This window comes from Peromyscus californicus, unplaced genomic scaffold (genome assembly GCF_007827085.1).
Source record: "Peromyscus californicus insignis strain IS unplaced genomic scaffold, ASM782708v3 Scaffold_23__1_contigs__length_62951481, whole genome shotgun sequence".
NCBI classification, from domain to species: Eukaryota; Metazoa; Chordata; class Mammalia; order Rodentia; family Cricetidae; genus Peromyscus; species Peromyscus californicus.
Window position 1 is genome coordinate 28,234,536 of NW_026294534.1, and position 144,179 is coordinate 28,378,714.

The window sequence follows — 144,179 nt, forward strand, 5'->3', positions numbered from 1 at the left end:
GTCATGCCTAGTAAAAGAACCTCCCTCTCAGTGAAGAAAGATGCGTTAGCCTATGCCTTATTGCTGTGATTAGATTTACAAATGAATGATTGCATCAAAGGGATTACAAATCTTTTCAATTATCTTGACTTCATCTCATCTATTAACTTAATAGAAACCTCAGTCAGAGGAATCAACCAGGGACACTATGTCATTTGCTAATGAAAAAATTGCATCAGAACAGCAAGAAGGCTGTGACCCAGCTGCATGTAATAAGGCTCCCAAGGCAGCAACAGAGGACAGCTCTTTACTTGTTCCTTCCTAAGGAAATGGAAAAGAAGGATGGAGATGAGGAGGAAGGAAATGACCGAATCCTGAATCAAGGGAGAGTTGCTTGGCATTATAATAACAGATAAATATAATTAAAACTATATGATACTTACTCAGGCTCTTTAGTGAGTGTGGATTGCAATGTAATATGCTACATTGTTTTTCTCCGGACTATCCAGATTCCAAAGATCCTGGTGTTTAGATCCCGTTGAGTCTAAGTTTGTGCATAAAACACTTGGACTGGGCTGAGAGTTTCCTTGTTGACTAGTCAAACCACGCCCCTTAATCCAAGACCTGTAGCCCCAGAGCCACAAAGGAGCATTTTAATTTGGATAAGCTGCCGTTTAGGAAGCCAGGTAGACCGCCTTGTTTATCATGTAGGGAGGTATACTCTGAAAATGGCTTTCTTCTGAGAACACACAGAGAACTTTAGAGGAATGTGGCCTGTCGATGCTTTGAGGAAGACTCAGAATTAGCTTCGTCAGACACTGAAGCCTAAATGCATGGTCTCATTCCAAAGCATTAAAAAAAAAAACCTTTCGAGGGCTCCAACATTCAGGTGTGCAGATTACTCGATTTCTTTTTAAAAGGTGTGTGCATGTTTGTATATGTGCAGATATACATGTGTGTACAGGTGCATGTGTGTACTGTGCATGTGGAAGCCAGATGTAATCTCAAGTGTCTCCCTCGGGAATGTCCTTCACATCCTTCGAGGCGAGGCCTCCCACAGAACTTGAAGCTCGCCATTTAGGCTAGACTGGCTGGCCAGTGAAACCTAGCGATCCATCCTCCTGTCTCTGCCTCCACAGCGCTGCAATTGCAGGTATATGCCCCCAGATCTGGTATTTTCAGGTGGGTTCTGGGGATTCAACTCAGACCCTCCTGCTTGCAAGACAAGTACTTCCCTTTTTTAGCACCTGTTGTGGAGTAGTATGTTAACTGTGTAAAGATGTGTTACATTTCTTTATGCTGTGGAATATTACTCTAACTGTGTAAAGGTGTGCTACATTTGTTTATGCTGTGGAATATTATTTTAACTGTGTAAAGGTGTGCTACAGTTGTTTATGCTGCATTTGTTAATGATGTAAAGATTCACCTTGCCCGCCTAGGGACCTGATTGGCCTCATAAATTGCTGAACGGTCAATAGCTAGGCCGAGAAAGGATAGGTGGGGCTGGCGGGCAGAAAGGATAAATAGGAGGAGAAATCTAGGCTCAAAAGAAGAGAGAAGAATGGGGGGGGGATGCCTGGGGCCAAAAAGCCAGGCAGCCACCAGCCAGACATGGAGACAGCAGGGAAGTAAGATATATGGAAAGAAAGAAAGGTTAAAAAGCCCTGGGACAAAATGTAGATGAAGAGAAACATATTAAAATCAGAGCTACGATAAGTTCGAGCATTCATAACTCATAAGAAGTCTCCGTGTCATGAATTGGGAGCTGGTTGATGGCCCAAAAGAAAAGGCCTGGTACAAAGTACCTGTTACAGAATTCTCTCACTGGTCAGCTAAACAACTGAAAGGAGCTTGCTGGTCCAAGACGAGGGGTTTTCATTGGGAATGGACGTGACCGAAGGAAAAGGCAGGGGGAGGGATGCAGGCAGGCCTTTTGGAACAACGAACAAGAATGGTAGCTGTAGCGGCTGATGAATCGATTTCATGCTCCCCATTTGTCTCGTGATAGTTGTGCATGGATTTTGCTTGATAATAGATGACAAAGTGATATTTTGATTTCCTTTATCAAGTACCTGATGACTTCTTTCTACTCTGTAGAAAGGCGTTATGCTGCACATCCAGAGGTCTGGGAAGCCAAACGTCTGGAGAAAGAGGCTTGCTATGCAGGGAAGGAGAAGCATTATGGGTAATTGCTGGTGGGCACAGAGATGGGCAGGATGATGGCCAAACATGGCTTGGAACTTCCAGCTTGGAACCATACTGCAGAGCTGTAGCTTTAAAATGCCACCCCGGTATTTGGATGTTAATGTCATCTTTCCCGATGGGAGGGAGCAGGGAGAAGAGGGAGTAGCAAAGTTAATTTGTAAATGCATTCCCATGTTTGGTTGCCCTGCGCCAAGCCCTGCCAAGAACTGCCAATCTCTAGAATCGATAGTTAACTTCCATCTCTGCTGGCAAGGAAGTGGTTCACATGTCATAAATTAAAAGCTGAGCGATAAGGACTCCGGCTCGGTCCCTCCAGTCATCTGCTCCCATTCCAAAGTCTCAGGCAGAGGAGACAAATGCATCTCAGCATGTCCTTGCTGGAAATCACTCCACAGAAGCCTCCCTCTGAAATTCCTGGAACCATGCACTAATAGACTTGAATATTTTACTGTTGTCAGGTTGGCAGGCTCCTGGAACATTGAATTTACACTAGAACATTAAATTCAAATTCCTCAATCTTTTAGCTATTGGGTAGAAACTGATTGTGAAGAGGAAGAGAAATATATATATATATATATATATATATATATATATATATATATATATATATATATATATATATATATTCTTTTACCCTATATTTGACCCATGGACATTTCCCTTTCCTTCGACTTCCACAGTGGCCAGCATAAGAAATAGGAACCCACATGTAAGTCCTTATGGACTCACGCAGACTGAGTAGGAAGAGAGCAAAGAGTATTGGGATGAGAAAACCCTTTGCTTGAGAAGGACTTCAAACTCCAACTGTGAATGGGCTGCTTCCCATGTTTGTCTTTAACACATAAAAATATAAAAGCAGGGCTGGAGAGATGGTTCAGTGGTTAAATGCTCTGGCTGGTCTTCCAGAGGATCCAGACTATGTTCCCAGGATTCACATGGCAGCTCATGACCATCTGTAACACCAGTTCCAGAGGATCTAACACCCTTCTGACCTCCGAGGACACCAGGAATGCATGTGGCACACATACATTTGAACAAAGCACTCATATACATAAAAATAAACTAAACCTTTAGATGTTTAAAATATAAAGCTTAAGTCATAAGAATTGATAACTGAAGGGGAAGTAATTAATAACCATTACCATGTGTCAGACACATCCCATGTGACATCTTCTTTAATTCAAAACGCCCATGAAGATAGCCAGTTCCATGGACTTGTTACAGGATAAGAGAGCAACCCATCTTTGTCCTTTCAAACCCACCAGAAGTTACCCAGAGACTAAATTCTGAATGCCTGGGAGCCAGATGTTTGCTCACTTCAGTGGGGTAGAAGAGAAGTATGTCCCGGGGATGCTGGGTTAGCTAGCTCTACTTAGAGAAATCAGAGACAAGCAGAACAAGAACAGAGGGAAAGAAGTAAGTGGGTGTGTGTGTGCCATGAGAGATGGCTCAACCGTTAAAAGAACTGACTTCTCTTCCGGAGGATGGGGTACAGTTCTCAGCACCCACATGACAGCTCACAACTGTCTCTAACTCCAGTTGCAGGGGATCTGACACCCTCTTCTGGTCTCCCAGGGTACTACATGCATGGGGTACACAGACATACATGCAAGGAAAACGCCCAAGCAGGGAGGCAGGGTTACTGCACACAGCTGAACAAGGAGGGATGCTGTGGAATAATCCTTCTGTACACTGTGGAAATGTGTTGCTCTTGTTGTTAATAAAAAGCTGATTGGCCAATAGCTAGGCAAGATTTTAGGGGCAGGGAGAATGCTGGGAAGAAGGACGGAGTCTGAGGAGTCTCCAGCCAGACTGGGAAGAAGCAACATGGGAATTTCATAGATGAGGTAAACAAGCCTCAGGGCAGCACATAGAGAAATAGAAATGGATTAATTTAAGTTGCAAGAGCTGGCTGGAGACAAACCTAAGCTATTAGCTGAGCATGGATAATTAATATTAAGTCTTTTGTGGTTATTTGGGAGCGACTACTGGGACACAGAAAAATCTGCCTATAGAGGTGGGGTTATAGCACACAAACAAATAAGGCAGCAGGGTTTGTGGTGTACAGCTGGATGAAAGGGATGAGTTTAATTAATCTCGGTAGGAGCAGTCTCTTTAGGCAACAGTCTTCAAGTCATAAATATCTGAGGTGAGGTGAGGAGCTGTGATGGACATTTTCTTTACACACTATCAAAACTCACACTCAAACACATAAAAGTAAATAAATCTTTTTAAAAATGTTTATAGCATTTAAAACATAACATACTTGCCGAATATTTGCACTGTAAACTGTCTTAATCCACCCACTCAAATCCACCCATTCGCTCCCAGCAAAACCTTATTTCAATATAAAATTCATATTGGATTAGCCCCTCCCTTATGGAAGTGCAGCGGGGTGCTCTCTTGGTTCACACGGGGAGCTGTCAAGGCCAGAGGTCGAAGGGATTGACTTTTGGAATTCTGTAGAAGTGAGGCATCTGGAGTCTCAGACTTCAGGAAGAACACAAGATATGTAAGACTCTCAGCGATAGGATCATCCCTTCTAGCTTCCAGCAGCCGTAACTGAGCTCCATGAGTTCACACATCCAAGAAATAAACAAGAGGAGAAAGATTATTGTCAACAGCAGGGACTGCTAACAGCAACACAGGAGCTGTTTCCAGAGCTGGAAAGGGAGAAATGGTTTCTTGTTCGTTTGGTTTTTTCCCAAGGAATCTACGCACATCCGTAGGATGATAGGCACATTGCTGAGCATGCTTGATTTCAGATATACATGATTGAGCATGCTCAGCTTAAGGTCTCAGAGAAGTAAAGACAGCCCCAAAGATTGGTTGGCATGCTTAGCTTGCTTGGTAATGAGGACAGTCAGTGATATTTCTGGGCTCACTTAACTCCCTTCCTCGTAAAGGATTTAGCTACAGCCTTAGGAAAGGACACTTTGAAAGTGTGTTAATACATCCTAAGGGATCCTGTATCGGTTGATAACACAGCTTGTCCACAACAAAGCTGCTCTTCTCTTTCCTCACAATCACTCAATAAAAGTCAGCTTGGACTGGGTTTCTTCTTCACACAGTTCATTGAAGGGTTCTCCATGCTGTGTTCCCCTTGGCTGCTATCAGTAATAAACCCATCTTCTTCATCCACTTGCTGGTGCTCTCCTTGGCGCTTTGGACAGAGGGCTTTTGCTGACCTACCCGACTGCAGTGGTGGTAGAGAAAGTACAGAGAGATGGACATATGTACAAAAAGCTCGGATAGGGTGGTCTGAGCTCTCCGATGGAGAACCCCCAGCACCCTGGGAGTTCAATGAGTTTATTATATAGAGTTGAACAGGGAGGCGGGGCTGTTGTCCACAGCTGAACAGGGAGGTGTGTTTATTACAGAAAGAGACAGGGTTTGTGGTGTACAGATGGATCAAGAGGCCTGGTTTAGCCGATCTTAATTTTAGGAGCAGTTGTTAATCCCAAAGATGGAAAGAAAAAGACCAACCACCTCACCATGACCAAACTAATTAAAGCAAGCAATTAATTAAAGCAAGCTTTTTTTATTCATATACACGGGCTGCCTCCCCCTAAGGAGGGGTTGGAGAGGTTTAGCATTGGATGTGAGGAAGACAAGGTTTTTACAGCTCAGGGGTAGGAGGTTTCCAGGTGGGGGACTTGACAGGCAAAATAGGCAGGGTCACAGGAGCAGGACATAAACATAACAAGTTAGTCCCTCCTGAAACACAGACACGGTTACAAGGTGGGCAAAACGGGTAGTCAAAATAACAGGTAATTGTAACAAGGTAGTCATAGGTATTTATATAACCTCTCAAAACAAAGGTAGGGTTGCAAGATGGTAATAAACAACTTTTTGAAACAAAGACATTATTGCCATTCTTGGAATAGGCAGTACAAGACCATGTGTAGTTGAGGTTACAGTTTGGGGCATAGCCCAATCCTTGAGAAACAGAGGTTTAATCATAAACAGGAATGAACCTGGTTTGCCTTTACTGTAAGACAGCTTTTAGGCCTAAGATGGAGGCAAGCTGGTTCTTCACAGTCCCTGTAGGGGAGCAGTCTTTAGGCTATAAACAACTGGGGTGGGAGGTGGGAGGCTGTGGTGGACATTTTCTTCAGTCTCAACACTCAAACTCTGTCCCCTGAGGAAGCCTTTGTTAGGGGGCCCTTGACATGGCTGTGTCCATGTCAATAGCACACATTCACTCATTACGTCACTACCCAGGTTTCCTCCGCTCCCCACAGACTTCAACACTGCCTAGCTCGCTGTTGCTTTGGGCCTCTTTGAATCATCTCCCTATTCCAAATGTTCAGATACTAGTTTTGTTCTCTCTCGTCCCCTTCTTGGGGAAGCTTAGGGAAGATGGCTGTTCAGTTTGGGAGATGGAGATCATGAGAAATGTTCAGATTCTGGAGGGTGAGCGCCCTTTCCTGCCCTCCCCTCCTCTTCTCTGCCTGCCTACAGATGGTCTCATCTGTACTACCTGTGTATTATTTTTTTTTCAAAGCACATATACTACATGGAATACTGTTTATCTATTTAAATATTTATAGCCTATGCCACCTATTAAAGAAATACATTTTACAATTTGTTTTCATTATACTTGGGATAAAAAAACAACAGTGTTCAATCCATATTTGTCAATAAATTGGCCACTCAGTGTAGTAGAATATTATTTTAAGGTGTGTTACTTTTGTTTATGTTGCATTTGTTTAACTCTGTGAAGCTGTGTTAATGTGCCTGTCTAAAACACCTGATGGTCTAATAAAGAACTGGTCAATAGCGAGGCAGGAGAAAGGATAGGTGGGGCTGGCAGGCAGAGAGTATAAATAGAAGGAAAAATCTGGGAAGAGGAATTGGAGAGTTAGGAGCCAGAGAAAGAGAAGGACTCCAGGGACCAGCCACCCAACTACACAGTAAGCCACAGAGTAAGAGTAAGATTTACAGAAGTTAGAGAGTGGGAAAAGTCCACAGGCAAAAGGTAGTTGGAATAAGTTAAGAAATCTGGTAAGAAACTAAGCCAAGCTAAGGCCGGGCATTCATAATTAAGAATAAACCTCCGTGTGTGATTTATTAGGGAGCTGGGTGGCAGCCCCCCCCTCAAAAAAAAAGACCAAAGACCAACCAACAATAACTCAGTCCATCAAGGTGATTCAAAATTTTGCTGTTGTTACAAATCGTACTGGAAATATCTGTTTTCCAAAGGTCTTAGGAGACCCCTGTGAAAGGGTTCACGACCCGCAGATTGAGAACCAGCAGTCTAACTGATCACTGTTGAGGTTTGAATGTGAAATGCACCCCACCCCCCAAGGGATTGAACACTTCAAAACTTGGTCTCTGGCTGGCATTACTGTTGGGCAAGGTTGTGGAACCTTCAGGTAATTGAGCCTTGCTGCAGGGAGTGGGTTGCTGGAGGTGAGCTTTGAGGATTTATAGTTGGGTTCCACTTCCTGCTGACTCGCCATTTTCTGAGGGCAGATGCAAAGTGACCCGCCAGCCGCCTGCCCTCATGCATTCACTGCTTCTGGCTGTACTTTCCCTGGTATGATTGTGTCTGTAAGCCAAAATAAACCCATTCTCCAAAATAAACCCGTTCTCCCCAGAGTTTCTTTTGTCAGGATATTTTATCACAGTGACAAGCAAGTATCCATGTCAATCACTGAGGAACATTCATCAGTTAAAAAAAATCGTTATAAATATCCTTTAATACAGTTATTTCATTTTTCAGTTTCTAACCAAAGAACAACCGTTCACGTGCTAGACATAAAAAATGGTTTTTAACTATGACAATTCATAATAAAACTTCCAGTGTAATGCAAATCTCTGGTTATAGAAAATGTACTAGAGATTGGAGAGATGGCTCAGTGGTTAAGAGCACTCACTGCCCTGGCAGAAGACCCGAGTTCAGTTCCCAGCACCCACATGGCAATTCACAACCATCTCTAACTCTAGTTCCAGGTGACCCAGGACCCTCTTCTGGCCACTGTGGGTACTGCACCCATGTAGTGCACAGACATACATGCAGGCACACACTAATATTCATAAAATAAAAAAGAAGCAAACCTTATAAAATGTAGTAAATCCCTATGCTGAGTGTCAGAGAAGCAGATATAGAAAGTTTTCAGACTATAATTGCTGAATAAATGACAAGTGGTAGAATACTATATGCAATATGAGGTGCTTATATGAGTACTTCGCTGCGTCATACTTCTATGAGCAAATACATATTTTACAATTGCACAGAATCCTATCAAGTTTTCTTCTAGAAGCAGAGAACACTGGGGTTAGAAAAGGATTGTAAATATTTAAATTTTTCCGTCTCTTCCTTATTGTTTGAAATTTACAAGAACATACCAGGAATTCATTGTACACTTAAAGTTGAAAGTGTTATTTTCCTACCTTTGTAATGTTGGACACGAATATATTTTTATATTTTAGGACATGATCTGAAGTTATCCACAATTAGAATCGGGGGAGGGGGTGTATATTCCTTTTTGTTTGGTTGGCTGATTTAATTTTTCATTTTTGTTGCTTTACATGGAGTCTCACAGCCTGACCTCTGGCTCTGACTCTTCCTAACTCCACCTCCCAAACGCTAGGATTAAAGATATATGCTCCATGCATCCTAAGGATGAGCATTTTTTTCTTTTTACTTTTTTTGTTGTTTTGCTTTGTTTTTCAAGACAGGATTTCTTTGTGTAGCCTTGGCTGTCTTGGAACTCACTCTGTAGACCAGGCTGGCCTCAAACTCACAGAGATCCACTTACCTCTTCCTCCTGAGTGCTGAAATTAAAGGCATGAACCACCACCACCCACCTTGAGGGTGAGTAATTTTAATACATAGGTGTGTTTTCCAAAATCAAATTGTGTTTGCCCCTCAGGTATTAACCATATTCTCATTTAGCAGCTGCATGTTGCTTTTACCATAGGACCTTTTTGCATGGTTCAGATTTCTTGGTTGTGTAATCACAGAGCAGCTGTGCTCTGTTTTCCTTTTTTTATACTACTGATTAGTGATGGATTGTAAGAGCATTGGCACCACCAATTGCCAACTTTCTAATTCCTCCCCCAAAGCAATTATATCCCATTTCCCCACCTACATACAAGCATGAATTTGTGACTAATTTAGAAATTATGAGCGAAAAGACTCCAAAGCCCATCTTCCCTGAAATAATGCAGTGGCCTTGATTTACAGCAGCTGAATCATTACCATCCCTTCTGTAAATACATCAGTTCGACAGAAATAGCTTAAGCCAACAGAACCTTCTCCTGCTCCAGAGCACTGAGGCCAGGGGGTAGAGGGTGGGGTGGGGTAACCGAGACTCAGAGAAGGTGTAAAACTTCAGCAGAAGGAATGTAGGTCAATTCAATGACACATTTCCCATAGTTTTTAAATATGTACAGGGCTCTGATAAATAACTGTCCTAAATAAAAAAAGTAAATAAACCGTACCTCTCCAACATCATGAACAGCAATTTACATTCACAACTTTTTAGAATACCTATCATAAACCAAGTTCTTCTGTAGCCATCACTGGGAAGTATAAAGATGACTGTAACATGATCCCTTACACGAAGAATTTATCCAACCTTGTAGAAGAAATAAATGCACCCCATTCTTTCACTGAATGATTACTATTGCAGGCTAATAAGTGCTAGGGATACAACGGTGGCCAAGACTCAGCTATAAAAGTGTGAAAAAGAGAATAGAGCTCTGTGGCAGTTCAGAGGGAAACGGGATCGTTTTGCCTATAATAAGAAACGAGCCTTCATAGAAGGAGCATTTGTGCTGTCACATCCCTGGGTCTTAGTGGGTAAAGATGTGGAAATGGGGACTTTCAGGACAAGAGAACTATAGGAACAAAGGAAGAAGTGTGCAATAGAGAGGCTGATGTGTGTAATGCTGAATACATACCTGGAACTCACATGTGGCAAACATGTGGGATGTTAGGTGTTACAGCAAACGACTTCCAGATTGCAACTGAAACATCATGGTAAGATTCATAGTGTTCCTAGTGGAAACTCATGAACTGTAGACTAGTGGCTGTGGAGCCCCCATGGGACCGGACTAGGCCCTCTGGATACGGAAGATGGTTGTTTGGCTCGAACTGTTTGGGGAGCACCCAGGCAGGGGGATCAGGATCCATCCCTAGTGCATGGGCAGGCTTTTGGGAATCCGGTGCCTGCGGTGTGATGCCTTGTGTAGCCTTGGTGCAGTGGGAAGGGGCTTGGACTTGCCTAGGCTCAGTGTGCCAGGCTCTGCTGACTCCCCATGGGAGACTTTGATTTTGGGGATGTGGGGATGGCTTGGGAGAGAGGGCTTGGGAGGAGGAGGTGGGATCTGTTGGTAGTATGTAGAGTGAGTAGAAAATTTCTTAATAAAGAAAAATGAAAAAAAAAGTAGATTCAATAATATAAAAAAAAGAAAAAAAAGATTCACAGTGTTCAGTAGAGTCTTCCACATGGAAACTTGTGGGTCCGTGAAATCTTTTTTATTTATTCTCTTTGTTTTCAGGAGATGAAGATGGGGAAGGAAAAAGAGAAGAAAGGAGGCCAGTGGGGGAAGCATGTGCCACTGCTGCTCACATCCTAGTGGCCAGAGACAAGTCACATGGACAAGGTACCAGTTAACTGCAAAGGACACTGGGCCATGCTGTCTCCCCAGAGGCAGAAGAAAGAAGTGAACCTGATTTGTGATCAGTGCTATTTCTGTCATGAGCAGAAAATTGCCTATAAATGCTCATTCATGCGGAGCTATTTCTTAATAGCTAACTACTTTGTTGTAGAATATTATTTTAAGGTGTGTTATATTTGTTTATACTGTGGAACATTTGTTTAATGATGCAAAGATGTGTTGCATTCTTTCATGTTGCATTTGTTTACCTCTGTGAAGCTGTGTTACTGTGCCTGTCTAAAACACTTGAAAACTAATTAAGAGCTGCCAATAGCAAGGCAGGAGAAAGGGTAGCAGGGCTGGCAGGCAAAGAGAATAAATAGAAGAAGAAATCTGAGAGGAGAAGAAGAAAGAGAAGAGAAGAAGGAGAGGAGGAAGCTAGGGGCCAGCCACACAGCTAGCCATGGAGTAAGAGTAAAAGTAAAATATACAGGAATAAGAAAAGGAAAAAGCCCAGAGGCAAAAGGTAGTTGGGATAATTTAAGTTAAGAAAAGCTGGCAAGAAACAAGCCAAGCTAAGGCCGGGCATTCATAAGTAAGAATAAGCCTCTCTGTGTATTTATTTAGGAGCTAGGTGGTGGGCCCACAAAAAAAAAAAAAGCAAAAACAGCCAACAACATTTTGGCATTCCAATGTGAGGCCGTAGAAAGCTGAACAACACTACTTGGCATTTTGTTATTGTTGCATATATCCTACTCACCACCATCTATGTGGCGAGCAGATGCTAAATAACTGTTCTGCAAGATAATGCACTGACCCAGAAATGCAGGTGATGCTGTAATAACATAGTGGAACAGTTAAAGGTTTGACAGGACCAGGACTCTTAAGGACTGAGGAAAACAACAGAATGCAGGATTCAGTATGTTCCAAACTACCAACCAAAATACAAGGGATAAATACGCCAAACGTTGAAAACTCAGAGATGTATGGAGAAGGCTGAAGCTTCAAGTGAACAGCACTGGCATCTGTCCTGAGCAAGCAAGCAACTCCTACAACCCCAGTGGCAACGTCTTCAGTGAGCCTTCTGAGTTTGATCTCCTGACGAGTAAAATAATGATCACAAGAAGGTTTGACATTTTGTTGGGGTCGTTTACATTTCTTATGTCAAAGGTGGCTCATTATTACCCTGAAGATATTGGCGTTCAGGTGCTGGAGAGATGGTTCAGTGGTTATAGGTACTGGCTGCTCTTCCAGAGGACCTCGTTCGATTGCCAACAGCTGCATGGCAGCTCACAACCGTCTGCAACTCCAATCTCAGAGGATCCAATGCTATCTTCTTGTACTTTCTTGAAAATCAGGCACACACATGGTGCGAAGACATGCATGCAAACAAAACACCCATACACATAAAATAAATGTTAAACACTTAAAAATAAACAAAGAAAACTGGTGTTAGAGTCAAGGGCAAATAGCTCCAGTCATAGGACAATAATTTCTTGACTTTGGGCAAGTCATGTAATTTCCTGTGATCTCAGTTTCCCCATTAGTGAGAACAAAAACTTGAGAAGGATAACATCAGTGATTTAAAGGCTGCCTTGGGCTCTCCTGAGTATTTCATAGGTTAATGCACAATTGTGCTTTGCTCACCGTCCAACACATACAAAAAAAATAAGCATTATATTAATTTTAAAAATCAATATTTTTAACCAGTTTGAAGTAAAATGAAATATGATGAAATCCCAGTGTTGGTCTGTAAAAGCAGTAAACATTTTCATGGCCAGGAGAGCAGGGTAGCAGTTTCGTACCAGCTCCATCTTTAGGAGGCACAGTTGTGGCTGATTTCATTGTCTTGCACATTATCTGTTTCTCTTCTATGCACTTGATTTCTAAATCCCTTCCAACTCCTAAGTGGCTGTGCACACATAATGGCTTTATTCATGTCATCTGCTCTTTTATGTCCCTTCCTTTGAAAGACAGGAAGACTCCCCCAACCAGGAAAAGGACAGGAAGCCCTCCTCCCAACCAGGAAAACTGCACTTTACTCTCGTCTTCCCATAATTGGCCAACAGCATTAAAAATTCATCTCTTGAGAAGCAAATCATGTCTTTCTGTCCCTTGATGTTTTTTTTCTCTCACAGTTAGAACCTAAAATATCTTTTCAAGTTCTTGCCCACCCATTTTTCTCTAATAAGCACCTGGATCCAGAATCAATGCATGGAATACTTCCAAATAATTTCTCATGTAAAATTTTATTTACCTAAGGTTGAAAATGACTATCAGTTATATACTCCAAACCATTCCAAGTTTTTTTTGAAGCTAAAACTACATATATGTGTGTGTGTGTGTGTGTGTGTGTGTGTGTGTGTGTGTGTGTGTGTTGAATTTACATATTTACTCTAGTATACAACCTCATGTATAACTGAAATTTTGGGGAAAGAAGGTCATTTTTTTTCAACATAGATGCCTTCCTGGGTGCATGGACATTTCCATCTCACAAGTGTAGTTAAAGATTTTTTTTTCTTTTAATGTGTATTCAATTTGGATGCAGCACTGTACTTGAAATTTTGCTTAAGTTGCTCACTTTAGGGTACACTGATTTGATTTATAACCAGGCAGGATTGAGCTTGTGAGAGAAGGCGGCACATGCTACATTATGCTTTCCTGTACGCAGCCAGAATCACAAATGGAGAAAAGCTTTTGTCATGCAAAGCTACAATTGAAAATGATCTACAAGTCTATGGCCATACCACTCTGAATGCACCAGATCTTGCTGGGAAAATGATCTATGAGTTCCCACCTTCAATGTTAAAAAATGCTTTTCTGCCCTGTGACATTGACTTCAACCTCTGTCTATTTCATCTGAAATCTTGTCTGGTGAAAGATATTTACTCCTGTTCTGTTACCCAACCCTCCCCCCCCCACACACACACACACCTCTTGTCTCATACCTCAGGCTGGCCTTGAAGTCCCTATATAGTTGGGGATGACCTTGAACTTCTGACCCTTCTGCCTTCACCTCCTGAGTACTGGGATTACAGCCATGTGCCAACATGCCCAGTTTTATGTAGTGCTAGAGATTGCTAGACAAGTACTCAGCTAACTGAGCTATGGTGAGGTCAGGGTCACAGGATGCTAGTCCTTAGAACACTGTGGGGCAGGCCTATAGTTTACCATTTTTGTCTTGCTTAGTCTCAGAGGATAAACTACAATTATTATAAATTGCTTTCACATATATACATGTATATATGAGTAACATATATATGAAATATACATCTATATGTTTCTTTTTAAACTCAGTTTTCTGAAATTATTCTCCACTAAGCCAACTTTTTGTAGCACGCATTACGACTTACTCTTTTTTAAGAATTTTTTTTAGATTTATTTTTATTTTATGGATATGAGTGGTTTGCCTGCATGTGTATCTGTGTACCATGTTTGTGCAGGAACTGCAGAGACCATAAAGGGACATCAGATCCCCTGGAACTGGAGTTACAAGTGGTTATAAGCCACCATGTAGGTGCTGGGGATCCAATCCCTCAGTCCTCTAGAAGAGCAACAAGTACTTTTAACTACTGAGCCATCTCTCCAATCCCAGGACTTCCTCTTTAAATGTTGATTTATTCTAAACTGTTTCAAAGCTTATTTCTCAAAACTGGGGCTGGGGAGATGGCTCAGTGTGTAAAGTGTTGGCTGTGAAACAGTAAGGACTTGAGTTTGGATCCCCAGGACCCCCATAAAAGCCAGAAGCATACTCCCCTTTCAGGAGGCAAAGACAAGTAGATTCCCAAAGATTATTGGCCAGCCAACCTTGCAAACTGATGAACCCCCAAAACAGTGAGAGACTCTATTTAAAAAAAAAATAAGATAGTGTGTGTACACCCACGCAAACCATAACACAGAAAATTAAACAAAAAAAATGTACAAAATAATAGTAGGGGAAAATAGAAACCAACCATCTTGAAATCTGACTTCTATTTCCCCCCAGATTATCAGGTCTCTGGGGGCTCCACATTCCTCCAGGATTATGAGCTCACAGAGTGATCCTACTTCTCTACTTCCCATTTTCCCCCCAAACTGACTTTCACATAGATTCAATTTCTCCATCACCAAGCTATATGCAATCAAGGTACTTGAGCAAAGAGTCAATATTTGAGCTTACCTGGTGTGTTATTTTCTTGTTGTTGTGATAAAATATCCTGGGGGGAAAAAAGGCAATTTAAGAGGCAGACCAAGACCATTATAGAAAACCACCAACCAATCAAAATGCAGAGTGGTGAAGGAAGAGTGGTCCTAACTGATAACATCTGCAGAACAATGCACCTAAGACTTAGGGACTGAAAGGACCAAACAGATGCCATAACAGGCTGCTCAGTCTTCTCTCAGAGATCAGGCCTCAATTTCAGTTTCCTGAGACTGAGCAAACAGTCTCTGGGAGGGCCGTGAACAAAAGACATAGTCCTTGCAGTAGCTCCCTTTCTGCACGTACTCTGACTGCTCAAAGTTCAGCCAGATGTTTACTGTCTGGGACCCCTCACCAACTTAGAGTTACGTGCATGAGCCAAGGACAGAACCTAGACCACTGGGCCAGCCCCCCAAGTCAGTCCGTGCTAGGCCAGCCAGCCCCCATGGCAGCTCAAGGACAAAGCCTGGGACTTGTGCTGGACTGCCCCCAAAATGATAATTGTAACCCCCAAGCAGTAAATTCAAAGGTTACACACCCTCACCCAATTAAAAGAGAACAGAGATCTTCAAAAATAAAAATAAACTAATCCGAGTTGCACCTGTGCCAACCACCCCCAACTGCCCTGAAGGGCTTGCAGTTTTTGCCTTTAAATAGCTAGCCTCACAAAGAAAGAGCAACTCCTCCCTGCCTCACTCTATTGGGTGTAGGAACGAGTTCCCTGTCTAGACTTGTATCTATAGAATAAACCTTGCTGTTGCATTCTGGACATCCAAAGTCTTCAGTGGTCTCTTTGGGATCATGATCTGGGCATAACAGGGATCATCTAGAAAGAGGAGGCAGAAAGATTGTTAAGAGCCAGAAGAACGGGGAGTTTGCTGTGAGATTGTGTCTACTAGAAATGTCAGAGATTCTACATCCACAAAGTCTCATCAACATGGCTGCCTGATCATTACCTGAACAAGGATGATACCAACAGATGTGGTCATATGGAGGATAGAAAGCTCCTGAGGCCTCAACCCTAGACAAAGGACCAATAGGCAACTAAAGGGCACACCCGTTGGTTATCTGATACCAGATGGTCAGTCTGGAAAACATATACATACAATTAACATTATACAGATGGAGCCAGTTGTATTTATGCATTTAGGAATATACATCAACAAGTACAGAAAAAAAGATGCCTTGAATTTGAATGAGATCAAGAGGGAGTACATGGGAGGGTTTTAGAGGGAGGTAAGGGAAGGGGGAAATGTGATTATATTATCTCAAAAATTTTAATTATAACTTTAAAAAGCAATTTAAGAGAGACAGGGCTTATTTTGGCTTACCGTTTCAGGGACCAGTGGAAGGCAAGGCACGTCAGCAGGCAGGGAAGGTGTGGTACAGAGTAAGGAAGGAAACTGACCCGTTACATGGTTACATCTAGAATTCGGCAACAGGGATGAAGACGAAGTGGGACGAGGCTATAAAGCTTCAAGGTCTGCCCCCAGTGACCCACTTCCTTTAGAAGTTTCCACAACCTTGCCAAACTGTGTGGCTAGTACACCGCAAACACACAAGCCTGTGGGAGCTGTCTTACATTCAAAGCACATCTGATAAACATACCTAGTGGAAAACACAAAAGGGATATCGCTGTCTACAGAGCTGAAGGAAAACCTGGTGAGGCGAAGGAAGGGGGTGGTCAAGGCTGAAAAGAGCAAGGAAAAGAAGAGGAAGATGAGGAGGAGGAGGAGGAGGAGGAGGAGGAGGAGGAGGAGGAGGAGGAGGAGGAGGAGGAATAAGTTAGTTCTAGCAGAGTTTTCTTTCCTTGTCTATAGAGCATTTAACACCCCTGACACAACTCACTCCTTGTGAAGAAAAAAATTGAAATGTAAGGCTGTGTGCGATTTGTTTTTAAACTGTACAGTGTCTATGTTTGTGTAGTGAACACACTACCGAATGTGTCTTTAGATAGCCCTGTCCTGGTGGTTGTTTTCAATAGCCACTAACCTTGCCTGGGACAGTCCGGGCGTGGTAAACTGGAGTGGAAATTTAAGGCAGGTTCTTGTTGGTGCACAGCACAGATTAGTCACATGTGGGGACGTTGGTTTTGTTTGTTTGGGTTTTTTTGTTTTTGTTTGTTTTCATCTTCAGTTGCCTCTGCTGCAGCTTATATGAAGATAGCTGTTGTTCTGTTAACTGAATACCACTCTGTGATTGCAAAATAAAAAAAAATGCAGCTGTTTTGTTGACATCCTGAATGCTTCTAAGTAAATACAATTTTTTATTAAAAAATAAAAAATAAAGAACTGTGACTGTAAATAAGAGTATGCTTTGCTCCCCAACAGCGTGGACCCCTTCGCCTTACACACATATAGATGACCATAAAAATGAAAACTACAGCGAGGGAGAAAACAGCTAGCAAGATTTTGGCATGCTTGCCCAATTTTTTCCCTTGCACATACATGTTAATATTTAATATCTGCAAATATTGCATAAAAATACTGTTCACTAAACGGTGTGTTCTATTTCCAAGTCATCCAATTGTCTCCGGAATCCTGACTTTGTATTTTCCTTGTGTGAATGTTTTCATTGTTTATGCAGTACATTCTCTGTTTGAGGTGTTTATTTTTCCATAGTCTCTATTTTCCTATTGTGTCAGACAAGGTCACAAATGCCCTGTCCATTCCTAGCTAAAACCAACACACACACACACACACACACTGGGAGAGGGGAAAAAACTCTGTATTGGAGAGCTCTTCTTGGGAGAATTATGTAATAGCTCTTGGAAAAAAAACAGGACAACATCAACCAAAATGTGTGCCACTCACTGTTCCCATAAAAATACATAATAAGTAAATAAACTGACTCCCAAAGTTTTGTGCCCACAAATAATGGGTGATAATAGAGGAGGAATATCATTCTGAGAAATAGAATGTGTAGAAAGTCCCTCCCCCCAAGGTCCCCAGAGACTGAAAGTGGGTAAAAACACAAAGGCTAGCTGCAGGGTGACCTAGTTTCTGCAAGGCAAAACAAACACCCTTGTCTACAGTTAGAACAAACACTCAGGGTTGGTGGAGGGAGATAGAGGACACACACTTGACAACTCCTACGGCCTCTGCAAGCGCACATGCGCGCACACACGCGCGCGCACACACACACACATATATGTATGTGTATATATATGTATGTATGTATATGTATATATACATAGGAACAATAAGAAAGGAAAATGTAGATTAGAAAGTATTACAAAGGTAAAATTAGCAGATTGTAGCTGCTGCTGAGAGTATATGGGGCAAGAAACAAGAGTCTAGGGATATATGCCAGGTGCCTGGAGGACAGGGATTCATAGACTAAAGCAGCTACTAGAAGTCAAGTGAGGTCCACAGAGGAGGGCACAGGGCCTGTTTCCAATATGAGTCACCCTGACAGAGATGCCAAGCAAGACATCAGTCATGTGGACCTGGAGATTTCTGAGATTTTTGAGGCATCTTCACAAAGTCTTTCCTGCAGTGAGAGGTGGATGAGGAGGTCCTGGGAAAGATCACAGAGACAGAAAAGCAGAGGATGGAGGACAGTTGACCGGGAACTATCGAGATCTGGCACATCAGTTTTCATCCAGTATAAGAAGACAGAGGGGAAACAGGGTTGTTCTCTCCTTGACTCATAAAATCCTATCAGATAGATGCTGGGAAGTGTACTATAGACCACCAGGAAGCCCCCAGACTTCATAGGTGTGGGGTATCCGGTTCTCTGGACAAAGACGGCAGTTCCAGAACTGGTACCAAAGAGGCTGGAGAAGTGAAAGGCACAGGACTGAATCATAAGGCAAGTCCCCCAAATGCCTTGGGCGGCTCAGATGGCACTCCCTCCTCTAAACTGTACTGATTTGCATTATAAACAGCTGTGGGCTCTTTGTTCCCCAGACTAGTCTGACTGGTTTGTGCAGCAAATGCTTTAAACCTGTGAGGTCATAAATCCTTGCCCATCTCTCTCAGGTGAGCGTTTTCTCTCTACAGAAACTGAGTCTCACCGTTTCTCCTGATGATCTCAAACTGACTTCTCCTGTTCTTCATTCCACACCTTCTCTTCCCTATGCTTCAACATAGTCTTCTGTAAACTAATAGAATCACTCAAAGACGTGGGATGACTTTGAAAGGATGGAAACAGGATTTTTTTTTTTTTACAAAAGTCTCCATCATCAAAATACATTGTAAAAATGCATGAACTTTTTGAAGAATAAATAAATAAATGTTACTTGTAAAAGACTCTGTCATACCAGTGATATAAATAAATAACACTAACTTAGTAAAATAACCCAGGGCTAAGAACAGTCTTGAGTGGAGTAAGCCCTTGAACCTGAGTGAAATCATGGCATCAAAGCATTCTCTAGACTATCATGAGGCTGAGAGAAGTCTGTGAGAACTCAATTCAGATGTATGCATTGAACTTTAAATACTTGAGGCTGTGGTAAGCAGGGAGACTTAAATAAATCAAGCAATACCCAACAGCTCTAGAAAAAGCTCTTGCATGAATTTCTTAGGAACATGGATGGCACTGTAGAGACGAGAGGGGTAGGAATTGAGACCATATAAGCTGGAAATAACTCCTGATTTTCCTTGGACCTAGAGATGTAGGGCCCAGGTCTTGTGGAGTACTGCAATCCACTGTGTAGGATTTGTGGTAGATCCTAAGACATGGAAAGATGGTAATGAATGTCACACAAAAGGACTATGGAATAATTTGGTTTTAATGTTTATTGATTATATGTTTATTCTGTATTTCCATAAAACAAATGATTTAAAACATTAGCTGCTACATTCTGGTTATAGTTTTTTTTTTTTTTTTTTGGTTTTTCGAGACAGGGTTTCTCTGTGTAGCTTTGCGCCTTTCCTGGAACTCGCTTTGGAGACCAGGCTGGCCTCGAACTCACAGAGATCCGCCTGGCTCTGCCTCCCGAGTGCTGGGATTAAAGGCGTGCGCCACCACCGCCCGGCCTGGTTATAGTTTTTATAATGGTTCAGAAAAAAATATTTCATAACAAAATTTTCATTTTACTAGAAAAAAATGAAAGATCTGAGAGATCTGGAGAGATGGCTCAGAGGTTAGGAGATTATATTTCTCTTGTAGAGAATTCAGGTTTAGATCCCCAGCACTGACATAGCAGTTGAAAATCAACCTTTAACTCTAGTTCCAATGCCCTCTACTGACCTCTAAGGACCCCAGGCATGCCCATGGTACACATACATGCACGAAAGCATAGCATTCAGACACATAAGCCAAAAATGAAATAAATAACGGTGTTAACAAGATTGGTTGAAAACATGACTTGATTTACAAAAGAAAAAAAAATTGTCAAAGCAAGCATTCAGAAGTTATGGCTTGTGCTTTTATTAGGAACGAGGAAGAAAGCCACACGGGGAAAGCTATGCAAAGGACAACCCAAGATTCCCTTCCCGTCATGCATCAGGGGCTATCAGGAGGCTGTGCTGTTGCGTCAGTTCAAGTCCGAAAAGAATCAGATTGTCTCTGTTGATTTACAGGATTTCAAAGCTACAAGAGAAAGGAAGGGAGCCCCAGCTGTTGCCTCTACAACTGTTAGTAGTTGTCTGTGAGGAAACAGCCACCTGAGGAAGTACCGTAGGGCGAGCTCCTCAGTTGCCAAGGCACCTGCTACTCCCGACTGTAAAACTTAAGTCTGGTGCTGTTTTTGCTTCTCCTGAGGCAGAGAACCAAGCAATTAATGGCGCAGCTGAGAAGCGTTAGCAGCCTGGGTTCTAATGCAGAGGTCACTTCTAAACCACAGAAAAGGTCTGAGCCGCTCATCATCACTATGGGTGATGGTTAGTTTTTGACTATCGACTTGACACAATGTAGAATCACCTGGGAAGGGAATCTCAAGGAAGAATCCAGGTTGGGTCGTCCTGTGGGCATGCCTATGAGGTATTTTCTTAGTTGGGAAGCCCCATCCTGAATGTAGCTGTACAGTTTCATGGGCTGGTTTTGGATTGAGTGAAAATCGGAGAGCCAGCCGAGCAATCGTGTCCATTCACTAACTCATTGCTTTCTGCTCTTGACCATGGGTGTGGAGCGACTAGCTACTTCAGATCTCTGCATCTTGACTTCCCTGTAGTGAAGAACTGGAACTGGAACTATGAGCCAAACAAAGCCTTTCCCATCAAGTTGCTTTTGCCTGGGTATGCTGTCATGGCAAGAGGAAAACAAAAACAAAAAGCTAAGATGCTATCTAATACAGCACAGGCTTGGTGATGAGCTAGACACCGATACACCTAACTGAGCTAATCATGTGATAGGCGATGCTACGCTATTGTGAGCTAGCACTGTGGGTGCCCTTCTCAGGATGCAGAAGCAAACGAGATGGGTACTGAGGTATGTATGCACATGCACGAGGCAGGTGCTCATAGGTTCAATCTTCTCCCTCTGATGTATGTGCCAGATCTGAAGAATTAAAAAGAGGATGGAATCAGTTAAGTAGCATTATCATCGTGGTCACCGTCCTGATACATAGGAGTAATAACATATAGTGTAGTCATAAAAGGTAATAATAGAGGAACGTAGCTAATTAGTCAGTATAAAGTGTAATTCCAGAACAAAACCAGGAAACAGCTTTTCAGCATTCTGCAGTGGTCTGGTTTCTGTATATACCATGTCAGCACATAACGTTATTCAGTGTAAGAGAACGTCCGTTGTTCCGGTTGAAATTCTACTTAATAATAATAATGCCATGAATATCATCGCTGGCATCTTCATAGTGTCTCCTTTTCTCCTTTCCCTTTTTAACATTGTATTTACTATTGCTTGTGTGGGTTTATGTGAGCGGGCACGTGGGTACCTCAGCACATGGGAAGTCAAGGATAACTTTTGGGGAGTGAGTCCCTTCCCTAGACCATGTGGGTCCTGGGGGTTGACCTCAGCTGGTCAGTACTTGGTAGCAAGCTCCATTACCCTCTGAGCTAGCTGTCTCGTGGGCAGCTCATTTCTTTTTTTAAAAAAAAATATTTTTATTTTACGTGCATTGGTGTTTTGCTGTGGGTGTCGGGTTCCCTGGAAGTGGAGTCACAGGCAGTTGTGAGCTGCCATGCCGGTGCTGGGAATTGAACCCAGGTCCTCGGGAAGAACAATCAGCTCTCTCAACCGCTCAGCCATCTCTCCAGCCCCCACTGCTTTTATTATATATCAATTATCCATCCTAATAATCAAAGCTGAGGAATCCCATGGGATGGGTTACAATTACTCAAGAGCAAGGATTCATTAGATTTTTTTTTCATAAAAAGTGTCAACCTTCATGAACAATGAGATAATGATACACCCCCAAGTCCCCACCCAGCACCAACTGTCAGTGTTTAGATAGCCCTATTTTGTCTGTCTCTTCTCTTTTTGCTGAGCGGTGGAATACTCACATACAAAAGCACATAAGCTGTTTGCCTTTAAGCCCAGCTATGTTTTCCTAGTTCATAAATATTTTTTTCATTTCCATAGCCATCATCCAAATTGCTCATGGCCAGGAAATAAATGCCTCCTATCATAGCCTCAGCTACAATGATGAGCTTTTCTCTCTGCTTCCAGACAAGGGATTGGTAACTCACATCCACATAGTATGGCTGGAGTGTCCAATTGGAGTCCACATGGGTCCCCAAATAGCCAGGACTGTGGCCCAACACATTTGACAGTTACATAATGATGCAGTGTCCATGGGTTACATACCTTGCACAGATTGACTTCTGCCAGTCTGTGTGCACCCATAAGATGCCTTGTATTTTATGTAAAAATACATATACATTCATTCTACAGTATTCCAGAGCTGTCCCCTTGTTGTAGGTAGAGCCTGTTCCCTACACAAGGATAAGAACTTCTGCTACGCTCACATCTCAAAACTCTTAATATCAAAATGTTGCGCCTGCCCTGACCACTTCACCTGTAATTATTTCCCTCGTGTTTCTTATGCAATTTAAACCAGGTCGCTTTCCCTGTTTATCCTGTTCTGTTTATCTTACTTTCACGATGTGATATTTATTAGGCCCCTGCCGTGTACTAAACAATATGCTCCTGAAATGTGCTTTGCTGTGCATTGTTACACAAGGTAAAGAATATGTCAGTACCTGAGATGCGTTCTGTTTACCATAGCTGTAGATTCCTTGAATGGGAAGGGAAAAAACGAGCCAACCAGCGGTGAGTGTCTTTCCTGCTGGCACCCGAGTTCAGGAAGATAGGATGGTTCTTCCCACCCCTTTTTCATGGCAGGGGGAGATGGCTGTTTTGTTATTCTTGACATTGCACTAGAAGTCTGAACAGAAGTTTTCCCTGCGTCCCGCAGTAGACTAAGTACTGGAACACTGCTCCGGAATTAAGTTAAATGATTTTCCAGCAGCCCTCCTAGCAACACTACAAAGGCACATTTTGGGGACACCGTAGCTGAGTCCGCACAAACATCCATAACAGAACAGCAACTCAGCAACATCAGATCCTTGTCCAAAGACATTACTGAACAATCTGGGCTTCGATTTGGGGAACATGGTTTTGTTTTGTTTTGTTTTTAAATACATAGATAGACCCCTGCGGGTAACTGAGTCGTTTACTAATGGGGGTTTGAAGGTTATTAGCTGACACGGAAAGCAATTAACACTATTATTGCAGAAACAGTGATCTATGTCCATTAGGCGAACGCTTCTGAATTCCACCCTACACTTTGACACGAGCTGCCTTTGACCCACTCACTTTGGCAAAACATTGAAAAGATGAACCATGCCTTTTTAATGAAAAGACCCAGAACCTGAGCTGTGACAGCCTGGGCTTGATCCCTCCGCTTCTGGGTCAGCCCAGGTGCCCAGGCACCCAGTTGGTATTCCCGTTAGTGTATGTGGCGGTCAGGAGAAAAAGGGAAGAGAAACGCTCGGGGTCACGTGAGGTGTCAGTCACCACAGGTACGGAGCTGCGCTTGGGGCCAGCCAGGTGTACCCGCCCTTGCGTCTCTCGGGCTTAGGAACCGACCAGCCACCAGAGACTGGAGAGGAGCGAGGCAAGGGACAGGAAGGTCATCCCGATCGATCCCAGCCTAACTCCCCTGGCACGTCCGGGCTCGGCGATTGCAGGGGACCAGACAGCTCGGCCACACTGCCTGGGCTCCGCCGCGCGCCCGCGCCGCACCGAGCCGACTCCGAGGCGCCGCCGCGAGCCCGCGGCCGCAGCCTAAGAAGAGGTGAGGGCGGGTCCGGGCAGCGGGGACCGCGGGAAGTCGCTGCTGCTGGCACTCTGGCACCCAAGCCGTGCCGCTCGGCAGGAGGTTCCCCCCCCACGCCAGCCTCGGCGCGCGCCGGCCTCGGAGCTGCTCTCCAACTTCTCTACCGCGCCGCGCTCCCGTCCCGCGCGCGCTCCCGCGCACCCCGTCTTCCCCCACCCCTGCACCCCTCCACCACTCCTCTTCCTTTCATTCTCACGCTCCCACGCTTCTAGGCCGACGCGTGGAAGTTGCATTCTGGACAGCCCCGGCTGTGATGCTGAAGAGCTCCGAGCCAGCGCTTGGTCGAGCCTCCCGCCCGGATCCCGGGCAGAGACCGCCCCCGACCCGGCGCTGACATTTAAGTCTGCACTGCTCAAGGGCGACCTGCGTCTCTGCTGCCCCAGTTGTGGCCGCTCTGCACCCCTAGAGACTGGGGTCGTGGCGGGCTGCCCCCCCACACACACACCGGGGATCTGCACGCCTGGGTGAGTTCCTGGTCTTCCTCGGCCACCCCGGTTACTGCGGAGAACCTGTTTACCCTGCAAACTTGAGATGTGACCAAAGCAGACCAGCCTGCCTGGCAGGGTTACGCTTCCGATCGCAGGGCGATCAATTCGGCACTCAGAGCTCAAGGGGGTATCTGCTCAGAGGCTTAAAGGTGAAAATGAATTCGTGTTTCTGGGTGCACGTGTAGCTTTCCCTTTAAAAGCCGTGACTTGGGAAATGATTTTTTTTTCTACCCAGCAGGAGGCGGGAACTGAGATAACTCGCAGTCTGAAAGTTTCCAAAGCTGAGGATGAAAATACCGTTTATTGGAAAGAAAGTCAAAATAGGGTGATGGGATTTGTAATAGTATTTGCCTTTTGTGCGAGCCTTTTTGCATTAACTTGGGCTCTTTGTGATAAATAACATGCAGAAAGACGCAAGGCTTTAAACAACTCCGAGCCAATCCTTTCTTTATATCTTAGTTGCTGTGTATGAAATCGTTAAAATGCACATAGGAGATTTCGTGCCGAAAAAAGACTAGAATAGATCCGTGTCGTTGCAAGATTGAGGTTATTGTCAATACGACTGGTGAGGATTGGGCATTTAACACTTTATTTTCCAGCTAAAAGCACAATTATTCACATGGCCCGTTAAGGTGTCTTATCTTTCTACTTCCTGGAAAATGGGTGATTAATTTGTATTGAACTTTAGCGAAGGGAGAATTGTAGGGTTTTCAGAGATCAAGATCTCAGCCTGGCCGCTAGGGCCGTGTAAACAGCTCTGGTGTCTGGTGCCGTAGAGTCGGCTGGGGGAGGGTCTCTGGGGATGAAGATCGCTGGGAAGACATGCCTGCCAAGCTTGTCCAAGAGCCACTGACTTATTTAAAAGAAGACTGTGGCAAGTTGAAAGGTATCTCATTACTAAGGAAACCATTCCAGACAGCGGTCACATTTTAAAAGGGAGCTCTCTACAGGCCCTTTTCCTCGTTCAAAAGAAATGCTACTTCTAGAAAGATCTGATAAGGGCAATGATGCTCTTTGGAAATAGTTTGTCCTTTGGTGTGTGTCTTAGTATAGCTATGATACAAAGGTAGTTCAGGCATTTTAGTAATTTTTTAACTTACCAAAAGGATGGTGACATTGAAAATGCTTGATCTGCATAGCTAAGAACTTAACCTGATTTTAAATGTAGGGGCCAGGTGGCACTGGATTCTCAGCAAACCTTAAACCTCTGTTTAGTATAGGTTTTGGTTTGTTTGTTTGTTACTGGTCTTTGAAAGGCCTGTAAACAAGGAGTGCTAAGTGGGCCGGTAATTCTGAAGGGTAGGGATGTTTATGCTTCTTTAAGAATTGGCCTCCAAAGCTTGATGCATCTGATTGTGAAGGTTGTGTCCCTGCTCTGAAGAGGCCACAAGCAGACACCGTGGGCAATACACAGCATCTTGATGTTGAGAGAAGAGTTCATGGTGATGTTCTGCCTGGAAGTTTTAAGCAGGAGTTGAACAAAAGATGTCACTGAAATGAGTCCCTGGCATAGCGAATTGTTGCAATTAGACTGTTAGTGACCTTCAGTTTTCACTTGTAGATGAATGAGGATATGTTCTAAAAACAGTAGCACAAAAGTGTGAAGGAAACTGGGGAAACTGAGGAGAGCTTGGAGGGACTAAAGCTGAACTGAGCTCAACTCTGGCATAATTTGGTCCCTGGGAAGGCTGAAAGAATAGTGATTCGAAGTGGCCAGTTGAGTGCCTCTTTGCTTTTATGACTCAACTTCTCTAGGTAACCTGAGAGAGATTTTGCTTAAGAACGTTTGATAAGAGCTGCTCAAAGGAGGTGAACGGCATTCATTTGGGGACCTTCTATACCAAAGAAACTTCCAGCCACCTAAGGAAAGCATTTTGCAATTTAACTAGGTCTCCTAAAGTGAAACCCAGCCCAAGCCATTTCCTCATATGTGAAGTGGGCGTAATGATTTCTCTGAAGGTGGCTGTGGAGAGTGGATGGAATAATGGTCGTAAAATGCTTAGTCTACTGTTAGCACACGGTGAGTAGTTATAAAGAGTGGAGAGAGGTGCTGGAGAGATGATTCCACAGCTAATCGTGCCTACTGCTCTTTCAGAGAACCAAGAGTTCAGATCCCAGGACACACATCAGGCAGCTCATAAATGCCCGCAACTCCAGCTCCAAGGGATTGGACATCTCCTCTGTGGGCACTTGTATATACACATACACACACACAAATGCATACACACATACATGCAGACACACACACACACACACACACACACACACACACAGAGGGCAGGGGGACTGGATAGAAGAGGAAGTGAACTGGGTGTGTTGATATAGTGATACCCCCTGAAGTTGCATAGAGCGTGTCTTAGTTAGGGTTTCTATTTCTTTGAAAAGACACCATAACCGCCGGGTGGTAGTGGCGCATGCCTTTCATCCCAGTACTCGGGAGGCAGAGCCAAGCAGATCTCTGTGAGTTCGAGGCCAGCCTGATCTACAGAGCAAGATTCAGGACAGGCACCAAAACTACATGGAGAAACCCTGTCTTGAAAAACCAAAAAATTAATTAATTAATTAATTAATTAAAATAAAAAATAAAAAGACACCATAAACAGGGCAACTATTACAAAGGAAAACATTTCCTTGTGATGATTCTCTTACAGTTCAGAGGTTCAGTCCATTATCATCATGGGAGGGATCGTGGTAAAACGCAGGCAGACGTGATGATAAAGTAGTAGCTGAGAGTCCTACATCTTAGAGGCAGCAGGAAATTGTAGCTTAAGTTTTCCTGCCTGGCCCCCAGTCAGGACAAATATCTGTCACCCGCCAGTCCCACAGCTGCTCAAACCCGACCAAGTAAACACAGAGACTTATATTGGTTACAAACTGTATGGCCGTGGCAGGCTTCTTGCTAACTGTTCTTACAGCTTAAATTAATCCATTTCCATTAATCTATACCTTGCCACATGGCTCGTGGCTTACCGGCATCTTCACATGCTGTTTCTCATCATGGCGGCTGGCAGTGTCTCTCTGACTCAGCCTTCCACTTCCCAGCTTTATTCTCCTCCTTGTCCCGCCTACACTTCCTGCCTAGCCAATGGCCAATCAGTGTTTTATTTATTGACTAATCAGCAACACATTTGCCATACAGAACATCCCACAGCAGGAAATGGTCTGAATGCTACACTGAGGGAAGCTTGAGCAAAAGAGACCTCAAAGCCCGTCCCCATGGTGACATACATCCTCCAACAAGGCCACGCCTCCTAATAGTGTCCTTCCCTTTGGGGACCCTTCTCCTTCAAAGCACCACTGAGGGTTTTCTGCGTTGTTGACTAGAAGTGAGTGTTTGCTCTCGAGCTTCCTGCCTACAGAACCACCAACTAAACGGAACTCACAGGACAGCCCGTATGTAATATTAGGGATAGAAACTGAAAGTGGGTGACAGCAGAAATGGGGAATTTGACCTGCAGTGGGACGGAGGTCTGAAATGTTGCTTCCAGAAGCTGTATGAAGAAAGAACATGTAGTGGAAACTGAACGGTACCTGCCCAAAACCAGAAGAGCTGGGAGAACTACCCAGAGCTTAGACATCTCTAACAGGAGCTATGTGAAGGAGGCAGGAACAGTAGAGCTGGCCTGGGAGAAACTTTTTTTTTTCTTTTATATAGTCTTAGTAGAAATCTCATTGTATGTGGATGTCTTGCCTTGGGATTGTTTTGTTCGGGTTACATACACTATCAAACCACAAAAGGAGATTTGCGACTTTTAAGCTAATCTGAAATGAACAGTATTTATCATAATTCATTTGCCAGTGCTTTGCATTAGGGGTCTGACTTTAAGAGAGTGTAGGGCTGGAAGGGTAACTCAGTAGTTAAGCACAGGTGTCATGTGCAAGGCCCTGAGTGTACCTCCAGACCCACTCCTCTACCCTAAACAAGGTTTAGAATAATCTCCCTTAAAATTTTTAAGACTAACAGAGTTTGGTTTAAAATGCATGTTATGAATATTCCTGTCAATCACACAGGCATCAGCTCCACTAAGGAGCTGTAGGGCATGATTCACTTTGAAATCTCATGAGGAAGGCTCTGGTCGCTCAGAGGAAAGGGCAGGGTCATGAAAACCTTCTCCCCTGATGAGTGGATCTCCTCACGGTCATTTGAAGGGCGTGTGGTTGGCTGTCTTCTGCACATAGGTGGATTCATTATTTTTCTTTCTGTTTGTCTTCCCCTTCTTTCCTTCTGTCTTTCCATGGGTGTCCTTGATGACTTCCCAGCTCTTATAATTATGGTTTGACTTCAACTCCATCCCTTCATTTAGGTAGTCCTAGTCTGGTCTGTAGCCTTGTTCTCTATCACACCACTGTGTGTCAGATGGGCACAACCTTTCCCCTTTTTTCTCCCGAAGCATTTCCTACCATTGATGTATGGAATGCCCCCTTTCTTGTGACAACCAGAAAATTGTCAGAGCTACTTTGAGGCGGAAAGGGGCATAGTGTGCACAAGAAAGTTAGAGTGGAAAGTTGCTACTTAAGAAAGAGGAGAGAGTGCTTGCAAACTCCTTGAGATTCCTGCCAAGCAGCTGGGCTGAAGTGGCCCCAGGGCTGCAGCCTTCATTAGCCTTCATTACCACCGCCTGAGTTCTGAGACATGGCCATTAGCAGAGGTGCTGACTTCACGAACATGTCATTTTTCTGTGTTCCAATGATCAGAGGACGTCCTGCATTCTCACCCCTAGGAACCAAGGGAGGGAACACCGTACCCACGGCAGAAGGAGGCCAGCCAACGTCATCCCTAGACACCTTCTGCTTCCTTCTCCAGCCATTCTCTCTGAAGGAACCTCATCTCTCACTGCACCCTTCAAAGGATTCTGGGAAATATAGTCTATAGATTTCTAGTCTCAGAGATGACGGAAGAAGTTAGGAATGAGAGTTGAGTGACAGATTGTCATGTCTAACACATATCTAAGAGAAAGAATGCTTAATTCAAAGTAGACTAAGACTGACTTTGGGTTATATTTTGTAAGAAAAAAAAAGAAAAGAAAAAAGAAAGTAGTTGGTAACCCTTTCAAACAGATGGATATTGTAGGTGTAGAGTTGAAATTTCTAGGGGAAAAAAAGCATTAAGTAAAAAAACAAAAACAAAACAAACAAATAAACAAAAACAAAAAAAGCTTACTGAACCTGTCACTATACATCTAAACATAAAATATTCTTTGGCTTGGATGAGTAATTGAAATAAAATATTGGGAAAATGGGTTTTTACCTCTAAGTGTGTGTTTTTATGTTGTGTGTTTGGTATATGTACTTGTTAGTGTGGATGTGTGAGTGTGCAGGGGTTAGAAGCCCGAGCTTGATTCCGGATACCTGTCCTTGATGGTTTTCCACCTTCATATTTGAGACAGGATCTCTCTATGAACCGGAAGCTCATCAATTCAGCTACAATTCATCCACTCGTCTCTCCAGCCTCTCCTGACCAATGCTGGGGTTGCAGGCACAAGCCATGAACCCCAGCTTCTTACATGAGTTCTGGGTATCCCAACTCAAGTCTTCCTGCTTACCGAGCAGACACTTCAGACTGAATTATCTCTTGTGTTCCAGGAAAACGATTTTTACAATGATCTTCCCCACCAAAGCTTCAGCTAGCTATACCCATTCCATGACCCACAAAACAAAGGAAGATCGGAATCCATTCAGACATCATAGTATCTGGCTGGCTGGTCCATTCATTAGATGAATCACCCATGAAGTTGCGTTTTTGCTGACTCTTTTCTCTGCAGCACTCACAGTGTTCTTTTTAAAGCTGAAAAAGATATGAATGATTTTGTTTCTTGGATAGCAAAATAAAAATATGCTTGAATTTACTCATATCACTTCTTTCATGCTCTGCATTTGTCAGATTCTTTTTTGTTTTTGTTTGTTTGTTTGTTTGTTTTTGCAAATCACTTCTCTTCTGTTAGTAAATTATGAGCCGTTGGCACTCAAAGATTGCATTAGGGCATCTAGGAGTAGTCTTGATCATTGAATTAAATCATCTTCGCTTTGCCCTTAGAACTTGGGAAAGGAGAGAAGCCCTGGACAAATGGAAGAGCGTGGTGAATTTGTTAGTCTGCTGCATACATTTTCTTGACTTGAACTTGGTCTCAGAAGATGAGCACTGTTTCATTGTCTTCCCTGGTAATTGATGAAAACATTTAAATGCAGAATAATAAATGTTACCTGGGTAAATCATACTGTCCTATGACTACATTCTTTAGTAGTGATGACACCAACAATTTAGCCACTCTACCTCCCACCATCAAAACTGAACAACGCTAAATCAAATGGTGCTCTGTCCTATATCACCCTTCCCTCAGGTCTTCTATCCCAACCTGTCATCACTCCGCGGTCCGTGAAACCCACTTATTTCATAGTCTCTTGTGTGTAGCTGATTGACTCTAATACGAGTTGATTACTTATAAAGGAGAGTAGGAGGTATTGACCTTTCTATGTTGTCATGACATGTAAATGACCTCCCTGGTTCCAGCCCCCCCCCCCCCCCCCCCCCGCCTCCATTCTCCTCTTTAATTCACAGTTGAGTAAACACTGAGATTAGAACTCTGTATTCCTCTTTCTCTGGGCTGTAAAGGTGACACATTCTCGCCTTGTCCAAACATATTGGGTGTACTTGGAGATAGCATTGTTGACCAAACTGCTGTTGTGGATTGATAGTCGAAATAGGGCTGAAAAGATGACTCAGCAGTTGCTACTCTTGCAGAAGACCTGGCCCCAGTTCTCAGTTCCTAGAACCCACAGGACAACCCACAACCTTTTGTAACTCTAGTTCCAGAGCATCCAATGCCCTTTTTTGGCCTCTGTGAGCACCAGGTACATACATAGTATACACATGTATATATTCATATATACTCATAGACTTATATGAGTATATACTTAGACATATACTCCTACATACTCATATATATGCAAATACTCAAGACATAAAAATGTTAAGAAGTAATAAAAGAAGATCAAAAACATCTTTTATTTGCTAAGTATTATATAGTGTAAATGTGTATCTATATGTAAATAATAAGAGCTATCCAAATGTGACTTTTCCTGGTTAGGTCATTGAGGTGCTGATCTGAAAAGGTAGTGAGTGCATGTGTGGGGTTTTTTTGTGTGTCTTTTAAAGAATTTGACTAGCATTTAATTATGCATTTGTTCACTGACTCAAGAAGCAGATTTAAGAACCTTTTTTGTACAAAAACTGGTGCTGAGTGCTAAGATGCATGGCCACACCCTCCAGTGACTGCTATCTATAGTATAGATGGCAGTAGCATTAGGATAGCATGTGTGATGGTTAATCTCAATGGTCAGCTTGTCCTGAGTCACCATGGACACACACCTCAGGGTATGTCTATATAGGTGTTTCTTGAAAGGCTCAGCTGAAGAGAGATGGCCCACCCTGAGTGTGGGTGGTACCAGTGGACTGTGGTTCTGGACTGAATACATGAAGACCGTGAGCTGAGCGCTAGCATTTGTCTTTCTTGGCTCCCTGACTACAGATGAAATGTCTCATGCTCCTGTATCCCTGCCTTCCCCATCACTCCTTCCCCGCTGTGCCTTCTCACCATGGCGCTTGAGTCACGACGACGACAAGAAAAGTAACTAACACAGTGTGTTTCTCTGAAGGACGGAGCGCAGTGGCTTTCTCACAGAGACGCTATTGTATGTGCTCATGGTGAGCAGTGGCTTTCTCAAAGAGACGATATTGTATTTGCTCATGGTGAGGCAGAAGAAGGAATGAATGGAAACAATATTTCTGACTGCAGAGAATAGTTTCCCTGACAATAAAAGGAGATTTGAGGAGCAAACACAGGGACAGAAGCCCAGGGTTGTGTATTTATTCTTTTACTTGTGTGGGGTTGGGGGCTGAGTGGGCTTGTGTGTGATGTGTCTTCAGAGGCCAGAAGAGGGAGTTGGATCCGCCAGAGCTGGAGTTATAGGTAGCTTGTGCTGCCCAGTGTGGGTGCCTGGAATTGAACTCAGATCCTCTGGAAGAGCAGCCAGTGCTCTTGACTTCAAAGCTACCCCTCCAACCCCATGCCTTTCTTTCATCTGCTTCTTTTAACCTACAGGACTTGGACCACACAAATCTACTCAACATTGGGTAGTTTTAGTGTTGAAAATAATAATTACCTAAGAAAGGAAGGCTGCTTTTGATACTCAAATATGTTCAGATGTAGTAAAAATCAGTTTAAAATGCTCAGACTCTGTAAGATTTCACTAGGCATCAAATCCATAGTCATAGTAATTCAAGAAAATGCAGGTATAGGCATTTGCCAACAAAAAAATGACAGTACAATGGTTTACACAACTAGATGTCATAGAACTAGATGTAGAAATAGCTCCTGTGACTTATGGCCTGAGCCAGGACAGCTTTGAGAGTGAATAGGACACTATTAATGACTATCCTAGGAAAAGAAGCATAAATGAAGACTGTGTCATCTAATCTTGAGTGACCAAGATTTGTGGTGGCACAAGATTATGAGTTTAGGTATATATGACCATATATCTACAACACTGACTTTTTAAAAATGTGTAAGTAGCCTTAACTATTAACCTGTTTTAAGGTACAGTTAGTGTTACTTGGTTACAGTGATATCATTATGTGGCAGCCACAACTGTCCATCTCCAGAATTATTATTATTATTTTTTTTTTTTTGGTTTTTCAAGACAGGGTTTCTCTGTGTAGTTTTGGTGCCTGTCCTGGATCTTGCTCTGTAGACCAGGCTAACCTCAAACTCAGAGAGATCCTCCTGACTCTGCTTCCCGAGTGTTGGGATTAAAGATGTGTGCCACTGCTGCCAGGCCCATCTCCAGAACTTTTTATCTTCTTAAAGTGGAGCATCAGGACCATTGTTTAGCATCCCATCTCCCAGCCTCCAATCCCTGCTAGTTTTTGTCGTCGTGAGTTTAGCTAGTCTAGGAACCTTACAAAAGTGAACTCCCACACTTATTTCCCCCACTGTGGCTGGCGTATTTCACTTACCATGATGTATGTGTTCAGGCTTGTGGCGCTCATCCTTTGTCCATGCCTCTCATCCATGTTGTAGTATCAGAATCTACTGTTTATAAAGCTGAATAATTGTCTTAGTTAGGGTTACTCTTGCTACAATGAAACACCATGACCAAAAGCAAGTTGGGGAGGAAAGCATTTATTCAGCTTACACTTCCTCATTGTAGTCCATCACCGAAGGAAGTCAGGACAGGAACCCAAACTAGGCAGAAACCTGGAGGCAGGGGCTGATGCAGGGGCCATGAAGGGATGCTGCTGACTGGCTTGCTCCCCATGGCTGGCTCAGACTGCTTTCTTATAGAACCCAGGACCACCAGCCCACTGGTGGCACACCCGCCATGGGCTGGACCCTCCCCCATCAATCACTAATTTAAAAAATGCCCTACGGGCCTGTCTATAGCCATATCTTACGGCATCTCACATTTCATCCCACGGAAGGAAGGAAGCCGATTTCCCTGTCATCACCACCATCGTGCACAGACCCTAGACGCCGCTAGGGGAAAGAGGTTCCACCTAGACTATGAGTTTTCACTCAAGGCAGCAGCACAAAGAACCAGCAGAACAGTGTGAGGTTGGATACCAGAAGGTTCCATGTGACCAAGAGCATATGTGAAACTGGGACCAGGCATTTCCTGGGACAGGGAAACGGAAGCAACAAGTGTGGGTGGGAACTGGAAGGAGAGGAACCTGGCTCATTCCGGATGTGATCTCTCGTTACAGAGAGAAGTCTTCTACCCTTAGCTGTGGAAGGAGATAAAAGAAGGCCGTTGTCAGGAACGCTGACATGGCTGAGCTCAGCTAAGCTCTTCCCTCTTGGCGTACAAGCATCAGAGGAGTAACTCTTCTTTGAAACAGTCTGTAACTCCATTTCACTGCGTCGTAGTTACAGTTCTGCAAAGTAATACTGGACTGTCTGAAACAAATGAGGAATTGCCACCGTGGCTGGGTAGGAATCACTATCCCTCTGTACGGCCCTATTCACTGTCGGCTATGTGTATCACCAGGGAAAACGTGTGCATCTTTGAAAGCAGGCTTGAAGTAATGTGATAAACATTTGACCATCTGTAGTAAATGAACCTCAGAAAACACATCTGCAGAAGTTGTGGGCTAATCAGAAATAATAGCTAAGGTTTGTCACTTTCAAAAAAAAAAAAAATGAGCCGAAAGGCCTGGAAGGATGGCTCAGTGGTTAAGAGCACTTGCTGCTTTTCCAGAGGACCCAGGTTTGATTCATATACCCATACGGCAGCTCACAACCATCTGTAACACCAGTTCTAGAGGATCGTCCCTCCCCTGGCCTCTGTGGACACCAAGCATGCACACAGTGCACAGAGATACATGCAGGCAAAACACCCACACACATAAAATGAAATAAAGTAATAAAGTAAAATCTTGAACCCAAAGTGAGTTTTTTTACAGTGGCCTCATGCTTATTCACATTGAAGATACTTGTATTGGTGGAAGATGAAAATTAATGGGCAGGTTCATCAAAACCTGCATGGCAGCTTTATTCATAATTGCCAACAATTGGAAGCAACTAACATGTTCTTAGTTGAATGGATATACAAATTGTGACATGTCCATACAATGTATTTAACGGATTTACAAATTGTGACATGTCCATACAATGTTTTTAATGAATATACAAACTGTGACATGTCCATACAATGTATTTAATGAATATACAAATTTTGACATGTCCATACAATGTATTTAAAAAGAAAGGACCTATATGAAGACATGGATGAGCCTTAGATGCATACTGCTAAGTGAAAGAAGCTAGTCGGAAAAGGGTAAATATGCTATGGGTCCACTTACTAACATTCTGGAGAAGCAAAAATATAGACAGTAGAATAAATGATCAGGGTTGCCCAGGGGTCGGGAGTACAGGGAAGAAATTAATAGGTAGGAGGCTCTCAGGAAATAACTGGACTGTAAAATTTTCATGGTACTGCTATAGTGGATACACAATATTATGCATCTGACAAAACTCAGAATTGTGCCATACAAAGAGCAAATATCAGAGTCGAGTATGGTTTTTGTTGTTGTTGTTTTGGTTTGGTTTGGTTTTTTGTTGTTGTTTTTTTTTTTTTTTCGAGACAGGGTTTCTCTGTGTAGTTTTGGAGACTGTCCTGGGTCTCGCTCTGTAGATCAGGCTGGCCTCGAACTCACAGAGATCACCTGGCTCTGCATCCTGAGTGCTGGGATTAAAGGCGTGCACCACCACCTCCCGGCCAGAATCAACTATGGATATTGGTTAACAATAATGAATCAATATCTGCCCATTAGTTGTAACCTGTTGCACCAATGCAAGCTTTTAGTTTGAACGTTTCACAAGATGGTTTTTTACAATTAGAAATTCTGGTGGTGCTAGAGTACAAGATGCATGAGGCATTAATTCAAGGGGTCTCTGTGACAGTATGTCAAGTACTAAGACCAAAGTTCTGTGTCAGGACATGAGCACTGTCCCTGTCCTATGCTCCGCAGGAATCTCCTAAGCAACTTGGCACCTTGGGAGCACACATTTCACCTGAGCTTTTAGCAGGTGAGGAGAATGCACACAGGCTTCCAAGCAAAGTAATCCCTCCTTGTTGGGCAGTTTCATATTGCTTAAACACTTGAGTGCGAGTCCATGGAATCCATTTACTGATAGGCCTGCATCCAGACAAAATGCATGCCCTGGAGCTGCAAAACTGTCCATCACAGCACCCCTCCAGTGTGCTACTGCAGGCCTGAATTGGCTCCTCTGCAGGCTTTCCTAAGTATAAAGCTTTAAGGCTTTGTGCCAAGTTAGCAGGAATGTGGGCGAGCTCTTGCTTGGCTAGGAAGGAATAGTGTGGCTCCTACATGACATGGGGAAAGGGATGTGTCCTATACCAGTCCAGGAGGAAGCTACACAGAAATCCCCATAGAGATGCAGAAAGCGTAGAAATATGTGAGTAAAATGCTGAGCTATCTACTTCTAAAGGTTTTTTTTTTTCTCAGCCAAAGTAATTTATGATCTCGCTTCTGATAGTCTGTCTATTCTACTTGTTAAAATGCAGGCTTTGGGAAATGTATTGGCAGTGTGTGCACACAGGAGTCTTTATAGTCATCATAGTGATGCATTTCATCTGGCGCAGGGTGGATGGGTTTATGTATAGCATACTGCGTTAGAGTGAGGATGAGTTCTGAAATGTAGAAGGCTCTAGAAATCCCAGGGAGGGCACAACTGGAGAAGACTTCACCCTCCACCGTGTGTTCTGCTCTAGGCAGGAAGCATCTGGACAATTATTTGTGAGGTTGCAAACTTTTTTATGTGTAGTGTGTGTTCCCACTTGTCTGTAGATGTAGTATATAAGTGCAGTGCCCTCAGAGGTGGATCCCCTGGAACTGGAGTTACAGGCAGTTGTGAGTGCTGGGAATCAAACCGAGGTCCTCTGTAAGAGTGATACATGTTCTTCACTGCTGAGCCCTCTGTTGACTGTTTCTTTTCTTCTTCCAAGCTTTTAACCAAACTTTGGTTAAAAGTTTGCCTTTTGAATTCCCACTGCTCTATGTCTTAGGATTTATCCATTCAATTAGGAAATTGAATTGATTGAACATTTCTTTTAGATAGAGAACATTCTATATGCTGTTTCTTGACATGGATTTTATTATAGGTCAATAATAGTCACTAAAACATTAGTTACTGAATACATGATGTCATACCTACCTTAGTCGGGGCTGTGCATGAATAATTCTTGGTTTCTGTTTATATAAACTAGACCATGGCTGTGAAAAAAGGGCACTCATGAATCCAATGTTTAGTCCTTAGGAACTAGATTCACATTTTCTGTGCTCATGGACTCTCAGGCACACACGAACCTCACCCCGCCATCAGTATTGGTTTTGCATTCAGCTGCCTGTTTTTGACTCAGTTTCTCTCCTGTAGAAGCTGTGTAATATCTCAGTTCCTACCAGTTGAGGAGACCATAAAACAAAGATCTGAGCCAGGCGATGGTGGCACATGCCTTTAATTCCAGTACTTGGGAGGCAGAGGCAGGTGGATCTCTGTGAGTTAGAGGCCAGCCTGGTCTACATAGTGAGTTCTAGGACAGCCAGGGCTGCACAGAGATACCCTGTCTTAAAAAACTAAATAAATCAAAGATGTGATGGTCAACATAGAACATGGAGCTTTCCACAGAAGTTTAAGAGAACCAAGTCGTTCCAGGCTGTTTCTGTTATTTTTAATGAATTTTCAAAAATACTGTGTCTCTCCACTTTTGAAAAGATGCTTCTGCATCTCACCTAGATGGTACTATGAGTATGCCTTATAGTCAATGGCATATATTCCACTTTTTGACAATAAATAATTATGCAAAAGAGATTGTATTTTAGGTTCTATGTAATGTTTTCTGTCCGTTTGTGGGAAACCTTTCTCTCCTGCCTCAGGAGCTTTCGGTTGAGTGCTTTGTCTTTTAAAGGTTTAAATTTAGAACCAGAACTCTCTTGCCCTGTTTCATATGCTTGAAAAGCAAGCAGATTGTAATGACTTCCCTTGAAGGTTAAAAAGGGTATCTGTGGCTTTAAATCTAAAATAATAAACATCTTATAACTATACCTGGGCTTATCTCCGAAGAAACCAGCCCAGTCATAAACTGCAGCATGGAAACTGGAAAAAAAAAAAATTAAACTTTCCCAAACAGTGTGGTTTATTCTGGGCACCGACTTAATAACTCCTGCTGCTAGGAGAAGCACAATTTGCTGTCACAGGAAGGCTTAAAATGTCAAACACGCTCTTGTAAAATACAATGCAAGCTGCCTGTAAATGAGAGCATCCTTTCAAATGGCCTGTTTCCTCCTTCTGTGCGGCTTTCATAATTGTGGCACTTACTCAGAATTGAAAACCTCTCTGCATGATGTAAACAGCCACACCCCCATGGCACCGCAGAGGTTTCCATCCATACAGAGCAGGTGTGGGCTGCTGCAGACAATGGAGCAAACTGTAAGACCCGCTACAAAGGGCTCCATGTCACCCGCACCAGAGAGAACCCAGAGTGTGGGATTGGGGCAGGGGGCCCAGCTGAAGAGCAGAAGGCTGTCACGTGTCAGGATCACAGGTGTGGCCAGCCTTCCCCAGCACCTTCATCTCCTCATCACAGTACAGAGCCAACCCACCCTGTAGACCGTCAAGGTAGGTACCACCAAGTTCACCGATCCAAAGTCGAATCCTCTGTTACCTGTGAGGCTTTTGGTTCATGTTTCAGTTAGGACTCCAACAGATACGGTCAATGTCAAGCCCAAAGCAGATAAAACGTAGCAAATCAGAGAGTGAAGGAGCCTACTTGAGACAACTCAGAGGGTGAGAAGTCACAGCAGGTGGTAAGGGATTTAAAAGCATCCCTTTTATCCATGGTTCTGCAACCACAGATTCAACCAAGGACCCAAAGCTATTTGGGGGGAAAACCCTCTGTAAATGTACATTTTTCTCGTATTATTATTTCCTAGACAGTGAAATTTGACAATTATTTACAGAACATTTGCATTGTATTAGATACAAGGGATCTAGAGACGGTGTACCGCTTCCAGGAAGATATGCATGTATGATATGTAATACGTCATTTTCTACGACACTTGAGCATCCAGCAGCTCTTGACATCCACAAGGTGAAAGCCCTTGGATCACTCTTGTAGATACTAATAGGTGGCTATATTCAAAACAGGTTAGGCCCTAGAGAGCATCTCTACTCTATAACTCCCTGACATAATTTGTCCCCAGTTGAAAAATAAAGTATTTATCGGCTGCTTAGGAAGAATAAAATTATGTAGCATAAATTAAAAGTTGTCTATGAAAACCATTAAAGTAAATAATACCTCAGCACTGAAACAGATCCCTTTCAGCTGTTTCCCTTCATTAAATATTGTGACAGTTTCTACTTTAACTGGTCTAAATATCAAACTCAGCATGTATTTATTTAACAAGTACTCCAGATTAATACAGCGGATGGTACATGCCCACACCTTCTGACTTACAAGAGTCGTCTTAGTTACTTTTCTGTTCCTGTGATAAAACTCTGTGAACAAAGCAACTTATGGAAGAGTTTATTGGGCCTTACAGTTACAGAGGCAGGGACCTACATGGAGCTACAGCACTAGTTGAGAACTCCCAACCTGAGCTACAGCCATGAGTCAGAGAGAACTAACTGGGAGTGGCATGGGAGTGGCATGCCTTCTTCAGCAAGACCACACCTCCCACCCCTTCCCAAACAGTTCCACCAATGGGCGACCAAGTGTTCAAACAATGAGCCTTCCAGGACCATTCTCATTCTAACCACCACCAGAACAGAGACAAGAGTGTGTGGATACTTGGAGTGTGTGTTCACTTTTGGTGTCTGAATCAGGTGGAGGAAGTGAGTATTTGTTTTTCTTTCTGAGTATCTTCAGTGATGTCTTTGATCTATTTAATAATAAAGTGCAGAGGAAATGCACAAAAAGAAAGTCACGGAAGGTTTAGGATCGCGTGTCCCACAGCGGGAATAAATGGTACAGCTGGGTGTTGGCCTTGGGACCTCTGGTCTGTTCACAAGCTGCCCACAAGTCCCTGTTCACAAACTCTTGTTCCACTGTACAGCTCCCACACAAGGCTCAACCATATTAGACCACAGGAAATTGGCAGGGGCAAGGACATTAAAAGGCAGGGTGGTGAGATTCTTTTTGTGTTAAAAAAATGACGTAAAAAGAATCTCGCTCCTGTTAATAGTGGACCATCCTAGGATGTCTGCAGTTGGATTGCTTTTAACTTTTTCCACCAAAGCTATGTAAGCAATGCATCTGTTCTAATTAAAGTAGCTCTTAAAACTGGCAACACCTCCTGATTTTCCAGGTTTTTTTTCCTCTGTTAAAAGTAGTCACTTTGCTACTATAATTACAACCACTAATCCACCAATCGCCATATGGTATATTCTCAGCAGATGAGTCATGGCTGTGGTGTAATGTTTTCAGAACATCATATGATAAAGTGATGATCAACATGCCAATAGGAACTGGAACCCAGCTCAGCAAGTGGGTTGGAACCATTGGCACAGGTTTAACTTTGCCATTGACAGGCTGGGCATCCTTAAAACCACAACTGCTTTTTAAAAGACCATATGTGGGTGGATGGCTTAGATGGCTTAGCCCGTAAAGATGCTTGCTGGCCAAGCCGTGCAACCTGAGCTCCGTCCCCAGGTCCCACATGGTAGAAGGAGAAAGCTGAATCTTCACAACTTGTCCCGTGGCTTCCATGTGGGCACCACGGCACACAGCTGCACACACATACACACAATAAGAAATGTACTTTTTACGAGTCAATATACACTATTTGTATAGTGAATGTAACACTAATCCTATTATAAGAAAAATCTATGTCAAGGGACTCTACAGAAGTCTGCAGAAGCAAGGGACTGTCCTGAGTTATGTCCTGTTAATAAAGGGTAATATCAGAGGGGCACAAGGTCCACAGACCTTCCTGATTCTGATCCTTCAGTCTAGAAAGCTGTAGGCTTGCCCTTCAGATGGAATGCTCCACGTGGATTTTTCTCTTCTAAACAAATGCTGTCCAATGGCAGACGACAATCCTGACTTACTTGTCACCAAGAACTAGGTACTTCTAATGAAGCACAAAATTAAGCCATTTCTTACTTTCTAACTTGAGGTCTGGATGTTGTTCATAAAATGCAGGCTGGTTAGGAGGTCTCTGAAGACCACCATGTTCCCAGGTGCTGGCTGATGACCAGGAGAACTCCCCTCTCCATGTCCTTCAGCTCCCACTGGAGCAGGCAGCCCAGGAGGCACCACTGTGAGTGTTCACAAGAGCATCAAGTGTATACATTCCTCTCTTTCAGCAGGCATTTCCTGTTTAACAGTGCCGGTTAACCACTAGATATATGTGCAGCCATGCTATTCATTAACCACCCTGCCTTGGCCTGGCTAGATTATAAGCAGCAGCAGGAGATCTGTGGGACCGAAGTCAGAAGTCACGTAAGACTGATGCATATATAGTCTGCACTCAGCACACTGTGGGGCTGGTTCCAGGATCCCTAAAGTTGTCCTGCAGATACTTGAACCCCTTATGGACAGTGACACAGTATTTGTATATAGCCTATGAGCCTCCTCCCAAAGTGATTTACATTAACTGTTATATAGTATTCCAGGTGAATACCATATAAACATCTACTATGTTATTTAGGAAATAAGGATTAGAAAAAGTATGTCGATGTTCAGTACAGATACAGTATTTTTTGAAAAGGTTTTAAATTTTGTGTTTATTACTTGTGTGTGTATGTATACGTACAGAGGTCAGATGACAATTTTCTGGAGTTGGCTCTCTACTACCATGATACCAGGCGATCGAAGAGGTCCACAAAGTTCTGGTCTGACCTCTACATGCATGCTGTGGCATAAGTGTGCCCCCACACACATACACGCACCCAAGCACACAAAAACACTTAAATAAAATGCAATGAAAAATTTAAAAAAGAGAAGTACAGCTTCTTTTGGGAATGGAAATAGACGTAACCTCTGAGCTTTGCACTAGCTAACTGTTTACTATATCCAGTGTGTCGCTCCTGGATCTGTGGGATGTTATGGATTTGAAAGCTTTGTGGTACTCTTGGGCTGGCATCAAGAATCAGAGCTTAGGGGCTGGGGAGGTAGATCAGTGGGGACAGAGCTTGCCTAGCGCACAAAGCCCTGGTTTGACCCTCAGCACCTCATAGACTACTGTATGTATTAGCTCAGGCTTATAAAGGAGGATTGGAAGTTCATCCTTAGCTGCATAGGAAGTTCCAGGCTAGCCTGGGACACATGAAACACTGTCTTTAAAAAAAAGGAGTTGAACGCCGGGCGGTGGTGGCGCACGCCTTTAATCCCAGCACTCGGGAGGCAGAGGCAGGCGGATCTCTGTGAGTTCGAGGCCAGCCTGGTCTCCAAAGCGAGTACCAGGAAAGGCGCAAAGCTACACAGAGAAACCCTGTCTCGAAAAACCAAAAAAAAAAAAAAAAAAAAGGAGTTGAAAGAGGGTGTGTGTGTGTGTGTGTGTGTGTGTGTGTGTGTGAGAGAGAGAGAGACAGAGAGACAGAGAGACAGAGAGACAGAGAGAGACAGAGACAGAGAGAGAGAGAGAGGAGAGAGAGAGCACACCAAAGAGGAAGGACACTTGCAGAATTGTCTCTACAATTCCTTATTCTCACATTTAATTGTATTTTGAGAGCTCCATCTACAAATTCCTACATCTGTATTAATTCTGCCTCTCCCTTACCCAACTCCTGTGTCCCCCCCATTCATGATCTCTCTTATTATTATTACATATATACTGTTACATATTATATTATTACATGTATAGTTATATGTGTGTATGTGTCCAAACATGTACATAATACCTACTGAGTCCATCTAGCACTGTTTGTGTGTACTTATGTCTAGGGGATTGTGGGTAGCATCTTCTTCCTGCATATCAAAATGCTGTGAGTTTTTATGAGGCTTAATATACATCAGTGTTTCAAATTTTAAACTTGTGTCTTTTCTGGACTTAAGATAATGATTATTAAAGCACCTAGCATATGGTTGAGACTTAAAAGTATTTTATTAATTGATCGAGCGTCTCATAGATAACTTGTCCTATACTCAAGAAAAATATGGAGAAGCCACTCTGATAGAAATTAAGAAGTAGGCCTGGGTCACAAGATGGCTCATCAAGTGAAGGAGCTTGCTGCCAAGCGTAACAACCTGAGTTCAATTCCCAGAACCCTCATCATGGAAGTAGAGCTCTAACTCTCACAGGTTATCCTCTGACCATCACAGACAAGCCAGAACACACACACACACACACACACACACACACACACACACACACACACACACACAAAATGTTAAACATAGTAAACAAGAAAATAAATGGGGGAAAACATAAAATGGATATTGCTAGAAATTTTTGAGCACTTTCCAAACCTCTGTGTTGGAAGCTGATGTTTGAGATGGGGGGGCAGGGCGGAGGGGGGGGGAGGCGGTAGGGGGAGGGGGAGGCTGGTGTCCTGGATCCACATCTCTTAGGAAGGGCCCTTGTTGCCTGGTGTGGTGTCTCCTAGGGGTATAAAAGAACTGGATCTGGGTGAATGGAAACAAGTAGACACTGACCAATCGCTCCTAGAAACAGATGCTGTGTGGAAGGACCGTTGCTGGGCAACGCCGGCAGGAACAGGAAGCAAACAGAAAGGAGCTGGTCCCTGCTCTAAGTCCCCTGTAGGCAGAGTCACCTGACAAAGAAGAAATGTTGTTTGTAGAGTCCCACCCTCCAAATAAGGAGTGAATACAGGGAAAGTATATAGAGAGGAGTTGTTAATTTGATAACAGGTGTGGTCCCCAGTGCGTTAGGTGGACATGGCTCCCATACAGAGGCAGGTGGCTACACTACCTAGCAGAACTTGCAGAAGTAACTGAAAGTTTTGTTTTTATTGTGGTTTTAAGAAAAACAAAAAAACAGCAGGATGTGGCACACGCCTTTAATCCCAGCACTCAAGAGGCAGAGACAGGCAGATCTCTGTGAGTTCAAGGACAGCCTGGTCTACAAAGTGAGTTCTGGGACAGCCAGAGTTGTTACACAGAGAAACCCTGTCTCCAAAAACAAAACAAAACAAAACAAAACCCCGCAAAACTTACTATTTTAACCATTTCTAAATACATATTTCAGTGGCATTATGTACAGTCACATAAATATGCAACCATCACCACCAAGAGAGGGGTTCCTTTTGTTAAAGTTAGTGAAATATCTATGTCTCTACCCCAGCCTCTATTAACAGCAGCAAAAGAACCATCCCCACAGATTCCATTTCCAGGGACATAAAGTCATCGACAAGTCCTGGCTGTCCAACATTACAGTTTGGCAAACGAACCCTCTAATAGTGAGAAGGCTTTGGTGAGAATGAAGGAGTCGTTGTTGTAGCTCGTGACTGAGTGCTCAGGGGACAGTGACAGCAGTGATTTGGAGTTGGAGCGAAGGGAAGCAAGCTTCAGATGACACTGTACATCCGGCAAACGAACACATAGGTTCTCTTGATTGAAAGGGGACACAGAGCAAAAGAGCAGTGAGTGGGCTCTTCCCCTCCCCCTTCTCTCTTCCCCTTCCCTCCCTTCTGACCTCCTTTTTACCTTTTTTATTTTCTTTCCATTTTTCTCCTTGCCACCCCATTTGCTGGATGACGGCTGCAGACCTGGCATTGGCAGGTGTTTGGTGACCATAAGCATGATGTGGGTAGGGCAGAGGAGAGGAAAGACTTCAAGCCAGGGCAGTTGATTTTAAGGACATTGCCATCAGAGGCAGCCGTGAAACGAAGCTGGGCAGTGGTGGCGCACGCCTTTAATCCCAGCACTCGGGAAGCAGGGGCAGGCGGATCTCTGTGAGTTCGAGGGGGCTACAGAGTGAGTTCCAGGAAAAGTGCAAAGCTACACAGAGAAACCCTGTCTCAAAAAAAAAAAAAGAAAGAAAGAAAGAAAGAAAGAAAGAAAGAAAGAAAGAAAGAAAGAAAGAAAGAAAGAAACGAGATCTTAGCTAGACCATGATCTATGTTCACATATGAAAGAACAGTTCCTTTTTTAGAGACATTGAAATACATTTTATACTAATGGAAGGATCTAGTAGCCAGGAGAAAAACTGATGATCGAGAAGAAAGGAAAGAAAGCAGGAGGAACTTGTTCGTTGTCAGGAAGATTCAGTGTAGGGTTGTGGCTTGCTCAATGGAACAGCACAGTTCATCTTCCTCCCTCTGGGAGATAGAAGAAGATATGAAAAAAATGCAAATAGTTTAGTGGAGTGACTCGTGTGATCTTATCTACTGCTGCTTTCTTCTGGAAGCCGTGGGTGAGAAAAACAAGATGCTCCTCGGAGCTGCTGCTTCTGGCTGTTGGGCAGCATTCATCCATCATCTGTAATTATCCTGGGTTCACCTCTGGGTTTGACTTTGTAATCGTCCTTCTAAGCATGCAGGGAGGTTACCACAGGTCTGGGGGCAGTGAGCATTGGAGGAAACACGGGATGGACTGATTTCTCTCCCTTTTGTAAGCGGCCTCCTCTGGTGTGGGAAGCAGAGAGCCTTCCTAGTAAAAGTCATCCTTATGCAGGCAAGGGAAGAGACACATCCCTAAGTCTCGAGTCCAATTTTGATCTCGAATCTTGGAACTTCACATAAACTACTTAGCAAGGTGTGAGTTCATGTACTTTATTAACTTCCAGGTTCTAACCACGAGTTCACTGTTCAGCTTCTGGAACCCTGTGTAACTTCAGTTGTTAAGGAAAGCAAGCGTACAGCTTGAGCTAACACCTTAGTCATTAGGGTTTAATCTTCTCCTTCTTAAGCTATTCAAATGCCTTACCACCTCCTTAATTCCTTGAGTCCTTCACACTGTTCCCTGGGGAGAGTAGCTCTGACCCTTAAAGGTTTATCCCATGTGAACACCCAATTCCTATAACCACGGGTGGTGAATAGGTTAGTTTTTAGGCACAGGCAGCTTCCACCTCACTCTCTGGGTTGTTAATGATGCTTTTCAGGGTTTTCCTATTCCACTGAGTGGAGTACAACTGCCAATACTTTAAAAGTTAGTGCCAGGCTGCTGTGACGCATGCCTTTAATCCCAGCACTCAGGAGCCAGAGGCAGCCTGGTCCACAGAGAAGATTCCAGGATAGCCGGGACTACACAGAGAAACCCTGTCTGGAAAACAAAAAACAAAAAACAAACAAAAAAAAGAATTAGTTAAAATTGGGGCTTGGAGATTTGGTTCAGCAGTTAAAGCACTTGCTGTTCTTGCAGAGGTCATAGGTCGGGTTCTCAGCACCACATGGGCACTAGCAAACATCCATAATTCAAGTTCCAGCGAATCTGACGCCCCCTTGTGGCTTCTGCAGGCACTCCATACATGTGCTACACAGACACATGCAGGCAAAACACTCACACACGAAAATGAAAACAAATGAATAGCTTTTAAAATTTAGTTAGAATGGTCGGAGGTGGGGGGGTGGCTTCAGGCCATAAGAGCACTGATCTCACAAGCCACATGACTCAAGTTCAGTCTCTGGAACCCATGCAAGAAGTATAAAGAATCTTGAGTGATTGAATATAGGTCCCATGACCAGGCCGTGCTATTTGATTCCTAGGGCTACTATAATATATGGCCACGAACTGGGTGGCCAGAAACAATAGACGTTTACTCTTTCAGAGCTCTGAAATCCAAATATCCTATGTCAGCTTGTCAGCAGGGCCATGCACCGTGGAAGGTTCTGGAAGAAATCCTCACCTGCGCTGCCATTGCTGGTGGCTCCACATTCACGGGCTGCGGCACCTTCCCTCCTATCACAGCCTTCTATATTCCCCTTCCTTCCGTCTCCTCCATCACGTATTTGCCTCTGGATGTAGGCCTGACCCTGATGACCAGGATAATCATCTCATCCCGAAGTCCTTGAGTGTGTCTGCAAACTCACGTTTCCAAATACACCAGCTCTTCAAGGTCCTGATGATTAGGACATCTTCCGGAGGACCACCATTTAACCCACTAAACCATCCCTCCAGGGAGTGAGGAAATCCCCCTGCTTCAGGGATTATGGAGACAGACATGGCCCCTGATCTCACCGGTTTTGCATACTGTGAGCGTGTCCCAAGAGAAAACACAGGTGGGAAAAATTACAGCTTGGTGTTGGACAGCTAACAGGACCAGAGAGTGGCTTCTTCACTGCAGGTAGCAAAGTGTGTCTGTGTAATAGAGTGTGGTATAAGAGACGGTGCTTATCTGTAGGACGGAAGAGCTCCATAGAGAATGCGCACAAGGCGAGCCTCAATTACGTGTCTGCAGTGATCCAGGGGAGGAAGGAAATTGCAAGCAGAGAGGGAACAGACAAACAAAGCTTGAAGACATTCAGAAGGTCCGAAGTGAAGGAGGGAAGCCACTAGTACTCTTAGACTGGAAGCTTGGACTCGAATGTACATGAGTCCTTTTTTATTTTCTTCTTCTTCTTTTTAAAAGCAAGATTTTCTTCATGAAAGAAGCCATGCACTGATTTACATTCTGATCAAAAGTTCTTCCCTCCCTGAAACCAAGGGCTGCTGCCTATCTACTGCCAGGGGCAGTGGCAGAGTTCAGGTGTGTATGGCAGATGAGTCATGAGGAAAGCTGTCCACGGCCGAACTGGACTCAGAGCATGGCAGCCTTTCTGTGGCATGCTAATGTACAGGAATTTTTATTTTATTTTATTTTATTTTACTTTGTCAGTGTGGACAGTAGAGGACTACCAGGGTGAGCTTCATAGCACAGAGCTATGAAAGTGGGGTGGGGGTGGGGTGGAGGGGTTAGGACACCATTGCAGTTATCTCTTTCCCAAATGTCAGTTCTTTATGGCGGGGTTGGTTTGTGAAAACATTGTCATCAGCCCATGGTGAGATAAAAACATTAAAAATGATTTAACTATCTTTTCATAAAGCCAACCTTTATTCAGTTGGCAAGGAAAGGACCCTCTTCTCTGAAATTAGGGTCTCCCAGCTTCTGTGGGAGTAAAGCTCTCCCTTCATCTGAGCAATTACGGTGTGAGACAACCCTGAGCTCTAAGCATTGTGTCTATCTGTCAACCATGTGATCTCCCCAACTTGTGCCCTAGATCTCAGGGAAATAGCAGCTTCTCATGGCTAAGCAAATATCCCCTGGAGATTTTCCTGGACTGTAAAGTCCACAAGGAAAAGGAACTCTTGGGCTAGGGAAGTGCCTAACCTCAGGCTGAGGGAGTGGAAAGCACTTGCGGAGATAGACAAGAGAGGCAAGTTGGGGGAGGAACCCCTAAAATGAGATCCTTGGCAGTCAGGTTCTCTATAATTTGTATACACAAGGACTCCTGCTGAGACCCAAGTGTATCATCAGTTTGATGCTTTCAGTAAGAAACCCAGAGTGCCTGCTTTGAAGTTAATTGTATTATGAAATACATTTTGTGAAAAATGCTAACACAGCTTCATATCTCCCCCTCAATTTCGTTCTATAAAATTAAGATTATTTGTGCATTTGTTGTTTTCTAGTTAGGCACCCTGATCTTCATTTAAAATCTCTTTGTAGAACAATTCCCCATCCCCTAGCCCTGCGTGACCATTCATCCTGACAGCAGAGTGGATGAATGATGAATAATTTCATCTGATGTTGCTGTTGAGAACATCAGAGTCATCTCCTCGTGGGCTGCTGTCGTGAGATCCGATCCTTTGATCTCTGCACAGGCGGTAAGCTGGTTTTGTCAAATTGACACCAGCAAGGACTGCCTCAGAGGACCTGGTCTCTCTATTTCCATTACCCTTAAATCCCATGTTTGATTTTCTTGTTCTTTTCTGGCATTTTCTAGTCTGTGAAATCAGAATGAATTATAATCTAATTACCATGAAGAAGACCAAGCCAGTCCCTGTGGAGGAGCAACCTGTTAAAGGATCCTGTGTTGGAACTCTTGGTTCTGTGTGTGTGTGTGTGTGTGTGTGTGTGTGTGTGTGTGTGTGTGTGTGTGTGTGTATGTATGTGTGTGTGTCCCCACATCATCCCCCCATAACTTCACATGTTCACATTCCCCACCTGGATGGACGTTATTCTACTCACTTTGATGGTGAGGATAATATTCCACTCCAAAATGGAAGTCCATTTAAACATAGAATCCTTGAAATTTTTGAAGAAAAGAATGGAGTTTTCTTGGTGGCATGTTGAGTCTGTTTTCCTTAATGAAAAAAACAAAACACATTTTCTATTGCTCACTTCCCTTCAGTCTACTATTTGTTTCTGCAGGGATACCTGGCAGGCATTGTTGTAATCATAGAGGGGCCATATTCTCCCAGGGCTGTGTATTTTGCAGCCCAGCTTCCCAGGCATTCCGATGGAACTCTTGCGTTCCTTTCTTTCCGTGTTCGCTGTGATCTCTCTGGTGGATCTTAGGGAGTTTCGGTGTAGAGTTCTGAACATTAATGAGACTGTTTTCCTTGACTCATTATTTAAGAGTCACAGAGTGTGTGTCCCTCCAAGCTGCAGAAGCAACCCTTGCTATCTGCTTTCCATCCATCAGTCTGACCTTGCTACCTCCTTTTGTACTCAGCCACTACTCTTGGCCGATCTCTATCAGGTTGGAGTCTAGACAGTGGGAAGCTGCATCCTTACACGCGTGCCTTCATCTTCTCTTCTCATGGTTGCCAGGGCCGCTCTTGCTAAGTGTGTGTACCCTCACATTTCTTTAATTACGTTGAACTACCACTCTGGTAGAGGTGACCAGCTGACATTTGTGGAGGTTGAGTGTTAGCAGCCCTGGTGTTAGCACCTCATTCCTTTCACGCTTTGTGATCTTCTCTGACTGACTGTATTTCCATGGCCCCAAACTGCCAAGTGCTAGGATAATGTTTTGGGTTTTTTTGGTGGTGGTGGTGTTTGGGTTTTTTTCATGATCTCTAATCCAGTCCATTTCCCCAAGCTTCATGTCACTTTACTTGTCCTTCAGTTAGCACAAGAACCCCCTGTCTAGGACAGAACCCCCCACCTCCCCTTTCATTCCCTCTGATGGTGGATCACAGCATTGTCCATCTAGGGGCCCTGAATGGGAGAAAGATCTGTTTAATCTTTATCCGTGGTGCTTTATCTGTACCAGAAAGAAAATACTTGAAAAGACGTCATTAATTTCTGTTCAATAAATGATGGTGCAATTTTTAACTCAGTAAAGAAAATCCTTTAATGTAGATGTAACCAACTGTCTTATTAAATAAGAAACACAGAGCCGATTCAGAGAAGAAAGCCAAGAGGTCAGAGCTAAGAGCCTCACCCTTCCTGCTTCAGCGATCCTCTTCAGCCAAGAGAGCTCTCCGAAAAAGGGGCCTACTTCCTGTGTGTATGACTTTATATACTCTAGCTGTTCTGCCTTCTCATTGGTTGTAAACCCAAACATGTGACTGCCTCGTCACTGCCTGTATGTACCGCCCTCCAGGTCCTTAAAGGCGTGCGCCAGCCGCCACGGACTTGCTATGGCTCTAATAGCTCTGACCCCCAGGCAACTTTATTTATTAACATACAATTAAAATCACATTTCAGTACAAGTAAAATACCACCACACTTTAACCCTAAAACTACCTTTACTCTGTGGTTTAAAGTGCTGGCCCTCTTCTAGTACAGCTCCCTCACATGCTATACCCCCAAATTTCAGAGGGTTGGTGTTAGAAAATGGCTTCCCACTAATTGGGGGAAGAGGAGACAGTGTATTCATTTTGATGTGAAATGGCTGCTGGAGAACAAGGACTCATCTGAATTCAGACTTCTAAAGATAGATCTCACCATGTTTTCATTTTACCTGGTAACACCCTGGAGGAGATAATAGGTTTCAAATCCTTCAGACAGAGGCGGACTCGTATCCTAACTTAGGAATACTAAGTGAGTCGGTAGTATGTACAGGTATTTGGGGAGCGTGAATTGAGCATGCAGAAAACCCAGGTCATTCACCCATGCCTTCTCACCTCTTCCCACTCTTTCCATTGACTCCTCTTACTGCGTAAGACATTGAAGACCTCAGCAGTCCTTGGAGGGAGCTAACAGCTCTGCCACTAATGCCTGAAAAAAAAACCACACACACACAACCAAGCTAGAGGGGAACAATGTGTGCCCAGCCCAGTAAGGTAGAAAAATGCCTGACAGAGCAAGATGAGAAAAAGAAAATCTCCAAAAGTACCATTGAGTTGGCTTTATATCAGCGATCTACAGCTGGGCATGGGACTGCCTTTAAGTGTGGTTTGTATTCTTGGTGAGACTTCCTTGAGAAAATTAACTTTGCCTTTGTGACCAGTTATCAATTGCAGGTATCCATTTCCACCTCTCGGTGCTGGGAACCCATCCAGCTTTGACCTGTCCCACAGTCTCTGTGACGCCGCATCAGTCCTGTTGTGTCTGGGAAGCAATGTTTCCTTGGTGTCATCCATCTCCACTGACTCCTACAATCTTGCTCACCTCCTCTTCTGCAGAGTTCCCTAAGCCCTGAGGGGAGGATTTGATGAAGACATCCCATTTAGAACTGAGTGTTACAAGTCTCTCTTTCTCTGCGTATTGTCCAGCTGTGGGTCTCTGTGTTAGTTCCCATCTCCTGCAGGAGATGATCAAAGCACTGATCTCAAGGTGTATGGCAGAAGGTCATTAGGAGTCATTTTATTGCTACGTTCCTTTAGCAGAACAATAGTATCAAGTACCATGTATTTAATTAAACCACTGGGTTACAGATGACTTCCCTGCATAAAATTTTCGGTAAAAGTACTGCCTGTTTTACAGAAAGCTTCAAAACTGACTTTCAATCTGCCCTGATAATTCTGGCACATTCCACCTATTAGTTTTTCTTTGTACTTCCCATCTCCTTGAGTGACTGAGGTCAAGAGGTCAACCTGGCAGTATCAGGTTTGATATTCTTATTTTGTAAAGTGGCTTGTTTTTCTTTTACCTTGTAGGGCCTGGATTCCCATCAGAGACTCACAGTGACTGGTGGATCCTGTGAAGGGCAAAGGATGGTGCTCACTGACGTCACTCAGGCGCCTTTCATGCATCTTCCCTGCTGAGAGACTCCTGAGAAACGACTGTCCCTCTCTGAGGAAGGAAACTGCCGGTGATTTACCAAGACAAGAAGTAATCCTCTGTGATCGCAAGATGATTCAGGTTAGTAGCTCTGTGCACTTGCTGTAATTCAAATACTGTGAGAGGTTTCGGTGGTGTGCATATGCATTAAACCTAATCAGTGCCGGTTCTTGTAGTTTCAAGTGTATGATGACATGCTGGAAAGTAGATTGAAGCTTCATTTTTTGCACTGAGTAGGGGAGAAGGAACATTTGAAAATAGTGTACTGAGTGAATAAAAACTATACAAACATATTTGGTATTTGGTTGTGCTTTTCTAAGACACACACACACACACACACACACACACACACACACACACACACACATTGGTTTTTCGAGACAGGGTTTCTCTGTGTAGCCCTGGTTGTCCTGGAACTGGCTCTGTAGAGCAGGCTGGCCTTGAACTCACAGATCTACCTGCTTCTGTTTTCCCAAGTGCTGCATTTAAAGGTGGGTGCCACCACTGCCTGGCCTGATATAAACATATTTTCAAATGATAGGTTTTGTAAGTAATATGTAGAGTTTGTTTGAAATAGCATGCGTTTGAAAGTGCAGTAAAGGCTACCTATTCTAAGTAAGTCTTGCCATTGTTCCGATCACCTTGTGTTTTTACTCCAGAATTACAGCTGGATACTTCCAATATCTTGGAAATTTAAAGCAAATTTGCTGCTGCCTTTTTATTAGATACTGTGTCTTCTGTGGGATTTGTAATATTTGTGTTTATTGCTAGTTGAAGATACGTGGCAGTTATATACATAGGGTGTATCTCAGTGGACAAGGAATAGTACACACAAAGACAGTATCAGGGGACCTGAGTCTCCACTCTGCTCTCCTCCGAGGGCTTTCTGGGCCTCAGGCACAGTATTTACAGCTTCAACCTCAGGCCTCCTTGCTTAGAGTAAAAAGTATTGCTGACTGGTTAGCAGAATCAAAGAAACAGCCATTTATTCATTTGCTCCATAATGATTCAGTGATGTTCTGTGTTCAGCACTGTCTGAGGCAATGTAGTTGGTGTATGTATTATGTATGTTTCATATATTTATTATGTATGTGCATCACATATATCTCCTGTCCCAGTGCCCACATTCTAAGTTTATACTCAAGTTGGATACATATACAGTTGGAAGTTAAAAATCCTTCAAGAGTGTCTTTTGCCTCTGGGATAGAGCTTACATTCCTCACTCACTGTCAAAACCCTCCATGATGTGGCTCCTACATCTGCTATGGTCTGGACAGGACATGAGTGTGTCTGCTGAAGCTTCACAGGCTGGAGCTTGGTCCAAGTGTGGCTATGCCGAGAGATACTATAGGAAAACTGGTCCAACCTTGGCAAGGATAGAGGTTCCAATCTGCTTTTTTTTTTTCCTTGTAATTCATGGAGGGAAAATGATAAATTTTAGCCAGCAAGCCAGGGTTGTCATAAATGCCAAGCGTGATTGGAGAAAGAAGTGTTCTTGGGGATAAACTAAGCCTTCCCAGAGTTCCTTAGACCGCTGTTGGTGAAGGGCAGTGTCAGCCACCTTGATGACCCAGCAGGGAGACCATGTCCCTGGGAGCATTTTCAGCTCTTCTGAGTACTTTTACCCAGTGACCTTCAGAAAGTGTTATACCTGGGTAAAAGAAAACAAACCTTCCCTTTTGTTTTCTTTATGGTTACATTGCTGTGGTATGGTCTGTATGTCAAATGTGTTGCTGATTGGTCAACAAATAAATCACTGATTGGCCCGTGGCCAGGCAGGAAGTATAGGTGGGACAAGGAGGAGAATAGAGCTGGGAAGTGGAAGGCTGAGTCAGGGAGACACTGCCAGCCGCCATGATGAGAAACAACATGTGAAGATGCCGGTAAGCCACGAGCCATGTGGCAAGGTATAGATTAATAGAAATGGATTAATTTAAGCTGTAAGAACAGTTAGCAAGAAGCCTGCCACGGCCATACAGTTTGTAACCAATATAAGTCTCTGTGTTTACTTGGTCGGGTCTGAGTGGCTGTGGGACTGGCGGGTGTCAGAGATTTGTCCTGACTGTGGGCCAGTCAGGAAAACTCAAGCTACATTACATCATATACCCAGAGTTTGCCTTTGAAATTGTGGCTGTTGTTGGTTCTTTTTCTCAGCCCAGAAGTTTGACATTCCAAAAATTACCCACGGTGGGGACGGATAGGAGCACTGACCTACAGAGGGACGCAAGGGAGCTTTGGAGTGAGGAGTATGCCCATTATCTTAATTGACTGCGTAGTTTTCTCCATGGCTACATATATCAAGACTTAATGGATTAGGTACTGTGGTAGTTTGAATAAAAATGGCCCCCATAGGCTCATAAGGAGTGGCACTATTAGGAGGTATAGCCTTGTTAGAGGAAATGTGTCACTAGGGGTGGGCTTTGAGGTCTCAGATGCTCAAGCCACATCCAGTGTGGCATTCTCTTCCTCCTGCCTACCAATCCAGATGCAGAGCTCTCAGCTCCTTCTCCAGCACCATGTCTGCCTGCACACGGCCATGCTTGTTGCCATGATGGTAATGGATTAAACCTCTGAAACTATAAGGCAGCCTGAATTAAATGTTTTCCTTTATAAGAATTGCTATGGTCATGGTGTCTCTTCACAGCAATAGAAACCCTAACTAAGATTGGTTCTTTTATTATGTGCAGGCTGTTGCCTGTCAGCCATGCCTAGATAGACTGTTCTAAAATTCAAAAATTAAAAAGAAATATCACTGAATTGTCAAGTTTCATTACTCATTTCCTTATTAAATATGTTTTAGGATGTGCTGTGTAGGTCAGTGGTAGGGTACAAGTGAGTAGGAGTGAGAATGGATGACAGTGCCTAGTATAAGTGAGACCCTGAATTCTATCCTCATGACCAACACACACACACACACACACACACACACACACACACACACACACAGCACACACGGGGGGGGGGGGGTGAGACTGAAGGACTTAGGATTGTACCATCTCAAAACAAGTCAAATTGATATGTTGTCTGTTTCACACTGAAGTCACTGTAACTTCAGAAAGGCCCATTTGGCTGTATTTTCCTACATGCAGCAAGACACAAAGTTGTTCTGGAAGGGATGTCCTCTGCCTACCAAGGCTGGACAGTAGCCTTGTCACCACAGACGCATGACTGGTGCTCTAACAAATCTGTGTAAACAAAGTTTTGGTTTTTTGTTTTTGTTTTTGTTTTTTTTTTTTGAGACAGTTTCTCTGTGTAGCTTTAGTGCCTGTCCTGGAACTCGCTCTGTAGCCCAGGCTGGCCTCGAACTCACAGAGATCCGCCTGGCTCTGCCTTCCAAGTGCTGGGATTAAAGTCGTGTGCCACCACTGCCTGACTCATAAACCAAAGATTTTGAAGGAACCCTTACCTTCCACAAGCACCCTCCCATCCCCACACATATCTCTCTGTAACAGCCCTGGACATGACTCCCCTGGTCCATTGTTTCATTGGCCTTTGCATTCCTCCGCATGTTTATGGCTCTTTGTCCAAAAACATCATGGGCTTTTCCGTGAAGATCCCTTCATATGTGCAAAATTAATGAAATTTTCCTTGCAGAGTCATGGGAAAGAGATCCAGCAAATCACATGCTGCTTGAAGATTTTCTGCTCAGAAGTAATCCTCATCTTTTCTGATCTTGATTGACACCCACAGACAGTCACATGGCTCTGCCTGGCTGGAGAAGGTGAAGTGTTTAATCACACCCGCAGAAGAGATAATCCAAACACTTGTGATTTCTTAATGAGGACCCCGCTGCTAGGAGCAGGAATTGCTAATGTCCTGGTGGCTGGTCCCCAGCCAGGCACCTGCTCTATTAATTTCCCAGTATTTCTTCTCCTCTCTTTCACGCTCTGAGGAATAAAGGCTGCAAATGAAAGAAAGCAAAAACTCAAAAGCATTGGTGTCAGAAGTCCATGGATTAAGGACGGCTGATGGTGATAAGATCAGAAACCCAACAAGCTTAAATTGAGGAGGCTTCCACTTGTCCCTGAGAGGGTTCGGATTAGTTTCTGGGACTCAGAGATCAGAATTGGACTTTTGGCTACCCCCACTCTCTCCTCCCCTCTGTCATCTCTGCTTGCCTTCCCTGACCTCATTCCCTCTACTGGAGACAGGTCTTTTCCATATGGCAGGAAAGATGGAGCCAACAGCTTGACCTTTTCATCTTTCCAACTCTGACATCAAGCAAAGCCACTTCCTGTTTAGCGCCACACTGAGATGCCTGCAGAAGGACCCATCTCAGCCTGGCTCGCCTGCTCACCCTGGCCCAGGGACTGTATCCAGGGATGTGAGTCACATGCGCAGCTACAGCTACATCCAAATTCCATCCCAAGCAGTGCAAGAGTTCTCAGAAGGGCTTGACATACCGAAACAGTAGCTACTCTACAAAAAGTTAGATATATATAGAATGATGTTTCAGAGTAGGCAATGCTGTCTTATTACCCTCCCACCTCACCAACCCCAAACCACTTCCCACTGCATTTAGAAGAAAATCTGGATTAGTTCTGAGTTTCATCACATAGCTTCTTATGAACTCTCCCTTCCTTCCCCTTCTCTCCAGACTCACCAACGAGTAGCACGTGGACCTTTGCTCTCCACACATGTTTCAGCCTAGAGGACACTTAAACTAGGTGTCTGCCTGACAGTCGCTTACTTTCTTGTCATGAGTACCCCCTTCTTCCCTCTTTCCTTCTCTCCCTCCCCTCTCTTACACACACACACACACACAAACACACACACACACACACACACACACACATGCGCACGGGCATGCACACGCACACACACACAAAAAAAACGACCACCAAACAACAACAAAACCAACAATAGCAAACAACTATAAAGTTGTCACCACAATCAAGACATGAAATATTTCCATCACTTTGGGAACTTTTCTTACCTCCCAGTTCTCTCTCTAACCCACACCCTGGCAAATACTGATCTCACTTGTTTAGTCTTATCCTGCTATACTTTTATAATTATAAAACATTTATAAAATGTTCGTTGGTTTTTTTATCTGCATGTATGTCTGTGTAAGGATGTCAGATCCCCTAGAACTGGAGTTACAGATAGGTGTGAGATGCCATGTGGGTGCTGGGAATTGAACCCAGGTCCTCTGGAAGAGCAGCCAGTGCTCTTAACCACTGAGCCATCTCTCCAGCCCCTAGAAAACATGTTTTTACATATTCAGAGTTTTAAAAACAAAACCCAAAACAGGAAAGGTAACAGAATTTTCCCAAGTTCCAGCCCTGAGAAAATTCCTCCCAGAGTCCTGGGGCAGACACTACATCCAGCATGGGGTTATCTGAGGGAAAGGAATCTATATAAACCATGCCTTTTCTCCTTTTATTTCTCTAAGATAAAACTATCTACCTAGCTTCAGTTCTGTCCTGACATTCAGATCCTCTCTGTACCTACTTTTCTGTTCTATATAGTCCCAGTAATAACTAAGCCCTTATGCTTTTGACCTCATCTTCATCCTCTGTTCCTTCGTCCTCCATCTCTCCTTCATAGCTCCTTACTCCTGGCTCTCAGAAAACTCTACAAGAGATTTGCCTTATCCTCTACAGAATCTCTGTCTTCCTCCATTCTCTCTGACCACAGGGCTCTATCTCCCAGGAATCCTGCTCCACCTTTCCCTCCACCTGGATATGCAAAAACCTCCTTTGTTCTCAGTCAATTGCTCTGGAATGCCTCCTAGGCCTGAAGGCAAGGGATGGTCTCTCCTATTCTGTTCCCGCTAGTCCTTCAATGCTTTGTATGGGGCTGGTCCTAGCTAATGGAGCAATTTGCAAAAGGCAGATACACAATTCAAATGATAAAAAGGGAGCAGGGAGCTCAGAGGCAGAAGGCCTTGTCTATGTGATCTTATCCAAGTACTGGCCTGATTAGGATGCTCCCACATACACGTTCTATGGGAATTACGAGCACAAGAAATTCATAGCCAGGAGCAGCTGAATATTAAAGCTAAATAACACCAAACATTCCGTGATAAATGGCTTCCCATTGGAAGGACCCTTGGTCAGTCAAGGTATAGCTTATTATATACAGCTGGACTCCCTATATCATATTCTTGTGGCTCACCACAGAAAGGAACTCTGGAGCATAAGCAGGACATGGGTGATGGGTGGAAGCCAGATCCAGCTTTTCTGGAATCAGAAAGGGAAAAAGTCACATGTGACAGGGCTTGTGAGAAAGTGGGAAGTATTAAAAATAGCAAGCAGCAGTGTTGTGGTTATACAGCTTCTGAAACCTAAGGTTGGGACATGGGTCACTGAGGAGGGCAGGTGGGGTTTGTGGTCAAGGGAAGAGATAACAACAGTGTCAAACATCTATGACTCTCTTCTGGGCTTTCATCACCTCCATCCCACAGAGTCAGCTACTTCTCTTGGTGTTTCTATCATTTGTGTCTAGACTGCCCCTAAAGTCACGTGCTTGGGTGCTCCCCATGGCAAAAGAAGGAGGTGGAAACTTTAGGAGGTGGGTCCTGGTTGGAGAAGTTGGGCCAGTGGGGGTGTCCCTGTGAAGCATATGCTTTATCCCAATCCCTTCCTCGACCTCTTTCCCTTGGCTTCCTGGCTGCCATGTGGTGAATGGCTCTGTTTAACCATATGTCCCCAGCCATGATGTTCTCGACTCATGAGCCCACAGTAACCGGGCCAAGTGTCTATGGCAGTGTGAGCCAAAGTCAACTTTTATTCCTTTTCAGCTGGTTGCATTATTTATCTTGTCACAGTGAAGTTAATTCATCCATTGAATTTTGCTTGGTTTTGCCATCGTATTTGTTATTTTGTCATTATTACTCATGGTTGATTTTGTTACTTTCTACAGGGGTGATGTTGTTTTATAGATGCTTAACTACTAACACTAGCTGTTAGTATCCCTGAACACTCCTTTCTTGAAGTGTAAAACAATCATTTCTAAATGTTCTGTCTTTTAAAAAGGAGCAATTTAATACTCTGGTTTCCCTTCAGATTGCATAAAAAGAAGCAATTTGCCTGTCTTAGGGAAGATGAACTGCAGGAAACACAATGGGACTGGATGGAAGAATATCTTAAGGCTAACTAGAATGCACTTGAAATTCCAGGTTAGAAACTGAACAACTTCAGGGCGGGCCAATACTGTGAAGTGACAGTTGTCTTGGCATAAAGTGGCCCTGAGGCAATGGTCCAGACCCCACAGAGAAGCTAGAACTAGGTCACAGAGTAGGCTGTCCCTTCTTCCTGCTCTTTTACCTCGGTCCCTATGAAACACCACAGTCTCTCATGCTGTTTAAACCCTACAGCTACATTTATTTTGCAGAACAGTTTTTCTCTTGTTTCATTTACATGTGCGCAGTTCAAACTGGACTCCAAAAATCCAGAAGCCACCTGTGCTCATGGGATTCTCCTGGTCCATTGGCTCCAATTCTCAAGGCTGAGCCAGCTCCACCTAGGATCTTGTTTTCTGTTGGGCTAGGTTTCACCCTGGCTCCAGTCAGCATAGCAGAGAAGATTACCAGTGATGGCAGCACTACTCTGCTTTCTTCTACAGAACCTGCAGTCACAAGGGTCGCCGAAATAACAGGGGTGAACAGGGGTACTCCAGAATGCTGTGGATATCGCTCTGTATAAATAAAATGCTGATTGGCCAGTAGCCAGGCAGGAAGTATAGGCAGGACAAGCAGAGAAGAGAATTCTGGGAAGTGGAAGGCTGAGTCAGAGAGATGCTGCCAGCCGCCGCCATGAGAAGATGTTAAATATGGGTAAGCCATGAGCCACGGGGCAACTTATAGATCAATAGAAATGGGTTGATTTAAGATATAAGAACAGTTAGCAAGAAGCCTGCCACGGCCATACAGTTTGTAAGCAATGTAAGTCTCTGTGTGTTTAGTTGGTTGGGTCTGAGCAGCTGCGGGACTGGTGAGTGAGAGAGATTTGTCCTGACCGTGGGCCAGGCAGGACCAGGAAAACTCCAGCTACACCGGAAAGACTTTCTTTGTTTCAGGGACTTTCTTGAAGTGGTAATCCCTGGCCTAACAATTCTCCCAAATACTTTGTGCAGAACATTATTCTCTTGGACGCTAAGAAACAAAGGAAAAATAGCATAGGTCTGATGGTTTTGAGAAATGGATGATTTCACAAACCAATTGGGACTCTTTTCTGAAGCCCATAGCATGCTAGTGAGCCTTTACATTTCAATGGGGAGATACAGACATGGAGATTTGGCTACTGACCCTTTTGATCTGGAATATTTTGCAGGTCTGGAATTTGGTGTCACACAAGACAGGAAGCTTGGCTAAGCACATTTCCACATTCTGTGCTTCCCCTAGAATTCACTGCTGGTTTGCCTCTCTAGCTCTAATCAGCTACCAAACCCAGGAGGAATTTGCTTATTCGGCGTACATAAAATTCTGATAGAAATTAATACAGGAAACTCAAACCCACAGAATTTCAAAAGTGTCACATTCACAATCAATAATTGACTCTACAGCATTTAAACCCTGTGTGCGATACGATAAAACCAAAATGGATTCACCCTGCTCACTCATCTAAAGACAGCAGTCTCCAAGGTTACTTGTTTTCGGTAGAAGCCAGGCAATTTGGGAAAGAGCTCAAAGAAAGGTCTCCAAGGGATGCTATTTGGAACTAGACAATCTGCACTTAAATTGGAACCTTTTTTTTAAACGTTGGTCTTTCATCTTTTACCATTTAAAAAAAAATTCTTCCCTCATACATTACATCCTGACCACAGTTTCCCCTCCCCCCACTCCTCCTCCATTTCCCTTTAAAAAAAAAAAAAGAGCAGGCCTCCCAGGGATAGCAACCAAGCGTGGCATAACAAGTTACAATGAGACTAGGCACACACCCTCATATCCAGGCTGGACAAGGCAACCCAGTAGGAGGAAAGGGGTCCCAAGTGCAGACAAAAGAGTCAAAAATAGCCCCTACTCCCACAAGAACAGCAACCTAATAGCCATAATGTGTATGCTGGGGACTCATACATAGGCCAGACCCAACCAGGGTCCCTGATTGTCGGTCCATTCTCTGAGCCCTGCTTAGTTGATTCTGTAGGCCGTGTTCTTGTGGTGGAATTGAAGCCAATCTTAAAAATGCACATTGGGAGAAATCCAGTCTGTGTCATTGGCCACTTCAACTGCTTTATTGTACTTGTTAGTGTCATTTGTCCTAAGGTTCTCCAACATAGATGGCCCGGTTGATTCCCTAAAAGGGGTATGTCATTCAAGCAAACAAGTTGCAGAGATGGAGATTTTGACTTAAAAAACAAGTAAGCAGGGGCTGGGGAGAGGGCTCAGTGGGTAAAGTCCATGCTGTACAGGCAAGCAGAAGAATAGGAGTTCAGGCCCTCGGCACCCATGTAAGTGCTAGTGTGTGTGTGTGTGTGTATGTGTGTGTGTGTGTGTGTGTGTGTGTGTGTGAGTGGGTATGCTTATAAGCCAGCTTGAGATGAGGGATCTGTAGAGCAAGCTGGCTAACTAGACTAGCCAGGTCAGCAAGCTCTGGGTTTAGTGAGAGATCCTGCCTCAAAATATAAGATGGGAAGTTATCAAACAAGACACCCAGAGTCAACCTCTGGCTTCTACACCTGCTCACACACACAAACATGCATATATATAAGCACACACACCACACATAATACACATGCACATGTAAACAAAGAAATGAATGAACAGAAGAAAATGATGAATTATTTTGAGGTTCCTCCTGTGTGGAGAGCTGAGTCCTTGTATAGCTACAGAGATAGACCTGAGTTGGGTAGTAAGGGAATGACAAAATGTGGACAGACACACAGACAGAAATAGCTGGGGTCAGGTGGCCCTGGGCTCTTGGATGGAGAAACCACAGCATCCTGGAAGCTTGGTGTGCTTACTATATGGTGTTGAACATGGAGGCAGAGTTATTGCCTACAGGTTAACAAGTGTTTGTGGAGGAGGCAGGTTTAGCTGACCTCCGTAGAAGTCTTTGTAGAGAAGCAGTGTTCAGGCTGTAAATATCCATGAGGAGGAAACTATGATGGACATTTTCTGCACACACTGTCAACATCCACACATGGACTCAAGGAAGGCTTTGCTATTTCCCTCTGAGCCTCATCCAGGCTTGGGGGCAGTGGGGAGGCTTTGCCATTTTCTTCTGGGTCTTAGGTCCTTGATATGGACCTGATCGTGTCAAATTACACACATTCACTAAGAACTCTACTCATTCAAGGCTTCCTACAATGGAAGGGTAAAGCCATTATAAATACTTTGTCAACCCCAATTGACAGTGATATAGAAGCTGGATCCGCTTGGGGACAATTTCATTAGATTTACCCTGTGGCAAGAGTTTGCTTGAATCTTCCTAAGGACTCTGTGCAGATCGCCAGAGACTAAGGCTGCCTCATAACTGCAGAAGGATAAGGGCTTCATTTGGTGATGATTAGGGGGATCATTGCTTCAAGGAAGAATCCGTAGTGCATACTGAAACTGGTGGGTGAGCATATGAGAAGCAGAATACTCACATAATTCAAAATTCTCTCCAGAGATCTCTGTATGCGTGTGCGTGGATGGGTGTGAGAGTGCAGACTCACAAGGGCTACAGCACACATGTGGCAGTCGGAAGGTAGCCTGGGTATCAGTCCTTGCCTTTTACCTTGTTTGTCTTCATGCTGTAGCTCAGGCTAGTTGGTCAGCCCATGAACCGCCCAGGGATTCTCCTGTCTTCACCCGCCCCCATCTCTCCATACGAGCCCCAGGTAACAGACATGTGCTACTATGATAGCTTCACATGGTTTCTTGGGATTCAAACACAGGTCCTCAAACTTGCTCAGTAAGTGATTGGCCCACTGAGGTATCTTCCCTAACCCTACAGGGTACTTTGAATTTATTTATTATGTATGTATTATGTATTTGTTTGTTTTCTGAGTTTATATTTGGTCTGCATGTATGTCTGTGCACAGCATGTGAGCCTGCAGAGGCCAGAAGAGGACATTCTGTCTCCTGGCACTGGAGTCACAGACAGTTGTGAGCTGCCCTATGGGTGCTGGGAATTGAATCTGGGTCCCCTGGAAGAGCAGCCAGTGCTCTTAACCACTGAGCCATCTCTCTAGCCCACAGGGTACTTTTAAAATACAAAAGTGGCATTTCTTTTTACAAAGAAGTAACATGGCAGATACCCAAGTATTTCTTATTTCCCAATGTAGAGGTGGCAGTGGGCCCAGACTATCTATACTCAGGGATGATATATTCTCTAGTCACACTGCTATGTGCATGACTATAGATATTGGGTTCCCACACTCCCCAGGTTGACAATTCCTCCCCCACCAAAGCCAGTGCTACTTTTATGGACTTTTCTCAGTTGTGAGGACCTTCTGTGTCCCCAGTGCTGAGGATTCAGCATTAAGTGAGACAAACCTCTGCTCTCCAGGTAGTGAGGGAGGCCTGTCCAAACAACCATTACAGACCTGTGTGGAGCACACAATAGACACAAGAAATCTAAGAGGCACCCACAGGGCCAAATGGTCTTCTAAGTTATTGAAAATATTTTCATATTGATTGATAAAAGCCACTCTCTGAACCCCTACCCATTTCTCTTAGATATTCCTCAATTTCATACAATTAAAAGAGCAGGTGCCCAGTAGCAAGGATCTGGCTGCTGCTCTTGTATTTTTCTCATCTTTTCCACTGGCCCTTATCCTTCTTGGAGGAGGGGATGCCTGTGCAAGGAGAGGTTCAGGATCTGCTCTGCTCTGGTTTGACCTGGAATGTGTGACATCTGGGAGGCTTTGGGCTGTTGGTTATTACAGATTAAGAGAGAGAGAGAAATTAACCTTAAGAGAGGAGTTGAGGTCAGATCAGGGATGGCACTTGCAAGGTCTCCTGAGCCAGATGAGCTTAAATGGGCCACTATAAAGACCTTTGAAGGCGCCCAAGCTGGGAAGCAACATAATTGGATGAACATTTCAACTAAGTAGATTAAAGTGCTTATCATACCAAAACAAACAAACAAATAAATAAATTGAAGTGCCAGATAATCTGTTTGAAGGCTGTTGAAACAGCTCAGGTCAAGAGCTATTTACTCAAAAAGAAGAATCAAAGAACCTAGAGAAATTATTGGAATCTGAGGACATTAAAAGGGTAGAATTCAGGAAGTGTCCCCACCCTACTGTGTGTGTGTGTGTGTGTGTGTGTGTGTGTGTGTGTGTGTGTGTGTGTGTGTGTTTCTAGGCCAGAGGTCATCCTCAGGTGCTATCCTTGCCAATCAGGCCAGGCTGCTGGGCTAGCAAGCCCCAAGGATTCAACCATCTCCATCTAAGTACTTTACCAAGTGAGTCATCTCCCCAACCTCACATGGCTTCTTGTTTGGAGTGATAACTTCCTGCTACAAAATTTAAAAATCTACCTAGCATTAGATAGAATTTCATTGAAATGAAACCATTTGGTACTAATGTAGGCCATGCTTCCAAAATGAAGAATTGATCCTGTGCAGAAACTTACTATGATTAACCTATCCCCAAACCATTGGTTTCTGAAAGTGGGTAGATGAACACTATGCACTTATTAACGTGATGGTGATGATATTGAGGCTCTGGTGAAGGTTTCATGGCAGCTATAAGAAAGTATAAGGACAAGCATAACTTTTGCAGTTGTAGTTTCCAATATCAGGAAGTCTATGCCCCCCACCCCACCCCCCCCACTTATCTATGTCTGGTTCATTCTCTTACCTGCCTGCCTTGTGTTGGCCTGCTTTCCCTAGGATGGATCCTGAAGCTGCCCAGCTGGAGAAGCAGCATGTGCATGATGTGTATGAGAGCACAGCCCCCTACTTCAGTGACCTGCAGAACAAAGCTTGGCCACGAGTCCGCCAATTCCTTCAGGACCAGAAGCCAGGCAGCCTCATTGCTGACATTGGTAACCCAGACTTTTGTTTTTTCCATGCGTAGTCTGCTGCATATCCAGTTGTACCTATCCTTTTCATTCACATCTCAGTTTCATTCTAACAAGAAATGCAATGTTGTATTAGCAGCATGCTAGTCTCTAGAATATTCACTTTATAGTGAAAGTTCCTATCATCAAAGTCATCTAGCAGGAAATATCTCCCAACCTATATTCAGAGAAAGCTTCCATTCTAGCTTTCATGTGCATCCTCCATCAAAATCAACCATCACAGATGGAATAAATAAGGATGGAAATGATGTGACATTAGTGGTTTCCAATGTAGAGACTTCCACATTTGTAAGATGTGTTTTGTATACTTGGCTCATCTTGAGACATTCCATCTACGTCTATGAAAGAGTCAGACTCATGAGATCATGAATGAAGTCTTATACCCTTTCTTTATTCTGATGGGTCCCTCCCCTTATTTTGTAGGCATTGAATTGTTAGGGCATATCTTTAATTGGGTAGCACTTCCATAAACACTGATGTATCTGGAGGGCTTCAGCTCAGCATCTTTCTGAATTGAGAAGTGGTAAACCACAACTTAAAGACCAAGATTGAAGGTGTGGTTGGATCTCTACTTCCCACTAACTCTCCTCTCCAGGAATCACAAGTTTGCTGTGCCCAGAAGAATCACAAGTCTCTAGTTACTCATTCTACATTGACATCTCCCTTAATAATGATGGGAGAAACTGCTGTGTGTGCAGAGTTTGACAGAGGAAATAAGCAGTTTAGAGTCTGGGAAGAGGTTTGTACCATGCTGAAATCAGGAGTCTGAAAAAAAAAAGATCTCTAGCATGTCAGTTTTTAAAAATAAATACAATGTCTTGGGCTTAGGGATGTGGTTGAGGGGTAGCACTCATGCTCTCCATATTTAGAGCCCTGGGTTCAAATCCCAGTACCACAAAAGGGGGAAAGGTATCTGGTTTCAGAGGATGAAGTGAGTTCAGGGCTCCTAATGTCCACTGTCCATGCAAAGTGCAAGACTTTGATACGGGTCGGGAGGAAAGGCGTGATTCAATTAGGAGGCTTGAGATAGCTTTATAATAAGATGGTGCTGTTATTACATCTTACCTAAAAATAAATTCAAAAATGAAGCAAAGGTTTAAGTGTAAAAAAATGAAATTATTGAAGGAGAGTGAAATTGTTTTTAAAGCAGTCCTGAGACAAAAGGCCTCTCTATGTCTTCAGACTTCTTTTGTCCATGCTTTAAAAGAAAAAAGCTATAAAAGAAATGAATTGGTTGTCATGATTTGTAGTGTGTTCTAAATGTATGGTAAACACTGGATTGATAAACACCAACTCACTGTCCTGAGAAAACATCTATAAAGGTTCAGATACATATTGAGCACACATTTTTGTCAGTTTACCATGTTTCTTTGTATTTCTGTTTAAGGATGTCTTGTTCACTGTATATTTCTGGTTTGTTAACATCAAACTCTCAGTTAATGCATTATACTCATGCTTGAACAATGCATTGTCTCATGTATTCTGCCCACAGACACTGTAGCTATCTGTGAACTATCAGTGAACACAGAATGCTTCAGGGAGGAGGGGTGCATTTTAAAAAAGCCAAAACACACACAGAGTGCAAACACTTAGGTATGAACTAAATTGTGAGAAAGTCACATAGAAACTAGCTAGTCAAGAGCAGAGAAGAATTTATTTATTTGGGCTTTATTAGGATAGCAGTGTGGGAGACACCAAATTGTGGTAGCTGTGAGGGTGTGCTCTTAGGTCTTACAAAAGTATCATTGGTGTAACTAAATCTGTGAGGAGGCTGCCAATTATACCCCTGTTGGCCAGGAATTGCGGCTGATGTAGTAAGAGTTTACAAGAAAGGAATTAGCCACAGTCTGTCTCTGGGTAGTTTAGTGGGAGAGAGGAAGGTGTGGTTTCACAGATGTTTAGAAAGCTGGTAGGATTCCTCCCAGAAAATTGCACTTGGCACCAGATCATGAGGTCCACATGAACCTGGGTGGGTACCGGAGAGTTCGGTTCAAAAGTTCACCTGTCATAAGCCTGATATATGAATGGTTCAGCAGGGCCTGGCAACTCATTTTAAGTGTCTAGAACCAATGACTCCACTTTGATTTTCTTCACTGACAACAATGTGAGAATGACAACAACTCAGACTTTTTTGTTGCCTGATAGTGTACATGCCTGGATGACCATGCAAATGGTGTAAAGGCCGATTTTAGGGCTATGAATAAAGTTTAGCGGATAGATGATCAGCAAATATGGAATCCATCAATAATGCACAAAGACTGTATTAATAACTTCGATCCCTTAAAATTAAAAAAGTTTTAACATGAAAATCTAGGTGACTATATAAAGTCTAAAGATCAAAAAGCAAACTAAGTAATAAATCTGCACTACTTCTAATAGAAAACCACACGTACAGTGAATGTGTGCTAGTGACAATTCAAAAACAAATTGTTGGGATGCTAAAGGAATATGCTAATGTGACTCTCACTGTGACCCTGTCCACAGCCAGAATATGGAAGAAAAAAAAATTCTTACTCTACAGAACACTTTTCAAACTTAGTATAAAAGCCTCAAATCCTATCCTTTGTGACATCTGTGAACACAGAATATGTTCTGCTGAATGAAATAAGCCAGACAAAGAAAGACAGAGGCTACATGATCTCAATTAGATGTGAGACCTAAAAACGTTGACTTCACAGAAACAGAGTGTGGAGAAGTGATTACCAGGGGTTGGAGCAGAGAGAGGCTGGGAAAATGAAGCAAATGGTGAGGTGTTGGTTAAGTGATGCCCAGGTTCAATTAGACAAGAGAAATAAACCCAAAATAAAAAAGAAGAAAACTACCAACAGGCCCAAAGACAAATGGTGAAAGGTTATGAACAAATGATTGCATGGAGTTGGAGAATTAAGGTGTGCCTTAAAAATACTCCGGAAGTAATCTACATTCTTGGGTTCAGTTTCAAGAACACCCAGTGAAAGAAACTATTCTAGCATATCCAGTCTCTGGGCACCAAGTCATCCACACTAGAGGTGATGCTTCCTGCCAGCTTATTCTGCAATCTTGAACTATTTTGTTTGACTATAAGAACCTTTTGCCTCTGGGTATGTGTACGGCTGGATTTCCCCTTCTTGATTCCGCAGATGGTTGTACAGTATACAATCATACATCAATCCTTTGTCACTTTCAATATACTACATATTCACCTATATGAATATGTTGCCCAAAATTAAAAGCTGCATAGTATCCAGGCTAATGGTACCACATTAACAATCTTTTCCCTGTATTTTTGGTACCATAAATTATAGGATGAATGGTAGTCTCTGAGTCCCTCTGTACAAATCACTCACTACATCAATAGGAAATACGTGTTTGCCCATTTGAATTATTTGAATTGTATGTGATTTTTGTATTTAAACAAATCAGTAAACAGCAATGCTTTGATTGGAAAAGGAAGGGTATATTTTAAAGTAAAATTGAATTAAAGAAGAAATGATGTTGTTCTGACTGGGAAAGTTCTATTTCACTGTGCTGGATTTAGCTGATAAATGGGAAGGCTGGTCGGAGAGGGAAGAGCTGTTAGTAATAAGGCAGAAAATTGAAAGATGGGCACTTTCTCCAGAACCAGGCCTCTCAGCTAGGGGTTGTAGGCATGAGGCTTTTACAGGAATGCCAAAGAAGCCTTATCAGCAAGACAGGCACTGAGACTGCTATAATTTTCGGGTGGTCTGTTTTTTCTAATACATAGTCTGCTGTTTTCTGTAGATCATTGAGTGCACTGGGCTCTGTAAATATAAATAGAAGTTTTTAATTAGAAAGTCATGTCTCATCTTCTATTTCAGTTGTTTTTCCCTCCTGGGAATAGCTAATTCTGCAGCTAATTGTTAGGATAATATGGGCAAAGTGTATGGTGTATCTGAATGATAACCATACACTTTGCATGATATATCCTAATAAAAATTAAAATCAAGTTGCTGGGATATAGAAAGCATGTCTCTCCCCCACCTCCTCCTCCCTCCCCCCCCTCTCTCTTTCTCTCTCTACACACACACACACACACACACACACACACACACACACACACACACACACACCACAAGAAAAAGAAAAAAGAAAATGGTCACATTTGCCTCAGCATGGAAGAAGACAGAGAAAAACTGCCTTCACATCCCTTGTTTTATATGGTCCAGAGATATGATCTATGATCGCTGTGCTCATGGCTTAAATGGATGAGCTTATTAGGTCTGGAGCAAGCAAAAGTACAAGAACAAATAGCTAGACAGAAGAGGCAGGTAGATAGCAAAACATCGTCAAATCAGTTTAGAACGTCCAGCAGAGACCATCATCAAATCATGTTTATAACATCCAGCAGAGGGGTTGGGGTGGAAGAACATCTCACTATATAGCCCAGATGGTGTGAAGCGGCCATCCTCCTGTCTCAGCTGAGATTACAGGTGTCTACTCCCATACCAAGCAGGAAGCCTGAAGGACAGAGATTAAGGAAATACAGAGGATAGCATAAATGACCAGAGTTTCAATGGTTCAACAGCAGAAACACTAGGACTTATCCAGGAAGCATGGCAAGAGACCTTACCCAGAATCGGCTAGTCCATTTTACGTCTATTGCAAGCAGCATTGAGGGCAGTGTGTGGATTGAAGTCGTTACCCAGATCTGTTCATAAAGTAAGGGAAAGATCAGAGCTGGATTCTTTTTCAGCAAGATTCTGCTCATAAATAATTCCAGAAATACCTGCCCTAATAGCACTGAAAATGGTATTTTTGTGAACATAAAAACACAAATAAATTCTTAAACAATTAAGACTCCTCCTGACTTTTGTCTGTCAGGGTTCCCAGTTTTGATGCTTGTCTTTCATTGGCATTAATGCTTTAATGGCCTTTCTTGCATTCGATTCAATAAAAGTTGAGACCACTATCCCCATATGGCTAGCACTTTGCTTGGCCAATGACAGATCTCCTCAACCCTGGACCCAAGAAATGAATTTAAAATGTGCATGCTATTTGTCTTTTTTAGAAGAAAAACATAGAAAAAGAACTCTTTTAGGTGAGATATTAACAAAGAACTAATTTTTTTCTTTTTTTTTTTTTTGTTTTTTGTTTTTCGAGACAGGGTTTCTCTGTGTAGCTTTGTGCCTTTCCTGGCTGGCCTCGAACTCACAGAGATCCGCCTGCCTCTGCCTCCCGAGTGCTGGGATTAAAGGCGTGCGCCACCACTGCCTGGCAAAAACTAATTTTTTTAAATGTAGTTGTTTCTGATCTGAGAATGTGGGGCCCTGGGTTCAACTCCAAGTACAAAAAGTAGATTATTTTTTCTACAAACTTTAGAAAAAAATAATTTTTGTTGTTTTCAGAAAACATTCACCCATCTTGACCTAAAAGATTCTGATGAATTGGAGCCTTGCTCTGTTGTCTTCTGTAGACACTTTGTGGTACAGAGTACAAAAGTGGGAAGAATGTGAGCATACAGATACCCTCTGGTATCTCTCTTCAGTCCTGGGCACAGTTATCACTAAGGAGATTTTGCAAGGGAGCGTAATTGTTACAGACTGGAGTTTGCCATGCTATCATGAATGTTCAGGCTCCATCTGAGATCCTGGGGAGACCTGGTTTGGTGATGGACTTGACTTCTTGGTTATGTGAACATTCTCCCCTTACCAGCATCTCAGGGGTTGTGCTCTTAGAAATGAGCAATTGCCTCGTGTTTGGAGGTTCTGTTCAAAGTGATGCTGTTCGAAACGAAGACAGGAAGAGTTGAGAATATCAGACCACTGGAACGAAGACGGGAAGAGTTGAGAATATCAGACCACTGGTCACTAAGAGAAAAGACCGGAGCCTCTTCATCACCAATGGTTTTCTGAATAGCCCCCACTATCTTACGTGATTTATGACAATAAATGTTCTTAACGGAATCTTTGAAGAGGTTTTCCCTTTTCTGCCTCTGAATACATTTCGCAAGCCAATAAAGGGAGAAGCGAATTTTCAAGATATTTCTAAAAATGGGGCTGTCATCTTTGACACAGACAGGACTTCAACTTTGAAATGCAATGTGATTTCTCTTTTCCCTGTGACTGTCCTCAAATAGCGGCTACTTTTATTCCTAAGCGTTAGGAGCGGCGGCTGTGAGATCTAAAATGAGAATCTAATCGCAGCCATTTATATTGAAATAATAACACTGGAAAGCATATTTTTTTATTCACTTCTCCTCCACTGTCACAGCTGGCACCAGGGAACCTTCGCTTCATTTTTCTTGTCTTGTCGTTTGGAAAACAGTGTACTGAGGAAGAGTTATTAAAGACTGTCCCAGACTTAATATTCCGAAGCGGCAAAACTTTACATCTGAATGTTGACTGGTATTTTTGTGCTGCAGAAAAATCGCTAAGTAAGAAATGTCAGTAGATACAAAATACAGCTCACCTGGTTTCTTCAAGCACCTCTGGGACGGACCTGGATTATGTATCTGAGACGGAAGATCATGGCAGGAGCCAGGCACAGTGGCGTGCGTCTAGCGTGCCAACTTTTTGGAAGACTGAAATGGGAAAACTCTTTGAACCCAGGAATTCAGTCTGGGCAATACAGTGAGACCCAATCTCAAAAAAGAACTTGATAGCAGGAGCTAGATAATAGAAAGCGGGTTTTTTTTTTTTTTTTCCAAGATAATCTGTCATTGGTGATATTCTCTATCATACTGTAAGATTTGATTGACCTCAGTCTTTGGACTGTGTACTTGGGCCTCTGCTGCTAGGAAAGGAATGTCCAAAATGGCCTGTTTTTTTTAAACTCTTTGTGAGCACTATAGACTGACCTAACAGAAATGCCCTGTACCTAGCATTAACCTGAGAGCGTGTGAAAAGATGCTACTTTCTTTTTCAGTCACGTTCGTATGTTTAAAACCACATTTGTGATTTCTAGACGTTGCAAAGTCATTAGCAGTAGTTTGTTTAACATGGTCAGAAATTGGTAAAAGTCATTGGAGCGGACCTTTGACGCAGTGTGCACAAAACTAAGTGAAATGTGTACATCAACGTAAAGGTACCGACTGCCCACTGTCGGTCTCAGTTTCTGGATGTTGGAGCATCTGTTTCCCAGGGGCAGGCCAGTTCATGTGATTGGATTGTGCTGATGTGTTGTGCCCCATGGGCACTGCCTCAATAAATATTCCAGCTGGGCGGTAGTGGCACAAGCCTTTAATTGCAGCACTCTGGAGTTGGATCTCTGTGAGTTCAAGGCCAGCCTGGTCTACAGAACAAGTTCCAGGACAGGCTCCAAAGCTACACAGAGAAACCCTGTCTCGAAAAATCAAAATAAATGAATAAATAAATAAATGTTCCATACATATTATTTCTTTTTTTCCATACTCTCTCTCTCCTCTCTTCTGTATGAAATTATGTAAGTATTCACTGAATTGTTGTGTCTTGGTCATTTAATATATAAAGTTTCTTTAGTTGTTATAGGACAAATTAACTTGCATTTTTCCAGCAAGGACAGCAGGTAACACAGGTTTTTCTCTTACAGGTTGTGGAACTGGGAAGTATCTTAAAGTGAATAGCCAAGTACATACCCTGGGCTGTGACTACTGTGGGCCTCTGGTAGAGATTGCCCGGAATAGAGGGGGTGAAGTCATGGTATGTGACAACCTTAATCTCCCCTTTAGGGACCAGGGCTTCGATGCTATCATCTCCATAGGAGGTAAGGCAGCCAGGCCACAATCACACTTTGCCATGAAAAACCACTGTCAGGCCAATCATGTAACTCAATGTCCATTCTTTGTAGAGGTCTAGGCAATGCATTTTACCTAATTTTAAAATATATATATTCTAGTGCATGGCTTATTTGACTCTTGACTACATTTATGGCATATATGTTGTTTTATTTGTCTCTTGACTACATTTATGGCATATATGTTGTTTTAATTTTAAGCCTTCAGGCTATTATTATATTGTTTTTGATGATTTGTCCCCCCCCCCTTTTTTTTTACTCTGTACATGAAGAATGTTAGGACTCTTACTCATTGAAAATATGCTTCGCTATATTGAGATCAGGCCAGATTCTCCTGAAATAGAGTAGATTTTTTTTTCAGGTGTCATATTACTGAAAACAACAGGTCACAACAGTGCCCTTTGTTAACAGAAAATTCTAGAACTAATATATTGAACACCCCCTGGACAGGTGTGTCACTCACTGCTATTCAAGTTCCTGGAAAAGACAGGCACTGTCTTGTCCCAGACTTCACTGTTTGATCGTGTCTTTGTGTTCCTAATTCTAGACGTTGTTGAAGATGAATCTATCTTCCCAATAAAGTCAGCACCAGAGCAAACAAAATAACAAGAACAACAAAATCTGTGCCTGAAACACGCACACATATATGAGCTCACTTTACCCAGTACTCTTTACGTCCAGTGTGTTGGTTATCCTCAAATGTGTAGGAAGACCTGTATTAAAGGAATTCTCTAGCCAGGCATGGTGCTATACACTTTTATTCTCAGCATTTGGGAGACATAAGGTGGATCTCTGTGAGTTTGAAGCCAGCCTGGTGTACATAGTGAGTTCTAGGACATCCAAGGCTACATAGTAAGACCTTGTCTCAAAAAAAAAAAAAAAAAAGAAAAGAAAAGAAAAGAAAAAGAAAAAGAAAAAGAAAGGCACTCTCTACTAAGTTCTTTATAGTGCTAAAATCTTTTACAAAGCAGATTACTTGATTCAACACATTTTTTAAATTAACCTGTTGATGGAACAAACTTTACCAAAGCGAGGTGATCTTATGGAAGCTGACTACCATTCATGATAAATATATATATATATATATATATATATATATATATATATATATATATATATATATATATATATATATATATATATATATATATACATATATATATAATAATACAATTTATACTTTCCTGAACTAGATGAGAGATTGCTGGGTATCCTTAGATGGGAACTGTATCTTTGCATAGTGAGAGGATTCAGGCCTGGGTGTCTGTAACCCTGGAAACGGTCAGGAACAGTAAAAGACAGTTGCCATAAGAACCTCCCCTACGCTGTCTTACTTCCTGTTCTTCAAACGATTAGGTGCACTTTGTTGTAAGCATTAGTCTATGCAGGCTGCTATAACAAAATATTTTGGATTCCTGTGTTTTAAAACAATAGACTTTTATTTCTTACATCAGAGAACCAGCCGAGCCAGTTCATTAGGGCTTGCAGATGGCTGCTGCTTTCATCTTTTTTTTTTTTCTTTTCTGATTCCCCGTATGGCAGAGGTAGAGGTTGAATATCAAGCTTGCTGGACTCTTATGATAGTACTAATCCAATCATACAAGACCACATCTGAGCCTAGTGACTTCCCAAAGTGACTTCCTTGTGGACATAGCCTTGGTTGAAGTCACACAGATGTAACAAAGGATTCTTTTTGACCAAAGCAGCACCATGCTGTGCTCTGAATCTTTAGTGGGGAAAGCTTTTTATCTGGTCACCTTCCTAAAGAACTGGAAATTAAATAGAGTTTGGGAGGAGATGGAGATCTTGCTCTCTTTCTGCTCACGTTGGTTTTTAGGGTCCACAGGGCACCTATCCCAGCACCACTCAGCTACTGTGGGGGAGGGGAGGGTGCCGATACCTTTTCCGCCTTTGAGAAATGCTCCGTGTTTCTTCTTGAACTCTTCTTTGTACTCAGCTTAGAGGCTATGCCTTTCCCGTGTAGAAAAATGGAGCATGCCACTCTCTCGTGTGGCCCTTCCAAAGCTTACCTTAGAATTTACCGTGGCACTCCTGAACCTATGAAAGCTAATGGTGGAAATGGGTTAGTTATCACAAGAAAACCCTCTAAACCAGAGGGCTGGGGAGAGATGTGCATACCATTTTCCTAGGAGAGGTGAACCCCAGATAAGGACTCTAGTACAGACCAAAGAAGCATCCCACAGTCGGTCAGTGCGCTTAGTTAGGTTTCAGACAGGAGCATGGGAGAAGAATTACTTATGGACACACTGATGACTCAAAGGAACTTACCACTGAAAAGCGCACTCAACACGGGTGCTATCTCATGAAAAGCTTCACACCGCGCAGGGGAACTCCACATCTGGAGTCTCCTGTCCCTCAGCAATGGCTTACTCTGTATAACCTCAGCGAGGGGCTCATAGTCTGCCTCTCCCTCCAGGAAGAAGTTTTCAATTCAGAGGAAATAGCTGCATAACAATGAGCTTGGCAGGATTTTCCCCCCACCCTCCCTTCATGTCCCCTCTCCATCTCACTCAGTTCTCTGTCATGTGTGTCCTAAGCCATATTAGGACGAAGCCAGAAGGCCCTCATTTATGCTGACCCATTGGTTTTGGGAAAGACCATCCCCTGGAAACATGAGCCAAATCAATTTCTGTTGTTTATAATTTACCTAGTCTTTGGCATCCTGTCATAGTAGCAGAAATGTACTAGCACACCCTGTTACTATCTTTTCATTGAAAATGCTCCCTCGATGGACATGATGTCACATGTCTATAATCCCAGTCCTGTGCAGGCTAACGCGGGAGAATCATGAGTTTGAGGTCAACCTGGAGGACACAGAGAGGTGTTGATAAATAAGCCAAACAAAAATGCCCCTTTAAATGGAAAAACCAAACATGCTTTTAGGAACTGCAGCTATGAGGTAACGTGATAATGTCTCTTTTCAGTCACATTTCACATTTAGAATAACATTCTGAGAAATTTCAAGACTCTTACATTCATATATACTTATTCCCTATTTTGAATTGCATATTTTGGCATTTATTGCTTGCCGTGACGCAAGGACGTATCTTTTTCCCCCCTTATTGTCTTACTTTTTGGAGTCTCTTAATAACAGAGAGACAACTGTCGTACTTGGATATACACCCATCATGCTTCCCTGACAGATTGGGGGGGGGGACACTCCCTGCCTTTAGAGCAGTTCCACAAACAGTCTAGAAGAATCTAGCAACATAAACTGGTGTAAATCAACTACCCACTTTGCACCAGCAGCTCTGAAGTAGCGCTCTATCGCTCCCAGCCCCCACCCTCCAAGGGACACTGAATGACGTCTGGTGACATTTTGGGGGACTCACAGGGGACAGGTGGACATGTGCTCTTGTCACCTAGTGGGTGGCTCCCCCACAACAGGAATGATCTAGCCCCCAAAATCAGCGATATTAGGGTTTTAAAACCTGCGTTCTGCTAAACCCATCAGCTCCGGGAGCCTAGTGAGACCTACGCACTGGCACACTTAAAAGAACAGGAAGTCATAAAAACATAAGACGTGACAGGCTGTTAACGGAAATCCGCTGTCACCATTTGGTTCTGTCATCCAAAAGTTGGGATTCAAGTTATTTTTTAGCCTCTCCACAGGAAAACTGCTCTAAGTACATATACGGAGTGTATATATGGAGTGCGTATACGGAATACTATTTTTGCCTTTAAGCTCTGGTTATGACTCACAAGCAAAAATATTCTTTTAATTTTTAAAATTTCGGCATAGTTTCTCAGCAGTGACATTTCAGACAGATCTTCCTATAGTGACATTCACAGGGCTTCCTGACAGAACATGTATGTGTGTGTGTATATATAGCACGTTTGGCATGTGTGAAGAAAATTTTCCTGCTTAAGCCTCTTTTTCCTCCAAAACATTTGGCTTGGGGTTGGAGAGATGGCTCAGCTGTTTAGAGCACTTGCTACTCTTGCAGAGGACCCAGGTTCAGTTCCCAGAACCCAGGCTGGGCAGGTCACAACTGCCTACTCCAGCACCAGAGGATCCAACACCCTTTTTAGTCTCCATAGGCACCTGGATACACATAGCATTTGCTCGCAGATACATATGCACAAATAAAAATTTTTAAAACATTTATTCTAAAAGCTGTTACCCAGTACCTGTTAAATATAAATTTAAAACATTAAGAGTCACTTTTCTGCATCAGATTATAATTAAAAATAAATTATTCTGTATTTATCAATAAATGACTGAAAACTTTGTTTCGTATAGAATGCAGCACCCTTTGAAACCTGGTAGAATCCTGGAACACTGGAGACCTATTAGTCTATCACAAAGAGATCTTTATTGCATGAAAACAGTCCTGTTTTAATGTTTCCCCTGCCCCTCTTTGAGCTTTACAAGATCAATGCAGTGAGTGGTCACTGTCCCCAGAAGCTGTGTTCTGTGGTCTCAGGGAACACAGAATAGCAGCTCACAACTGTTCGTTACTCCAGTTCCAAAGGATCCAACTCCCCCTCCTGGCCACTGCACAAATGTGGCGTATGTACACACAGGAAGGCAAAGCAACCAACCACACACACACACACACACACACACACACACACACACACACACACACAAATAATAACAATAATAATAATAATAATAGAAAATAATACAAATTGTATTGTTGAGTGATCTCCCTCTGAAAGCTTTTATATCTATAGCACTTTCCCTGTAGATAGTCAATGCATCTCTGTGGCAAGTAAACCTCAGAGATCACTGGTTTAAAATCATCACTAACACCTAAATGGTGTGAGCATCAGAGGACAGTTTCAGTTGCTCCCTGCCAGGGCTGCCCACATCAGAGCTGGAGTCTCTCAGCTTTGCTTGGAACCAGTCTCCTTCCTGATGGATTCTATTTAGAAAATGCTCGAATCTCCCTTTGACGTTACAGGGATTAAAAGTAAAACCATAACTTATAAATTGATTTTTAAGCATACACAATTATTGTGTTACCTTTAAGAAACGATGAGTAAGCATTTGAACTTGTGTTTAGCTGGCTTCTCTTTGTGTTATCTAGCTAAAAAAAAATAATATTTAATCTTTTACTATATTGTATTTGTTTTATTAATATTACTAATAACAATGATTCATGCTGCTCATCCTTTGTTTCTATGGAAATATCCGTTATTCAGTAAAACAATGAATTCTCTCTTAGACTCCACCAGAGAACACTGCCTCACTTAATGTCCTTTTCATATTTCAGTAATTCACATCAGTTACACTTGTTTGTCCAGTTATCAAATTCCACAGGCTTTGGAGCTGAAGAGAGCTTGCACATTTATATCTCTCTAGGTTTCTTATTGGAATTGAAGAAACTTAAAATCTATAGAATTTGCCCAAGCCAAAAACTGTGTCTCTCTGAAAGCCAGACTGTCTTAGGGTTTCTATTGCTTTGACAAAACACCATGACCAAAAGCAAGTTGGGGAGGAACGGGTGTATTTGGCTTACCCTTCAGCATTGCTGTTCATCACTGAAGGAAGTCAGGACAGGAACTCAAACAGGGCAGGATCCCAGAGGCAGGAGCTGATGCAGAGGCCATGGAGGGGTGCTTCTTACTGGCTTGCTTCCCCTGGCTTGCTCAGCCCAGCTTCTTATAGAACCCGGGACCAGCAGCCCAGGGATGGCTCCACCCACCACGGGCTGGTCCCTCCCCCATTGATCACTAAATGAGAAAATGCCTTACAGCTGGATCTCAAGGAGGCTCCTTCCTCTGATGACTTCTAGCTTGTGTCAAGTTGACACACGAAACCACTCAGTATACAGACCCTTGTTGTTTCTCCAGTTGATGGAGATAAGGCTCGCTCTAGGTCAGAATTTCATCACTGTTCTGTGGAAACACATCACTATGTATGTGTTTATGCCTATGATGCATGCGCAGTGAGCTCTAAGTGTTCTTCTGTTCTGTTTTCCTTTTTCAGTCATACATCATTTTTCCACAAGACAAAGACGAATTAGAGCTATAAAGGAAATGGCCAGGGTCTTAGCTCCTGGAGGCCAGCTGATGATTTACGTTTGGGCGATGGAACAGAAGAACAGACACTTCGAGAAGCAGGACGTGCTGGTGCCATGGAACCATGCTCTCTGCTCCCGGCGGCTCTCAGAATCCCACCAGTCCTGGGGGCATCCGTGTGGGCATCCCACGAGCCAAGGCCACCAGGGTCCTGGCTCCGCCTGCGGCTGCGCGGTGTGTTTTCAGGGCAGGTGCGATTCCAAGCGGTCCCACAGCATGGACGACGGGCCTGCGATGGCAAGAACCTGCTGTGAAGATGTTTCGAAGGAAGGCGAGGAAGCGAATGGATTGTATAACAACTTTGGAAAATCTTTCCGCTCCTGGTTTTTCTCCAGGTCTTTGGATGAATCAACCCTGAGGAAGCAAACTCAAAGAGCCAGACCCATGAAAATCACGGAGGGCTGGGCCGATAGCACTGTTTCTCGTCAGCCTCCCAGACACCCCAGCTTAGACTTACATCCCCAGGAGACGTTTTCAACAAAAGAACCAAACTTGGACGAGGTGTTTGGAGACACATCTTTTCAAAGACACTTGGGCTGGCTGGAAGCACCGGGCAGTTCAGAGAACTTCAGTGGACACCGGGGAGGAGGGGGCAGGAGGAAGGAGGGCGGCGATTTTCTGGACATCGCTGACACCAGAGACAGTGTGGCTGCAGACAACGTCATTGATCCTTCTGCCAGAAAAATATTAAGGAGAGTTTCTGCATTTGACTCTACAGATTCCAAACCAGAAGGCCCAAGCTACGCGGAGGAGCAGCAGGATGCTCCGGATTCCAGGGCCTTCATGCGCTACTACCATGTGTTCCGGGAAGGTGAGCTGTCTGGACTACTGCAGGAGAGTGTGTCCGAGCTGCACGTTCTGAGTGCCGGCAATGACCATGGTAACTGGTGCATCATTGCAGAGAAAAGGGAGAGCTAGGTATAACTACACCACTTGGGTCAGGGGCTTCAGAGGCGGCCCGTTATCTGTCCACTGCGGGGGATGTGGGCACCTGAATCAGCATCCTGTTTCATTGTTTTCAAATCCAGGTACGAGATGGTCCTTGGACACTTTGACCTGATCCTCTGAGTAGTTGAGTAAGCACAGAACCTGGAGCTTGCTGCATCGGCCACAGGATTTGTCTACTGAAATGTCAATAAAAGGATCTGCGGAAGCAATAGAAAATGTACTTCAGTACAGGCTTGATTTTATTGCTCCGGGAGATGAAAATATTATAATAAGTGTAAGTTCAGTGTCAGTATTATCTTTTGGTTTTTAAATATTCTGCTGTTAAATATCTTTTAGAAGCAGTTTTATATATATATATATATATATATGCTGGTTCTCAGGTCGATACTTAGATCTGTGTGGAAGGTAACAAGGACGCCTGTTCGGCTGCTGTGTGTGTATTTGTTGAGACTTGCTGTGGGGGTGTCTTGTTTTCAGGCTTTGTGTCTATCTACTCCAAGCCTTCAGAGACATTCATATGATGCAGAGAAACACAAGTATTGCCCAGACTTTCTAAATCACATGCAAACGTCCTTCAGGATGATCACTGTAAATAACACCATCTTCTGTGTTGTTCCAAAGGGTTTTAAAGGCACTGTTAGCAGAGGGTGTGGCTTTGTCTTCGAGCAGGCAGCTGGCATGCCCAAGAATCAGCATCTATGCACACACAGATAGAGGAAAAAGAATAAAAACACTGTTAGCATGCAGAGACCATTACATGGGTGGGAGATGTTATCAGTCTTCTGGTGGCATTTCCCCCAAAGATATTAGAAGCATAAATATCCTGCTGAGATAGTGCCAAAATTAACCAAAGAGTTTTTGACCAGGAAGTGCTTGTCTGAGATATCTGAGAGTCTAATTAGACCACTTTTACTTTGACTGTTAGGAAAGATTTGAAGAGTGCTGTGTATTTAGCCTTGATGGACACATAACTGGGATTTGTTGTTGCATGCCCAGGCATTTACTCTTAATGGTGACCACATTAGATTCACTGTATCAATGATCTAGACAGAATCAAAACTTACTTATAGGTTGAATTTCTGGTACTCTATAGAGCAGTGATTAGACCGGGCACTATTGCTGCTTTTTATATAGATTAAACCTCAGGTCTGTTTAATTCTATGTCATGGATCCCCAAGGAACAATTTATGACATAACTAGGGACCAGACTTGAGAGAAACAAAAAATAAGTTGGCCAAGGAATACGGTTCCAGATCACCCTTTAATAAGCAGAAAATCAAATAGTCATCATACTTTCTGGACCAATGTAATGATGGATATTGGATTAAAATCCAATCTTCATTTTATTTTTTTCCACTACAAAATTAACAAAAATTGTAATGGATCACGTTTATTTGGTGTTTACCCTCTTCAGGGATTTGGCTAGAACTTAACAGAATGAAGCTACTTTGGAAGAAAATTCAAAGATGGCTTTAAAGTGGTATTGGGGAAATCAGTGAGCCTCTTCGCGCTCCAAAGTCAGAACACCTCACCCCCGATGTGGAAGTGGTACATGGGATTTGCATTTTTCAATGCATGTTTTGTACGGGAAACAATGACAATAGACGTAGGGATAAGGTAGAACTTAGAATTCAAGGGAGTGTGCCTTCCATTTTTCAAATTAAAACATGAAACTGCATGGACAGGTGGCTTCCTGGGAGAAACGGTAACTCCAAACTAGTATTGATGACCTCTTTAGTGGGGTCCCCTCCCCACCCACCAGGTCTGTTGTCACTACACCCATTTGTCTTTGCTGCTAGACACCTGAGTTTGACATCACCTCTCTCTGGTCGGAACATGCCACTTAGAGGTCGTTATATGGAACTCAGTTCATTAGGGCGTGACAGGATAGCTTGCCAGCTAATATGTCTGAGCAAGCTCATAAAATAAACATACACGCCACTTTGTAGTAAAAGGCCTTTGGAATGGTTATTGGGGGAGAGAGATTTTCATACAGCGTTGACAGAATCGTGAACACGAATAATAGCGATCTTGCACTCTTCTTGTCTGTAAAGCACAAGAATTCTATGCACCCAGATGTTATATTGTATATTCAGCAAAACTAGTGAGTGGGTACCACTCTTGGGGGGGGAGGGGATTCCTTGTGAAAAGCACCGCTACATTCAATTTTTGCCTTTTGATGATTAAAAAGCCATTGAAAATTCATGTAAACATCTTGACCATGCAAAAGCTTGCTCATCTCCATGGCCGTCCTCAGAGAGAAACACAAGTCATAACGGAGACAGTGTGTGTCCATCAGCCTTAACAAGCTTGTGTGTAGGTTAATCCACTGATCTGTCTGATGTGATCTGCAAATCTTCTCCATCCATTGTTCATAAGCAAAATGATGTTTTCCTAGTTCCTTCGTGACATCAACACAGAGTCCCCCTGTCTGACGTGGAGGGGAAAGTTCAGGGAAGTTCTTAGAGAATCCTTAAAGGTACGACTAGTGGTGCCTCACTGGCTTGCAAGGGAACTTTGTGTAAACAGACAAATGCATTGACGTATACAAAAGACGCAATCAAGGTGATATTTTCCCAAAGGCCAAGTGATGGGTTAGTTTCTCTGGGTTACTAGGTTTTGGAGGGTTTTTGTTGTATGGTTTTGTTTCGTTTGCTTATTGGCAGAGTGATGAAATCAGACTGGTGTGCTATGGTAACTGCAGACCAGCTGCACACAACACTGGCTGTCAGATAGATTTGATCCTTCCCTCTTACCGTACGTCCCCGTACAGTCCATCACTAATTCCTGTTTCTAGTTTTCCCCATCTCCTCCATCCTGATCCTAAATACCAAAGATGCCTGTGTTTAACTGACCTTCATTGGAGTCGGCAGAAATGGAAGGCAGGCCAGACAGGAAATTATCCAAATGTAAATCAGGAATGTGAATGTACTTGTATACTATTTGCCACCGAACAAATGAACACTGGTGGGTCTTTCAAATATATGGGCTCCCAGGAGAATAGAAAATGGAACTCCTAGTTGTACTTAGTATGGGAGAAAATGCCTTAAAATGAGGTGTGAGGGACTGGAGCGGTGGCTTAGTGACTTAGGGTGCTTGCTATTCCTGCAGAGGATCTGAGATTGGTTCCTAGTACCCATGTTGGGCAGCTCATAAATGCTTCTTCAGGACTCCAAGGGCACCTGCACTCACACTCACACACATGCACAGACCCACACACATGCAGGCACACACACACACACACACACACACACACACACACACACAGAGAAAGAGACAGATAAACCAACAGACAGACAGACAGACAGAATTAAAGCATAAAAATGAATCTTTAAAAAAAAAAAGAAACTGGGCTATGAACACCCAGCTTGGAAGAGAGAAGAAAATTGGCTGTTGGCTCTACAGCTAGACTATAAAAAACAGATAAAGCCAAGACTCCCTTTCTCTGAACATAAAAATTGGGAAATAATAACAGCAGCTAACTATAGTAGCCAACGTTTACTATTTTGTTTGTAATCCTCTCCACAGCTCTCTCAGATAAATACACTTACGTTCCCATTTTGCAGATAACATTTAAGACAGAAAAAAGTGTGCTAAATCCTCAGAGTCTACAAGGACAGTAGGTATCACCCATTTAGTTAAAGGTGGAGCTAAGATTCAACCCCAGATGCTCTGGCTCCAGCCTGGGTTTATAACCACAGTTCCCCACAATGCACACCTGCTGGGTCCCAGGCTTCATGCTAAGCAGGTAATAGAGTGTTCAGGGTTAACTATGATGGTCCCCTGTGCAAAGGCACTAAGCAGGACTATGCATCTCTCTCCCCTTTGGTTTCTTTTCTTTTCTTTTCTTTCTTTTTTTTTTTTTTTTTTTTTTGTTTTTTTCGAGACAGGGTTTCTCTGTGTAGCTTTGGAACCTTTCCAGGAACTCACTCTGTAGCCCAGGCTGGCCTCAAACTCACAGAGATCCGCCTGGCTCTGCCTCCCGAGTGCTGGGATTAAAGGCGTGCGCCACCACCGCCCAGCCTTTCTTGTCAACTTTTTACTTGGATTTATTTGTGCTTGTGTGTCTCTGTCTTTGTGTGCATGTGTGTGGGTATGATGAAGTCAGGAGACAACTTGCAAGAGTTGGTTCATTCCTCCACGATCTTCGTGGTTGGTGGCAAGCATCCATACTCCCTGAACCCTCTCGCCGGCCCTGTGTTTTCTTTTTTTCAATTATAAATCTATCTTAGAATCTATTTTACTTAGAAAAAAAGTCCTCAATCACAACACTCTGATCACTTTCCTACGGTTCTCTAACCTTCTAAAAAGCCTATATCTAGTTTCCTGCTCTATGTGTGAAGAACATGAGGGCTAACCCAGGGATTTCGTTGACTCCATTTGTTCAGGGTCGTACAGTGCCCCACATACAAATGATGAGAAGCCATGACATGTCTGGGGTCTTGAGTTGACGTAATATTAGACTTAATGACCTAAAGTTCAAGTGTCCCACTGGAACACTGTTTGCATTTGCTGTATGCCTGTGATCATACTGTATTTTTAGTTTAGTAAAACACTATTCAAACCCCTGTTCTGGGGTAAGGGTGCTGGTGAGGATCACACATGCATATTAATTAACATGAAGGATGCCTGTCTTAAGCACTCAGACTTCATTTAACTGAGCTGACTCCAGGCCAATGGCCACCCTCTAACACAATTGCTCTGTAAGTGTGTTTCTGAAAAGAATGTGTCCTGTCGGATAAGATATGAACTCATTTGGAAGGCATGCAGGCCCCTAGTAAGCCAACCCATGTTATTTTTCCGACTCATTTCCTACAACTGCACCTGTTTTCTGTTCTGCAATCTGCTATTTTAAACAATGATCTCATTAAAATTACATAAGAGCAAGTAATTATTCCATCCCTTGAAGGGATCCAATATATTCAGACTTGAAATGCTGTAACTATAAGCTTTCCTCAAAGACAGATACACAAACAGGCTCATCCCATCAACAGATAAAGGAATGCTAGGACTCATTCGGCTGACGAAGGACAGTCCACGGGAATGCAAGGGGACCAGAGGCCCCACTTGATTATTCAAATTCTCTGGTCCCAGTCTTGGCTCAGAATCCAGAACTTGTTTTGAATCTATGAACTCCATCCTCACAGCCTCTGTCATATACAAAACTGAAGTAAGGCCAGGCGGTGGTGGCGCACGCCTTTAATCCCAGCACTCGGGAGGCAGAGCCAGGCGGATCTCTGTGAGTTCGAGGCCAGCCTGGGCTACCAAGTGAGTTCCAGGAGAGGCGCAAAGCTACACAGAGAAACCCTGTCTCGAAAAACCAAAAAAAAAAAAAAAAAACTGAAGTAAGAATTTGAAAAGAGATCTCATCACAGCCAGGTATGGTGGCACAGGCCTTTAACTCCAACACTTGGGAGGCTGAGGTAGGCAGATCTCTGAGATTGAGGCCGGTCTGGTCTACAGAGCAAGTTCCAGAGTAGCCAGGGCTACACAGAGAGACCCTATCTTGGGGGGGGCGGTATCATCAGCCAAGGACTGAAACCAGCACACACAGCACTCTTCAGGAGAGAGAAACAGAAACAAAGGGAGCAACCAAGCAGAAAATGCATCCTGTGAAGTGTACAGTGTTTTTGTTTTGTTTTCTTTTAAACAGGGTCTCATGCATCTTAGGCTGGCCGTGACCTTGCTATATACTTGAGGTTAACCTGAGCCACCTAATCCTGGTTTATGTGGGGCAGGGGATCCAATGCAGGACCTGGCGCATCCTAGGCAAGCACTCTACTCCCTGAGCTGCATCTCCATCCCCAGGCTGTAGAGTGTGTTGTTCACCCTGAGACCTACAATGTACCCCAACAGTAGAAATGTTTCATCGCTGTGTTACCCCACAGAGTGTCCCTCCTCTATGAAGGTTCTCCTTCAATCGATTGTAAACAGACAATGGGTCACTTTATGTTGCCAGGTAATCTATCTGGCTAATCTGATGGGTCACTTGTGAGAGCTGGTATCCAATCGGGTGCCCAGTTGGCAAATGCATGCTTTGTCTTTCTTTCAACTTGAGTTGGGAAAAAAATAAAGCTGATTCTAGTGTAACTATTCTTGACCACATGAAAACAACCGATTTTCTCCACATTAGTTATTTATTTGTCTAAGGCTCCTACCTCCTCATGGAAGAAAGTGAGTCATAGCAACTCCTCTGTAGCTAGTGCAGCCAGACATCAAAGTTCCTAGACCAAGAAGTATACATGTACTTGTGTTCACCCAGGAGGAAAACTATGTGAAAGACAGATATTTTTCCTACACACCAATCCTAAAACTTCTGCTTACATGGTCTGTTGATGTATGGCAAAGATTCAAAATTCTCCTGTTTGTTTATCCAGAACATTGACAATATTTAAGACCCACATATAAGTGGAATATCCAAGATACTCTGAATGTGTATGTGCCTATGTGCCAGGTCCTTCTGATGGTCTTAACTGTGTATGTAAATATATATGTGCATATGCATATTTCTAGACCTCCAGCGTCAACTGTCACTACTGACCAAGAAAAAGTTCTTCTGTGCACTTGTAGAAAACATGAACTTAGCAACTACCATAGAAATTCATTTCAGTGAATTGGCGTTTGTTGTTGCTTCAAGAACATGTAAGACAATTGCTAGATGCTTTCGTGCCTTCTCTGGTGTTGGCATAGGTAATTGTGTCAAGAGTGTAAAGCTCTTTTTTCCTACAATACAGAGATATCTTGACTTTGTTCCCCCAGAGGAAACTAGCAATAGTTTTAGAGCACAAATTGAGGTAAAACAGCATCTTGATTCTTACAACTTAAAGATATTTTATTTGCATTAACTAACAACGGCCAGGATCTTTTCGTAACAAATATTAAAAATGGTTTAATTTGTATGCTTGTGATATGTACTTGATTATTTATATGTTTGTGTGCTCTTTAGTAATAGTGCTAGATAAGCAGAATTAAGCTTTTTTTTTTTTCTTCAGTGTGTCACAGCAGGTACCATTTAGTTCACTCATCCACTTCTCGTTACACTTCAACAAAACTGGACAAGTTTGTACTGGAATCCTGTTCCCATTGTCTGGAAGCTGGCTTAACTATCTAATAATACAGTATCTTTAATGGGTTAAGAAAAAGAATACTATCTACTTTTTAAAAGACATATTTTAAGACTAATAAAGACGTAGTAGACCATCCCAAAGTGACACTGTGTTCTTTATATGCTTGACCTTCGACCTGCTCCATCTGCAGGCTGTCAGGTGGTTATAACTGCAGGAGAGTGATGGTAGGGATTTGCACCTGGCACCATTGTGGCTTCCATGAAGCTGCAAGGAGATGCAATCCAGTAGCAGATGGTACTTTAGCATCCTGCCCCTTGCCTGTGCTCTCAGAAGGGGCCATCATCAGAGTGCTGCTTGGCCCTCAATGTCAGCTGGAGAATCTGGTAGAAGGCTTCCAGTTCAAAAACGCCTGTCACTCTGGTCTTTATAAACTGTCACACTTTTTCCTCTTTGTGTTCATCTTCGATTTTTGAAGTATTCAATATCAAGTTAGCTTCAAAACTACCTATTTACCAGGCGTATGTCTGCTGTGGGATGTCTTTCTGTATGCTGTGAATATGTGTTGCTCTGATTGGTTGATAAATAAAGCTTCATTGGCCTAAGGCAAGGCAGCTTAGAGGCAGGTGGGAAATCCAAGCAGATAGACAGAGACAAGAAAGGAGAGGAAAGAGAGACACCAGCCGCCGCAGGAGAAGCAAGATGCCAGCAGACTGGTAATACCACGGCCATGTGGCAAAACATAGATTAATAGAAATGGGTTAATTTAAGATGAAAGAGCTAGCTAGCAAGAAGCCTGCTATAGGCCATACAGTTTGTAAATAATATTAAGCCTCTGAATGATTGTTTTATAAGTGGCTGTGGGACTGTGGGGCCAGGCAGACTGAGGGACCAGGTGGGACCAGAGAAACCTTCTGGCTACATATGGCAGGCTTTAAAGTTTTCTTAATAGTTAAAATTGGAAGCAAACTTTCAATTTTCCTACTTGGTTCCCCATACTCCACTCCTGGGAAATCAAGGTATTTGAGGCCTAAACTGCTCCCACTCAGCTGAGGCACCAGTCCTTGAAGGGTTAATCAGTGGAAAGGAAGGTTTAGACAGCCTCACTCGCAAGGAGCCCTTTGGGACATGAGCAGACCCCCACATGCTGTCCCATGAGCAGAAGGAGCCTGACCCCGGGTGGCTCCTCTTGTCGCAGTAGGTCTGAACAAGGGCAGGTGTTTGGGAAGCTGAGTAGAGTCTCCTACAGAATGGCTGAGCATGAGCATGACTGTAAGTGGGACAGTGGGCCACGTGGGTTCTGTGCTGCCTGTGAGACAGCTGTCCCCATCCTAATGTACAGGAGGTGCTCATTGCCCAAAGTTATAATCTCCAGATGCCAATGAGGTATCACCGTAAGCAATGTAGCCGCACCTCGAAGCTCCACAAGACGACACAATGAAAACCGGTTGGTAGGTATCGAGTCTGATTCCACACTGCCGTGTTTTACTAAAACAGTGAATTAAAGTGACCTGCACAGCCCTACATGGGCAGAATGGTTGGAGAATGATCCTTTCCCACCCATTCCTTAAGTCCTTAGGCTCAGAGGGAAGGGATCTAGGGAGAAGTTAAGGTTCTTTCTCACTGCTGTGTTAGGCCTCAGACATGTACTGCTTCAAGGAAGGTACAGTAGACAGAACTCTGCCCCCTATTGATTGAACATGGTGATTTAAAAATCTACTTTCTCCATATTTTGTTTAACAACTTATAAACAGATTCTATGGGCAAAGGGCTTTTTAGAAACCTTTGAAGACTTAATGAGAATAAAATTTAGTTCTTGGTCTTGGTAAATTAAAACCTAAAAGGATATGGGGATAAGGAGAGATGACTTGGAGGTTAAGAGCTCTGATTGAAACTCCAAAGGACCTTAGTTTGATTTTCAGCACCCACATGGTGGCCCAAAACCATCTGTAACTCGGGTTCTAGGGGATCGAACACCCTCTTCTGGTGTTTGTGGGCACCAGGCATGCACACGGTACACAGACATAGCAACACACATAAATAAAAAATAAACCTTTAAAAATAAAAAACCTAGTGGGATAGAAAAGATGGGGTTGTTTCTCTTGTTCTGGAATTTTCTCCTATTCCCTGCTTGGTCTGACTTGATCATGCTTCCAGCTTAGCCTTCGTGTGACTTTCTCAGGTAAGTTGTGGGTGGCATCTAATACCAACCTGTTGTTCCAATCTTAGATGGTCTTTTATGAAAGCTGAAAGATCAGAGAAGCAGAGCAAGCCAACCTCTCCTTGCCAACTCCTCAGCAGATCCTGTTTCCATGAATCCTCAGACTGAAAGCCTCTGAGTCCTCACCTGAACGGGTCTCAGTTGAACTGCTTTATTTCCTGTTTCCTCATGCCTTATATACCTTTCTCTGCCCAGCCGGCACTTCCTGGGATTAAAGGTGTGTGTCCTTCACAAGCAAATACATGAGATCTCAAGTGCTGGGATTAAAGGTGTGTGCCACCACTGCCTGGCTTTGTTTCCAGTGTGGCCTTGAACTCAGAGAGATCCAAACAGATCTCTGCCTCTCGAATGATAGGATTAAGGGTGTGTGCTACCACTGTCTGGCCTCTGTGTCTAATCTAGTGGCTGGCTCTGTCCTCTGATCCTCCGGCAAGCTTTATTAGGGTATACCATATATCATCATACCAACCACATACCTTCCTGCTCTCTGATTCTTCCCAGAGTCAGGTTGACTTCCTTTTGAAACTCATCACACACATTTTCTTCCCTTAGTCTTCTATCTCCCAAGGCATGCCTGTCACCTGGGTAGGGGCTTGTCTGCCTTGTTCATGATACCAAGTAGTCATAGTACTAGGGGCCCACTTGAGGGTGGTGGGGGCAAGTTATCATAAAGAAGGAAAAATGAGCCTGGGGACTGGAGAAATGGCTTAGCAGTTAAGAACACTTGTTCTTGCAGTGGACTCAGGTTCTCTTCCAAGCACCCATATAGTGGCTGACAGCCACCTCTAACCCTGGTTCCAGTGGATCTCTTCAGGCACCAAGCACTCATGTGGTGCATATACATACATGCAGACAAAACATTCATACCAAGTAAGTAAGGTAAATAACTTTAAATGAAATTTTACAAAAAAAGAAGAAATGAATTAAAGGTGAGCCCTTAGGGACACAATGTCAGGAGACAGAAGGCAGAGGGTTGAGCAATTCTTAAGGTGTAGTCAGAAGATTTCCTGTGGCCCATGTGGCCCATGGTCAGGACAAATCTCCCACCCACAGTCCCACAGCCTTTTATAAAATAATCACGCAGAGGCTTAATATTATTTATATAACTGCTCGGCCATTAGCTCAGGCTTGTTACTGACTGGCTCTTACACTTATATTAACCCATAATTCTTATCTATGTTTAGCCACGTGGCTTGGTACCTTTTCTCAGTTCTGCCTTGTCATTTTGCCTCCTCCGTGTCTGGCTGGCGACTCCTGACTCAGCCCTTCCTCTTCCCAGCATTCCTTTGGTCTACTCGCCTCACCTATACTTCCTGCCTGGCTACTGGCCAATCAGAGTTTTATTAAACCAGTGTACAAAAGCCTTATCCCACAGCACTAAGGGGATCTGGGAGGCTTAGAATCATTTGTTGATGGTGACAATACACCATTTATTACGTAGGCTCTATAGACCAGAAATGTTTATAGTACCATCTATTTCTAAAACCAACCTTGAAAGTAGGTGTCACTGATACCCTTGTATAGAAGGAAGCTGAGGCTCACAAAGGCTAGGCCACATCTATCTATGACAGTGAAGGCACTCAGCTGTGTCCTGAGTCATTATTACAAAACCCATAAGAAGGTTGTTTTGTGAGTGACAAGGAAAGAAGCCCTGAGAAACAGGTAGCAGCTTGACTCTAGTGATCGTGAACACGGGAGTCACAGATTCAGGCTTTCCCCTGCTTGTGGTAGAGAGGCTCTGAAGAAGTCTGGACAGGTGCTTCAGAAACACTCTGTTGGATAAGAGAGCAGCTGGAAGTCGGAAAGGGAGGAAGGAGTTGAGACTCCAGGGAGGTAAGGGCAGCCCACCTGAGGAGACCCAGCAGGAGCTGGGACAGCAAATTTAGAAGTAGAAATAAGACTCAGGAGGATAAAAGAAAGTGGACCCTATGAAGAGAGGCAATGAGAAGAAAGAGCAGAAACAACTAAGATGTTTTTAAACCAGACAAGAGCAAGATAAGCAGGAACGGCGACGGGGATGGCGGTGTGAAATGTGGAGAAAGACTGCCCTCTTCTGGAGAACTGAAAACTTGCTTTGAAGCTCTGATTGTTCAGAAGGTGAATCCATATTCACTACCAGTAACGAGTAAGTAGATGCCCAGATAGGAATTCAAGTAGATTTCACTGTTAAAAGAAAAAGAGTTGGGGCTGGAGAGATGGCTCAGAGGCTAAGAGCACTGACTGCTCTTCCAGAGGACCCAGGTTCAATACCTAGCACCCACATGGCAGCTCACATCAGTCTGTAACTACAGTTCCAGGGGACCTGACACCCTTGCACAGGCATACACACAGGCAAAAGATCAATGCACATAAAGATAAATAAATAATAATTTTTAAAAAAGAACAAGAGTCTATGGAGGCAGGTTGATGCGTCTTCAACATGGACCGCTGCAGAGTCATGTGATAGAATGCCACTTAGTGAATAGGTAAGAATAGTACTTGTGGTGGGGAATGAAAGCAAATGTTTTGGGAAAGTTAATGTGTATAAAAGAAATAAATGGCTGATTTCTAGCTACTGATGTGATATTGAACTACTTAAAATCATCAAACCTTGAAATGTGAAGATTTGAACAACTTAAAACTGCTGGGCGGTGATGGCACATGCCTTTAATCCTAGCACTTGGGAGGCAGAGGCAGGCGGATCTCTGTGAGTTCGAGGCCAGCCTGGGCTACCGAGTGAGTTCCAGGACAGGCTCCAAAGCTACACAGAGAAACCCTGTCTCGAAAAAATAAAACAAAAAACCAACAACAGAACAAGTTAAAACTGTTAATGGGGAGCGAGAACAGCTGGATCAAATCCATGAGATCCATCATACTGGGAGGTGTCCAGGTATCTCCCCACTGTACCCCAGTACCAGCTAAGGATCTGCTCCCCCACAATCTGCTCCTGTGGCTTACACAGGCCGTGGGTCACTGAAAAGGTCTGTCCACCTAGGGAGAGTCAAAGGGGGGTTGGGTCATCTTGAGACGCTGGCCATCATGGCTGCCCTCACTGCCTGTCCTAAGAAAGTCAGCCATCCCATTCAGAACCTGGTCCTACTCCTCTAACGTTCACACTGGGCTCCTCTCGGCTTCTCTGCCCTGGTATCGCTGGATCCTCATTATTGCTCAAAAGTTTTAGGCCTCAGGACATTTGCACTTTCTAGTCTCTCCCCTAGGAATGGTTTTCTCTGGAATATAAGCAATCCCCCCACCTTCTTCCAGCTGTGGCCCAGAAGGATTTGTTCTGAACCTGGATTCCCTGGCAACCGTTTTACAGCTGCCCGTGGACATTCCTCCTCACTGTACCAACACAACCCCACAATCCCACATTCCCACATAGCACTGAACATAGCACTGAAGGGTTTTCCTTCAGTGCTATGTTTTCCTCTACGTCACCTCTGATCATGTTTATTTCTCTAGTACAGCGCTTCTCAACCTGTGAGTTGTGACCCTCTCAGGGTCTAACAACCCTCTCACAGGAGTCGCCTAAGACCATCGGGGAAACACAGATATTTACATTCTTTGGGGGAATAATCATTTTATAGGCATCATTTGGGAGTAGCCGTTTTTTATAACTGATTTACAGTGTGAGACGTTACAGTGGTAATTATTTTAAGAGTTAAATTCCAGCCCTGTAAAGGTACTTACACAAACAGTTCAGTAATAGACATGCATGCAACCTGACTCACAGCTCCTTTACGGGGTGTGGCCAGCTTTGTCCTCATTACCAAAAATATCGCTGGTGGGAAAGCTTTTAGAGCAGTGGCTCTCAACCTGTAGGTTGAGACCCTTTGGATAGAAGAACTTTCTCACTGGGGTCGCCTAAGACCATCAAGAAACACAGATATTTACATTACGATTCACAACAATAGCAAAATTACAGTTACGAAGTAATGATGAAAATAATTTTATGGTTGGGGGGTCACCACAACAAGAGGGACTGTATTGAAGGATCGCAGCGTTCGGAAGGTTGAGAACCACTGCTCTAGCGTATGTTACTCTCTGCCTTCCCAAGAACCAGGGCTTCGTGGGGACAGCGACCGGGGTTCTGTTTCATTGGCTACTCTAGGGCCTCCCATGCCTATGCCGCTGATCATTCACTGAGGACAATTTGGTGCCACTGGGGATGAGTTCAGCAGTGCCCATACCCTTAATCTCTTCCTGACAGCAGGCACTTACCCTTGCCTAGTCCTGGGGAGTCCAATTCAGGGATGAAGAGAAATTCTGAAAAAAACAGGAGGTGAGGACTTGGAAAAACCAAGCCTTGGGTGTGTTGCTTTTCTGGTTTCAAGCCCTTCCCTGGGAGGACAGACTCACTTCAAGCTGAGTGCCCATCCTCCCAGCTCTCTGAGCAGCATGGATCCTCTCAGCTCTGTCTCCAAGAGGAACGTCTGAGGCTAGACGTGAGAATCTCGAGAGTACAGTAAGCTGCGGCCAGGAGGCAGCAAAGTAAACAAACGGCTGTTTCTTGGAAGTCCAGGTTTCGTGTGGAACCCTAAAGTCCAAAAACTGAAATACTCTCTACAGATTCGAAACTCAGAGCTCTGGCATGATGCTACAGGCATGTAAAAAGCTCCATGAACAAAGTTATTGGATAGATGCATAAACATATGAAGTGTAAATGAATTTTGTGTTTAGTCTTAGGTCCCATCCCCAAGAGACCTCGTTATGTATGTGTAAATATTCCCAAATCCACAAGAGTCTTAAGTCCCAGATGCTTCTGGTTTGGCGCATCATGGATAAAGAATCTTAAAATTCTTCCATCCTTCCATTCCCCACCTGTCTCCTGCTGCTGTCAACACTTCCTGTCTTAACTAGGTTGCTTCAACCCTCTGAGCTTTAATTTCCTCATGTGTGCAATTTTTTGCACCTATAAAACTGGATTAATGATCACAGTCCTGGGATAATTAAATAGGATGAATCCTGGGCTGGAGACTCAAAGCTCCAGGAAAGGAAAGAGCTGCGGAGAACCCCAGTACATGGTCAGATAGGTTACGTTCTCTCCAAACATGTGAGGGAACTCACAAAAACCCCCGGGGGGTCAACTCACATTTGACTTTCTCTTTTCTAGTTAGGAAAAGAAACACATTAGATACCTGTATTGGCTGACTGAAGGAAAACCAAATTTCAAACCCAAAGACTGCATGAAGTACCAACGATGTTTAGAATTGGCAGATCAAACTCTGAATTTCAAATTTAAACAAGCATTTTTCTGATATGACATCCGCCTACACAAAAGTGTTAGGGATAGATTAGATTAAGGTCAGGGCCACAGACAGTTTGTTAGTATCCTCAATACCACACTTTTATTGTTCCTAGCGTCCCGACCTAGGGTTGCCAGAGGTAGGCTATTCCCAGAAGCCTGCAGACTGAAGCACCCTGCTGCAGGCTATAGACTGCTCGAAAATACTTTAAGTTCAGTGTGATAACCTGGCACTGTCACCAGAGCCCCAGCTTCAAGGTCTTTCCTCGTGACCGTTCCACAGGAAGGAACTCTCCAAAGCCCTGCCCTCTGTTGGCTCTGGCCTCCTGCGCGGCATTATCATTGCACTTCCGCTGGGCTGTCAGTCACTGAGGAAGCAAACCTGCCGTAGAATCCTTCCCCAGGCTCTCCTTTCCTTGTGAAATGGACCTTGGTGCTAGTTACAGCAACCATGCGAGGTAAAGTTGGTGCAAGCAGCCAGACTGTTTAGCTATTTAAGGTGACAGAGATGTCCGGCATCCTGCTTTGATCCTTACCTAATGCGTATATAACACTGTACTCCATAAATGTGCATGATGATTGAGTCAACAAAATAAGAACTAAGAGAAAAAGAGAAACATACACAGGAACAGCAACAAAAAGACTCGAGAGTTTTTAATACATACCAGTGAACAGGATCCACCTGGAATCCATCAGAGCAGACCTTCCACATCTGAGTCCTTTTAAATATGTAGTCCTGCAAAGGAACTCCAGCTTGCAGAGCCAAGGCCTAGCTCCCGTGCCTGCGAAGCCTCCCCAGTTAGGCTATTCTCCCTACCTGTACCTCATGGCACAAACTTCTCAAGAGACACCAGACACTGCATCCGCACAATCGCCTGAGTGTCTCCTGATCATTTCATGCCTGCCTGGAAGGTTTTACACAACTGTCTGTTGGTCTAGGACCCAACTACCCATGGTGTAGCCCTCGAACCAATAAGCATCAGCCTCACCCAGGATCCTGGAAGCAGGGTGTCTCAGGGTTTCTATTGCTGTGGTGAAACACCATGACCAAAAAGCAAGTTGGGGAGGAAAGAGTTTATTTGGCTCACACTTCCACATTGCAGTCCATCAGTGGAGGAAGTCAGGACAGGAACTCAAACAGCAGGAATCTGGAGGCAGGAGCTGACGCAGAGGACATGTGGGGGTGCTGTTTACTGGCTTGCTCCTCATGGCTTGCTCAGCTGCTTTCTTACAGAACCCAGGACCACCAGCCCAGGGATGGCTCCACCCACCATGGGCGGGGCCATCCCACATCAATCACTAATTAAGAAAAATCCTTACAGCTGGATCTTACAGCAGCATTTTCTCAACTCCTTTCCTCTCTAATGAGGCTCCCTCCTCTCTGGTGAGTGTAACTTGTGTCACGTTGACATAAAACCAGCCAGCACGCATAAAATCAAAATCTGCCCGTGCACAGACCACCAAACCCCAACACTGTGGTCTGAGAAACCTTCTGAAGACCTCACATTCAGGCTTCCAACATCACTCAGCTCCAGCGTCTTCACCCCTGTCAACCTAAATAATGGAGATCGTCTAAAGAGTAATGATGCTCATTTGGGAATAGAATGGTTAGGCATATGGAAAGATGATGGACAGGAAGTTCTTAAAGACAAAATGGGGAGATTTCATAATGTGTTTTGATACCATAATCTTTCTCCACAAGCACTGAAAAACAAAGGTGATGCCAGCCTGAGGTTGACTTGACCTTCACTAGGCAGCTGTTACCACAGAAGCAAAATTTTGTATGAGATTTCAGTGGTCCTTGTGCAAAATTGTGGTCCTGGGAAGCCATTTTGGATTATTACTATGAAGCCATCATACTTACGAGAACCCTTTCTGCATAACTTTTTGTCTTGTTGACACCAGTGACTCCATTTTTGATTCTGGCAACTTCCACATGACCTTCTGCTTGAAAGAGTAAACTCCTTGGTCCTTGCAGTGTTTCCAGGTTTGTGTTGCTCATGGAGAAAGAACTCAGAAACAAGCCACACCAAGGAATTAGGAGGAAGTCTTATTACAGAGACATAGTACATACCTATAAGGTGAGTGTCTCAGGGTTTCTATTGCTGTGAAAAGACACCGTGACCATGGCAACTCTTACAAAGGCAAACATTTAGTGGGGTGGCTTACAGTTCAAAGGTTCAGTTCGTTATCATCAAGGGGGGGACGTGTCGATGTGCAGGAAGGTGCGGTGCTGGAGAAGAAGCTGAGAGTTCTACAACTTGTGCAGGCAACAGGAAGTGAACTGAGGCGCTGGGCATAGTTTGAGCATATGTGAAACCTCGAAGCCCACCTCCACAGTGGCACACTTCCTCCAACAAAGCCACACCTACTCCAGCAAAGCCATACCTCCTAATAGAGCCACTCCCTATGGGGGCCATTTTCTTTCAAACCACTACAGTGAGTAAGAGCTTTTCCAAATAGCCTTTCTCCATCTCTCTGGGTTTTGGATCGCTCTTCTTATGAGAAAAAAAAATTAGCAGAAGGGAGGGTTATTCATAAGTTAGACTAAAACAGGGGATTCCAGGAATGGATGAATATTTCCCCACTCCTGAAACCCTAAACCCCAATCCAACACACTTACCCTTTTGTTCTTATATGAGGTTTAGGGATGTGTAGTGGCTTCAGTGCATGATGGAAGCAGCCAATTTTATGAGCCTAATGACATGGAGACTCCATTAAAGTGCAGCGAAGCACAATTACACAATTAGTGGCTGGCTCAGCCCGCCATGTTGACCCAGCCGGTTTTTTTGAGGGCCTTAATTTTCCACTCTTTGGTTGATAAGTAATGTTCTCCAGCTCTATGACTCCACCGGCCTCTCTTCACCACTGCAGTGTGGTTCCTTCTTTTCTCTATCTAGCCTACCAGAAAACATCGCTCCCCATGTTTTCTTTGAACAAAACTCAGGCTGAGCAAAAATAGCCTCTCTGCCTGCTCCAGGATAGTTGAGCTCCCTAGGGCAAAAGCAACCATGAGCCAAAGAGCTTAGATATCAAGACTCAGACTTTGTCCATGGAAAACAGTTTCAGGACCCTAATTTCACTACATCTAACACACCAAAAGCTATCGTGGTGAAGTGCTGTATGGACCCAAAGCCACCTTGCAACATGGACCTTAAAACCCCTTGTCCTGGCCCTGTGGCATATAAATACTAGAAGTTCTTTTTATTTCTCTCTGGAGGTTTTGTTTTGTTTTGAGACATTATTGGGATGCCCGCCCTTCCTACAGCAAATTTAATAAGCTCAGTTTTGTTCAGTTCCTACATTTTGTAAACAGTGAGCAGTCATTGCTATTACGTTATTAGGGTGGGAGCTTGGGTCCTGGTAGCCCTAACACGTGGGGCTGGGCCATTCATCTTCAATGGGCCAATTAAAGAGCCCAAGTCATGATGAAAAACAGGGAAAGGGTGTTTACTCAATATGGTCATACTGGGAAGAGGAACAAAGGGGCTGAGTGACACCCCCTAAGACGTCCTTGGGAGTGATAACACGATGTTTAGGTGTATAAGACTAAGCAGCCTCTGCTGAGGTGTGGTCCTGGCCATCATTCACCCACCAATATTCAGCCTTCAGTTTCTCCTTTAGGCTGTCAACACTGTGTGAAATCTCTTTCCAGTGGACAATTTCCTCCTCTGGCTGGCACCAGGCTACAGCTTTTTCCTTCTCCCAGCGTGAGATTCCTGGGGAAATTCCAATTTCTTGGGGTCCATTGTTTCCATAGCCTGTTAGCCAAAGGGGGGGGGGGGGGTACAAGTGTGTGTTTAGAATGTCTTTATTCCTTCCAGGAAGCGTAAAGCATATCCAACACACAATACTGCAATTATTTATCTGTGTGGTGGCCACTTCCCCGCTCGCCGCTCTGTCCTACGCACACAGACGCAGACAGACACATCCTGCACTCGGTTCAGAAGGCCTTGACGAAACCCAAATAAGACTAGGAAGAAGCACATTCTAGAAGGCAATTTAAATGCAGAAAGATGCCCCCTGGTAGCCTGCATCATTGGAGCTGTAAATATTGACAGGAAGAAAGAACATGTGTCTTACGGTTGCTCCACACTGAGCCGGAGCCAAGAGGAAGCTGTTTCCCGTTCCTTTCTTCCTCTGCAATGCTCAACACTGTTCCATCATCCGTAGCTCAACCCCAAGTACGCACCACAGCCACATACACAGAGCCTGCAAACCCCGGAGGTCAATGGAGAGAAGCAAGAGCCTGAGGCATGAGGCAAGAGGGAAAGCGTTGAAGAGAAGAACTAAGAAGCAGGAAGTGTTGAGAGAGAGAGAGAGTGACCCCCAGGGAAGGCATTTCCTGTCAGCCTGGAGAAAAGAATCCAGCGCCCCTGCCCCCCTCCTGCCTGCCCCAGCAATGCCCTCCACTCCCTAAAGGCACTGATTCCCAGGAGAAACCGGTTTCCTGAGCAGATGGCTCTGCAGCATTTGAGGGTGGAATGTAAGGCTTAAGCTGAAAGCCAAGGGCTATCTCATATATCCTGTGTATGCTTAGATAGCCATTGTTTGTCGTTGGTCGACCAATGTTTACGATGTATAAATATTTAAGCGTGCAATATACGTAAGACTGGCTTGGCTATCTTAGTGTGATACTGTTTCCATCCATCCACTATAAAGATTAGGTACTAGCCAAGAATGTCTCAAGTAAGAAGAATTACACTGTTACATGCTGCTGGCTGCATTGGAAGGGCAGGATGTAGTGATGTACAGCTCCCCCATAAGGTGCCTTTCAAAGTAAGAGGACAGTAGAGACAGGAAAGGACAAAGCCGTGCTGAAACATTCTTTAGCAGTACACAGCTACATTCCTAATACAGAGCAGGAACGAGTCCTCGTACCAGAAGGTACACACGTGCGTGTTCTTAGCACTTTTCACCATAGCCCATACGTGGACATAATTTAAACATTCACCAAAGGTCAGACAGAAAAGTAAACTGAAGCGTATTCGGATAGTTTAATGTAACAGAGCGGTGACAACTTGCTGCCACATTTACTATTAAGAGTAAATCTCACAAGTATGGTTTAAGTGGAAGAAACCAGAGCCAAATCCTGGCAGAATTAATATAAAGTGAGAGTCAGAGAAACAGCTCCTTAGGCAGTGGGCTGGATAGAGTCCTGCTTCCCAGTTTGATTATGCATATATGGGTGTGCTATTTGTGAATTCAGGGGTATATTTTGATATTTGTACTTGTGCATGTATATGTGAGTGCATGCTCTTGTATGTGTGCATGTGTGTGCATACAACTATATATACATATATACATATCTAACACATTTATGAAATGCTCTTAAAATGTAGGAGAGATTCCAGATGATAAGTTAAGTTTAAAAGGAAGGTAAAAATATAGAGATAGACTATGGTGATATAAATCATTTGTATTTTAATATATATTAGTGTTTTCTAACTATTTCGTACCCCTTAAATAAGTCAAACCCCATGAGGAAAAAGGGTAGCACATACCCAGTTACATTTGTGTCCTCTGAATGCCCCAAAGAATCATACAATGGCTGTTCAGGAAATACATACATAATAAAACATTTGAAGCCAGGTGATAGTGGCACACACCTTTGATCCCAGCACTCGGGAGGCAGAGGCAGGCACATTTCTGAGTTTGAGGCCAGCCTGGTCTACAGAGTGAGTTCCAAGACAACCAGGGTTACACAGAGAAACCCTGTCTTGAAAAACCAAAAACTAAATACATAAATAACATTTGAATGTTCCGTTTACAGCAAAGTTCCCTTTGATAGATACAGTGATTGAATAAATAAATGTATACCATGAAAAAATTAATAATTAAAGGAAAAAGGACTCTCTAGGTGGCTGTGGGACACTTAAGAGCAAGGACTAAGAAAAGGCAAACAAACCCACATGTGACCATATTGAGAGTGGATTTTCAGTGAAGTGACATTACTAAGTGGTTGCTATCTGAAAAATTGATCCCAAACATAGCAACTTACAACTATAATCATTTATCTTTGCAACTGTTTCTGAGGATTAGGATTGTGAAAGTGACTTAGCTTGGGAGTTCCATTTTGGGCCTTCTCTCCAGGGTGAGGTCAAGAGGTAAGCTGAAGTTGAAGGGCCTGAAGGCTCTCCTGAGAGGGTATAGGAGAGCTGCTGCCTGGAGCCTCAGTTCTGTCCCATGTGAGCCTCTCCTGGGAGATGGCTCCCAGCGTGCCCAAAGCAGCCATCAAAGAGGCAGAGTATGCGGGAGACACAATCACTTCATGACTTTGTCTCTAAAGACACACACTGTCACCGCTGTTCCATTCTGTCCTTTACATGGGAGTCATGAAGACCCACACAGGTGGAAAGGAGTTGGGTTCTGTCTTTTTAATCCACCAACATATAATTTATGGACATGATTTAAACCAGTGGTTAATCTGTGGGTCGTGGCCCCTTTGGGTGTCAAATGACCCTTTCACGGGTGTCACATATCAGAGATCCTGCATATCAGATATTTACATTCTGATTCATAACAGTAGCAAAATTAACAGTTATGAAGTAGCAATGAAATAATTTTATGGCTAGAGGTCACCACAGCATGAAGAACTGTATTAAAGGGTCCCAGGATTACGAAGGCTGAGAACCATGGCATTAAACCATTACAGTTCCCCTCTTCTGAACACAACATATTTCTGTTCCTCCCACATATACAATTCTACTATCCTTCCCAACACATCCCAAAGCCTCGAGCTTGTAGGCCTCAAATCCAAGCCCAGATGCCCGCTAAGCCAGGCCCTATGCAGGAGAGTGTCCTTGGGTATAGTTCCACAAGACACAGCCTCAAGTCGATTTTCTCTGTCAGAGTTCTGTGTACTGGAGACACTGCCATCTGAAATGTCTATCTGTCGACTATCACTTATCTATTACCTCAGCTGTCTGTCCTCGTCCTCCACCTTGCTTTGAGACAGCCTCTTTGCCCTTCAGGCCTTTGAGCTTCCGGCTCTGTCTTCAGCTTCCACCTATAGGCGGACTGGCATTCCAGATAAGACACAATGTGCCCTGGGGATGTGAACTTGGGTCCTCACACTTGCCCAGCAAGGGCTCTACCCATTAAGCCATCTCTCCAGCCTAATTGTCTATTGCTGTGTAGCTGACCCATAAATCAATGATTTAAGGAAACACACGTTTATCATCTCAGCTTTGGTGGGTCGGGAAAGCTGGGCTCTGCTGGGTGTGTCTGACTTCTGAAGTGCAAAGTGCCCTTGGGACTATTGTCCTCTCAAGGCCTGATTGGGGCTGGAATATCTGCTCCAAAGATCATCCATTGGCATGACTGGTGGACTTGGGTCTCACCAAAGAGATCTCTGCATAGATTGTCCCTATGTTTTCATAACATCACAGTGGATTGCCTCCATGGTGAGGCAGCCAAGAGCAATCACGGTAGAAACTGGTGTCTTTTATGACCTAGTCTTAGAGGAGATATTTTGTCAACTCCGCTGGACTCTGTTTGTCTCACGGAAAAACACTGATGAGATCTAGGAATGGTAGATAAGAGTGTGAATCTAGAAGTCTGGACTATCGGGGGTCATCTTGGAGCCAGGGGAGCACAGTAGTGACCTAGGATTAGAAGTTGGATGGAGCCGGGCAGTGGTGGCGCATGCCTTTAATCCCAGCACTTGGGAGGCAGAGGCAGGCAGATCTCTGTGAGTTCGAGGCCAGCCTGGTCTCCAAAGCGAGTTCCAGGAAAGGCGCAAAGCTACACAGAGAAACCCTGTCTCGAAAAAACCAAAAAAAAAAAAAAAAGAAGTTGGATGGAAGAGAATCACGAGTGGTGTGGATGCTGGTACTGTCCCTTACCCTGTGACCTTGAGCTATCAACAGTATTCTGGCGTACCTTGAGAAGGGAAACAATGGCCATTGATTCCACCAGATTAACCATGATTCGGTGACAATGACTAATCGACATACTGTGTAAAGAATCCACTGAAATCCAGGCACTGCTGGTTTGTAGAAGAGGTCATGTGATGCCCCATGAGCTTAGAAAGCATAATCCCTACTCCCAGCATCGTGTATATGGTGGCTAATCTTGGTTGTCAGCTTCACTGCTTCTAGCATAAACTAAAACAAAACACAAGTTGTTGGACACTCTTGGGGGATTTTCTTTCTTTCTGAAGCAGGAACACCCACTCTAAATATGGGTAGTCCCTTTTGGTGGCAGTCCCACCAGGGCCCCGCAGTTCCTCAGCCTGCTTATAAAATAATCACTCAGAAGCTTATATTAATTATAACTGCTTGGCCATTAGCTCAGGCTTATTACTGACTATAGCTCTTACACTTAATTTAACCCATAATTCTTATTTGTGTTTAGCCACGTGGCTTGGTACCTTTTTTCAGTTCTGCCTTCACATCTTGCTTCCTCTGTGTCTGGCTGGCTACTCCTCACTCAGCCTTCCTCTTCCCAGAATTCTCCTCGTCTGCTTGCCCCACCTATACTTCCTGTCTGGCTATTGGCCAGTCAGCATTTTATTTATCAACCAATCAGAGCACCACATATTCATAGCGTACAGAAGGACATCCCACAGCATGGACATGGAAGAAGGAACCTTTGTTTTTCTGCCTCCTTGCCCTTCCTCTCCCTGTCAAGTCTGTCCTCTTGCTATGGCATTCCTTCATGGCTGTTAGGACCTACTTCTTCAGGGTTCCAACACAGACTGAAGACCAGCAGCTCTCCAGGGGTCCTCCAAGCCTTTGGTGCCAGACTGGGACCGAAAAAATCCAACCTTGTGGATGGAACTAAACAACTACAGGATTCTCACCCTCTCCACTGTGAGACAGCCATCCTTGGACTGCCTGATGGCTTCCTGTAACAATGTTGCTCCATGGTTACTGCTTCTAGCTCCTGCCTTGGGTCCCTGCTGCAGCTTTCCTGTGTTATGGGTTCTAACCTATAAGCTAAAATAAAGCCATCCTCCCAAAGTTGCTTTTCATCATCACAGCATTTATCACAGGAACCTAAAGCAAACAATCAACATGGAAAAATCACTACTTTCCCCTAAGCCTTGGTTTCCTTAGCTTCAAATGGGCTTACTAAATGCATTCATGAGCTTTTATTGCAATTTATACATGTACACACACACACACACACACACACACACACACACATACACACACACACACACACACACACACACACACACACACACACACACACACATCCTAGCAACTACTAATCAATTGATAAATAGTTACTATTGGAAATATCACCTGGTGTTTTATACTATGGTGAGTCACTGAGTTACTAGACATCTTGCAGCTTCGGGAATTTTTGTTTTGTTTTGGTTTGGTTTGGTTTGTTTTAAGACAGTTTCTCTGTGTAGCCCCAGATGTCCTGGAACTCACTCTATAGACCTTGCTAGCCTTGGACTCCCAAGTACTAGGATTAAAGGCATGCACCACCACTGCAGGCCAGCTTTGGGAATTTTAAACTAATGAAAATGGTCCAATTCACTCAGTGACTCACCAAACAGAAAACCCAGAAAACCTGTTACCTTCTAACTCTTACCCAACCCCATCACTATCTTTCCTTGTAGTCTGCTTTTCTGTTGCCGATAATTAAAGTCAAAGTGCACAAAAATGTTTACTGTAGCTTCTTTCGCTTTGTGTCTTTTAACAGAGACTTTGGCAGGGTCGGGCTGTGGAGCTCGTGCCTGACACTTTTGACAGAATTTGACCCGGGAGCTTGTTCCAGTGTGTCATCCCTGAGCAGTGACCAGAGGGTAGTAGTGGGAGGTCAGCGCGGCACTGAGTCAGGATCTGATGCTGCGCTGAGTGGGAGGTCACTGAGGGCCACACTGGGCAGTGTTCAGAGATTCCTGAAGTTGTGGTGAGGGAAATGAAGGGTACTTAGCCAATCCCAGCTCCTCAGCTATAAATTGAAAGTGTTTGCATGCATCTATTGCATTTGTCTCCACAGGGCTTCGTGGGTGGTCAATCAAGGTAACAAAGTATCCCACACACAGAAAATATATTGTTAAAATAGCAAGATTGTGTGAATCAGAATTTAGCAGCGTAGGGGTGTATGTGTGGAGGGTTGTGTGTGTGTGTGTGTGATGTGGGGTGTGTGTGTGGCGGGGGGGGGGGGTTCTGGGTTTCCATCCCAGGGCCTTCGACTTGGTAGACAAGTACTCTCCCACTGAGCCACAACCCCTGCTTTTGTTTTTGAATGTCAGAGTCTTGCTATGTACCACAAGTTAACCTAGAACTCAGTATGTAGCCAGACTCACCTGAAACTCAGGATTGCCCCACCTTGCTTCCTGAGCACTAGGGTTACTGTGCCCAGCCAGTCTAGGAATTCTTAACAGATTTTTAAAACTTCCAAATGATGCCCTAAAATATTATGACTTATTTCTATGATAAAGCAAAATTCATGTAGATATCAAGTCATAATGGGGTTAGTCACGAATCTGAAACATTGATGTCTGTTCTAGGGTTTCTATTGCTGTGAAGAGACCCCATAACCACAGCAACTCTTATAAAGCAAAACATTTAATGGAGGTAGCAGCTTACAGTTGCAGAGGTTCCGTCCATTATCATTATGATGAGACACAGTGGCATGCAGGCAGACACGGTGCTGGAGAGGTAGCTGAGAGTTCCACATCTTGCAGGCAACAGGAAGTGGACTAAAACACTGGGCAGTATCTTGAGCATATATGAGACCTCAAAGCCCGCCTCCACAGTGACACGCTTCCTCCAGCAAGGCCACATCTCCTATAGTGCCACTCCCTTTGGGGACCATGTTCTTTCAAATCCCCACAGTGGCAAATGTCAATGCTTAAGGATCCTAGTGGGTAACTAGAATGGAAGGCTGAGAGGAATATGGCACCTCTAGAGCACAAACCCCCCCACAAAGCTTGAGGAAATGACACCTTCTGGCCTCTCTGGTGCTCTATGGGAGTATGGATGGGACTTCCATCGCTCCTGAACAGCTAGAGAGCATTTCCACTACATCAGAACCACTTTGTGCCAAGCCACAGAAGCAAGGTGATGCTGCTAGGATCTTCTGGAAATTTACACACACTGCACTCTGTTCAATGTGCCCTAGCTGAGGCTGGTTGCTTCCTCGTGGTTGGAGAAGTGTTACATTGTTTAGCTTTATCCCAAGCTATGGGTTCTTTGAATTATTTCACATAGACTTGTACAGTATTTGTCCAGTGAATTATATGTTAAATAAAGAGTATACATGGGGCTAGAGAAACAGCTCAAGGTTTAACAACACTTACTGCTCGTGCAGAGGACCTGGGTTTGCTTCCCAGCATCTACATGGCAGCACATAATCACCTATAACTCCAGTTCCGGGGCATCAGATACCATCTCTGACCACTGTGGGCACCAGGCAGGCACATGACACACATACACACATATAGTCAATACACTCATAAACATACATTTATACATCTATGCTCACACTAACAAGAGAAAGGTTCCCAGAAGTCTTAGACCCAAGCAACAAAATCCATTTAACCTTAATCAGCCCTGGGTCTTCCACATGACACAACCTCAAAGTCTTGTCCCATTTAAAATTAATGAACATGGGGTACAATGTGGAAAGGTGGCTCAGCTTCTAAAAAAAAGGACCAAATAAACTAATCAATCCAAACAATCCAATGCTATGGTAGGCTTGTGTCCAGGTGACTTTCCCTGACCCTTCCACCAACCATCTTTTCATTAGCACATGGGCTATGGGGATGATCCTGGGACCCCCACTTCTTACAGCTGAGTCCACAGGGTACAGTTGTAAGAAAGAACCAGTTCCACCCTGCTTAATTAAGATCACTTCTGGGTGGATCTCTGAAAACGTAATTTTTTTTTTCTCTCCGTGTATGTACATGTTTCTCTGGGACAAGTGACATGTGTGTGCAGCTGTACCTGTGTGCAGGTGTGTATATGTGGAGGCCAGAACATAACCTCGGGTGTCATTCCTCAGTCACTGTACACTTGTGTTTTTTGAGACAAGGTCTCTCTCATTGACCTGAAGCTTGCCAAGCAGTCTAGGCTGGCCAGTGACCCCTGGAGATCTTCCTGCTTCTGCTTCTCCAGCACTAAGATTTTTCATGCATGGGCCACCACACATGGTTTTTAATGCACAGGACACCACAAATGGCTTTTAATGTACAGGCCACCACACATGGCTTTTAATGTCGTGTCACACGACAGATGGGCAGATATGTCCTCCCCTTAGCTTGAATACCTTCCACTTTGGTTTGTGAAACGTGACCAACCGTAAGGGCATTCCACAATGCTAACGATGCTCTGACTAGTCTAATGCCATTAGCCTATGTCTCATTTATTTTCTCTATTATCTTCTTTTCCAATTTGCAACCACTGAGTAAATTATCACAGTATTTAACTTGTGGAGTTTTGTGAGCCAGAATTTTTTAAAATATTAAATAAAAACTTAAATAGCACCAAACCAAAAGCCCTATCAAAAACATCATAACACCCAATAAGTGGCAACGACCCAGCATGTCTATGCCTGTGAACATTGACCTCTGGAGACTGGAAAGTCATGCATTCCTAAAAGGTGTACAATTGATATCATAAACTATGGCTCAGGCAGGCAGAAGTTTTTGTAAAGGTTTGGAAGGTTTCTTGGAAATATTTACACCGAAAAGAAGAAGAAGAAAATTAGAGGCTGATTAGAAAGTAAACAACTGGCTTACACAGTTGCTCTTACAAAGATGCATAAATTACCAACAAACATCTTATAAAACACACACACACACACACACACACACACACACACACACACACACACACACACACATCACAATGAAAACTTACAAGTCAAACATGAGTCTTACCTCAAACACAACAGTCAGAAACCGTCACTTTTCGTGGCCCAGGGGCTCTGCAGCTTACGAAAACGTTGTATTCAGTAACAAATTCGACCCTCCTGGAGACGGTGGGCGAGGTGCACGGCTTCCAGTGTGTTTTTGCCTGTTTCAGCTAAGCCAATTTTTAAGATCCGTCAATCTTCAGCAAAGCTTTAGCGGCCGCACCGCTAGATGGCGCTGAACCCGCTTGTGGAGGACGCGAGGAAACCATCAACGTGGGACAACCCAAAACCGTAAAACAAGTTCTCTATCCTGGCTCCATTTAAAATGTCCATACTCAGAGACAGACACGAGGGAATTAAATATGCCGCTGTGCCTATTTAAAGAGAAATGAATTTAATAAGAACGAAACAGAGTTAGAGAAGGGACTGCCAGCTCAGCGACTCTGGGTCCACCTTTGTCGGAAAGAAACCCAATCTCCGAACTCTAGAAGCTCCAGGAAGAAAACAGGAAGCAAACACATTGTGGACCCTCTTTGCAGATAAAGCCTGCCGTGGGTAATATTTGTGTAGAGACAATGGGGCCTGGATAATAAAGGCTCAAGGAGGAGACGGTTTCCTAGCGCGGAAATGCAAGAGGATAATACAGAATTAACCAAAGGAAATATGAGGGCTAAGAACACATGAATGCACGGTGTCAGATCATAAAGCGGGGGAGGTGGGGACCAAGTATTTCAGAACAGCAAACCAATGGGGAGCAGAAAATGAACCTTTGAACAGAAGCCAGAGATTCGGAGCCGGAAGGAGCCTTATACAGGAATAGAACTGGCCCCAAAGATGAAATAACTTGACGAAATCCACTTTAGGGTAATAATGGCAGCCCTGTGAGGAACCCTCACTGTGACTAACTTTTGATTTTTCCATCATGCGTATGTCTAGCTAAAAAACCCTTAGCAGAGTCTAAGGAAATGCATCGCAGAAGCCTCCCCTGGCCCTCCGCTCTCCTCTGCACACGCACGTGCTCATGGGCACACACATGCACCATTGTAACAATACAGGAAATTGAAGGAAGCCATCTGAAACCTTGGCGGTGCCCGGCCACTGCTGCCCCAGATAACATATCAAACGGTAAGCTGGAAAGGAGCCCCGCTGGCATTCACACAGGAAGCTGTTGGCCCATGTTTAACAACCTGCCCCAGATCCACAAAGAATGTCAGGACAAAAACACAAGGGGGTAAAAAGACAGAAGTCGACGATCTTTTATTAAGGAAGAGGACTGATCCCGAGATGTTTAAAGGGGGGCCTGCTGACTGGGCAAGAAGTTTGGTAACTGTGGCATCATTGTCTTATCCTGCCCAGGGAAACGGCCTTTTGAGGCAGTTGCTCAGATAACTTCAGGCAAAGCCACATTTAATCTCAACTGCTCTTAATGGTTCTAATTACCATCCAATACATTTTGGTCTTGGTCTGATGAGAAGCGATAAAGAAACCTGTCCTAGTTTGTCCCTACATACAATACAAGCCTTGGGATAGGACAAGGGGCCCCACTGTTTTGAGCCTCTTACATCGAAATGGGATGGATTAACTATTGCCTCACAGAATACTTTTCTTTTCAGAAAGGAGGTGAGTTTTCATGGCCTATGGCACTAAGGGACTACATAAGCTCTTGGCTATTTTTCCCAGTTTAATTTTCTCTTTTGTCTCAATGGTATGGGCTTGGCCCCAAGAAAAGAAGAAACAAAGAACGAAGTGCCTCATTTGCCTTGGGGACAGTTTGGAGGTCTCTTAAGACTTAGGGAGACACACACATCCATCTCAGAACTCACTGGATTCTTAAAAATGAAAACGACAAAAATCAGACTTATAACCTGGAGGTGTAGTAGAGGCAGGAGGGTCAGGAATTCAAGGTCATCTTCTACTTCATGGAAAGTTCAAAGTCAGCAAAGTTATTTGAGATCTTGTCTCATCAAGCAAAGACAACAAAAACTTCTAAAGATTTCAAGAAACTTTTTAAGGTAGATTAATGATAAAGCGGTTCATCTCCTTTTATTTACAGGAGATAGACTCCACTGCAAGAACCCAGAGGGTACCTGAAACCTCAGAAAGTACAAACCCCATACACACTGCCCGCTTTTGGGGTTTTTTCCCCCTTCCTTCCTTCCCTCCCTCCCTCCTTCCTTCCTCTCTTTCTTTCTTTCCTTCCTTCTTTCCATCCTTCCTTCCTTCCTCCCTCTCTCTTTTTTGAGACAGGTTTTCTCTGTGTAACAGCTCTGGCTGTCCTGGAACTCACTTTGTAGACCAGGCTGGCCTCGAACTCTCACACTACCTGCCTCAGCCTCCAGAGTGCTGGGATTAAAGGCATGTACCACCACCGCCTGGCTGGCATTTGTTTTTTCTAAGCATACAGGCTTGTACAGCATCTTAGCATTTTAAAATGAATGAAAGGCTACAAGTTAGTTTCTTATTTCAGAAGATATATCAGAGGAAAAAAAAAACTCCCAAACTACAATATGCATAACAAGTGATCATTATTAATAGTATAAAGAATATGCATAAAATCAATTGTGAAAATATTTTTTGCTTTTTCTAGTCAAATTCCAAACCATAGATGTGTAAGGAATCCTCAAAGATAATTCCTCTTAATTTTGACTCTACCTAAGTTAAAAATATAAAAACTGTTACTAATATATATAAATGTAAAAAAAAAACTATTCTGTCAAGATGATTAACAAGAAAGGCCAACTTGGCAAATTAGTCTTCAGGCCTAATTTAGTCATCCATCATCTCAGTGTTGGAAATTGACAAGATTTTTGGATTTTCCCCAAACCATAAATTACAGATACAAAGTATTTCTTTTCTGTATCCTATGGACACGTCTTCCTGAATTCTCCTAGGGTTTTTCCATTTCATGTTTGGGGACCATGATTGACAGCAGCTAACTGCAAACAAAGAAAACTGAAGCTTAGAAAAAGAGAGCCTGAATTTAGCACACTGGAAATCAACGTCAAGAAAACCCAAGTATTTATTCCTTTTAAAGTGACAGTAGGAGCTGGAGAGATGGGTCTGTGGTTAAGAGCCATTGCTGCTCTTCCAGCGGACCAGCGTTCAGTTCCCAGCACCCAGAAGAAACGGCTCACAACCTCCTGTAGCTCCGGGTCCGTGGGATCTTCCGCTCTCTTTTGGTCACCGTGGGCATACACACATATAGCAGGCATTCACACAGACACATAAATTAAAAATATTTTCCTGAAAAATAATGACACGTTGTATTTTATATCAATAACCTTTTGAAAAATAACATTCTGAACCAAAAATGCAGCGTGAAGAGTGGTATTATTTGCAACTGACACATCTTTTTAGTGTGCAGCTTAACAGGAAGTAGATGAATTCTCACAGCCGCTCTGTGTACTCCATCTGTCGTAATGTCTTGTTTCAGTAGAAGCATATGAAGAAAATTCAGCTCCTCTGAGAATAAATAGTTTCTTAAAATAATTATGCTTCTTAAAAATGCTATACCCAGGCTCAACGAGTAGCAGTTTTTGTTTTTTTTTTTTAAATGTTAATTTCAGCACAGAATCTGCAAACTTAGCAGTAGAGTTTTGAAACTCTGCTACCTACCGGAAATCCACTGATCTGTCTTGGCTTCGAAACTATCCTAGCCATGCATGACTTCATAACCTTCAGAAAACATTGGTTCGTCAAGCTACATACACTTTCCAATTTTTAATATATTTTACTAAATGTCCCATTAACTTTTCCTAGGGAGAGGTGAATAAATGTCTATTCACCATAGATAAGGTCCCAGTGACTGAATAAATAAACAATTCCATCCAAGTCTAGCTTGGAGAACTAATGGGCTTAAGAGAGGTTATTTATAGGATTAGAACTGTGTCTACAGCAGTGATTCTCAACCTGTGGGTCGTGATTCATTTGGGATTGCATATCAGATATTTATATTACACTTCATAACGGTCACGAAATTACAGTTACGAAGTAGCAATGAAAATAATTTTATAGTTGTGGGATCACCACAACATGAAGAATTGTATTGAAGGGCTACAGTGTTAGGAAGGTTGAGAACCTTCTATGTCCTACAGCATAGGTGACTATACACTAAAGAAAGGTCTTTGTCTCTCAGCAACGATTAATGGTCGCTACATCCTCCAGGAGGTGTGACTCGCCTGTGTCTCATGTTACCTCAGGCCTATGAGTTGCTCATATACTCCTCATGTGCTGCCTCAGGGTTCTTCCTAGTGGGCCCAATCATGTGATTATCTCAGCTCAGCAATCGTTGATGCTCTGGTTCCAAGACTGCAATGTCTGTATCATGTCTAGGAAATGGCATGTCATGCTGTGTGATCTTTCAAAGACCACTCTTAAGGTCACCAGGAGTCCCCATCAGGATGGCCAGGGTCACTCTTGTGGGCTAAGTTTTTTGGTGCTTTTAAAGAGCTTTTAAAAGAGATTGTATGTGTGCATAATACGTGTGTGTGTGTGTGTGTGTGTGTGTGTGTGTGTGTGTGTGTGTGTGTTTGTGTGCAAATGTGTGTGCAGGTGCCTGGAGAGGTCACAGGAGGGCATTAGATCCCCTGGATGTGGATGTTTGGAGTCAAACTCTAACTGAACAGCTGAGTTGCTGCCTCTGAAGCCTTGAGTTTTCTGTACATCTGATATTTTCCCAAGTTCAAATTTTACCTTTGTCCACTAGTACCATCTGACCTTATAGTGAAGGTGATGAGCTCACTTTTCTCCTGTGAGAAATTGTGAATGGAATATCTAAGTCTCAATAACTAAAGTCTCTTCCATCCTCAAAAAGTGTTCTATCTGTAAAAACCAAACAGCACTTCAGTTGACACAAAATTTAACTGTCAAGGGTTTTCCTCATGAAAACAAGCACACTTCAGGGGTCAACGGAAGTCTTGGGCATATTAGTTTGGCCATGTAATTCCCAAGCAGTCACACAGAATAGTAATTGAACATACTCAAAAGTGGAGAGTTAATAAGTTATTTTTTAATTACATTATTTTATTGTGTGTGGAGAAGCATGCACATGGAGCACACGTGCACATGTGCAAGTGGAGGTCAAAGGACAACTTGTAGAGACCATTCTCCTTCTACCGAATGTGTCCTGGGGATTGAAATCAGGTCATCGTGCTTGACAGCAAGTACCCTTATGCACTGAGCCATTTCACTGGCCCCGTGAATTCATTTTCACTAACAAAGGTTTTCCACTTTTCCTCCTTGTGTGCATGTGCACATGCAGGCAGGTGCTCGTGAGTGTGCAAGTGCGTGACTGTGGAGGCCAGAGGACAACCTCAGGCATTTTTCTTTAGGTGCAGCTCCCCTTGATTTTGAGATAAGCTCTTCTGCTGACCTGGAGCTTACCAAGCATGTGAGGCTGGCTGATCATCAAGCCTCAGGCAGCAATTTGCCTCCTCCACCCCATCAGTCTGTCCATGTCCACCCTTAATCACATGGGATTTAGGTATCAAACTCTCCCCAGACGTCCCTCACCACCTTTTTCGAACTCTGCTCCTCACTGCTGCGTGCTCTGCCTGAGGCTGGTGGTAGAGGGGAAGGTAGAGATGGGGTTATTTGTGTGGGAAGTACCCATTCTCTGGTGGCAACATATAGCTTAACGATGCTGTTTGGACACTGACTATCCCTTCTGCGAAGAGGTATGACGGGGGCACTGGTAATAGGACACACTAATATTTTTCATATGGACAAGGATTCGCCTAACCCATATATATAGACCAAACTTGACAAACATAAGAAAGGTCAATAATAACAGAACACACACACACACACACACACACACACACATACACACACACACATACATATACACGCACACATACACACACATATACATACACACATACATACATTCACACACACATACATACAGTCACACACACATACATACATACATACACACACACATACACACCCATGTACATACACACACATACACACATGTACACACATACATACATTCACACACATACATACACACATACACACATGTACACACATACATACACACACACACACACTGCCACTTACTCAAAAAACTTTCTCTAGCTAGACATGGTAGTCCATGCCTTTAATACCAGCACTCAAGAGGCAGAGGTAGGTGGGTCTGAGTTTGAGGCCAGCTAGATCTACACAGAGAGTTCCAGGACAACCAAAGCCACATAGAGATGCTGTTTAGAAAAAAAAGGAAAGATTCTTTAGAATTAATTTATGGCTTGTTTTTAATCACCTCTTTACCTCAGCAAGATGATCTTTGTGATAGGAACGTATCCTTTGCAGCAAGATGCCATCTTCCAGGCTAATTTTTATGGCTTTTTTTTCCCCTTTACATTCTGGTTGTTTTATTTTGTTTGATATTTGGTCTCTCTATGTAGCCCAGGCTGGCCTCCAACTCAAAATCCTCCTGCTTCAGCCTCTTGAGTGCAAGGACTATTATAGTCATATGTCACTATGCCAGGCCCCCCCCACCCTTCAGCACTAGGGATTAAACCTATGAACTTGCCCATGCTAGAGGCATGCTCTACCCCAAGGTACATCCACAGCCCTGTTGGTATTTGCTACTGAAGCTGGTCTCTTTCTTCATGATGAGTGGTCCTTACATTCAGCCTTCTCTTGCCTTTGCGGTGGTCTCTTTCCTTTGGCTCCCTCTTCTGTGCCTCACTGAAGACCCATGGTGATTTTGTGGGCTTCACATACTTCCTCGGGAGCTAATTCCTATGACCCCAGCGACTTTCACTAGGTCTCTTGTAGCATGAATCTTAAAAGTTTTTATTAATAAAAACAAACCCGGAGCCAGGTATTGGGGTGAATGCTGGAAGATCAGAGAAGCAGAACAAGCCACAGCTACCTCACCTTGCCAATTCCTCAGCTGATCCTGTTTCCTCAGACTGGAAGCCTCTGAGTCCTCATCCAAATGGGTTTCAGCTGAACTGCTGCTCAAAGCCTAAAAGTTTAACCCGCCTGGTTCCTGGTCCTCACGCCTTATATACCTTTTTGCTTTCTGCCATCACTTCCTGGGATTAAAGGCTCACTTTCTGGGATTAAAGGCGTGAGTCATCATGCCTAGCTGTTTCCAGTGTGGCTTTAAACTCACAGAAATCTGGATGGATCTCTGCCTCCCAAGTGATAGGATTAAAGGTGTGTGCCACTGCCTAACCTCTATGTTCAATATTGTGGCTGTTCTGTTCTCTGACCCCAGATAAGTTTATTAGAGTGCACAATATTTTGGGGAACACAATATCACAGTCTCTCCCATGAGTCATTGCTCCTTTAGTCACTCCAGGGAAGGTGCATGCTGGAGAGCTTGCGGCTCTCTTCAGAATGTGCTTCAGACAGATCAAGTGTATTCATCTTCCAATGTAAAAAGTTCCCTGCTATACTGATGCTCACATCCAGCTATCCCTCAGCCTTCTCTCCCCATATAATCAAATCTTAAAATATCCTTAGTGTTAACAGAGTAAATCCCCCAAGAGTGTGTCTGTCCACCAATACAGAGTCTGCACACAATATGAGCTCCTCGGCTTGGTTGGTTTTAGGTACAAGTAAGTGTTGTGAGAATTTTCTCCCTAGGAGGAGTTTACCCCTTCCTCACAACTGATGCTTGTTTCCACCACAGTTCACCCTGGGGAAACTGAGTTAATCAGGCTTCCTTAAAGATCTTGCCCGATCCTTAAGCGTATGTGAGGGTGTGGTAGTTTGAATGTAGTTGGCCCTCATAATCTCATAGGAAGTGGCACTATTAGGAGATGTGACTTTGTTGGAGGGAGGATGGTCTTGTTGGAGGAAGTGTGTCACTGCGGTCTTTGAGGTTTCCTATGCTCAGGATATTACCCAGTGTCTCAGCTGACTTCCTGTTGCTTGCAAGATGTACGACTCTCAGCTACTATTCCAGCACCATATCTGCCTGCATGCCACCATGCTCCCATCATGATGATAAAGGACTGAACCTCTGAAACTCTAAGCAAGCTCCCTCAATGAAATGTTTTCCTTATAAGAGCTGCTGTGGTCATGATGTCTTTTCACAGCGATAGAAACCCTATCTAGGACAGTGAGTGGTCCTGAGGCAGGAACACAGGAAGGGCTGTACCCCGATGGATGGTGGCTGCCCCCAATAGCTGCATGGATGAAGCCTTCTCCCTCATCATCCCCAGCCCATGTACTCTAGCACCTTCCCCAGACCATGAAACCAAGTCCAATATGGAGAAAAAAATGCATACAAAGGGCAGGGGGAAGTGATGTAATATCTTGCAAGGGTCCAATGACCCTTCCCACCCTGTCATTGTCCGAGGGAATGTCAACAATCTGCCTGATCACAATGGACCCGCTCAAGTAGACACCATGGATCTCATGAAGATGGTAGTGCCTTGTCTGGGGAGGACAATACCTTCCAGTAAGTTGCTAGAAAATCTCCTTTAAAAGTCTACACTGTCTTCTATGTGTGATGGGGAGCTGCACCCATGAAATCCCAACAGCATGGCTGTCTAAACAAGACCTGCCTAACACCATCAAGTTGACATGCCAGTGTGGATGGGGGAAGTCTCACAAGGGCCCCCCACTAGATGAAGAGCTACAGTCAATTAATTGCTGCTAAGAAAGGGAGAATTAGACCTCTCCAAGGACAAGTCCCCAAGCGGTCGACAAGTCTCCAAGTAGTCATCTTTAAACACATACAAATAGACTTAGCAGGTTGTGTGTATGTGTGTGTGTATATACACATCCATATTTATATAATAATAGTAATAATAGTAATAATAATAATGAGGTCATGAATTTGAGAAGGAGCAGGAGGAGTTGAAGAGGGGAGAGGGAGGGGTCCTCAGACTTGGTCACAAGCACCTTTACCCAGAGAGCCAACTCACTAGCCCCAGTCATGTTTTTCTATCACAGGGATTTTTTTTTTTTTTTTTTTTTTTTTTGCAGTTTAGAAGTCTCCTAGGCTGTAGGAGCATTTCTCTTTGAGTCTGGGGAGCAGATCAAGGAAATAACACATTTTATTAAGGAAGAGGAGGGCCAGAAAGACAAGGGAGACGTGTAGTTCTTCCAACCTCCTATCCTAGCGCTACATGATCCATATGTGCTGTAGGCAAGGCAAGAACTCTCGTCCTGACTGGAACATTCTGGAGGTGGGTCAGCGAGAGGCTGAGAAACCACCAGGCGCCGCCGTGAAGACGCTCAGAAGGCAGCAGGAGAGGTGTCCAGGTTCTCTAGGCCATTCTTCAGAAGTGCCTCGACTTCGCAGTGATTTGTGTGCTCTGAAAAGCAAACCCGGGAGCCCAGGGTATGTCCTGGGTGGCCACGCTGGCCTTTCCATCCAGTTCTTTACTGGGTCCCCACTTCAGTGGCCAACCTCCCGTTCACCTTGGCTCTCTGCAAAGACGTGAAACTTGCCTTCTGTCTCTCTGGTCTGCTCAGCTTCTTGGCTTGAACAATTTCCGTGTTAAACGCGGGCTCAACCATCCCTAGTGGACCTACGGGGGTAGGTGTGGGAGAAGGAAACAGGCCTGCCTCAGAAAGGCCCATTTAACACCATCTGGTTAAAATCACAGGCATGAATGAGCCCAAGGCAGACCTGGTGGCTCCAGCTCTCACTGCTCAAATATTTTCCCATTTTCCCCCAGAATTATAAAAGTCACGGAGAAGAGAGATAAAGGGGGTGAGATACTAGACCTTGTATGACTTCGATTATGTAATATCAGCCCAATTATTTTTCGACAAAAATCCCTGTTTTCTAACTGTCCATCCAGGACCTCGGTAGAGGGTAGCAAGCACTGATAACATTAGGTTAAAAAAAAAAAAAAAAAGGCTGAGGCTGTGCATTGCAGTCAGTTTCCTTTGACTTTGGACAACCAAAGAAGGAAGCACCCAGCGAGCTTGCTCAGGAACTCCCGGCATGCACTGGTACTGCTTATCTAAGCAGCCGCTCCAGCAGAAGCGGAAGCCTTCCGCAGCTACACCAGAATAGAAAGCGTGAGTGCATGGGATGCTTAAGCGGATCTGACAAACTCTCAACAACACGGTGGGTCAGCTCTGTGGGTCGGTCACTTGTGGGACACATGCCCAGGTCACTCCCTATTTAAACGGGGTCGGGAGGAGGATGGGGGCAGCAAATAAGAATTCTATTGTTTTGCTTCGTGTTTTGAGGCAGCCCAGGTTGCCCTTTAATATCCTTCTGCCTCTCTGCTCAAGTGCTAGTATTATACATAGGTGTGCCCCATCATGCCTAATTTAATTTTTAGCTTCTGGAGCTTTAAAACTGTCACTCCTAGGAGGTGGCTTTGTGGGGAAAGTTTCCTGCCACCAAGCCTGACTACCTGAGTTCATTCCCTAGAACCCATATTATGGAAAGAGAGAGCCATCTCCTACAAGTTGTCATCTGACCCCCACACAGGGGCTGTATGCATGTGCATGCTTGCACACAGATGCAGCGCAAATCGTAATTGGTCTTAATAATAAAAACCTGGAGCTAGATATCAGGGTAAATGCTGAATGATCAGAGAGACAAAGGAGCAAGCCACAGCCATCACCTCTTACCTCGCCAACTCCTCAGTCTCAAAAAAGAGTGAGTTCCTGTCTCCTCCCACCCTATATTCCTTTCTCTGTCCAGCCATATCACTTCCTGTCTCCACCTCCCTAGTGCTGGGATCAAAGGTGTGTACCACCACTGCCTGGCTCTGTTTTCTCTTTTAGAGTGGCCTTGAACTCACAGAGATCCATCCACCTCTGCCTCCTGAGTGCTGGGATTAAAGGTGTGTGCCACCACTGCCTGGCCACCACTATGACTAACTAGTGGCTTAACTCTACACTCTGATCTTCAGGCACGCTTTATCTGTTACAACACAAACAAAATATCACCATATACAGACACATGCATGCAGACACACATACACAGACACAGATACACTCACACACAGACATATAGATACACACACACACACACACACACACCATAAATAAATGTAAAAAAGCCAGGCATAGTGATATATGCCTTTAATCACACCATTTCAGAGCCAGAGACAGAAGGATCTCTGAGAGTTCAAGACCAGTCTGGTCTATGTAGCCAGTTCCTGAATAGCCAGGACTGCATAGAAAGACCCTGTCTCAAAAATATCAAACACATAAAGTGAAAAAAACAAACAGGAATTTTAAAAAAATTGTTCCTCCAAAAGCTGACTATGTCAGGTAAACCATTTACCCTGCAGTATTCTGAATTTCGTGGCTGTGAGAAGAACATTGGTTTGAATTATAGTCTGGTAAGTGACCACCAACTCAGCCACAGTACCTGGCTTGCATAGAAGTTTTATATTCAGGACTATCTCTAAATTATTTTAATCTGGGCCACACCTGGTAGCAAGACATGGAAGAAGGAAGCTTTTGCTCTTTGCCTGCTTGCCCTCACTCTTGATAGCAAATGCATTCCTTCACTGGTATTAGAGACTGCCTCTTGGGGGACGTAGACTGAAGACCAGATGAGACATCCAACCTCATGGATTAGCCATAGCATCAGTAATGCTCCTGGAATGGATCAGTCATGTCCTTTATATCCTTCCCTCATTTTCACACGGTCTCCTGTATCCTTAAAACATCAGCGTGCAAGACATTGATTGCCTTTGTGTGGTCCCTTCCTAAGTTTTCAAGCAAATAGAACCAATTTAGAGACCCTTCACCTAGTGATGGTTACTCAGCTCAAAGTCCATCATTACCAGTGATGGGTGTTTCATTCAAACAGCCCCTTCAGGAGAAAGCAGGGAAACACTCTGTTCAGTTCTTGCAGACAAGTCCACTTCTACTTTTTTCTTTCATCCAAGGTGAAGATTTCATATAAAAGGCAGCATTTATCCTTTCATTTAGGTTTTTGTATGCTTCTTTTCTTTCCTAAACTTGCAACTGACTGTGCCAAATAATCAAGGTATGAAATTGGCAATTTAAATATCTATATGCCACCTTCCTAGATCTGCTTCTGTATGCGGGGGTTTGAAATGAATGCACAGTCTAGGATTACAGCTTTCCTTTTTATAGACAATGGAATTGGGCTCGTGGTAAGATTCCACCATGACGCACGCAGCATGACCAGGACCACAAGGTGCAGAATGGGATGGTGCAGCTCCTAACCTTATCTTCCAGTACTGCAGAATGGACGTCACACTCCAGTGTGGCTCAGTGAACAGTAGGAAGAAAGAGTGTTATATTGCTCGTTTGGATGAGTACATGAACCTTTCTGGTACTGACGCAGAAGAGAGATGATGTAAAGCAAAGTCAAAAAAATACTGGGTGAGGTAGGTCCCGTTAAAAAGAGATGATAATACTCTACTAGGAAGTATCCCAATTAGAAACAATCAAGAAAGGTTGGGGATTTAGCTCAGTGGTAGAGCGCTTGCCTAGCAAGCACAAGGCCCTGGGTTCGATCCTCAGCTCAAAAAAAAAAAAAAAGAAAAGAAGGAATGATCAAGAAAATGAGAATTGGGCTGGAGAGATGGCTCAGAGGTTAAGAGCACTGGCTGCTCTTCCAGAGGTCCTGAGTTCAATTCCCAGCAACCACATGGTGACTCACAACCATCTGTAATGAGATCTGGTGCCCTCTTCTGACATTCAGGCATACATGCAGGCAGAACACTGTATACATAATAAATAAATAAATCTTAAAAAAAAAAAGAAAGAAAGAAAATGAGAATTAAAGAAGGTATTACAGTTTTTTGTTTGTTTTTCTTTTTCCTCTTTTGGTGTCGTCTGTTGGGAATAAAGCTCTGAAGTATTAATTTGTATCCTTTTGATAACGTAGGATTACTACCCGGTGATGATAAATGCAGTGAGATTGCTTTGTTAAAAACTAAACAGCCTTGTATGAAACCTGTGAGGTCAAGCAGTCCATTTCTACCAACGCAGAGGGTGGACTAAGTCTCCATGGCTTGTTTCCTGTAAGGTTTTTCAAGAAAGTACGGATGCAGATCGGAGACACTGAAGCTTAAATCTGCTGTGTTGGATTAGCTGGTAAAAGCTGCTCTCCAAACTGGAAGACCTTGAGAAGGTGTATGCGTTATCTCTAATACCTTCAGAGTCATTCTTTCCACCAAAAGAACAAAACATTTAAGTAAAAATGCACACTTCCTGAGGGAGATCAATGTTCTCCTTCCCTAAGAGGCAAACAAAACCGGGCCAGCGGCTAGAATGAACCTGGAGAGAAAGACATTTTGAGATGGTAATAGGTAATCTAAGAGCCCAAGGAAAAGAAGTGTTTATCTCTGTAGAACTCACTTTATAGACTTAGTGTCAGATAACGTGGAGCATGAGGACAATTAAGACAGAGAAGTCATCTTGACCCTGGGCACACCTGGTCTGGTCACACGGTGTATTTGCAAAGACAGATTTTGAAAAAAAAAAAAAAAAAAAAAGCAAGAGGAGGGTGCTAGGAAGACCAGAAGTCCTGGGCTGAGCTGTAATGTTTATGATGACTGAGTATCACAAGGGGAGAAGTCGGGTCAGGGTCCTGATGGGAAAGTTTAATAAATGGGTTGTTTACAATAGTGTGAGCAGAGCGTAAGAGAAGCTGGACGACACTGTGGTTCTTTGACGGCAGCAGCAGCGCAGAGCCATGTCTACAGGTAGCGTTAAAGATGGGAGGAAAGAGAAAGAAGTGGGGGGGGGGGAGGGAGGGGACAAGGGGATGGCAATCTCTTGGGATCTGTGGCTTTCAGAAGAGTGATACAGCCAACCTGAGGGGACCCACCAAGAGGAAGTTGTAAGTTGACCAAGCTTAGACAACACCTCCAGCCTTCAAAGCCGTGTTTGAAACGGTCACAGGACAAACCTTCCTGGAAATCAGAGAGACTATTGATGAAACCCACAAACAGTTGATGTGCCGAGACAGACAAGACCAAACAGGGAACATACAGCGTAAGATGGGCTTTCCAAACATGTGTGTGCTCTAGCTGGGAATACTTAGCATGCAGATGAGAGGTAAAACTGTGGAAACGGATGAATTCATGGGAGAGAAGATTCAAGAAAAGTCACTGAGCTACTAAGAACACTGACACTAGAGTAAGGTGGCTGGGGAACAGGGTGTCAAGTCACAAAGCAGACGGAAAAGTGAAAGCCAAAGACCTGAGAGAAACATTGTATTATGGTGTCATTGGGCAGAATCAGGAGGCCATTTTTAAGCAAGATAGCTATAGAGTATGGTAGTCCTCCAAAACTTTAAGCTGGGTGGTGGTGGCACACAGCTTTAATCCTAGCACTTGGCAGGCAGAGGTAGGTGGATCTCTGAGTTGGAAGCCAACCTGATCTACAGAGCGAGTTTCAGGAAAGCCAAGGATACACAGAGAAACCCTGTCTTGGAAAACAAAAACAAGCAAACAAACAACAACGACAAAAAAGTTTAAAAATAGAATTACTATCCAGCTAAGCAAGGGACTGAAGGCAATGTCTTCAAGAGATGTGAGTATACTCATGTCCACATAGACATTATTCATGATAAGAAAAATGAAGAAGCAACTACCTAATGTCCATCAATGGATGATGGCTAAATATAATAAATTTATAAAATTTAATATACACACAATCTCATTCACATACACACACCCATTAGAATATTATTCACCCTTAGAAAGGGAGAAGACCGTGAACTTTGTTACACCCTCAGTGAAACTTGAGATGATGAGTTAAGTGAAATAAGCCAACCGCAGAAAGGTAAGAACTGCGTGATTTCACTCATGTGAGAAACCTAACCAGTGTACAAATGGTGGTCGTTAGGGGCTGGAGGAAGAGTAAAAAGGAATTTGGTGGGTCTGTAAATTCTATGCAGCAAGAAGAAAAGAACTCGGGAGACTGGCTGCATGAGAGATGGTGGCTACCCGTAGTACCACTGAACCATGCACCAAGTGTCTTAGCCATCGTTCTATTTCTGTGAAGAGACACCGTGACCACTGCAACTTACAGAAGAGAGCATTTAATCAGGGGCTTGCTCACAGTTTCAGAGGGTGAGTCCATGATCATCATGGTGGAGAGAATGGCAACAAACAGGCAGGCATGATGCTGGAGCAGTAGCTCAGAACGTGCATTAGATCTGCGAGTTACAGGCAGAGAGAGCAAGACTGGGACTGGTGTAGACTTTTGAAACCTCAAAGCCCACCCCCCCATTCCTCCCCCATTCGTGACACATCTCTTCCAAGAAGAGAAGGGAGGAGTCTGTGACCAGCTTTTTTTTTTTTAAAGATTTATTTATTTATTATGTATACAGTGTTCTTCCCCCATGTATGCCTGCAGGCCAGAAGAGGGCACCAGATCTCATTCTAGATGGTTGTGAGCCACCATGTGGTTGCTAGGAATTGAACTCAGGACCTCTGGAAGAGTAGCTAGTGCTCTTAACCTCTGAGCCATCTCTCCAGTCCGTGACCAGCTTTTTAAGGATTTCTCTACACATGTGCATGTGGGTTTACAGAGCTACACCATGCATGCATAGATTTTTGTGACCACACTGTGCATGGATGACATAAGACCCCTTGTTTGGCTACGAACGGCGTATGTGTGGTCATGCAGCTGGAGGAGCAGCAGAATCCTAACACTTTATTTTTTTTATTTTATAATTAATTTAATTTTACATATCAGCCACGGATTCCCCTGTCCTCCCTCCTCCCACCCTAACAACACCTTCTAATCCTTCCAAAACTGATCCACCAACTAGGAACCAAGCATCCAAATATATGAACCTATGGGGGTCATTCTCATTCAAACCATCACACTGAGGATGGGTTATGGGTTATGACAGTCAGTTTTATCAAGTGTGGAGATGCAGAGCCATCACCCCAGCACTCAGAAGGCTGGCACAGGTGTTTTATGAGATCAAGGCCATCCCGAGCTTCACAGCAAAAGTCTGCCTGTCTCAACAATGCAAAACAGAAGGCAATAATAGCTAAATAAAAAGCTAAATTTTAGGGGCTGGAGAGATGGCTCAAGGGTTAATAGCACTGGCTGCTCTTCCAGAGGACCCAGGTTCAATTCCCACCTACATGGCAGGTCAAAACTGTCTATACAGTTCCAGGGCTTCTGACACCCTCACACAGATGTACATGTAGGTAAAACACCAATGCACATAAAAATCATCTTTTTTTTTTTTTAAAAAAAAGGTAAACTTTGTGACAAGTACTTTACCACAACTAAATACAAATTGTATGTCTTTCTGTTACTTCTTCTAACAACAACAAATGACACCATTTTATATCAATGAATAGATTTCTGTAGTAATACTTTGGTGGCTATATAAAGTTGTGTTTCATTATTGCTTATTTGAACCAATTGCCTTTTTTTTTTTTTTTGGAATTTTATGCTTCTAACAGACCTACCAACATGAAAAACTGAAATAACCATTGCCATTAGCTACATCTTTGCCAACTGTGCAATTATATCCTTGGAATAAATCACTGGAATGGAATTTCTAGGTCAATGGGGAGTGTGTAGCCTGCGTCAGCAGTGAGGTGGAGTGAGAAATGAGATGGCAAAGCTCAAATCTGAACATCAAGCAGCCGACACTTGAGAAAACCTGAGCTGATACACATCAACTGCTTTATAAACTGCTTCTGGCTGGTGAAGGGTATTTATTTGTTCACACATTTGTTGTATTAACACCATTGAGAGCCTACCATGCAGAGTCATACCACTGCCCATACTATGCTGGTGCCTTTACTCTAGACATTGGGATATCCAGTTAATAAGTGTCTTAGGTAAGATTTCTGTGGCTGTGAAGAGACACCATGACCAGAGCAACTTTTATAAGGAAAACATTTAATTGAGGGGGCTTGCTTACAGTTTCAGAAGTTCAGTCCGTTATCGTCGTGGTGGGGGTAGCATGGCGGCATGCAGGCAGACATGGTGCTGGAGTTGTAACTGAGAGTCCTACATCTTGCAGGCAACAGGAAGGAAACTGATACCCTGGGTGAAGCTTAAGTAAAAGGTCTCAAAGTCCACCTCCACAGTGACACACTTCCTCCAACAAAGCCGCACCTCCTAATAGTGCCACTCTCTATGAGATTATGGGGGCCAATTACACACAAACTACCACATTCTACTCCCTGGTCCCCATAAGCTTGTAACAATATCATAATGCAAAATGCATTTAGTCCAACTTCCAAAGTGTCCATAGTCTATCACAGTCTTAACAATGTTTTAACATCCAAAGTCCAAAGTCTCTTCTGAGACTCATGCAATCTCTTAACTAGAATCCCCTATAAAATAAAAATAAAAATAAAAATAAACAGATCTCATACTTCCAACATATACAGGATATACATTACCATTCCAAACCATAGGGAAGGGAGCATAGCGAGGAAATACTGGACCAACGCAAAACCAGAACCCAGCTGAGCAAACTCCAAACTCTGCATCTCCATGTCTGATGTCAAAATGCTCTTCAAATCTCCAACTCCATTCAGCTTTGTTGAGTGCAACACACTTCTTTCTCTTGGGTGGTTCCACTCCCTGTTAGCAGCTCTCCTCAGCCAGTATCCCACAACTCTAGCATCTGAAACATCTTAGGTTCTCCAAGGCCATCCAGGCTTCAACTTCACAGCTTCACACAATGGCCTCTCTAGGCCTCCATTCAGGGACACCCCTGACATGTGCCTGGCCTCAGCAGTTTTCCTTAATCTTGGGGACAAATTCCATAACCCCTTTCTTCTATCCTTAACTCTAAAGCCAGAACCACATGTCTGAAACTGCCAAGTTCTGTTGCTTACTGGGGCTGGAACATGGCCCCCTCATTCAATTACATTTTCGCCAGCTTACTGACCTTCACTGTGTAAGCTTGACTATCCTGAAACTGGATCTCTAGATCAGGCTGGCCTCAAATTCAGAGATCTACCTGCCTCTGCCTTCCAGAGTGCTGAGATTAAAGGTGGGCCCCACCACACCTGGCTATAAGTTTTTCTTTAGTTTTCTTTCACAAGTTGGAAACTTAGCTGGGTAAGATCTTGCCCTGAGGTCACCACCCCCTTTATTCCATTTCTTAATCCATTTATCTCCTTGAACATAAGACTTAGCTCCATTCCACTCTCTGGTGCTTTTTTTTTCCTCCTTAAAATTTACATATTATAATTTAATCTGCTTAGCTTGCTCCTTTTCATTATAAATATTCATTAGAGTCACCACTAATAATCACACAACAGAGTCTATACTAGACCATTTTGAGATTTCCTCTGCCAGTGGAATTAATTCAAAACTCTTCACTTTAGCCTCAGGCAGACTCTTTGGACAAGGGCAAAAGGCAGCCACTTTCTTCACAAAGTATCCCAAGAACCATCTCTAGGCCACATATTAACATTCTTCTCCTCAGAAACCTCTTGAGCCAGCCCCCCACAGTTCATCAAATCACATTCAGCACCACTGTCTTCCATGAGCCTACTAGTATGGCCCATTAAGCAGCGCTTAAAGCATTCCACTCCTTTCCTAACCCAAAGTATCAAAGTCCAAATTCCTCCAAACAAAAGCAAAGTCAAGCCTATCATAGCAATACCCCACTCCTTCCTAGTACCAACTTCTGTCTTAGGATTTCTATTGCTGTGAAGAGACACCATGACCAGGGCAACTCTTATAAAGAAAACATTTTAATAGGGGTGGCTCACTTACAGTTTCAATAGGTTCAGTTCATTATCATCAATGACAGGGATCATGGCGGCATGCAGACAGGTGTGGTGCTGGAGTAGCAGCTGAGAGTCCTACATCTTGCAGGCAACAGGAAGGAGACTGTGACACTGAGGGGAGCTTAAGCAGAAGACCTCCAAGCCCTCCTCTACAGCGACACACTTCCTCCAACAAGGCCGTCCCTACTCCATCAAAGCCACACCTCCTAAGAGTGCCACTACCTATGAAGTTATCGGGGCCGATTACATTCACACTACCACAATAATTGATTCTCATATGCCTAAAGGCGTCTCAAGAAGAGAGAAGGATGTTTGCAAACACAGCAGAGAGATGACCAAAGGGCATTGGGAGCAGGAGGATAGTTCACCAATGAGAGGAAGGTCCTCAAAAGGTTGTCCTAGATGTGAGGGAGTTGAGTGTGGGGTAAGTCAGAGTGATTTAGACCATGGCAGTAGATGGTATCCAAAGCCCACTGCCTCCTGAGACCCTATGGGGACGTCTTCCACTGGAAACAAGAGTTGTGCTTAGTAACCAACAGAAAATGGTGTGTAAATTCTGAAGCTAAACTCTGGAGAGCAAAGCAGCCGCCATCTTGCTTCCCAGGGGTCTTAGCAAGTTAACATGTCATAAAGATACCACGTCTCCCAAGTGCAGCCCCTACTAACCTACCAGCCACATGAATAAATCACCTTAGCATTGGATCTTGGCAGCCCTAGTGAACGGCTACAGGCCAGACCTTAAACTGTGGGCTCATGAGGGAATCTCAGGTGTAATAATCACTGAGTTTTTGTTCCTGTTTGGTTTTCAGCGCTGAAATGTTGGAGGGTTACATGCTCCTCTGCAATTGTTAATTTAACACCCTACATCCTAAATATATGTGAATGTCTAGCTAAACAACCCTGAGAAGACAGAAATGTCTGGGATGATCCCAGAGAAGTTACCCTGTGAGAAGTGGCAAGAGCTGGTTCTGAAGAGAACAGCCAGGCCAGGCAATGCTTACCAACCCCCAAAACCCCCTACCCTCTACCCCCCACTCCCCCCACCCTCCCACCCTCCTCACCCCCCCCACTCCCCATCCACAAAATTGACTGTATTCATGTATGAGGTAGCTTGGGTGAGTAGGTGAGCATCTGGGAACAGTTGTAAAGAAAGCTTGGTCAGGGGAAAAAACCCGCTGAGAGATGAGACAAAAAAACACACAGAAGCCCAGGTGACAATGGTCAAGAACTAAGAAAATCAAATGCTAAAATAGGGGCTGTGGAGAGGGCTCAGTGGTGAAGTGCCTGCCATACAAGGGTAAGGGCTTCGGTTCAGATCCTCAGCACCCACACAAAATGCCAGGCACCGTGGTGTGCACCTGGATCCCTACTGCCGGACAGGCCAAGACTGGGGATCCCCAGAGTTTCCCGGCCAGCTGGTCTTGCCAGATCTGTGGGCTTCAGATTCTGTGAGATACTGTCACAAACCAAAACAAAATGAAACATAGCGACCACCTCAAAAATCTGCACAGTAAAGAGTGATAGAGGGAGCTAGCTGGCATAGACCTCTGATCTGTGAGTGATTGCTACATGCACACACACACACAGCCTCACACACCCCACATACAGCCACACACACACACATACAGCCTCATACGCACACACCCCCCCCACTCTCACACACATACCCACTCCTCTACACACCCTCATACACCTCCACACACTCTCACTCACACACACATACACACACACACACACACACACACATACACACACACACACACACACACACACACACACACACACAGGACTGATCAGCTTCTTTTTCTTTTTTCTTGTCTTTTTTTTTTTTTTTTTTTTTTGACAAGGTCTTACTCTGTTCTCCGTTTGGCCTCAAACTCTGGATCTTCCTGCTTCTGCCTCCCAAATGCTGGGATTACAAAACCATTTTACAACCCCAGATTAGAACAAAGATATTCATAGGAGAGTATGACAACCAATCATCAGATTTAAAAAATTACATTTCACCCTACAGGTTATGTATAAAGACATAACTGGGTAAAAAGAACCCTCATATGATGACGTGCCACGGAGGACAAGCCCACCCATCCCGGAGGAGGGAGACAAAGACGGGAGGATGGCACTCTGGAAAAGGAGGAGCACTCTCCCCCAGGGTGCTGGGTGTCACACTCAAGGCTGGGATACCCTCAGCCCCTTTTCAAACTTCCATTTGGAAACAGTCTCATTCAATTACTCAGACTGGCCTCAGAACGCACTCTGTAGCCCAGGCAGGCCCTTGAACTGGTCATCCTCCTGCCTCAGCATCCCAAGTAGCTGAGATGACAAGCCTATTATCACCAGGCGGCCCGGCCAGCTGAGCACGTTCACTAAAAGAATACTTGCATACACTCAACAGAGAGGGCTTTGAAACCACTGCCCTGTCTCTAATTCACGAATCCATGTAATGGAGGTTCTATTTTAAGCCATGTTATTTCTTTTTTTTTTTTTTTTTGGTTTTTTTTCGAGACAGGGTTTCTCTGTGTAGCTTTGCGCCTTTCCTGGAACTCGCTTTGGAGACCAGGCTGGCCTCGAACTCACAGAGATCCGCCTGGCTCTGCCTCCCGAGTGCTGGGATTAAAGGCGTGCGCCACCACCGCCCGGCTCCATGTTATTTCTTTTGACTACCTAGTCAGCTGGTCCTTTTCCTGACTACCTACTGTGTGTCCTTGTATGCCTGGCCCTCATGCCAAGCCCTGGGTGGCTACCCAGAATGCCAGACTAACTGCTCCCATAGCCACACAGTCACCTTAACAGTTTAACAGTCCAGGGTGCTCCCCACATAGGCAACCCCTGCAGTCCTCTCCCTCAGGCCAAAGACCTTGATGGGACCCTTGGCTCCCGTTTCCCCCTCCCCTTCGCTTCCGTTTCCCCCTTCCTCCACCCCTCCCTCCAACTCTGTCCACCAATCATTTATCAGCTTTCCCTTTCAAGAAGGTCTAGAACTTGCCCACGACTCACCACTTACCTTGGTAGGCCTCCAAACACCCACTGTTCCCTCGGTCACCCCCCTCAGGCTGACAGCATGTCACTCTCTGTGTGGCCTTCCGTGACCTTCTGAGAGCTGACTTGCTCTCCCACCTCCGCCCAAATCCCCCATTGTTCCCCAGAGCCCAGAAGGAAGCCTTGGGCATCTTTTACTTTCTCCTGTTTATGGTCGGGCTTCCCCTCCTTGGGTGCCCGAGGGTAGAACTTCCTTTCTCAAATCTGTTCCCAGCCTCCAGCAGTCGGGGAGAAGTTTATAAATATCAGCGAAACCTCGACAGAAGGAGGTGGCTCAGTTCCTGTTTCCAAAAGCGGCAGATCCGAAAGGGAAAGCCGACCCCTACCAATAGTTATGACCCCAGTGCTGTGGTAGCCCCACAGTCAGGGACTTCGGGGGGGGGGGGGGGGGGAAGCGGCATGGAGGGATGACGGGGGAAGTGACAAGGAGCAGAGGTGAAGGACAAGTAGGGAACAGGGAAGAGGAATCAACCCGTGGAAACAAAGGACAGACAAGGGATGGGCCCCACAACCCTGAGGTTGGGAGGGGGGTTCGGGGGGGGGGGGGCTCAGGGGGGGGGATGGTGTGGCCAGATTGTGAAAGGGGTTGCACAATACTGTAACCAGCCTCAGCAACCCCTCCTCCCCCGGGCACACACAGAGCCTTTTACTTCCGTTGTTAACTAGGACCTGGAGGATGCTACCCAGGCTACATACCGCCCTGTATTTGAGACAAAGTCCTGACTAATTTACTGGCCTTGAACTCCCTCGGTACCCCAGGCAAGGTTTGAACTTTCTGTCTTACTGTGGCTGGGATTACAGGCTTCCACTACTCACTTGGTAACCTTAGCTTCAACCTGGCAGAAACCTCTTGCCATTCGTACCCTGCCTAGGGGAACAGTAGAGCCACTTGGGAGTCATGCTTGAGATGAAGGGGAGGAGCCAGGGCATTTCATGATTCTGTTTGGACCAGCACAGCTCCCGGTGGAGAGCGCAGCATGGGTGTCTTAGCACACTCTGCTTTTGATTATCCTCTTGGAAGGCTGTATGTGTGGCCAGAATTTTGAAAAGTTGTGTGGCCTTAAAGCATGACGGAAGTCCAAGTAGAATCATTTTCTTTCACCACACGGGGAGGGCAGTTCCCTGAGCTGCCTGGGTGGCAGGGGGAGACAGAAATGAACCCTGGGTGCTCTCTGAGGCTCACACACTCTTAAGCCACAGTAAACAACGCTGCTTTCAAGGACCAGGGCAAATCACCCTTCTTCAGACTACATTCTTGTAGCCGGCTCCGGTAGGGGTGTGGAGGGTGTGGGGGCTCCTGAACGATTGAACAAGTGATCCGCCACAAGGGCACACCAGCATTCTGCACAGCTGCAGAAATGAATTAGCTTTTTCCAGGACTTTGCTTAAAAGTCTTAAGTTACCAAACAAAAACTAGGCTAAGGGTAGGACGGTTTGAGGCAATAGCGTAATGCCTGCGGGTGGGGGTGGGGTGGCTTTTCCTTATCTGCCAAACACAACTGAAATCCTTGGTCCCTGCAGCCACGACGACGACACTCCCTCATCTTTGAAATGTGCAACTTGTATAAATATGCCTGGTTCCCGTTTTCTGTCAATTTTTAGCGAGTGTGCAAATAAGATGTGGTTAGGAAAACCCAGATGATCCCTACACCCTCAAATGCTGACCTCGAGAAGTCCACAGTCCTTGGTAGCGCAGAACCACCTTGCAAGGCTCAGGGCTACGTGACTGAGAGCTCGCCACGCCCCCCCCCCCCCCCCCCCCCCCCCCCCCCCCCCCCCCGGCCACCTTAGGTCGAGTCCCCAGCTGGGCTGTCTCAGCTGCCTGGAACCGGCTGCTCGGACCCCGCCCCAGGCCCCGGGCCCCCTCCGCGCTCGACCCGCCAGGACACCCTTCCACGTGCAGCCCTTCCTGCGTGCAGAACGTGCCCGCTCGGTCCTCTTCCTGAGCCTCCTCCGTAATTCGTCCTTAGACTGTAATGCAAACCTCAGATAGCCCGCAGAACTAAGACCCGAGGATGTGGGTTTAGGAATGTTGTCATTCTAGTATGCAAGCGCTAATGAAATCATATCTATTAAGTGCTATGTGTTTATTGGGGTTAAAGTGCCGATTTAATTTTGTCGCCTTTTTTTTTTTTTTTTTAACATAACCTCAAGTCCAGTCAGTGTCAAATAACAAATAACTTTGAATCATCATCAGGCTGGAATCAGTCATTATTCCTGTCTTAAAAGTGGGAAGACTCACATCATTTCTTACGATATTAGTCGTTATTTTCTATTAATGCGATTCATTTTTGAACGAGAAAGCCGTTAGGGAAGAAATGTTCCAGAAACTCTCTTCTTAGGCAACTTTCAAGGAATCCTCAGGACCTAACCTTAAACAAACCAAAAGGGCAAAGCGATGTTATCTTTTCCGTCAGGATAATAAACGGGGCTTTCTGTTTTCCTTCGGTCTTTTGCAAGCAGTGACACCCGAGAAGTTTCTCACCAGCAGGTTTCTGTCCCCTGCCTGAAAACTGTCTGACTGACATGAAGCTAAATAAGGCTGGGGCCACAGGGGTGGGCGTGGGCACCTCCCAGCCAAGCTCTGAAACCGTGTTGTGAGCCAGCCAGCAGAACCCGGGCTACTGATTTGATTCATCTGTCCCCGATGGAGATAAAAATCTCAGGCCTTGTGCATGTTAGGCAAGCTGACCTACAGCCCCTGAGGCTACAGGTTTTGGGAAATCTTCCTGATTCGCTTTGGTGGTGGTTGTTGTTTTTCCCGTCCGGTTAAACTGTTTGGTGTCTGTGACCTCGGAAAACGGTGAAAGGACTCGGCAGGAGTGAGAATTGTCAGCATCCACTTTCTGTATGAGGTTCGGGCAACGTGAAAAGAACGAACCCGAATAATGAAGGTCACCCTGTTGACCTGGACGTGGTGGGGGTGGAGGAGGCTGAGTGGAGAAAACCTCATAACACAGAACCCCATGTTGCTGTCATTTTAACCCGCACTGTAGCCTTGGTTCGTTTGTGTGTTTCTTTCCATTTTATCATCCCACGTCTCCTAATGAGGTTTTGGACAGCAAAGGGCCACTTAGAAGGCAGTGGTCCCAAAAGATGGTATAATGAAGCTTGTAGTCTGGTGACATCCCAGCTGCCATGACATCACAGCACAATAAGTCACAGCGATGCTGGTATAAGTGAAATACTGTGCTGCCATGTGTGTGAAAGTACTCACACATGACAGAGGCCTTAACAGTTGCAAATAACTATTTTGCTGGTTTATGCACTTTCTGCGCTATACTTTTTTGGTTGTTTTTATTTTGGAGTGTATTCTAAATTCTACTTACAGACTACAAAGGCTGGTGTCAGATGACACACCGGCCTGTATCCGTACTGGCCTCACACATCTCTGGTTAGTCACGTCTCTTGACCACAACAAGGATTCGCCTAAGGTGACCTGTCCGTGCCGTGCAGGTTTGTGTCAGCACGGTGACGGACTTGCATGTCTTGGACTGATCATTAAGGGACACAGGGCTGTATCACAGGCTCTGGAAAACTGCCTCAAGCAAGGCAGCCAATAGAGAGCACGGCCCCCAAGCCCAGCTGCCTGAACACAAACAAGATTGTAGATCTCTCTACATATCTGATGTCTTGAAAAGAGGTGGTTCATTCAGTAGGAACTGGCGAGCAGTGGGTCACGGTCTAAATCAAGCCATGCCAACCGTTTTCATAACATATAAGCTGCTTTCTCCTCACTCTGTAGAGTGGCCTTCAAAGAGCTCTTGTTACTCAAGGTACTCTTAGGCCGTGAAGTTACCTCCCACGAATGTGGAATCAGCAAATACTGAACGCTATATTAGGAAAAATACAAATGTGAGTTTCTTGTGTCTTATTTTTGTTTGTTATCAATAAATACTTTTATTCTATGTGTGCTTCTATTTGACAAAGACATTTCCCTTACCATAAACTGTTGACTCATCAAATGAAGCTCAGACAGGTTTGGTGTTGCATACCAGCAATCCCCGGATTGAGGAAGTGGAGGCCGAAAGATCAGGAGTTCAAGGCCAGCCTGGGCTACATGAGCCTCTGTCTCAGAAACAACAAATGCAAGTATACAGGGTTTCTCCCAGGTAGCACCTCAAACTCGGATTGCGGGGAGTCTCTCCAGAACAGGTGTTTGTCCATGAGGTACATTACAGTCTTGCTCATAGGAACACAAGACAGCATTTCAGAGCTGTGTATGTGTATGTGTGTGTGGGGGGGGGTAGGGGGAGTGGAGGGGACATTAAACAGTGAAGTTCTAACAAAAAACACAGAAATGCAAACAAAAAATAAAAAGGTACTAACTAGAAACAGTTGTGAAAATGGTATTCCATTATAATATGAAGTTTAAAAAGAGCATAGGAAGTTCCTGTAATTTACCAGCAACTGGGAACAGGGAAGTTTAGGGATCTTAAATTTTTCACTGCTTTTCACACATCCTCTAATACCCATCAAGGCACCTTGGGTATTTTTTTTTTAATTTATTATTTTTATTTTATGTGTATGAGTGTTCTGCTTGCATGTACGTCAAAGTACACATGCCGTGCCTGGTGCCTATGGAGGGCAGAAAAAGACATCAGCGTCCCTGAAACTGGAGTTACAGACAGTTGCGAGCCACCATGTGGGTGCTGGGAATTGAACCCGGGTCCTCTGGAAGAGCAGACAGTACTCTTAACCACTGAGCCATCTCTCTAGCTTCCATCTTGGATATCAATGAGGGGCTTACAAATACATTTTAGTGAGCGGGGCAAATTCGTAAAAGCAGAATCCACAGATAACAAGAGTGGTCATAGGTTCAGTGGCAACCAGCTAGGTGTGGTAATGTGTAAAATGTCCACGGTGTACCCCTTTGTAAATAATGCTCACCGACCCCCACTCTGCAGTGTGTCCCATTTTCCTCCAAGGGGAAGACCCATTCCTTCGTAACAACGTTCCACCTAAAAGGGCTCTCCCAAGGAAAGCACAAACCTCAATCAGTTAAAGGGGTCAGGAAACTGGGAACTTGGGTAATAACACTGAGAGACTCTCCACGCTGTGGGGCTCACCTCAGTTTCTTCCTTTCTCAGAGCTTCTGTTATTCATTCAACAAACATTTCCCCAGGGCACCCTGGGTTGCATGAATCTGTGCCGGGGTAAGGGAGTCATTGAGAGCTACCAGTTTTCAACAGAAACACTATTACTTAGGGTGTTCAGAACTGAGGGCATGAGGCAGTGGTTCTCAACCTGTGCGTCGAGCCCCCCACGGGGTCACACGTGAGATATTTACATTATGATCCATAACAGTACCAAAATTACAGTTACGAAGCAGCAACAGAGATATTTTACGGTTAGGGTTGCATCATTAGGAAGACTGAGGACCGCTGTCATAACAAGGGGGAGAAGGGTCAGGCTGGTATTGGCTTGGGAGATGGGACTTGGAAACCGAGTGTCTTAAACACTTTGCTCATGTCTTTTCCATTTCCAGAGAGGACCTGAGGCCATGTCTGACAAAGCAGAAGCCGAAATCAGAAGAGGGCTGGAGAGAGGGCTCAGTTGTTCAGAGCACTGGTTTCTCCTTCAAAGGGTCTGAGATGAGTTCCCAGAACCCACCTGGAGGCTGGCCGCTGTCAGGAACTCTAGTCCCAGAGGACCTCGCATCCTCTTCTGACCTCCTTAGGCACTGCCCAGGGTGGTACCCAGACATACATACACTCATACATGTCAACTTAATAAATAAATAAATAAGTAAATATTTTTAAAAACCAAGAGGATAGAGACGATCAGGATAGGGCAACAAAGTCAAAGAAGCATTGTGTCACAAGCAGCTGACCATGGGGACCAAAATAAATTTAAAAATGTATGTGTGTGTGGTTGTATATGTGTGTAAGTGTGAGTATGTGTGTGTGTATGTTTTCGTGTGTTTGTGTGTGTGTGTATGTGTGTGTTTGTAAATGTGTGTATATGTGTGTGTTTGTAAGTGTGTGTATGTGTGTGTACCCAAATGAGAACTAACTCAGAAACTCAGGGAGAGCAAGACTTTCTAACCCTTTAAGAGTAAAGACTTCTGGGAGGAACCACAGGCAGTAGTGGATTCACCGTGGCCCAGGGGCCTGCCGTCTCCGGCCTGGCTGAGTGTGGGAATTGGGGGATTAATCTCTGCAGATACAGACCAAATAAATGCCTAAGCAGCTGCTTCCTGCCCCGGCTCTCTCAGCTTTTCTGATGAAAATGTGACGTTGAATCTTCATTTAGAGCCTAAAGTCATTAAGCATCTTGGGATGTATTGTTTTCTGACATCTGTCTATTTCTAAAGAAAGAAGCTGCCATAGCAAGAAGAGGGAACAAATTGAGATTTTTGAAAGGAGGCTTCTTGGGGGATTCCTCCTTGCCCAGCCCTCTGCTCAAAACAGACCAGGTTTTGTGCTGTTCCCAGAGGGGCGACTCTAGGCCTCAGCAATATTAGGCTGTGTGGAGGAGGAGGGATGTGAAGCCATGGCCAGGAATTTTTTTCAGGAAGCAGCGAGGTCCACCCTAGCCAGGAACAAGTGAGGGCTTTATTCATAGAGAAGGCCAGAGGTGATTTCATTCTGGAAGGCTGTCAAAGCTCCTGTCCACCACCCCGCAAAAATATTCCAGCAATTCCCACATTTGTAAGAACAAAAACTTATGGTTCTCTTAAGCCTTTCTGTAGAGCCGTGTACCTGAAGTCCACTCGGGATCACCCCAATTTCAGTCCTTGAGGAGACATCTTTTTTTTTTTTCTTGTTTCTTGACAAGGAGACAGGTTCAGATGGATGAAGGACTGCGTACAGTCCCATAACCCTGATTCCATGTGACCTTTCCAGGAATTTGTATTTCTTCTTTTGCAGTGTCTATTCAGATCATTTATCCAGTTTTTGCTCTGGACTGCCTTTTTGAATTGTTGTTATTTTTTAATTTTTTTTTTTTTTTTTTTTTTTTGGTTTTTCGAGACAGGGTTTCTCTGTGTAGCTTTGCGCCTCTCCTGGAACTCGCTTGGTAGCCCAGGCTGGCCTCGAACTCACAGAGATCCGCCTGGCTCTGCCTCCCGAGTGCTGGGATTAAAGGCGTGCGCCACCACCGCCCGGCTATTTTTTAATTATTTAAACCTTCTAGCTATGAACTGTCTATTAGATGAACGGCTGGCTGCCATTTCTCTTCTGTGGGCTGTGTCTTGGCTCTAGCCTTTGATTCCTCTGCTGTGCAGAAGTTTCTTAGTTTGATGGACTTCCCATTTGTCTTTTTTTTTTTTTTGCTTTTGTTTCCTCTGCCTTTGGGGTTCCGATCCAGAAAAATACATATGTTTTCCTTTAGTAGTTTCATGGTGATGGGTCTTCCATCAAAATCTTTGATTCACTTTGAGCTATTTTTGTACCGTGGGAGAGATAAAGGCCAAAGATTTTAATCTTTCGCTTGTGGATATGAACTTCACAAATTCTTTTCTCCCATCATTATGGCAACCAAATGACCATGGCCACTGTCCCAAATCTCCTCTCCCAGATTTACAAGATGACGAAGATGAGAGCGTGGGGAAACGGTCTTTATTCAGGAAGAGCCATGTTGGGAAGCAGGGTGCTGATGAAGTTGCAAGACATATACTTCCCAGACACTGATGTCTGGGTTAGTGGAAGAGTTTAAAGGTAACCGTCTCAAAATATCTTAAGGAGCCAGTGAGATGGTTCAAGGAATAAGGGAGCCAAGCCTGAACCAACGCCAGGAAGTTGTCTTCTGAGCATCGCATACGTACCACACTGTGTCACACCTACACAGTCAGACACAGGGACGCACAGGAAGACACATAACATCAATGTTTTTCTTTTTTTTTTTTCTTCCTTTTTCCAGAGCTGAGGACCGAACCCAGGGCCTTGCACTTGCTAGGCAAGTGCTCTACCAGTGAGCTAAATCCCCAACCCCAATGTCTTTTAATACATTTAAAAAATACATTTATAAAAATCTTTGAGCTTAGTTTTCTATTTGTGAGGTGTGTGTTCTGAGTGAAGTATAATCTTGGGACTTGGTTACTTTTTCTTGGCTGAGCTTGAAGCCAAAGCCTCATGCATGCTAGGCAAGTGCTCTAGTGGAGAGCTACACCCATGCCCCTGATGCTTACTATTTTTTAAAGAATACAGTGAGTATGCCAGGCAGTGACAGCACTTGCCTTTAATCCCAGAACTCAGAAGGCAGAGACAGGTGGATCTCTGAGTTTGAGGCCAGCCTGGCCTACAGAGTGAGTTCCAGGACAGCCAAGGCTACACAGAGGAAACCTGTAGTGAAAAAAAAGAAAAGAAAAAAGAAAAAAAATCCAGACTATAAAGAACAGGGAAAAAATTAATACCTGAAAGAGGAAATCTAATCAATAAATGAGCAATAGAACTTAATGGATAGATCTTAAAAGAAGAAAATGGATATGTTTCAAAAAAAGAAACATGAGGATCTGGAGAGATGGCTCAGTGATTAATAGCACTGACTGCTCTTCCAGAGGACCCAGCTTCAATTTCTTTAGTTTCAGTTTCAGGGGACCCGATACCCATGGCAAAACACCAATGCACATAAAATAAAAATAGATAAAATTTAAAAAACATGAATAATCAATTCATGAAATTAAAAAAACAAAAAGCCCAGTGTCAGGAATGGGTTGTTGGCCACTGAGGTCCTATAGATCCCCAAACATTACAGGCTTCTGTCAGTGTTCTTGGCTGCCCCCAAGAATTCCATGATAAGATCCTATGGTTTAGCTGGGCGGTAGTGGCGCACACCTTTAATCCCAGCACTCGGGAGGCAGAAACAGGAGGATCTTTGTGAGTTTGAGGCCAGCCTGGGCTACAGAGCGAGATCCAGAAAAGGCGCAAAGCTACACAGCTAAACCCTGTTCGAAAAACAAAAACAAAAACAAACAAACAAAAAAAGATCCTATGGTTGAAGACACCACATCCACGAACATGGAAAAATCAAGCTAGTACTGACCTGGAAGCTACACCCCTACTGGTCAGCTTTCATAGTGCTGGAAGTTGCTGTGCCTATGCTGGAGGAGGAACCCAGGGGTGAACCCTGAGAGCTACAGTCATGGCTGGCCTGGCCAGACATGCCCACGGACGCAATAGTGAGGTGAACACCATGAGAGGAACCGACCTGTGCTCGACAGCTTTGTGTCTACTACACACAAGCTAAAGTCATCTAAGAGGAGGGAGCGTCAGCTAAGGAAATGCTTCGGTAAGATCAGGTTGTAGGCAGGCCCATAAAGCATTTTCTTAATTAGTGATTGGTGGGGGAGTGCCCAGTCCATTGTGAGCAGTGCCATCCCTGGGCTGGTGGTCCTGGGTTCTATTTAAAAAAAAAAAAAAAAGCAGGCTGAGCAAGCCATGAGGAGCAAGCCAGTAAGCAGCACTCTCCATGGATTCTGCATCAGCTCCTGCCTCCAGGTCCCTGCCCTGTTTGAGTTCCCGTCCTGACTTCTTTCGATGATGAACAGTGATATGGAAGTGTAAGCCAAATAAACCCTTTTCTCCCCAACTTGCTTTTTGGTCATGGTATTTCATTGCAGCAATAGAAACCCAAAGTAAGACACAACCTCTGCCTGATCCGATTTAAGTCCTATTCTACAAGATGAAACCCATACCTGGCACCATTCCGGGTCACGAACCTAAGCTCGACAGGTCATAGGCTCTATGGGAGAGCCTACTGGTAGGTGGATATGGCATCAAACTGACTCTAATAACTTCTTGTTATGTCCATATGTTAATGCATCTCTCAACCCTCATCAGAGAAGTTTCTATTGGCAGTGACTCTGATTAACACAGGGACTCATAACTGGTCAAGGTGCAGAGGATAGGAAACTGTAGAATGTTCAGCCCTAAATGGAACGTGTCTACCATGCCTCTTCCTCCCAAGGTGGTGGATATCGATATTGTTTGAAGAAATGTTCCTATGTTAGGACTTTGGTCCCTCGCTGTGGCAGTGTTGGGAGATGAGGCTAGTGTGAGGTGTACGGGTCATTTTGCGGAACCCCCATCATGAGGGATTAATGCCTTTTTCACAGGATTGGCTCAGTCATATAGGAGGGAAGGCGCTCTTCTCTTTTGCTCACATCTGTTTACCTTCCATCTACCTCGGTGAGCGGAAGCAGCAGAAAGCCCTAACAGCCAGGCAAATGCTGCTTGCTCACTCCGGCACGCTCTTGGACTTCCCAGCCTCAGCCAGAAGCGGGAGTCCAAGCAACCCTGTTGTGTGAGTTCGGCAGTCTCATTGCCAGGACAAAGTAGTGACTGTAGGGAGAAAGACGTGTTTTCATTCTGTCTGTCGCAGCAGGAAAGAACAACAGCTAAGGAGCGGAACCGCTGTGGCTGGGCTAGCTCATTCTCTTCTCCAGCTGTGGTTCCATTAGTTCCCAACCTACGGCGGCTCCGCATGTTCATTCAGGAAGTTTCATTTCGTCCCCTGTAGTGAATCTTTTCTGGAGAGCCCCTTCCAGACACCCCCTGCAGTGTACCTTACCACATCCTGGGTGTGTCCGGATTCAATCCTGTTGACAAGCTTTAGCACCACTCCTGTGTATTTTATCTTTTTTTGTTCGTTTGTTTTCGAGACAGGGTTTCTCTGTGTAGTTTTAGTACCTGTCCTGGATCTCGCTCTGTAGCCCAGGCTGGCCTCGAACCCACAAAGATCCGCCTGCCTCTGCCTCCAGCGTGCTGGGATTAAAGGCGAGTGCCACCACCGCCTGGCTCTCACCTGTGTATTTTATAAATCACCCAACTTCAAGCATGCTGTGACAGCGCCAGAAAATGGGATAAGACACTGCCTCGCAAAGGGAAAGGGCTTTCTTTCTTCTTTTCTTTTTTTTTTTAAGTAGCCCTAGATCATGAGTGATCCTTCTCACCCACTATTTCCCTGAGCCTGGAGCTAGAAAATTTCATGGCAGCTAATAATGTCCTTTTCTCCCTTCATCCTTTAGACAATATTCATACCAAAAAAGGTTTTCTAATCCTGGTCCTCACATTTACAAAACTCTGAAAATATGCCAGACACCATGCCGGGTACTGGGGACCGAGAAAGGGATGATGTAATGTTTGCCTTGAGAAAGGCTACTGTCTAGTAGCAGAGCCAGACCTGAACTGAACCAAAACAAAACAAGAGTTGAACTCAGACAATGACTGAACAACATGACCAAACAGAGCTTGCCCGGAGGAACTCCTTTGAGCAACTTTCCTCAGGGAGGATTACCTGGAGTGAGCTAGGTGGGATTTAAAATTTTTCCACTCACCTTTCTCACAGTAACGTTGGGACATGTTAGACTCTTCTGGTTCACCACAGGGGATGCCTGTGGCGTGGCTGGGTGGTGCCCAACTCCCTCACAAGGACAGTGAGTAAGGGCTGAGAGCTTACAGCCAGCTCCAACTTTTGCTTGTTGCTTAATTCCCTGGAGACTTCACCTTTTGAAAACTAATGTCTGCCTGTTAAAATGCATTGAGTAAGCTCTTCCAATTATGCAGGCTCATAGTATATCAAAAACCATATAGATACATACCCACATACAGACATATACACATAATCAAAAATAAAATAAAACTTTAAAAAGGTATAAGCCTGGTGGTGGTGGTGCATGCCTTTAATACCAGCACTTGGGAGGCAGAGACAGGCAGATCAGTTCTCTGTGAGTTCGAGGCCAGCCTGGTCTACAAATCAAGTTCTGGGACAGCCAGAGTTACATAGAGAAACCCTGTCTGTAAAAATAACAAACAAACAGAAAAGAAAACAAAAACAAAAAATTATGTAATTGCCAGTGGGAGCTGCTGCTTACCATAAAGCAGTCAGTGCTGGGACACTAGAAGACAACGCTTGCTGCTCATTAGACACTCAGCAGAGACCTTCAGTCAGCTGACCGCTGTACTGTGCTAGGATAGGATCTTACATTCCCCTCTTCTGGTCTTTCCTTGGCTTCTCCTTTGTGTCTGGAAGACACTGAGGTAAGCAGCCACTTGACTCAGAGACACATTCACTCTGAATCACACACCACACAGTCCAGGCTCCTTCAATGCATTGTTTCACGGATGCACACACTTATTCTATTTAATTGACACCCCGCCCCTTGCCATTTTTTATTTCCTTTCTACTTTGCCTTGTGCCCCCAGGTGCTTTAGAAGGAATCCATACATAAAGTTCATCGTCTCCAGTAGGGTAGAGAGTACATGAATCTGAAATATTAGTTAAGGAAAAACCAAGTACTTAGGTTCTCGGTGATGATTAGAAGATCAGTTTCCCCATCTGGTGATGCTGGAATCTTTTTTAAAGGTGATTTCCAGTCACATGCCAGTATCCCAGGCTGGCACAGCACAGGATGGGACTGTCTTCTCCCTCAGGCCAGGATGGTTCCTCATCCTCCATGGCCATGGATGACTACATTTATCTTTACAAATTCATGCCTCACACCAGATGTCCTCAGGAACTCTTAGCCCGTCTTTCCATGGCTCATGGGACAGTAACACTCGTGGGATAGGTATCTTATATGGACCCGCAGGCTAGTCAAACCTGCTTTTTACCCTGCTCTGCCTGTCCCTTCCAGAGCCTTCACTCCCATCACCCTCCAGCCAGGTGAAGGAGCCATGGAGAGCAAGCTTTACCTCCAGTCTCTTGTTCCCTAAGGGCTGTCACCAAGGACTGCTGCTGCTCCCTCTCAATTACCTCTGTTTTAGCCTCTTCTCACTTCTCCCAAGGCATTCTCATGTGTTGGACACCCATGATTGTGTGTGTGTGTGTGTGTGTGTGTGTGTGTGTGTGTGTGTGTGCATGCATGCACGCATGCGCGCATGTGCGCACATGCACAAGTATTCGATGTCACTTGGGATTGAATTCCGGCCTCCTTGTGCTGGGCAAGTGTTCTAGCTACACTTAGTTCTATTTCAGCCCACCCACGGTCTTTTGGAACATCCTAGCAAGGGATGCCGCACTAACTGGGCTTGCTTGTATCCTGCTGGCCGTGTCCAGCCTCTAGATCACTTTTCTCTTAAGAACTCACGTCTACTTTTCTCTTAAGGACTCACGTCTAATGGCCTAGCTCCTCGCTGTCAGAGCAACTTCCTAGTGCCTTAGGTGACATTCAGCTTCCTCAGGTGATAAAGCAGGCCCTTTTCAGGTTGACCAGTGCCTTCTCAGGCCCTGCTTCTTCCTCCGCCCCCAGCCTTGTACTTCCTGCCCATACCCATTCTCCCAGCTCTTCAGGGCTACCTGTCTCCCCAAGGTTGTTCTGCCAGCCATCTCTCCACCCTCCCCCATCATCCTTCAACACTCAGCTCAGGTGTCGCCTCTTTCCCTGGGCCTCAGTGGCCTCTCCATCGCCAGCACGTCTCAGTGAAACGATTTCTCTGTCTGCCCCCTTGGAGATATCGTAAGCACATCTAAGGTAAAGGGAGAAAATCACATTTCTGTGGCTTTCCTCTGAGAAGTACTGAGCAAATAAGTGTTTGTTGAGTGATCCTCTGAGTGCTGTGGTGGTGGTCGTGGGGGTCAATATTGCTAAATTCTAGAACCTCTGTAGGAAAAAAAAAAAAAAAAGCTGCCTTGCTTATGAGGTCCTGACAGCCAAGCTTGGGTTATATTAGGTTTGATTAATAGTTACTGTATGGTGTGTACAGTTTACGTTAGACTCGTGTTTAAAGTAGGAGAAAAAGAAAATATTTAGAAACGACAATACTGCATATTGTTTACTGTCTGATTCAGCGCTGCCATCTCTGTTTTGGATGGAAACAGAGGTGAAGGAATGATTTCCTTGAAATCACATTGCTGATACAGACGATCATTTGACACCAGAGAGCCTGTGGCATTGAAATCTGTGAAGGAATGATTTCCTTGAAATCACATTGCTAATACAGACGATCATTTGGCACCAGAGAGCCTGTGGCGTTGAAATCTGTGTAGTTATCTGATACAAGATATGACCCCTAGTATAATAATCCAAAGATATAACCGCTAACAGACATGGAGTGCTTACCATATGCCTGGCTCTGCTCCTAAACTTTTGTGTGATTAACCTTCCAGCAAACACTGGGCAACCTAATCCAGCAACACTTGGTTTCTCTTGTTTGTGAAATAGGCTAATACTTCCAGTCTTTCAGGGTTTTGTGGCAGGGATTAAATAAAATAATACATGGAGAAATTTAGATCATATTGACCAACGTGCTTCAGCAAACAACTGTCCAGGAACCCCAGTGAATGTATTCTTCTTAGGTATCTGTGGGGAATGGGTTTCAGAACCTCTCTCAAATATCAACAGACACAGATGCTTAAGTCCTTCAATGAAATGCCATAATGTTTGTACAGAATCTACAACCGTCTACCCATATACTTAAATCACCCAGGGTTTTGTCTAACACCTAACACACACTGTGCATGACATGTGAACAGGTGGCGGACTCTATCATTCAGTAAAAAGCAGTAGGAAAATCGACTGTATCTGTTCACTCCAGATTCAATGAAAAATATTTTTGATTCATGATTCGTTACATGGGCAGACTGGGCATTGCCAAATGGGAGCCAACTGTGCATGGCAAGTTAGATTCTGGCAGACTTAGCTGGTTGGGGTAATTATGCGTGTAGCTCAGTGGAAGCTCTCACTTTGGGGGAGTCATGAGAGCAAGTGGAAATGATAGGACTGGTTCATACTGACTGGGGTCCTCTTGGCAGATCAGTGACACTGACCCAGGGTGACTTTATGGAGGGATCCTCAGAGATGGCTGCAGTCAATGTGCTTATCTTCTTTGTTTAGGGCGTCTAGCCTGGGTATTGCTCTTGTTTGAAATCTTGAGGCAGTCCCAGGCTCTGTAAGCTTGCTTTTCTTTCTAGGAATCAGAAGTTTGGAATTCAGCATATTAAAAGTCCTATGCATGCCAGTGAGCTCTGACTTGATAGATCCAAGGCTCTACATACCAAGATCCTTTCTGAATTGTCTTTCCTGGGTGTCCTCAAGGAAGGAATGTCCCTGAATAGAGTCCTCTCTTCAATGGCAAATTTATCTCCCAATCAATATGCCCCCAAATCTCCTAGTCATCACCTACCACTTACGACAGTCTCTCTGATGTCTCACTCTCTGAGTGGTCGTTAGCTCTCCATCTCTGGAGTTACCACTCCCTTCT

General features: G+C 44.0%; 1 protein-coding gene and 1 long non-coding RNA gene across 12 annotated transcripts; one reads left to right on the forward strand and one right to left on the reverse strand.

Annotated features, from left to right (window-relative positions):
- Window positions 1-5,720: 5,720 nt before the first annotated feature.
- On the reverse strand, window positions 5,721-16,717 carry LOC128119041 (uncharacterized). 2 transcript variants are annotated; one of them, XR_008221430.1, is made up of 5 exons: window positions 16,309-16,717; window positions 15,934-16,064; window positions 15,728-15,803; window positions 14,957-14,993; window positions 5,721-12,143 (listed from the first exon to the last, which is right to left on the reverse strand). It is a non-coding gene; the product is annotated as an uncharacterized LOC128119041 (long non-coding RNA). The 2 variants fall into 2 exon arrangements; XR_008221429.1 differs by having other exon boundaries at window positions 15,934-16,717.
- A 3,256-nt stretch (window positions 16,718-19,973) lies between these two features.
- On the forward strand, window positions 19,974-91,843 carry Trmt9b (tRNA methyltransferase 9B (putative)). 10 transcript variants are annotated; one of them, XM_052752039.1, is made up of 7 exons: window positions 19,974-24,179; window positions 24,434-24,685; window positions 52,214-52,418; window positions 55,932-56,058; window positions 65,105-65,259; window positions 72,802-72,975; window positions 78,965-91,843. In XM_052752039.1, the coding sequence occupies exons 4-7, from the start codon at window positions 56,036-56,038 to the stop codon at window positions 79,972-79,974; spliced, it is 1,362 nt and encodes a 453-aa protein (XP_052607999.1). In that variant the 5' UTR covers window positions 19,974-24,179; window positions 24,434-24,685; window positions 52,214-52,418; window positions 55,932-56,035; the 3' UTR covers window positions 79,975-91,843. The 10 variants fall into 10 exon arrangements, with proteins under 10 accessions (XP_052607999.1, XP_052608003.1, XP_052608008.1 ...); XM_052752047.1 differs by lacking the exon at window positions 19,974-24,179 and having other exon boundaries at window positions 24,204-24,685; window positions 78,965-79,867; window positions 80,085-91,843; XM_052752040.1 differs by lacking the exon at window positions 19,974-24,179 and adding an exon at window positions 34,470-34,603 and having other exon boundaries at window positions 24,205-24,685.
- The last annotated feature ends 52,336 nt before the right edge of the window (window positions 91,844-144,179 follow it).

Coding starts and splice junctions, on each gene's coding strand:
- Trmt9b (XM_052752039.1), top strand. CDS start 56,036: ATGGCTCTGCCTGGCTGGAGAAG. Junction 56,059..65,104: donor GCTCTGCCTGGCTGGAGAAG/GTGAAGTGTTTA, acceptor TGCTTTCCCTAG/GATGGATCCTGAAGCTGCCC. Junction 72,976..78,964: donor TGCTATCATCTCCATAGGAG/GTAAGGCAGCCA, acceptor TTCCTTTTTCAG/TCATACATCATTTTTCCACA.